At 40.9% G+C, this 144,179-nt stretch overlaps 1 protein-coding gene across 9 annotated transcripts; it reads left to right on the top strand.

The window, feature by feature from the left end:
- Window positions 1–41,180: 41,180 nt before the first annotated feature.
- Window positions 41,181–114,581, top strand: PCBP3 (poly(rC) binding protein 3; the record flags this gene model as incomplete). Of its 9 annotated transcripts, none has more annotated exons than XM_082260997.1 (13): window positions 41,181–41,249; window positions 43,121–43,144; window positions 57,251–57,283; window positions 62,752–62,868; window positions 70,813–70,944; window positions 73,541–73,669; window positions 79,404–79,478; window positions 84,493–84,534; window positions 86,890–86,965; window positions 87,308–87,367; window positions 93,621–93,673; window positions 95,162–95,331; window positions 114,448–114,581. In XM_082260997.1, 13 exons carry the CDS (start codon window positions 41,181–41,183, stop codon window positions 114,482–114,484), a joined length of 1,017 nt encoding a protein of 338 aa, XP_082117123.1. In that variant the 3' UTR covers window positions 114,485–114,581. The 9 variants fall into 9 exon arrangements, with proteins under 9 accessions (XP_082117123.1, XP_082117124.1, XP_082117120.1 ...); XM_082260998.1 differs by having other exon boundaries at window positions 86,887–86,965; XM_082260994.1 differs by having other exon boundaries at window positions 79,404–79,547.
- Between the last annotated feature and the right edge of the window lie 29,598 nt (window positions 114,582–144,179).

Raw genomic sequence — 144,179 nt, 5'->3', positions numbered from 1 at the left:
CCTACTCCATTTCTCTTGGCTCTAATTATAATTGATCACGACCTACAAAAACAAAAATTGGCATGCATATTACTAAGATATCCACCTATAAACTTGCAACATTTTAGATCCCTAGCACATTTAGATCATGGTGAGGGTAAGAACTTATTGGCCTCCCGTTATAGTATATATAGTATCCCTTAGCAGGCAAACAGAAATCTACTGTGTATGCAAAGCTGTTGTAATTCTGTCTATAAATCGCAGCCTTGGGGACTGCTCCCCACACGTATGCACAGTATTGGTTGATTTACTAAAGCCAAATAACCTGCAAGGGGATTTTCCCTTAGCTTAGTAAAGGTTGTAAAAATTTACTTTGCAAAGTATACCCAATTACATGCAAGGAAAATAAACTGTATTTTTGCTTGTGCACAACCTTTGCCTCGTGTACTATGCATGAGGCATTCTTTTGCACATTGTAAATTCCCTTGCAAAGTGAACAGCCTATATACCTTTGGCAAATTAACCCCTATGTTTTTAAATATATATTCTCACATACCAATAACATTTTGACTTTTTCAATCCTTGTCTTGTAGGTTCAAACAGCAGAAAAAAAAGAAGTGGAAAGGGAGGTACAACTTTTACACTTCATGGAACCAAATCCCTGTATTCCTTATTCCTTCAGTTTTTGGCTTTGGGGCAGAGATTTGCATAAATAAATGTATAACTAACTGCTTACATTATTTAAATTGCAAAAAAGGTTTTTATCCATTTTTCAGATTGCTGCCTTGAATATTTTTAAAGGCTAAAAAAAAGGAACGGTGGCAATAACATAAAAAGGATCAGTGGCAGTAACAAAGTGACCATTGTTGAGTTTTGTTCACCTTTGTCTGGATGATTGGAGCATAGGGGATGGAGTTTGGGTTAATGACACAGGCGTGTCATTTGCACATATATTTTCTTTTGAAAGAGGTCCTTTATTTCCATCTCTTAAAGTTGAGGTGCATGATATGAGCACACACCTAGTACATAAAAAGGAGGACATGGCTTGGCACCAAACTTTATGGCTTGATAAGTAGTCATACTGGACTCTTTACATACCATGTTGTATTATATTATTATTATTATTATTATTATTATTATTATTATTATTATTATAATACGGTATTTATATAGTGCCAACAGTTTGTGCAGCACGTATGCACATGCGCCAGCCAAGAATGAGCCGAGCAGATGTGGGCAAACATGCACGGCGAACGCACATCTGTCACTAAGGCTGGCGCCAAACAGCCTATTTAAACAGAGCTTCAGCACTGGCTAATTGCTGTTTGGGCTACAGCGTTCTGTGTTTGTTCCTGCATTCCTGATCCTGCGTTCGACCTCTGATCTTGACCCGGCTTGCTTCTGACCATTGAAGCCTGCTACTTGTCCTGACCCCTGACTTCATCTCGGATTCTGTCTCTGGCTGCTGCACCTGTTGATCCTGCATCTGTTGCCGATTCTGCCTGTGACTCGACTATGCTGCTGTCTGCCATATATGCCTGATCTGTCCGTCTGTTACCGAGCTGACTCATCTGACCCTGCTTCCAGCTCTTCCAGCCTTCTACAGCTCCTTCAGTCCAGCTCTACATCTTCTGGCACCAGCTTTCTGTTGCGCATTCACAGTCTGTCATCAGCCAAGCCAAGCCAGTCTGCCTGCTTCCAGCTATCCTGCTGGCACGTCTACCTGCACAGACTACTGGACTGATCATAGGTGCTTTTACTCCGCCGTGCTCCAGTGGCTACTGTCTCACCACCAGTGGCCCTTGAGTTGGAGCTGTACAAGAGGCCTAACTCCACATGTCAGGCTCACCAACCAGGTACGTGACAGATCGTCTATAAGTAAACAAATTAGGAGATAGTTGGACAGATTGGGGTAGGGAGATCCATAGATAGGAGAGGCTCTGGAAAAGTCCTGGAGGCAAGCATGGGAGGAGGTGACGAGGTAGCTAGAGAGCAGGAGGTCTTGGAAGTAATGAAAAGGAGTATATTAGGATACGTCCCAGTTTTTGATTTTTGTCTTTAAAATGGGGTACCTTTTGAAGATATACTGTAGGTAGGTAGGGCAGGTGATACAACTGACATCATTGTTCCATAGGAATTTTATGAGGAGTCATTCATGCCATGATCCCTCTGATTTTAATATGAGGTCTGGAGACTAAACGACAACAGTTTACCTAAAACCATTGTAATTATCTTTTATTGGATTTACCCCTTAACTGATCTTACTTTAATAGATGATGAAGAAATATGCTATCTTTTGTTACAAAGTCTGTTAGTAAAAGAACACGAGTATGTTTTTGGGACACAAACGTCAAATGGATCAATTCTTAACACCTGAGACTATGCCTAGATATGTAACACAGTAGTCTCAACATTGGGTCTTATGGAGAACTGACTACAGCTTGCCGGATTCATTTTTTATTTTCTTAATGTATCAGGCTGATTTAAAATGTTTTTTTTTTTTTAATTATATAACATTTTATACAGGTATGAAAATATTTTAGGTTGGATACATTTTTACAATTCCCATTACCTCATATGAACTCTTGAGAACCACTATAAGCCCAGGGAGACTTAGATTGTAAGATCCTCATTTCATTGGTTATATAATGCAGCCTGAGCCAGCCATGATCCTGCAAACCCTTACATGAGGCTACTGCAGATAAATTAGGCATATCTAAAATATCTTCAGTGCAATGTATTTCCTAAATCCCTGCACAAATAATATTTTTCATTGCCTTGTGCCTGTTCTCTCACATCTAAGAGTATGTTGGTGGTTTTAAATAAAGAATATTTGAATCATTGTTGTCAGTTCAGTGTAGTTCTGTAATTAACACATTGTTAGTCAACTCTTGGCTGTGTTTCATTAGCAGCTGAAGGTTAATTGGAAGGTGCAGCATTGATCTGGGATAGAGACAGCGTTGTTTCCTGCCCTGCGGATGTACTTCCTACAACATGTGCTCGGATTCCCACTCTCAGCTCCCCTTCACGCCCTTCTGAAGAGATTAGTGCAAACGCAACAAGGCCACCTCCCTCATGTAGACCTGACCTTGCTGAGGGCCATGGCAGAGGTTACTTATAGACTGACAATATGAATGATTTCCAAAACTGGATGCCACCCACCCAAAATCACAGACCCTTCTGCACATGGTGAGTCACTCTGCCACTCTATTGTTTTGGAGTAAGGGGTAAATGAAGTCTGTTCTCTGAACTTTGCTACATTAAGATCAGTCATTTCAGTCAAGTTGGAAATTCCAAATCCCTTTACAAAATGTTAGCACAGACATTTATTTCAAATCTTGTTAAACAATATTTTTATTCAAATGTATTTATTTTTTTTCTTTAAAAAATTCAGGAACAATGTGAAATTATAACAAGATGGCATATTTACTTATTAAAATGATTGTTATATTGCTAAAATCTGCTGACATCTGTCAAAAGCATCTGATTTAGTATACAAGGTTGAAAGCTCTTGTACTGAAATAGAAACTGACAAATCACTAAACCAATTATTATAGCTAGGCTAAAATAATATGGGTTTTAGTTTAAAGCAAAAAAAAAAAAACAAAACTCTAAAATAATCTGATCTGTATGATAATTAATTTACTGTATTTAAAACCTGCTTTTCAAAAGTTAATGAGCAAATAACACACAGTAGTAAACATATAGCATGCTTTATGGCTTAATAAATTGACACTATAGTAGGCTTGGAACATTAAGTGATGAGTGATGACCACTTAAAAATTGCCATGCCTTGTCTTGGTGTAAATTTGAAACTTTCACTTTACCTTGTGTTGTATTAGTCAGTTCAAAAATACTCTGAAAAAAATTGTCTTTGGGTATATTAAGAATGCTGTGTTCATTATCTACTGTTAAATTTGGATTTGTATCAAGTCAAGAGGGTGTACTGGAACCGCCAGGTGGACATGTCCTCTTTTGGAACCTGGGCTCTGAGTTGGATCTGTTTTAAACATGTAAAAAGTGCAATGAACATTAAGGCCTCTGCACATTGCTGCCTGAAAACGCTCAGTTTTCAAGCATACAGACATTTTTTTTACTGATTTAAATGCAGCATATTGTTTTCAATGTGCCTGTGCACACAAGCCCATAAACATGCTCTGTGTATTGATCAGTTAAAGAAAAAACAGAAATATGAGTCGTTGGTCAGTATTTTGGCGTGTACAAATACTCGCAAATACACGCAAATTCCACGCTTCCTGCTTGTGTGTGCATACTCGCAAATACTCCCAAGTGATATAAAGCTCATCCTCATATTTTTTTCTGCCAGGATTGTATGATGCTCATACATCAGTACAGAGTGCAAAAGGTCCTATTGGCATTTCATGATATTATATGAAGTCCTTTGATGTATACTACAATATATTCAGTTCTTGTTCAGAAATGTTTGCAGGAAGATCTGATGATGTGGGTGTGGAGGTTGATTTTAGTAACAGCAGAGTGGATTTAATCTGGAGGCTTTAATCCTGATTCCTCTCCATCGCTAAAACTGAACACATTTGATATGAAAGCCAGGCTGGCAGTTAACTCTTTGCCTGCTAAGTTCCTATATTGGAGACAGCCGTATTTTATTGTGTTACAATTTCCACTGGCTGCCTATCTGTCAGGCTTTGTTCGGTCACATTGGAACCGACAAGCTCTATTAAGGACTTCTAGTAGATAGGTACATGTTGAGGTCAACGCAACAATAGCTTGTGCAGTTCCTGGCATCCCATGGTTTGTTACTCAGTAGCAAATATTAGAGCCCCATTTACAGTCTATATTGTACAGAGATACATACAGTCTAATCATAGTGAATCATTGCAGATATGAATCAGATGATTAAAGGGCATTACTCCCCCGTCCCTCTCCTCTTCAGTCTTGTGCCCAGGAACATCTGTCAGTAGGTTTTCTGAACATTAGTAGCACTATGACACTATGATTTTTCATTCCCTTCTTCTAACACTGTGGATGCATTTTGGGTTCACCAAAGCACCAACAAATTTTCCAAGTTTAGCCTGAACTTGTTGTTAAATGTGTCCTTTAGAGACTATCCCTTGTAGTGTTATTCTCATGATGCAATCATTTGTTGAGGCTGGTTGCTGATTGGAAATTTGCCAATTGCCTTAAATAATTCCGCTCTCTGGAAACAGGGACTTGTTAACATGGGTTTCGCTGCCAGGGGCACTTGCCCCATATATGCCTCAATGGAGCCCAGTCACAGAAATCATCGGCAGCTGTAGGAGATGTTCCATGATCACCTACAGCATTGAATCCCATTTACAGCAAATAAGGGATTTTTTTTTTGGAAGAAAATAGGTCACATGCGCAACGCTGCAAATCATGTGGCTTTTTCGTGGGGCCAATAGGGTTTTTCCGTATTATGAGCTCAGAACAAAACCTTCACTGGAATTTACTAATTTTTTTTTCATCAGCATTTCTGATCTTCTCCCAGCAGTGAAAGGAAGATATCACTACTGAATAGCCTTACCGAAGGATCCCTCAAAATTTTTCCACCATCGGTGTGCTATACGGTAAGACTGATTTGGTTTGACTCCATAGTCATCATTGAAAATGGCAGCATTGAAGTAAAATAGCAATATTTTAATATTATGTTTTAAATTGCCTTGCTGAAGGTAGATTTGATAATATATAGAGCATTTATCTTTTGCTTAAAAGTAAGTGTATAATATGGATTTACTCAAATATTTTACAGTATATATAACAGATTTAAAAGGTTGCACAGATTATTAGGATTACCAATGTAAAAAAAAAAAAAAAAAAAAAAAAAAAAAAGAAAAATGTATTAGTTGACTAAACAACCCAAATGCCGTTTTTGAAGTAATAAGATAAGACGTATTTCAGAACAGAACCATTGCCAATTTTATATTTAAATGACTAAGGCAATGAGATAACTACATTTTCTCTTTATGTCATATTTCTGTTTGCAAATGGTTTCTCATTGTGTGTAAAATCTTTATCATAAAAAAAGGAAAAAATCATCCTGGCCCCTTTCCGATGGAAACCTACAGTAATATGTCTTTCAGCCCCCAGGCGTCCATTTTGTGAGAGAAACCCCTTTACACATTTTACACCATTTTCTCCTTCTCATAAGAGAAGACCTTACTGGAGTCTAATTGTTTCACCTCTAGAATGCGCTCTGTCTTTACATCCATGTTTCCAATCAGGAAACCCCTTTGTAATAATTGTAAAAGATTCTATTTCTATTTCATAATAATATGAAAACAAGATAGTCATGTTTAATTGTGAATAATCGTTTTGAATTTTCCATTTTAGGTCCTAAAAACAAAAGCTTATTTCATATAATGCAAATTCTTATTGTGTTTAATTCCCTGTAATGGCTGCTGGCTATTTCTGCCATTTTTTGCCACTGTCGTTGAAAACAGCCATGATACTTTCAAACTGTACAACGGTGCAATAGCTTAGTCTATGGTCACAGTAAGGACCATAAAATGACCTCTGCCCATAGACTATGGCTTAGAGACCGTTAAGTCGCCTTCCTCTGTTCCTAGTGGGCATTATGTTTGTTTTAGAAGAATGTTTATAAGACAATAGTGAATACATTAGACATTTGGAAGCCCATATTTTTATATAAGCTCTTAGATTTCAGTAATGCTGAGGATGTTATAAATTACAGTAACATTCTTGTTATGATGAACGCACGTATTGGATGTTGTACATTAAGTCAAATGATTGAGGTTTTGATTATCATTAAATTCCATGTCATGGGGATTAGGAGATATAGAATGTATATCTGTTCAGAAGATATGGATTATGTATTTACCGTAGCTGTAAATATGTTGTCATGAACTTTGTATTTTAATAACGATCTGTTCAATTTCTTGAAAATATATGTTATTTATAGACATGTACATTTGTAGAGATGGTTTCTTTGTATCATTGCAGTATATGTATATATGTCATACATGTAAAGACAGTACAGCTTTCATGTATGTGATTCCGAAAAAATGCAAATTTAATGTTCTCTGACATGTTAGATCATGCGTAGGAAAAGGCAAGCATCATATGTTTACTAGCATTACAATTTGACTAGGGCATCACTGGTGTGGATGCATTTAAATATTAAAATTATTTATGCACAATACAACGTGCAGATGTAACAAAGAAATGTCAGATGTGTATTATGCAAGTTTAATGTTTCTAAAATATAGTTTACCTACTCATATGCACACTGATTCAAATGGACTGTCTGGTCATTTTAAATGAAAGCTGGGCACACATCTCTGAGAGCAAGTGATTAAATATGATAGATACTGGTGAAACATCTGTCATCTGCCAGTACATCTTGTCACCGGGCATTTGCAGTAAAAACAATGGGGTCCATTAAGACCCAGTGCTGGCTTTGGCCAATTATGAGAAGTCTTTTTGTAATCTCATTAAAACAAGCCTATGCTTAAACAATTGATTTGAGTTTTTAAAATAAAAACAGGATAACGGGCTCCCTACAGCAAATAGTTATGTGACAATTACCGAGGCATTGGTTATGTGGTCCCTGTCAGAGTGTTAGTTTTGCAAGCAAAGCCACTGATGACTCACAACTGCCTAAATGTCAATCTTCTAACTACCTTCAGCAGAGACCACAAGATCAATGCCTTAGCATTGGTCAGATGACCAACTTAAGGAGGGAGTAAGAAAGGCTTTTTTCCAACTAATGTACATCTTATAGTAGAATTCAATATAAATAATCTTAAACCTGTTCCCACCCCCCTTCGAACACCTATACTAACTACCCTGTGGAAGAAAGATACATATACATACCTATTTTCATGCCACAGACTCCGCTGTTTCAGCTAGCAGCAGTTTCAGGGGGCAGGAAGGAGCACCGACAACAGAAGGCCTATGGTAAGTGTATGATTGACATCACTACTCAGGAATTCCAGCTGTTGTTGGTGCAATCTCTCCCCTCCCCTCTAGCTGGCACTGGCACAAGGGAAATCATGTGACGGACTGGGGCAGCCTGAGAATAGGTAAGTATATGCAGGATAACTACAGGATAGTTAGTATAGGTGTTAGAAGGGGGGTAGGAGCAGTTTTAAGATTAGTTAGTATAGTTTCAGAATTCTACTTTAATTATTGTTTATTTGTTTAATGGGATTGAACTGTTATAATGGCCAAGAATAATTTAAGCATGTGTCAACTGTAAAAACAAAACACTCTGTTAGTATTTGCATTAAAGTAAGCCGTGGAGGATTATTTCCTGAATGCAGTTTTGAGGGAAAACTTTGACCTACTCTATGAGAAAAAGACTTTCTGTTTTAGGGGTGTTTGTTATAGGTATACTCCAGCTGAAAAGTACAGAGAGCTCAACCTAACTTATCATTACTCTAGTTATTTATCCATACATTCTAGTCTCTTTTGTTGGTAATTTAAAAATTGCTTTTAGGATGCATTAGAACTAAAATTGTCACTACTAAGAATGTTCTTACAGCCACTTACGAGAAGCAAACCTGCCCTGGAAGTTTAAAAGTAATTGTTAATTTGGGTAGCAGTGAAAGAGGACATTACAGACAGAGCATAGGCCCAGGAAGCACACTCCCAATGACCCTTTGTGCGGCTGTGTAAAGGCTGACTACAGTGGATTACAGAATGCACAGATTAGGATACAAAAACTTTTTTCTGACTTTAGCACATTATAGTGTTTTCTGGAGACTACAAGCAGCTCCCTGGTTATTTTCATAGAATAGTCAGTCACAAGCAGAATCATTTAAATAAAATTACCAATTTGAACCAAAAATTAGCTTAGTTCCTAGATGTATGCATAGATTCTGATCCTATTTACCCTCTTAGTGCAAGAAAAGCAAAAAAATATTAACAGGCTAAAACAGCCCAGTTATTTCAATCAGAATACTTTTATTTAATAAACCAAGCCTTTAAATTCTTGGCTACTGTACATATGGGTTTTATTGTGGTTTCATGGTAATTTTATGTCAGAAAATACAACATACTTTGGGCAAACATGTCATAACATTCAAATGGGTCTCTTTAGGCCTTTAGGAGGGACAGTACCTGCTTGAGCTCAGATGCCTCCTTCCTCCATGACCATATTTTTTTGGTCTGGTGTATAGATACGTGTAAATAAATGTGCTACTCAGCTGCTAAATGTATTTTAGCCTTTCTAAACGTGTTGCTAAAATGTGGTTTCTATCTCAGAAATTTGGGAGATATTGTAGAGAAAAAATACATACTGTAATCATATTTCCTGGAAGAAGGTAGCCTAATTTTGTGGGCTGTTCAGTTGACTTAGTGTAGGTTTTCCAAACTTTTCTTTCATAAACTGTGCATGATTTGCAAAAGTCAAGCAGGTGCAAGGCTAGTCTAAGAAGGCCATAGTAAGCTGGTTTACTACTATGCTGTTGCATGCCTAGATTCCCCTGCATTCACTAACCAGCCATATACAGTTTATTCATTTTCTGCTTTTTTTAGGAATCATACTTTAAATGCCTCCAGGTTTTTAACATATGTAATTGAGGATTTTTAGGTTAAAATCCTTATTTGAAAATGTGTAATTAAATCAATAATTTGCTATTTGAAATTGAGAATGTCAAAAGATTTACATTTTGTTCAATGATCAGTGGTGGAACTACTCTCACACTTGTCTACATATTATTTTATGACCCCAAGTTGTTAATGTAGCAAACCACAATGTGTCCCAAACCAAGCCATCCCAACACTGTCAATAGCCACCAACATGGTCACAGACAGCAGAAGCAGCAGCTCTGACAATGCTTTGTGTGTATGTGAAACCTGTCTGAAACTTTTTTGCTTATACTTATCTCAGGGTAGTACAATCATTCCTTACAGTACTGCATTTGCTTGTTGCCTGGGATCACAAAGATGCTAAACAGATGCAATGTTCAAATATCTACTTGCCATTTGTGTGGAACTCCAAAAAGCAAAGCCTAATTTCATTCATGTCATGTGTAAGAATTTTGGGGCCCCGTGATGTTGAAGCTGATTACACTGGACCTGAGAAACTGGATTACTGTGATGTGTAGTGTCTACTTCTTGGGTGCATCTCCAAAGCGTTAATTAAAAATAAGATTTAATAACCATACAAATTCAGTTGAATTTGAGAATTTGATGACCCTTTACATATTGGAAACCTTATTGGAACCTTTGCTTTGGAAGATATGGACTGTGCCATTTCCACTGAAAGCTGAGCCTCTTGTGTAGACCCAGGGACACTGTAAATGTGAGCATCTGGAGACATCACTTGTTCTAGTGGACCCAAGGAAATTGCTCAAGTTACCTAATATTAACCACTTTACCACCGGAGGATTTTGATGTCTTCCGTCCAGGCCACTTTTTGCGATTCGGCGCTGTGCAACTTTAACTGACAATTGCGCAGTCGTGCGACGCCGTACCCAAACGAAATTTACGTTCTTTTTTTTCCCACAAACAGAGCTTTCTTTTGGTGGTATTTGATCACCTGTGCAATTTTTACTTTTTGCGCTATAAACAAAAAAAGAGCGTTTATTTTGAAAAAAATAATATTTTTCACATCTTTTTATATGAAATTCCCCCCCAAAAAAATGTAAAAATCAAAATTTTTTTAAATTTTTGGCCAATTTGTTTTTTGCTGCATATTTTTGGTAAAAAAAATCACAATAAGCGTATTTTTATTGGTTTTCGCAAAAGTTATTGCGTTTACTAACAAAGGGAAAGATTTCTGTCATTTTTGGTGTTTTTTTTTTTAACGCGTAATGGCGGTGATCTGCGATTTTTTTTGCGGGACTGCGACATTGCGGCGGACAGATTGGACCCTTGACTGACATTTTTGACACTTTTGGGTGTCTTTACCAGTGACATTACTGCAGTAATCAGTGCTATATATATGCACTGTTACTGTAAAAATGACACTGGCAGGGAAGGGGTTAATTTTATTGGAGAGGGAGGGGTTAATGTATGCCTGGTGCTTACTGACGTGTGGGGGGGGAGGTGACAGAGTGACACAAGGACAGATCCAGGGTTCAGCTATGCTGAACCCTGCAATCTGACACTGCCTGTCACTTAGGAGATCCGCCCGCTGTGTTTACACACAGCGGGCGGATCTCCAGATCGCCGCTGCTCCTCCCCTGGCCCGACTCCCGCAGCGGGAGCGAGCCTCCGGTGGCGCGCACGCGCCGCCCACAAGGGGCGGAGTCCAGCGACGTAGGTCTACGTCGCTGGACGGGAACGAGCCACTTTGCTGCAGTAGCAGCAAAGTGAGCGGGGGTAAAGTGGTTAAATGGCCTATTTTAGTAAATTTGTTTTGTGTCACAATGATTTTACTAGTTACAAGTTAAAATAATAGATTGCAGTTGATCAGCTCTGTAAAATTGTTGGTTGAACTAGATGGACTAGTGTCTTTTTTCAACTTCACTAACTATGTAAAATAAATTTTAAATTTACTATATGTTTTTCTTGGGAAGTGCATATACAAAACACTGGCTCCTGTAGTCAGTAGGAATGAGCAGAATGATTCTGAAGTGAAATTACCAATTTGGCCCGGGTGCTGGCAAATTTTGCTTTTGCTTTTTTTGCTCTTTGAGCTGCTTTGGAATTATATTCTCGGAAAAAAAAAAGGCCTACTCTTTGTTTATCCTTATTTAAAGAGATTTTGGGGGGGAGGGCTGTATTTAGAGTATTTTACTTTATTTAATTTAGTATTTTTTTTTTTTCATTTCTGTATTTGGTTGTTATTTGGGTACTGTCACTTAAAATGTCTTTATTTTATTTTGTAATGTCTATTTTTAAAATTTTTTTTTTTTTGGGAGAATCACCCTTTCTATTTGTCCCGTTTGCCATTCTCATCAAAAGTGAAAGTATATGAAAATCTCAAATTATGGGTTGTCCCTAGAACAGTAACAGAGGGGAATCCTTCAATGGGGACACCAATTCTGATACGCTGGGGGGCCCCAATGGATTCCCTTAATTTACAGGGATTTCCTCTCTCTTCCTGTTTCGTCTATAGGACAGAAAGTTCTACTATAACTTACATGTGTGAGTGATGTATTATGATGTCAGATAAACAATGTGGTCTCATGGTAGTAGCCCTGATCTTGGAAATACTCTTTGAAATGGTAGAATTGGATTTAATATGTTCAACAAAATATGATGAAAAATATTTTTAAATTTTGCAGTTCTTAACTGAAAAAGACATTTAATGATATCCCATGTCCTTGTTGGCTTTATATGGAAGGTGTGTTTTTTGAAGCCCAGTTTTTTGGAGCCCAGACACACAGCCCCTGCCAACAAGCAATCATTAAAACATCTTAACAATCCATTCCGATATACCAGTGCACAATTCTACGTCAGGCAAGAACTATCATATTGCAGTTATAGTGCTTAGCTCCGAAATGTCATATAACATTCTAAACCAGTAGTATGAGAAGCTTGGTGCCATCCACATAGGCCCAATTTCTTTTTTCAGATGTGTTGGGAGGGGTACAGGCAGTCATACTGTTGTGTCATACATAAAGCCTTGGTGGCATCTTTAGGGAGCTATGATTTGTATATTTGCACAAAAATCATAAAATGAGTAACACAGCTTTTAATATGTATTTATTTAATTCTATGCAGGAACAGTGAGTATGCTTTAAACCTTCTGTCACTGTTAGTGATTAGGAACCGAACTGCAGACATTCTTTGCAATAATGCATTAAATCAGTAAAGGGAAACAGTTACCAACTTGATTCTGTAATTCATATGCTGTAGCCTTGACGTTTTTAGACTTGACATGTATTTGTAGCTGCTCTTAATGATACAAGATGTCATTTCAGGACATGGCATATTCACAAGTCCTCTGGCGGTGTTAGGAAACTCATATTTATTATCTAGCAAACATAGATATGCCCATTGAGCATTTAAGTCATATAATGCATCTTGGTCCATGGACACTCTATTTTTCTCTTTGCTTCTGCTATCATTTGTTTGTAAAAGTTTATATGTTCAATCCCTTCCTTGACTTATTTTTATGGCTAAACAGAACTAGTTTCTATTTTAAATCATATTTACTGTAATTAAATTTCCTACGGCCCCAAACCTTGTTACAGTTAACAGTTTGGAAATCCATATTTATTATCAAGTAGAAATTGATATCCCCCTTGTGCATTTAAGCTTCATGGTATGATTCATCTTCATCCACAGCCAGTCCATTATTTTGTTCATAAAATTTTACACACACAATCCCTTCCTTGACTTATTTTTATGTCTAAACAGAACTAGTCATTATTTTTATCCTTATATATTGTAATAAGTATAAAATGGCCCTAAACCCTCTAATCGTTACCTTCAGTTATTTTGCAGTTGGCCCACATGCATTGCTCCAATGACTGCAAGGACGTAGTACATTACTGAGTTTTAATACTGAACCAATCAGGTGGAGGCATTATCATTTCCCTACCTGACAACAGCATCTGAAAGCCAAACCTTCTCATACTATCTGCAATATTGGAAGCATGATGATTTTTTTCTTTATATTTTCTTTATTTTTCTGCCAGTTTCCCCCTGAGTTGTCACTGCAACAGCAGAGTGACAGCTATTTGTAGAACACACTAGAGCTGCTGGCCTGGTTGCACTCAGTATGGGTAAAAAAAAAAATGTAGGTGATCTAACATTATACTGAGGAGTTAGTTAAACTTAACAGTTAATTAAATCCAAATAATTATACTTTTAATTAATGTTTAAAGTGTTACTAAACCCAGGACCTTGCATTAACTATATCTGGTCTCCCACAGTACACAGAACATGGAAATGCAATTATTTTAGTAAATATAAACTGCTACATACCTTTTCTCATCAGCATTATATAGCAGTCTTGTGACTTCTATCAGTGTTTGGTTAAAGCTTGCAGGAGGAGTTTTCATTCTACTCTGACTGTCCTATGAGGCTGCAGGAACCCTGACCCTCTGTCTGGACAGTGCTGACTGGCCCTGTGCTGATCACATGCACCCTCCCAAGAAAAAACAAAACCTTTCTAGCAATACACACCAAACTGAGCATGTGCAGAGTGACTCCAAAGGCTCTGTACTATCAGGAGATGGATTGGGGACAGTGGAAGAAGGGGAGAATCCGAAAAGACAGGGTTAAACAGCTTTTTTACACAATGCATAGTATTAACCTCTTAGGTTCCACAGTAAGTATAACAAGCATGCTTTACTGCATATACAGACTGGTTTTACTGTTGTGGGTTTAGTAACACTTTAATGTTTGTTGTAGGCTCTCTTTAGAGTAAACCTGGGATTTTTAATGGATGCTTTTCCCAAAGAGCAGTCATCATACAGTTCCAGGACCTTCATTTTTTGTGACTGTTCAGCCCTTTCATAATAATATATGCTATCCAACAATGGAATAAATCATGTGTTAAATAAAGTTATCGCAAGAGGTTAACCCTCACCTCCTGTTCCAGTGACACTTGGATTTTTCTTTAATTTCTTTCCCACTGGCAATGGTCACCATGGCAAATAGTGAGAATACATTTCCTTACTAGAGACCTTGTACAGAAAAAATAAAGAAATATTATATAACATGCATACAATAAAATAAATATGAACATATTTTGTTCACCATCTATAATAAATATTAATTCTGGTAAATTGTTGACACCTTTATTAAATGATTAAATATATAATATATTTTATAATAAATAACTTTATACAATGATGCAGCTGCTATTCGAAAGAGGGATCATGAAGTACATGCAAGTTTTATCAATGTACAGCCTCCAAAAGCACACGGCAAAGAAGTGAAGTATTCTAGATAACCAATAGAAGCCAAATATATTTATAGCTCAAATCAGTGCAAAACAGATTTCAGTGTAGATTAGTGTCATTGTAGATGAATTATTCCCATTGATCTAATTCATTTTTAGGTAAATTTTACTATAATACCAATGTAACAATAACGTTTTGTATACAGTATGTCATTAGGTCCAGATTAGAAATTGCTTTAGACAAAACATCCACTACATCCACACATTTACTCATGTGGCTACTGTGCCCAATGTAATTCTTTTTTCAAAGTTAACTCCTGTCCTTACTTATGCTTCCACTGTGAAAGATTTTCAATCTTCATTTCTATAAACTGTTTTTATTATCCATTTGATCACATATCTAATTGGCTTAGGCTATGTGGGCAAGAACAGAAATCTGGAATTGACATTGTAGATTTTGCAATTGTTAAACAAGTTTCACACCATCTTATGTTAGCAATTTTCAAACCAAAACCTTCCCTTCGGAAGTTGGATAAACCCCATTTAAAAGGAATGAATCAGGTGTGTGTTACCTGTTGAAAACACAGTTATTTATGTAGCCTATATTATTAGGTTATTGCTTTGTGTGCATTGTCTCTTTTTGTTCACGCTTTATGTATGGCCCTGCCTAATTAGCTTACTCATTAAAAGTGGTGACATGCTGCATATTTTATTAATAGATAACATTAAATTTTGTGTTAACTTTTTGCACTTTGCTGCACCCATTTATATACATGCTTACCTAATGTTGCTTTATATATAAAATTATATAATATTATATCTGTGCTCCATGTACATTTTTACTTCGATGTGGTGCCAATGTGAGTGGGCGCCTGTGAGCAGCATTTATGCTGGTTAGCTCCCTTTGGGATCATGATGTTATTACAGCACTGATCCTGGTATTGAAAGTCACATCATGAGGTCAGCCAAAGAAGAACCTGCCATAATTTCAATCATTGATTACAGTATATGTATGGGTCAAGCTTGCCTTGAAAAAAGGGTCTTCCTCAAAATATAGGTTTCTGCAGTCATATATGCAATCATCTTTTTGCATGTATATATACTTATTTACTGTCACTTCAGCCATAGATGTTTTATGTATCAGTTAATATGCATTTGTGATATGCAAAATGTTAAGCTTTATTTAATTTATTTGTCTACCATTACTAACTGCCAACTAGTAACCAAAAATTATTGGTACTTGGTCCAAAAAATGTAATTCTCCCATCAGCAACATCATGACAGAATTATCATTATAACATCACATATGGTAGATAAAGGGTCAATCGAATGGGGTCTCCTTCTGTACAGCCCCAATAAATAAGCTTGGTAGTAACTGGTAGTAACTGTTTGAATCTTCTACAATACAACCTATACAGATTCTGTCTGTGCTGCCTGCCATCTAAGTCAGCCTTTCTCCACCTTTTCAACACAAAGGAATCCTTGAATCAACTTTACAGTCTCAGGGAACCCCTGCTAAAACTGGCTATATCTACAACTCATGATGGTCAGTGGGAAGAGTGTTCCTTACTGATCCCTAAAATGATCATCGGTGTCAGTGGGAACATATGTGAGAGGCAGAAATTGCTCATTACGCAAGGAACCCCTAGCAACCTCTAGAGAAACCTTAGAGCTCCACGGAACCCTGGTTGAAAAACCCTGATCCAACTGTTGGTGTTTGTGTTCACACATTTCTGGGTCTTGCTGTCATTTTGGGAGGGGTGTTTCTTTGTTGAGCGTCATCTACTAAAGTTGCTTCAATCCTTTTATGTTTTATGTTCCTTTTATGTTCATTTCAATGTAATTGTTCTAAATTCAAAGAAGGAACACCTAAATGTTATGCATATAATTATCAGTATCGCTGTAACTAGGGCAACTCACATGCAGGGCTGTATTTACCATAATGACACTTATGGCCCAGTGCCTAAGGCAGCTTGATTTGGAGGGTCAGTACCATGCATCAGGACAGCATAGGGTTCAAATATAGTCTAGTCCTGTTTACATTTGTTGACTCCATGGTCTGTCCACAGCGTCTGCATCCAAGTCCAAAATATATACCTCCAACAAAAGATTAAAAATGGTGTTATGTAAAATAGTTTTATCATGCATCCAGCAAAAAAATCAGAGCAGGCAAATCACTTTGTCCATGAAGTCATTTCTTTGACAGTTCAGACATGTAGAGTATGACATGGTGATCAGCCTGTCTTGATTTAATGCATAGTTGGTTGTACAATAAACCAAATAATACAGAAAGTTGTTACTCTTCTATTGTGGGTGTAGTCCATTGTAACTGTACCACAATTTTATATACATCTTTGTAAACAAATTTCTTTTTTGGCTTGGAGCCATCCCAGAGAGGGCTTTTAATAGCAATAATCCTTTATATTGCTTTAAAATGTTTCAAGTTTCAAGAAGATCCTATGGTTGAACATATAAAAATATATGTTCTCTTTACACCAGACAAACACAATTGTATATCTATGTAGTCATTATTATCCCTTTAGAAATCCCCCACTCAGCACTAGATAGAAGACATTCTATGTCCTAGTCCCACTTAGCAAAGACGTTTCCTGCCCTGTGAGCAATGACATAATTGTCAATTGTACTGAATGCTATAGACCCTGGAGGGCCATTTCCCTACATGTTCCATTTGGGTAACTGAAAATCATTAATGCAGTCTGCCTGACTGCGAAACATAGAAGAGAGATAACTTCTAAAAAATAAAGTTTGTTTAGCAATGCCAGGAAGACATGGTATTACCGTCAATTTTATATTTTAGCTACTAGGGGCAATACCAGCCAGGTGATACTGCATTTTACGTAGGTTATGTCAAGTGTGTAGCTCTGTTATACTAACAAAATATTTCCTTAAGGTTTAGTAAAAATACAATTATTTATTAAAGGGAAACCTGTTCTAGATTTTAAATACTCTTTTTTGTTTTATTAGATGACCTAAGAAAGTGGTATAAAAGCAAAGCGGTATAAAGGCATTTACTCAGTACACAATACTTATAAAAAAATTCCTGCAGCACTCACACACAAATCCTTTGTGCAAACATGAGCATAAAGTGATAAATGATGATGTATAACAATAAAACAAGACACTCACTCTATATTACCAGCTACATGATGCTTTCTGAGCTGTATTGCTTCAATGTTGCTAATGCAGTGCAAGCATGTGTGTGCCTAAAAACAGGTACAATAGGAGCAGAGTAAGGAAGAGGAGCACTAATCAACTTAACACAAAAAGGCTGGACCCTGGCCACAAGCAACCAGCATGCATGCAATAGTAAAAACTCTGATGACAGTGCACACTCCACAGCAATGCCCCTGTACTGGTGACATCACCTCCTGCCCATACTGACATGCTTTGATTGGAGACTGACAATCTTTCTCAAGATTTCTCAATCTTTTTACCACTTGTTGCTCTTCTACTTGCACTTGAGTTATTTATTGTTACACACAATAAAAGTCCTTTTACTTGGTTAATTTTTCCCCTGGCTGCATAATTTGTTGCTCCATATATTTTGACCCTGTAGCAGGTAATAAAGTATATCTCAGACAACAACGCAGATTCCCTATCTTGTCCATGAAGGGCTTGCTGAATAGAACAGACATATTCTACTTAAAAAATGTTTCTCCTAAATTGAGGGCCAGGAGGTTTTGAAGCTTTAAAGCGGAGTTCCAGGCTAAAATGAAACTAGGTCTAAACCAATCGATCACCTACCTCGTTTTTGGGTATCCTCTTTTTTTCTTCCTTTTTTCGTTCTCCAGCAGGACTTCTGTCCTATCTCGCTGCGGCTAAGTACATCATCTCCACATTTGCATCAGCTCTTACTCCTTCCCCCACGCTGCCTTCTGGGACCTGTGTTTGTCCCAGAGGAAGACGGGGCCATTCAGAAAGCGCAGCACGACTCAGCGCATACGCCGATAGGAAACAAGCTGTGAAGCCTGAAGGCTTCGCTACTGGTTTCCCTCAGTTGCAATGCCGGCACTTGCACCCGAGCCAATGGGATTGCGGGATCCTTGGGCAGGTAACTGTCCTTACATTAAAAGTCAGCAGCTACAGTATTTGTAGCTGCTGACTTTTATTTATTTATTACATTTTTTTTTAGAGGCTGGAACTCTGCTTTAAGTATGACACACAGTACCCATGGAATTAAACCCATGGAATTAAAAGGGAGCTATTTAATGGCACTCCTACCACACAAGATATAAATGTTATCCTGACCAACAAGGGATCAGTTGAACCAATGGAAATATTTTGAAAGTGACATTGAGAAATCATGAAATTTACAAGCTTTTGTGTCAAGGCACTCCTATTGTTAGCAATGTATGTGAAACTCCCATTGTAATCGACATTAATATCATTTTTAAAAAACAATTTAATAATTTCTTCCAAAAACAAAAAGGTAAACTGTTTAAGTAGGTACCTCTCCCAACCTGAGTTTGTAGCTCCTGACACTACAGCAAACCATTACAACATTAAAATGAATGTTAGGACAGTAAAGACCAGAACCCAATTTAATGTATAACCAGCAGGATACAGAAAGCCTGTTAACTAAAATTATGATGTTTCCAAGGACGAGAGGTGTTCTTCTCAAACAAACTTCCCCTAGAAATGAAATAAGTTCATTGATTTAAAAGGAACCCCAATCAGGGGCATCAGTAGAGGTCCCCCAGAAATAAGTACAGGAATATTGAAGTACATTCAGTCTGCTGTGCTCCTCCTGATACTATGAACAGCATAAAGCTTCTACAGCTTTAGTCTTAATGTATGGCCTCTTATTTATCCATAAGTGAAAAGTACAGCCAAATCTTGTTTGGCTGTACTTTTCCAGTGGATCACAGGAGTGCAGTTTGTTCTGCACTCCTGTGCCCGTTTTCAGCAGACAGCAGGCTGAAGCCGGTCACAGAGCCGGTCCAGGCTCAGGCAAGATGATATATGATCCGCCCACATGCCTGATCATGATCTTTTTTGCAATAAAGCTTTTGGACTGCTTTTGCAGGATCCATGGTGTGCTGGCGAATATGTATGTACCTGTAATAGATCCAGTGTCCAGCTGGTGATCGTTTCAGCACCCAATATATAAGTGCCTACATACCAGGTGTGCGATGGGAATATGAACTTCACATGCCTGGACCGACACCCTGTGCAGCCTCTCAGCAAGAGCCTGAGCTGGCCAATCCCGCCCCTCCATAGCCCAGCGTTTCAGTGAGCATGGTACAGGGGGGGATCAGATCAGAGAGCATGTGACTGACAGGAAGTCCTGAGAACCAAGCGATCGGTGGTGTTTGATCGCTTGGTTCTAACTCTTAAAGCCGGCAGGGGACAGATGCAGCATCCACCGAGCTAATTGGTAAATCTAAAAGAACAAACCCATACTTCTTTTTCCATTACATTCTCACTTAGTTGTTAAAGCAAGTTACAATACATAAACTCTTTCTTGGTCGTTGAATCAAAGCAGACACCAAAGTATTGGGTTATATTTATAAAAAAATTTTGCACAAGAAGCACACAATTCTTCAAATATATTCACACATTTTTCTAACTGGATTTAATAGGAATAACGTGTGAATCCTAGGTTTTTGTTGTTTGAATCTTGTGTGAAAAAAGTATAACATTACCCCATACAAAATTTTTAAGAACATAAATGTAAATGTATTTTCTGCACACACTTATAAATTCTTTCAGTTTCATTGGAAAAGAGTAAAAAGAAAGTTTCATCATTCCCATCCCCATCTCATACACATAAGGGAACCCATGTAACAAATTCCTAAAGTAAGGAAGAATGGAACCAAGTACAATCCAATTTGCTATCCAAGCAATGCCACACAAGTGGGGAGTCCCAGGCATCTAAGAAATGTAATGTTCTTCCTCTTCTCTAAGAGACTCCGCTCTGCAATCAAACCTGAAGATTGGAGTTCCTGGAGATTGAGCAATGAAAAAACAGACATAACAGAAAGTTTCACACCTTTAGAGTACTGGGGGTTGGGGAGGGCTTTCAAAGCAGTTTCACTCCCTGCAAACCGAAACGCACAGGTATTGTTGTATCACTTCTAGAAGGAACCAAGAATTATAATCTCAGAACTATATCATCATGGCTTCAAGTAAATATCCAAACATCAACATAAAAAAACAACTTAAATACAATAGCAGTATCACTATCAAAACTTAAAATATTCTTCCCTCAAACTTTTTTCAAATTCATACATTACAGGGAAAATGGAAAACAAGAAACAATTCCAAAATATATCTCAAGTTTACAGATGACATTGCAGAGATGGAAAACTGTTAAGTGTCCTAAGAAAGAAACTATTACTAGTCATACATGGAGTCTCTAGTCTCCAGAGATTATTATGGGGGGGATTACGATGGGGGGTCGTTAGTTGATAAAAACTCAAAGAGACACTGGATTCTGGCTGCAGAATTTTGAACATATTGAAGTTGATGAATAGTGGATTTAGATACACCAGCAAGTAGAGCATTGCAGTAGTCAAGTCAGGAGAACACAAATGTATGAATCAGCTTTTCAGCTACAGTGTGATAGCATAGGACACCATTGGAGCAATGTTTCTCAAGTGGAAAACATATGTTCTGAAAACATTTTGTACATGTGGATCAAAAAAAATCACTCCTAGATTTTTAAATTTAGACTGAAGCTCAAGTACAGTGCCATTAATAGATAATATATTAGGATTTGCCTTACATAAATGATGGTGGGGGGGTTCCAATAAGCATGACTTTATTCTTGTCACAGTTTATTAGATGGAAATTATGGGCCATCCAAGTTTTTATATTACAAATACAGTTAGATAGCTGAGAAGCAGCCAAAGTAGAATCTGGTTTAGTGTTGATGTATATGTGTGTCATCAGCATAGAAGTGAATAATTGAGCTCATGAGATCTAAGCAGTTGGCCAAAAAAAATATTAATTCACCATGACTGAATTTGAGCAATTCAAAGTAAACAACAAAAAGGTTACAGTAACTCTTTGGAGTGAGCAATTTTGTCTACTTCATACCATTAATCAAACTCCACTTACTAAAAATGAACAATCACATACAGCATGCACTTCTCAAGACCTTTGTGACACTAAAAGGAAGCCAGCCTAAAACATCCAGTAATTATCATTACTCGTAAAAAAGGGCAGAAAAGAAAATGGGACTTCATAGGTAGCCACTCATAACCCCATGGAAGAAACTCAAGTATTCATATAAAAAAATTAATTTTATTTGGACATCATTAAAAAGTTATATCAGTACAAAAACATGTGCAACATTTCCCCATTGTGAAACATGCTCTTCCCTAATTTACAAAGGGGAGGCCTATGGAAATACCAGTTGTGTATACATATATCATGTGAATAATGGTGAGGGTATCTGGGTCCCACGGGTATCTGGAAAATCACAGGATCTCTACGCGTTTCACTTGTAGCTTCTTCAGCGGATCCTGTCAGTGCCAAATTCCAAGGGGAAAGAAAAAACATGGAGCACCTGGAGCCTGTGAGATGGAAAACACGGACCCCCCCCCCCATGGAGGGGGTCTTGGACACACCAGCCCCAATCAGGAGGAGGGCAGAAAGCACACACACTACAGATATCACTCTGGAATTCCAAATTCAGGGGTGTCTGTCACGAGCCAGTGACACTTGCAGGTGAAAAATATCACATAGACTATATGGACCCAAATCCTCCAAGTACAATGGGTGGTCAGAGGGTAATTCCTTCTGGTTGCTCCTCTCTGTTGGCAAGTGCTGATCCCTAATATAGCCCCCCTCTCCTCAAGGGATCCAAATGACATCTGGCCAGGATGAAGCTACAAGCGAAAGGCGTAGCGATCCTGTGATTTTCCAAGATACCCGTGGGACCCAGATACCCTCATCATATGATATATGTATATATAATGGGTATTTTCATAGGCCTCCCCTTTGTAAATTGGGAGAGAGCTTGTTTCACAATGGGGAGATGTTGCACATGTTTTTGTACTGTTTTTTTTATAACTTTTTAATGATGTCCAAATAAAATTAAATTTTTACCAATATTATATGGGGATGCAGAGCCACAACTAATTGAGTCCTGTCTCATATATTTTTGATTATGTAATTATAATTACTCAATGTCCTCAAAGGCTTTCTCAGCAGATCCCAAGCTTTCTTCTTCAGATTTACTATCTACCTCTGGCTTTTCTGAGGCTAGGTACAGTGTACCTGTCGTTCATCTTGAATGTAATATAGCCATTGTGCTTTGTTAAACCCTGTTGCATAAGGAGGTGGGAATACAGTAGCATTCTTTTTTTAGTTGGTACTCATGGATGAAGTCTGCACTAGTGTTCTTTAAATGAATGTAAGCTGAAGCAGTAACTTCCATCAAGCTTTATTTTAATTTTGCAAAGCAACAAGCAAATCATCATAAGCCAAGGTTGCAGCCCAAGGCATGACTCCTCTCCCACATACTGTAATGTTTGGAGGTTGTTCAGCTCAAGTGTAGCACTCACCAGTGAGTACAGTTCAAGCCAGTTATGCAGTTTAAGGGTTTGTTTGCCCACTTTTATTAAAATGAAAGAATAAGTTCACACCAGAACAAACAGCTTTCCTCACAGGGTTTCTACCATAAACACAAAATAAAGTAATGTTCAGCCTCCTGGATCTCTTTAGCAGGACCACTGCTCAGGCCCTACGCCTCAGTCCCAAATCTAACACAGCTACCCCATGTTCAGGTACAAACGCTGTACCTTTGTCAGCTTTCTTTTCCTTGCAGCTCCTTGCTGCTACAGCTCTCAGACTTGGGTCCTTCATCTGTTATGCCGCCTCCCAATGGCTCCACGCTAGGCATGCCCCTCTTCTTCTTTGTGAATGAAGGGCTATGCCTCTGGGGATATGTGATGAGGAGCACTGTGCATATCATTCATGTAGGTGAGTGATGTGCATGCAGGAGTGGGGCCGCGCATTTTTCATTAAAAAAAAGTAACCCTGAAAGAAAAAAAAAGCTGTTTTTTTTAAGTGGAGGAAGATGGAGGGGGGGGGGGTGCGGTGGATTGGAAAGAAATGTATTCCAGAGGTGACAATCCGCATTAGGATTTTAATTACATTGTGACATGAAAAAAAAAAGATAGACAGAAAAAGGGGAATGAAGGTAGAAGTTTTGCAATTTGAGCTTCAGCTATTCATCTCAGTAAACAACTGGTATTTTTTAAACCAAGCAGTTAAAGCAAGCCAAGAAAACAAGCAAAAATGAGCCTAGAGGTCTACCTGCTGAAAATAGTAATTATAAAATATATATACCATATATATACTGTATATATATATATATATATATATATATATATATATATAAAATGCTTTATATTTTTTACTTGACCACATGAAATAAAAAAAATATATATAAAACACTAAATAACTTTACCTGCAGCGTCTGAGAATTTACAGCGATTGATGCACTGAACCGTGCAGAGTATACATGACTGTCTTTGTATTTTACAACCCATGTGAATGCTCTGGAGAAGAGATCATTCTATCAGCAACACACAACAATTTGTCACCATTACTTATTTATAAAGTGGGACCATATTCTACAGTGATGTAGAGTGGAAGATTTCAGAAATCTACTCATGTTTAAACTAGCCAGAGAGTGATTGCATTGCACTGAAGAGTAGTAAGTATATGTTTCATTGTTATATATTAATTACAAGACAATTAATTAGCAGCGCCAGAATTTTTGGTTTATGGGCATTTTAAAATAATGTATACTTTATCTACAATAAAAAAAAAAAAAAAAAAAAAAAAAAAGAATGGCTACTTGCGACATACTAGTAAAACATATTTGCTGACCATGTTAGAGCAATATAATGTACAAAATTCTACCCACATTCTTCCTCAGTAGTGTTGGGGGGTCAGACATAGCAGTGTAGAATGCAATACGTTTTTTTATCTTTGAGGCTGGGTAGTCCATAGGGGGCTGTTGCTGACTAATACATATTTTTGGGATGCCAGTACATTTGCCCAGACATAAAAAGTTCTGGTTTTGTAATCGAGAGCAAGGGTATAAAAGCTGTGTATATGGAACATTTTTCTGTTTGTTTGCTGTAATCAGAGGGTATATAATCTACCTTAGAGGACATACTATTGTACATACAATGTACATTACTTATTACTATTACTATTTTAGATTAAAATTTAGCAACAGTTTGCATTTTTAATAAAGTACAGAAATTGCACTTTGCAACTTTTAGAGCTGCCCCTTAGTCCATGGGGGCTCATATTAGAAAGTGACACACAGTAACTTGTATAAAGGGGAGGACTGGGGCAGGGGGGAAATTGCCCCCCAGGCCACTCTGGAATCCCATAAAAAGGCTACACCACTTCTGCCACAGACATGCCTAAAGGATTCCTGGTGAAGAGAAGTAAAAAGTCCCCACCACTGATGTACTGAGTGCGGGATAAAGACAAGGACAGAGAACAGCCCTTCCCCCGAGCATGGATGGTGTAATCTGTGTCTGAGCAGAGGCCGGTTCCATTCCCCACTGGAGACTCTCCTCCTCTGGCCAGCCCTGACCGAGCTCACCCCAACCGCCCCCGCTGGCCAGGTTGGGAAACCAGATTTGGCTGGTGAGTAGAGAGTACCTGGAGTGGAGCTTCAGCCTGGAATGGGGGTCAGGAGGAGGCCGGGAAGAGGGAGAGTGGGAGGGGGGCTGAGTCGCTGCACCATGGGTCTCTGGTTTGTACTTGCCCCCTGGACTAAAAGTTGCCAGTCAGCCCCTGATTGTATAGTTGACGACTCCAAAATTCCATTTTGGTGATTCCAGCATACATTATGAACTATCTGGGGACATAGAATTCCAAAGTGTGCAAAACTCTATCATTGGGAAACATCCCAATTTCCCTTAGCTGTACAAGAATAGCTCAGGCCTCCCTGGCTCTGTCGAGCCTCTGTGTCTGTGCCTATTGCTATTATGCAATATTATACTGTGATAGACTATCACTATAGGATGCAAATTGCCCTTTGCAAAAAAAAGAACCTTCTGTGTAATGCCACGGACAACGTTATTTGCAGTTGTTTCACAGAGAGCATTACTGAACTTTTCATGCTAGCACTCTAGAACCGCGTTTCTCAACCTTTTTTCAGTCAAGGCACCCTTTAAAAATATAGACAATTTCAAGGCACCCTTTAAAATTCTGGATAGTCTTGAAGCACCCCATTCTAAAATGTAAAAAACAATTCTAATATCTTTATGCAGCAACATCCAATTGTAGGACACCCAATGTTAAAGGGGATTTATGCTTCCAAAGCAAATACACTTTTGCACACTGGTACTGACTAGTATTCCAGTGTTTCTCTTCTCCTTCAATTTCTCTCCATCAGTCAGCTAATGTGACCCCAGTGCTGAGGGAGAGGGGCCGGGGGGGGGGGGGGGTCAAACAAGGATGATATGCAGGCAACAGACATCCTTCTTATCAACTGATGACATCATTAGTTGTTAGGATGCCAGTGTATAGAACGTTGTAATGGTGCACAATGGAAACCCATGGCTTTGTATAACCTAAAGGCAGGCTTGATCCATCTGTTGGCTTCTGTACAATTTATGATACATTTTTAGGCATTTTGCCAAGGCACCCCTCAAGAAACCTCGAGGCACCCCAGGGTATCTGGGCACCCTGGTTGAAAAAGGCTGCTCTAGAAAATTGACTCCAATAATGCTTCACATGGTGGAAAGAACTACCAGACTTATGCTGAAAGGGTCTGAAGCAGTGCTGTCTAAAGGCCCGTACACACGATATGAAAATCGGAAGAAAAAATTTGTCTGACGTACGATCTGCCGATTTTCAGATTGTTAGTATAGTGCTTTTAACAGCCGATTACGGATTTTCAGACGACAAATTCTGGATGTGCAGGCTATAAAATTTTTATCGTACGTCAACACAACGTCCGATTTTCGTTTAATTAGTACACTTTTTGTCTGAAAAAAATCGTAAGAGCAAGACTAGGTATGCTCAGAAACAAATCAATTCAACACATGACATCACTTCTGAAGTTGAATTCTGTTGTACGGGAATTTTCAGTAACCTTTTCACTTTCGATATGAGACTAGCATGCAACAAAAATCAGAGGAAAGATCGTTCGATAATCTGATAGCATCTACGAGGCTATAGGTACGTTTTCTGGTTCAGAAAAGATTGTGTGATTGCGTACCATATGAAAATTACATTACGGAAAAGTCAGTTCTTATTTAAGGAGTGCTATTTTTGCCTGTGGTTCCCAGGGGCCATCGCTGGAGGGTTCCTTACTTGCACTTAAAGCAGTATGAAATACAAAAGCAGACAATTATTCTATTGCAGATTACACATTCTTAGATGTGATGGCTGCATTCATTTTCTTTTTTAGGCTTTTTTTTCTATTTTTACTTCATGATCCTGCCTATGAGTCAGTTGTTTTTTAAAAGAACAAGCTCTCTAGCTCAATATATCAGTTACAGAGATAAGACAAACCATTTAACACTAACAGAGGTGCTCACAACGATCAGCTTTTTAAAATTTAGCTAAAAGGAAAAAATAATGTTTGCTGTAACTGCTTATAGAGTATTAGCTGGTATATGGCTTCAATGTGGTATTGTAATTAATGCCTGCTATTACATCAAAGACCCCTTTCACACGAGAGGTCTGAATGGGTCTGGCTGTCCGTTTTTGAGCTGGACTTGTTCAGACCCTCCATTCCCCTTTGGAGCAACGGATGTAAATAGACTTGTGTCCGTTTACACCCGGGTACCTCCAGGTCTGATCCAGCAATCTAATGGAAGGGAGTCTGTTTCCTTCTGTTTGTCGGGATCGGATCAGAGTGTAAACAGACAATCGGTCTGTTTACATCTGGCTGCTAATCAAAGCGGGCAGGGCCTATGTCTGCCTAACATGGACCCGTCATCTGCCCGTCTTAGCCCAGCAGGGGATAAGGGGACAGATCCCCTGCTGGGCAAAACCAGATCTGAACTGTGTGAACAGGGCCTTAGGCTGGCTACAGATATTGCAACGGGTTGAAGAAAAGAAAATTGTTTGATTCCCCCATCAACACAATCAGTCTCTACACTGTAGATCAAAATTCAGCCCGTTCCTACTGAATTGGATGAATTTCAATTTGTCTATGGCTGGCTTACCATTTCCTTCCTAACACAGCTTTTGTCCAAAGTGCCCCTGTGCTTCTTCATCCAGAGTGGGCGCACTCTAATACATGGGGTATGTTACTTGCCAGATCACCAGGTAAAAACAAAGGGGAAAAAGAAACCTAAGAGAAGAAAACGAATGCAGTCACCATATCTAATGACTGGTAAGCTTCAATATATTAGATTTTTAGTTTTGGGTTTATTATATTAAGAATGTAGACAATCTGTAACATTTGCAAAGCCAGTCACTCAGGTTATGTTAAACTGATTACATTTTCTGTAAGTTGCTTATACAGTACAGTGTCCATAGACAAAGCAATTCATTCTGTTTATTATGCTATGGTCATATATTTTTGAATAGCCACTATTACAGCCCCTTTACAAATAAATGCTCCCTCTACGAACCATTTATGCCCAAAGAGCTGCACAGGCTAGCATCAGGGATCTATAGGCCCTAACAAGTCATGGCACATATCTCCTCCTTGAGCCTTCTTAAAGAGGAGTTCCCCCCCCCCCCCCCATGAAAAAATTAAAAACTCAGCAGCTACAAATACTGTAGCTGCTGACTTTTAAATATTAGAACTTACCTGTCCAGGGTTCCCACAATGTCGGCACCCGAAGCCGATTTTCGTATCGGCTCTCGGGTGCTGCCGCCGCCATTCAGGGTAAGGGGACCCGGCAGTGAAGCCTTTTGGCTTCATAGCTGGTTCCCTACTGCGCATGCGCTACGTTTTGGAATTGGCCCGGTGGCGGAGGAAAAAGGAGGGGCCGAACTTCCGAGGGACAGCGAAGCGGCGCTGTCTCCCGTAAGTGGGGAAGGTTGCCTGTCAAAAACAGGAACCCGTTCCCCCCTCCGGTGCCACATTTGGCACCTTTCAGGGGGGAGGGGGGAACGGGTTCCTGTTTTTGACAGGCAACCTTCCCTACTTCCGGGAGACAGCGCCACGTCGCTGTCCCTCGGAAGTTCGGCCCCTCCTTTTTCCTCCGCCACCGGGCCAATTCCAAAACGTGGAGGGGGGGGAAGCATATAAGTGGAAGTTCCACATTTGGGTGGAACTCTGCTTTAACCGCTTTACCTCTGGCCACTGTGCTGCTACTGCGGCACAGTGGCTCGTTATCGTCTAGCGACGTAGACCTACGTCGCTAGACTCCTCCCCTGTAGGCGGCGCTCGCGCGCCACCGGAGGCGCGCTCCCGCTGTTTTCATTCACAGCGGGAGTTGGGCCAGGGGAGGAGCAGCGGCGATTGCCGCTGCTCTGCCCCGATCGTCGGGGAATCCAGTTCTGGAGATCCGCCCGCCTGTGTAAACAGAGCGGGCGGATCTTCTAAGTGACAGGAAATGACAGATCGGACTGTTCAGCATAGCTGGACATCCGATCTGTCCCTGTCTCACACAGTCACCTCCCCCCCCCCCCACACGTCAGTAAGCACCAGGCATATATTAACCCCTCCCTCTCCAATAAAATTAACCCCTTCCCTGCCAGTGTCATGGGGGTACCAGTGACATTACTACAGTAACAGTGCATATATATAGCACTGATTACTGCAGTAATGTCACTGGTACCCCCAAAAGTGTCAAAAATGTCAGTCAAGGGTCCGATCTGTCCGCCGCAATGTCGCAGTCCCGCAAAAAAAATCGCAGATCACCGCCATTACTCGTTAAAAAAAAAAACACCAAAAATGACAGAAATCTTTCCCTTAGTTAGTAAACGCAATAACTTTTGCGCAAACCAATCAAAATACGCTTATTGCGATTTTTTTTACCAAACATGGGTAGCAGAAAACAAATTGGCCAAAAATTTAAAAAAAAATTGGTTTTTACATCTTTTTTGGGGGGAATTTCATATAAAAAAATCTTAAAAATATTGTTATTTTTTCAAAATAAATGCTCTTTTTTTGTTTATAGCGCAAAAAGTAAAAATCGCACAGGTGATCAAACACCACCAAAAGAAAGCTCTGTTTGTGGGAAAAAAATGACGTAAATTTCGTTTGGGTACGGCGTCGCACGACCACGCAATTGTCAGTTAAAGTCGCACAGCGCCGAATCGCAAAAAGTGGCCCAGACGTAAGACAGTGGTAAAGTGGTTAAGCTGGCTACAAGAGTTTTGAATGCTCATACAAACATTCATATGAAAATTCTCATAAGTACATTCTTTAATTTGACAAATGTGGTTTAAAATTTCAAAACCACATTTTGAAATGTGTTTGCTTTTAAGCAGGGCTTTTTTTCAGCGGGAACGCTCCATAACTAACATTTTCAATTTTCTAACTAAACTTTTATAGTTTATGCCCAGCTTTAGGGATTTATTTGGGTTTGACTTTTTTGGTCAAATTGCAATTCTTTGCTCTTGAGAGAAGCAGGAGCATTGGATATCAATATAGAATTATACCCTTCTCTAAAGGCACATACATGCATGCTTTTCTGATGCCAATGTGCATCTGTACAATCATCAGGCCTGCTATACATAGGGGGTGATTTGAAGAAGAGTACAAGAGCTGGTGCAGCTGTGCATGGTAGCCAATCAGCTTCTAACTTACACTTTAAGGCCCCTTTCACACATACGGTCCGTTCAGTTCATCCGGTCAGTCACGTCAAAATGTATCAGTTTTTCATCCGTTTTTTGTCCTTTTTCATCCGTTTTTCATCCGTTTTTTTTACATCCACTACCAATGCAAAAACGGATGAAAAACGGACAAACGTACAGCATGTGTGAAAGGGGCCTTACACTTTAACACAAAGAAATACCTGGAAGCTGATTGATTTCTATGCACAGCTGCACCAGAATTTCCACTCTCCAGTTTTAGTAAATCAACCTCGCAGTCTGCTATTTGCCCTGTAACTGACATGTAACTGCTCGTATTATTAGGACAGGAATTTAAGGAATTAGCAAACTTTCCATTGTCCATTGTTTTTGTTAATGAGATTACTTTGTGCATAGCCTTTATAAAGTTGTACAACCAGATTGTTACATGTGTGCAAACCTTAGTACATTATTACAATTTAAGTAAATATCCAACCTTAGATCTGGGTGTGACATTAGCAATGGGTGTAAGTGTGAATTAGATGTCAATTAGTGTGTACATCTTGACCCATTCTCCACTGGGTAAGAAAAGACTAGTGTTCCCGCAAGTGCAGGGGAATATCAAGCGTGAATAATCTAATAACGCTGATAGATCTCACCGCTCCAGCACATGACCCACTTTTTCAGTCAATTGGAAACATTTACACAGGAGATGCAGACATGGGATTTAATTGTGTGTTTGTCAGCGTGTGGTCTGCTCGATGTAATCTGGGTTTTGCTTGGGCTTTATGTTATCTGTTCTATTAATTTACTTCCTCTAGATCTCTGGAAGGTAATACATTTCCATCTGTATATTGTACAGCAGAGTTCTTGTGCCAAACTGTAATACTGATATATAAATGTTGTCCTGTTAATTGTAAGCTGACCATACACTATAAAATCGGATCTATCAATAACTATAAGTGTAAGAGCCTGGACAATTGGATACACGTTGAATGGATTGTTTAGATTTGTCCTGATATTACATACTGTAGGTTAGTAAATAAGAGAGTATTGTACAGGGGTTGTACAATCAGATTGTAGTGTGTATGGTCACCCTAAAGCCTCATACACACGGGCAGAATGTCGGGAGACATTTCTCGGTTTAAAAAAAAAAAAAAAAACGGTTTACATTCTCCCGTGTGTTTGTTGGTCTGTCTGATCGGTAAAAAAAAAAAATGAATAGTGTGTACTAGGCTTAAGTCTACTTAAGTCATACTGTATATTATAGCACAACCCACAAAATCCAATAAGCAAATGGTGTGGTCTAACCACTTACCGACCAACCACGTAGACCTACGTCGGCTGACTTTAAGTGGTTGTATCGGGGTGATGCCTCTAGAGGCATCACCCCGGTACCATTTTTTAGAGCTGGTGGTCGGCTTTCCGGCGGTAACGACCGATTCGGCTCAGGATCCGCTCGACTGTTACCCCAGCGAGCGGGAGGGGACGCCCCCCCCATACCGCCCCCCCCCCATTACGGCCTTCCAGCTGGTTGGAGTCCCGATAAAAGCCGGATGCGGCTTCGATCGGGTCTCCTATGACTTAACCCGGAGGCGGCGTCCATGACATCACATCTGGGTTACTCGGCTGCTAAAGGTGCCGGATTTCAAAAGTGAATGCATTTAAAAATTCAGTTTTCGGCGTTTTGAATACATGGAAGTATCCCTCCATAAAGAGTACCTGTCACTGCCTATTGCTGTCACAAGGGATGTTTACATTGCTTGTGACAGCAATGTCGGACACAAGCAATGTGCTAAAATAAAAAAATTAAAAATAAATAGGAAAAAAAAATTTTTTTAGCCGCCCCGTCGCCGTGAGCTTGCGCACAAAATAGAATGTATACGGGAAGGTGCGCTGCAAATGTAATCGCTGTTCAAACCACACATGTGAGGTATCGCTGCGATCGCCAGAACGAGAGCAAACATTTTTAAAAAAGAGCCATACTCTAACTCGCAATTGGTAACCGTTAAAATTTTTTAAAGTGTCGCCTATGGAGATTTTTATTGACCGTAGTTTGTTGCCATTCCGCGGGTGTGCGCAATTTTAAACCGTAGCATGTTGAGTATCTATTTACTCGGCGCGACATCATCTTTCACAGTATACAAAAAAAATGGGCTAACTTTACTGTTTAGTTTTTTTAATGCAGTGAAATGTAATTTTTTTCCAAAAATTTTGTTTGAAAGGCCGCTGCGCAAATACCGCGTGACAAAAAATATTGCAATGACTGCCATTTTATTCTCCAGAATCTTTGCTGAAAAAATATATATAATGTTTGGGGGTTCTAAGTAGTTTTCTAGCTAAAAATGCTGATTGTAACTTGTGAACAAAATGTGTCAAAAATGGGCTCGGTCCTTAGGTGGTTAATTCATGAATTCAGGGTAGGCTTGACAAAACTGCCAATAAACAGCTCAAAAATGCAATCAACCACTCCGATTACTTACTAAAGTGATTGTAAAGTCTTGTTTTTTTTTTTTCCTAAAAATAACAAACATGTTCTACTTACTTACCTGCCCTATGTAGTGGTTTTGCACAGAGAAGCCCCAATCTTCCTCTTCTCGGATCCCTCTTCGGCTCTCTTGGCCCCTCCTGTCTGTTAAGTGCCCTGTGGCCCTGCACCACCCCTTTCCCTCCTCATTGGCTCACTAACTTTGATTGACAGCAGCGGAAGCCAATGGCACCACATTGCTGTCTCAGCAAATGAGAAGGGAGAGTCTCTGGCAGACGAGTGTCTCCTGTAACATCGCTTGATTGAGATGGGCTCAGGTAAGTATTAGGGGGGCTGCTGCACGCAGAGGGAGTTTTATCTTAATGCATACAATACAAACCACTTTAAGGCTCCATTTACACTAATGCATTTTTTCATGCTTTTTGATTTTTGCTAAAACACAGGACATTATTTTTAATGTGGGTTCCTATGGAACAAGTTCACATCAATGCATTTTGTGCCTCTGCATTATTGGAAAGGGTCAGGGACTTTTTTAAACGCAAAACCCTGTTTTTTTTTTTTTTTTGCTTTTTTGGTTCAATAGACTTTACTAGAGAAGCTGTAGGAAAGCATGTAGAGGAGTAGCTACTATGCCTGACATCCATAATAGCTCAGATTGGCTAATCGCCTCTGGCTCTTCAGGGGAGTAGACACAGAGGAAGCACGGCTAGGACCTTCAAGGCCTGACAGTGGCATCACAGTGCCCCTTCCAACTGTGCCCCCCCAGCCCTCTTAAGGTAGACATTGCTTTATAGCAAAACAAACTTGAGATACTAACTTCAGTGTATTTAAGGCTTGTGCCAAGCTTATACAGCTTATCACACACAGCACTGATTATCCCAAGATACAGGACCTGTTTGTGCCAGTAACATACACCCACAGTGACTCACGCAAACCAGCTGCTTGTGCTGTGTCCCCCTTCAGCCTCTGGCAGAGGCTAGCGCATTGAAAACAGCTCCGTATAAATCGCACCCATTTATGCTGAATTGCGCATGCGCAATGTGATACGTGGCGTCCAGATGCACGCCAATCACGTTCAAACACGCCCTCAATGCGGCGTATGCCTGCTTTAAAAGGCGAAGATTGGCCTTCACCACAAACACTCTATCGAGGGAGGAACGATCACGCAGGCGCTTATGTGCGCTTATGTGCCAAGGCGAAAACAGCAACATGGGGTGAGAGCAGCTTAGGCTAAATCTTGTTTGTCACAGCTGATACCTTTCAGGTGATTAGCCCAGGGTAAAAAACAGTGTGTCAAACAATAAGCAAAGAAATAATGTTTAAACAAACTTTTCATCAATCCCACAACTGCACAAGCTCATGTAATCACAGTTGATACAATTGGCACATTTAATCCCTGAGGAAAGGCCAGAGTTTTTAACAAGATGAATTTTGCACAGCTTAACATCCATTGTCTCATGCACACATTGGTTTGTCACAGCTGATACCTTTCAGGTGATCAGCACAGGGTGAAAGCATTGTGTCAAAACAAGCAAAGAAATAATGCTTAACAAGATGTATTTTGCATAGTTTAACATCCATAGTCTCATGCAGAGACTCACATGGCACTCTTTTAAGGAAGTGGTCCCCAACCCCCGGGCCATAGACCAGTACCGGTCCATGGATCAAATGGTACCGGGCCACCCAAGGAACATTAAATTATTTCCATTTTATTTACTGTGGTGTATTTCTCTCAGGTTTGTGCAACTTTCTATGGAGGAGAGGTTAACCGGGAGCTGAGAGACGTCACCTAAAGCCGCACCGATACCGTGCATGCGCAAAATATCGTGATATCGGGGCAGTTTTAGGTGACATCTGGAGCAGTGGTATTGTAGCTTTGGTAAAGAGAAGGTGTGTATCGCTCTTCTTTCTGTTCACCGGTACTTTCTCATGTTTAACAGTGCTTGGTGTACGTGCATATTGTGTTTGCTCAAATTTAAGCCACAATTTATCAAAAATGAGTATGAAACAGACGTCGTTAGAAAGTTTCCTTGGGAATAAGAAAAGGCCCAGTGAAGAGACAGAAGAAGAGCCTTGAATATCAAAGAAACATGTAACTTTTAACAGGCAATACCATGAGTCCTACTTGAGATATGGATTTATCGGGACAGGCGATTTCCACACACGAACGGGCCGCGGTAAAATTATCAAACGTTGACCGGTCCGCGGTAATAAAAAGGTTGGGGAGCACTGTTTTAAGGGAACAGTGCATAAAATATTTGCATTTGGTGTATGTGTAAATATTTTAAATTGGACTTACCAGTCCTGTTTGAAACAGGAATCCAATCTTCACCCATCATTGCAAGCTTTGTATTGGTGACCTTCAAGGACTGGGTCCCCTTGTTTTAGAGGACCTGTAGCTCACTCTGCATGGAGCGCCTTTGGGGTTTGGTATTCCAAGGGTCCGGATCCCAGGGTCCAGCGCCTAAAAAGGTCAACATTACAGGCAAAACCTTGTATCTGTTTTCCAAGGCTAAGGTACCATCTTTTTAGTCCACTGACTTTTTTAGAAGGATTTGATAGCTAAACGCTTAGATTCAGTGATCTTTGATTGGGGTATATAGTATAATCTTCTTTCTTCTTTGAAGAAAATGTGGTGAGACCGTGACCATCACCTTTAGACACTGGCGGAAAAAACTGAGGTACTTCCGGTGTGGGAGGGGTTATATAGGGGGACATCCTTTCCAATTGGTTGCCAGTGTCCTTCACCTGTAGGTGGCTATGTAACCCATATGTTATGATTTATGGCTCTTTGTCTCATGATGTATGAAAAGAAATATAATTGCCTCAACTTTCTATGCTACCAGCCCACTACACCCGATATTGAGACTGGTATTCTTATCGTAAGTGGCAGTGAATGCATTTTCCACTGCCATGCTGATACCACAGTTGTCAGATCTTCATCACCAAGAGGTGACATTCCATAAAAATTTTACTTCTGCAAAAGCACTGATGCCTTTTGCTTACAAAGTAGTGATGGCCCTCTAAGGAGCCTCTGAGTTTACCTAGCCCTCCAAGTCTTGCTATTGATATGATGACCTATAGTTCCCCTCAAAGCTTTCCATTCCCCACCAGCAATAAAATGACTGACATCCACATCAATCTTTGCTTGCAGGTTGTATTGGCTCAGTATCCAGGGGAGGGAGGGAAAGGGTTAATTGGATACCCAAAGGTATGCCTTTAAGCTGAGCCTGGCAATTCTTCAATATGTGCGTTTAGGTTGAGAGTAGCAATTTTTTCATTGTGTGACTTAAAGACCAGCAGTTGGCTAAGCAAGCCTTATGAAGGTGTTCCCCTTTTCCAGCCAGCTTTCTATCTTTCAGGCCATAACATAGGCCCATTTCCCATTCCCTGGGAGATTCTAAAGCTGGTGAAGCCTCCCCAGGCATAAGACCTGAGAGGCAAAAAGGCTCCTCACAGTGAACCTTGTCTCCTTCTAGGAATTTGCCTTGTCTCCTTCTAGGAATTGGCCAGGATTAAATATATATTCATAATCCACATCCTTGCTCATAGATGCAATCAATGCCCTAAGTTTAGGGGAACCCAACAAATACAGAAAACAATATCACTCAGAGCTCAGGCTGACTACAGCCAAGCTGCCCACTAAATCTAGACTAGTGGCACTCAAAACTTGGCAGGGCTGTAAGGCTCTTATACACCCCTGGTGCCAAGGAGAGGGCTTTGGAGTGGGATAATGAGTTATGTGCAACCTATCTGCAACCCTAATGGGGGACAACAAGTATTTTGCAGACTCCCCTCCCTGATGGATGTATTATTGTAAATTAGACCTAATATGGTTAAATATATGACTTAAGCAGGGTCCCCAAGAGTCACCCTATAAGAATTCACTGCATCTTTTAAATTGTCTTCTGAGTGGAATTTCTTTCTCTTGAGCCAAAACAAATTTTGAAGGCAAACATATTTTCCATTTTATACTGTAGATCTCAGTGGAAGAAGCTGAAGCAAAGACCCAATATATAATCCAATGGTGGATAGTGCAAAGTCATTACGCAATCAAAATGTGCACACCTTACAGATCCTTTGTATGAATCCTTTGTATGAATTTCCTTTGCAAAATGTATTTTTTTCAACTTAGCAGGGACAAAAGCAAGAGTATATTTTAAAGTAGAATTCCATTTTTTATTTATTTTTTGCTGTATGTGCCCCATTGGGGAAACTTCCCTTCACTTCCTGCCCCAAAAGAAGAAGTGAGAGGAAATCCCTCCAAAGCGAGGGAATCCCTGGTTGTCATCAGGATCACCAGAACTAGTGTTCCCATTGGAAGATTTACCCTTTTAATATTGATATGGGAACAGTCAAAGATGCGCAATTGAATGGGAAATTTTGTTAATAAAAAAAACTCTTCAAGTGGCGATCATAGGTTTTTAGACAGGATCAGTACTATAGAAAGCATTAGACAGCAATGATTACCAGTACAGGACTACATAATTTGACACTGCTAGCATTGCTTGTCCATTGCTTGTCTATCTATTTGCTGTAATGAGATGCTGATTTGGTGTATGGCAAACTTTTTGGTGTATTACACACTACATTGCATACAGCGAAGTCATAAGCTACCAAACTGGCAGCTACAATTAAACTGTATGTAAAAATTGTAAGTGGACCGGGATTAAAAAAAAAAAAAAAAAAATGAAAATGTGGTATTTACTAGAGGACATCTAGAAATGGTCATTTTGTCAAAGCAGTTCCCTGAAATGCATCTATTGTTTTTAATTTCTACTGAAAAATAGCAGTGCACTTCCTGTGCTTACATCCTCATACACTATAGTGGCAAAAGTATTGGGACGCCTGCCTTTACACACACATGAACTTTAATGGCATCCCAGCCTTATGGGCCATACACACTATAAGATTTTCTGAAGACTTTTTCCTTTAGACTTACCAAAACCATATAATATGCAATCTGGCAGGCCCTTGAACTACATAGAAAAGGTAAATCTGAAGGAAAAAGTCTTCAGAAAATCTTATAGTGTGTATGGCCCTTTAGTCCAAAGGGTTCAATATTAAGTAAGCCCACCCTTTGCAGCTATAACAGCTTTTACTCTTCTGGGAAGGCTGTCCACAAGGTTTAAGAGTGTGTCTTTGGGAATGTTTGACCATTCTGCTATCATCCCCAATAATCCTCATCCGGCACAGGTAGCCCCGGTGGTACAAACCGGGGAACAAGGAGTTAAGCAGACTTTTCTCCACCTTCTGCCAATCGGACCCACCTTTGGGATCCCAGCTCCGCCTCCTGTGTCGGCGGCCGCTATCGAATATACCGCTAACGAAGACAGGATGCGCGCGCACCCGCGGCGCGTCATCCAGAAAGGATCCTCCGTTACATAAATCGCGCACCTACTGCGCATGCGCGAGCGGTATAAAAAGGCCGGGAATCCCAACAGGGCGTCACTTCCCTCGAGCCGAGGGACAGTGAGGACGCTCGGACCCCGCTACCAGGATTTCTTCTTTTTCTCCTCCAATCTATGGACCCTAAAAACTGTAAGTATACCACAATGCAAAAGATGCATTGATGGTATCTTCTTCCTTGGGATAACACACTAAGTAAGGCTTTTCCTGTCCTGTCTACTTCATTCAGGCATAGGAATAACCGGAACAGCACCACCTATTGGAGACCACTGGAACTGTGCACCATTACAGGACCAGCTGGAATAATACTCCACCCAGTGGATAAAACTGGAAATTACATTATTATATGTTGCAAAGTAAGTGCAAAACATTATGGAACATATATAATAAAAATTAAAAAATCAAACTGTTCTGAAAACTCCAAAATACTTTCCTCTATGTACAGACTGACCAGACACGGGTTGAATGTATGTCTTCTTCTCCCAACTGGCCCAGAGAATACATGTATCCAGTAAGTATATTACACATACAACTGGCACATGTACAAAAATACGGATGTATACCAATACCCTCGTCCCTTACTTTTTACCTTTTTCTCACCTTGCATATCCCAGTAGCGAGACCCAGTTGATTCTTATGAGGACCCGAGGACCATAAGCAGGCCCAGGCATATCACTTTCTAAGTATGTACCACATGACCATAGGCGAAACAAATGTTTCCGCATGGCCAAAAATTAAATTAATGAAATATCTCTACTATCATTTGTCCACAGAGACGATTGACATTTTTCCTTGAAAAAGGCTCCCCCGCCGAAACGCGTAGGAATAAAAAACTCTCTCATACCAAGATCCAAAGCCAATCTGAGACGTTTGGACCCTAAGAGAGAGACCAATGTCACTTTACCACAATGTCACATCTTTCATATTCTTCTTCACTTTCACCTATGGGTCTTTAACCCATACACCATATGTACCATATTGGCTGTAAACCTGAAACGTATGATATTTACTTTATATCAAATTTTGGAATAAATATTATTATTTTACTTTGTATCTAAGATACCTTTGTGTACTAGCCCTTTAAAAGTCCCACACACCTTGACCTGAGGCACCAAACCCTCTTTTTCAAAGATTTAATAGGGATGACGGCTAAAACCGAACTAAAAAATTCTCAGGGAATCGCATATCCATAAAATATTTGACCATTCTTCCAGAAGCAAATTTGTGAGATCAGGCACTGATTTTGGATGAGAAGGCCTGGCTCGCAGTCTCCACTCAAATTCATCCCAAAGGTGTTCTATTGAATAGAGCTCTGTGCACACCAGTCAAGTTCCTCCACCCCAAACTTGCTCATTCATGTCTTTATGGACCTTGATTGTGCACTGGTCCAAATCATTTGGTGGAAGGGGGATTGTGGTGTGGGGTTGTTGTTCAGGGATTGGGCTTGGCCCCTTATTTCCAGTGAAGGGAAATCTTGAGGCGTCAGCATACCAAGACATTTTGGACAATTTAATGCTCCCAACCTTGTGGTAACAGTTTTGGGGATGGCCCCTTCCTGTTCCAACATGATTGCACACCAGTGAACAAAGCAAGGTCCATAAAGACATGGATGAGTGAGTTTGGGGTGGAGGAACTTGACTGGCCTGCACAGACTGAGTCCTGACTTCAACCCAATATAACAGCTTTGGAATGAATTAAAGCAGAGACAGTGAGCCAGGGCTTCTCATCCAACATCAGTGCCTGACCTCAACCTGATAGAACACCTTTTGGATGAATTAGAGCAGATCATCAAACATCAGTTTCTGACCTCTCAAATGCACTTCTGGAAGAATGGTCAAACACTCCCATAGACACACTCCTAAACCTTGTGGGCAGCGTTCCCAGAAGAGTTGAAGCTGTGATAGCTGCAAAGGGTGGGCAAACTCAATTTTGAACCCTACGGACTAAGACTGGGATGCCATTAAAGTTCATATGCGTATAAAGGCAGGCACCCCAATACTTTTGGCAATATAGTGTAGCTGTATATCTACAGTGTGAGATCATCTAAGGTACTTCTGCCTCTGACTAATAGCCCAAGGAGATTTAAAGTGAGATTTGAAGATGTCACTACTGAGCTGCTCACTGTTCTAAAGTTGAATTATTAAGGACATCTTGGAGGGCACGGAAGGAAAAAATTTAATGCGCAAAGTATACCACTTACTTTACGTATAGGCCTAGAGTTAATGTCAAGGTAATCCACACATACTTATGCTGTTGAATTTGGTCTGGAAATGTCTTCTTCAATGAGCAACAAATCCCAGGATGTATATAAGACATTTTAGGCCATCTGCTCAGCATCACTTTGCCCAATACCACTGTCACTGTACCAAGTGACACTGTAACGTAGCCCACTCCTCCAAGCATGTATACTTACCCCACTGCCTTGCTGCCTCCAAGAACCCTGGAGCTCTCTCTGGTGTCACATCTCCAATCAACAGGCCCAAACACTATCACTCGGGAAAGGGGGTAAGAGTGCCATGACGTTGTCCCTATGTCTAAGCTCTGACACCAGTTAACATTGGAGCTTAGATATTCAGGGATTCTGCAATGGGGAGGCAGCAATGGAGGATGGCTAGTATACCCAAGTAGGCAAAGTGTCTCTTTAAGAGTCACTCTTCCTTTTTGTGCTGTTATTAAAATTCTTAATACTGTTGTTTTTATTTTTACATTTATTTGGGGAAGATGTGAATGTGCCAATATCTTGTTTCTATCCCCAACTATATGTTTATTGTGTTATGGGTTTATTTTACAGGTGACCCATAGAACTGTCCCTCCAATATTTAGGACATGGAATCCAAAGTGTCAGAAGGGGGTTTAAATGTGACGTTGACAATTCGTCTTCTAATGCATGGAAAGGTATGAGACTATTTAATCCTTATGTGGAAAAGTAACATATTGCTAATAAATGAGTACCTTTCCTGCTATTCTCAAAGGAAACGGAATTCCCAGTCAAACATTGATGTGATGATAAATCATTTTATATTACAATTTGCTTTGAGCAGCTTCAATTTATAACACCCAATTGCACATTTTTCTTGCTTTAAAAAAAAAAAAAAAAACCCAAAATGGCCCCTCAGCAGGCTCATGTCATAATGTGCTAGTATGCACAGCATACTAACTAATTATGACAGACCTATATCCCTCCAGCAGAGCGCTGCCACTGCTGACAGGGAATCCATCTTCAACCGGTCTTTCCTTCTGGGTTTGTGGGCTTCAACCATTTGAATGGCCAAGCTGTGATGATGTCACTCCCATCATCCCATGCAGGCGGAATTAGTGCATGCTATCCTTTGAGAGTGCAGTGTGCATGCACTGGTGACGTCATTGGCTGCTACACATGTATGTTTCTACTAACGGGACATGTTTGGAGATATTTACTTCTTCAGGAAAGTCTTATTATAGGCATACTGGTAGGTACAAGGCTACAAGGGGAGTTTACTAACACTTTAATTTGTCTAGTGAATGGCAGTGTATAAAATGGATACTATCTCATTTCCTCACTGTGCAAGACTTGTGGCTGCTCCCTGCTCTCCATCATACTTACCAAGCCCATTCATTTAGGCCATGTCATGTTACACTCCAAGTTGTCACTGGACAACCATTTTCCAGTTCAATTGGAATTGTTTGAATATTATGTAAAACTTTAAGCAACCTAAGTACCTGAGTTTGACTTGGTGTCAACCTCTTACCAGCCCCTATACAGCAGCATATAGACCGGGAAGTGAAGGGCAGAACTCTGGACCAATCAGGCATACTACATACAAATATTCTAACAAAGAACATACTGATAGGAAGAGAGAGCAGAGAGGGCAGAGAGACGACCTCCGCAGTCTGTGGCTGCTCTTTCACTGCCCAGTCAGACCGCTAGAAGTGGAGAGAGCAAACCAATATCCCTTAACTATGAATTATGTCATACACTTGGCTATAATGTTTGGCAGAGCTGTGTAAGTTTCACGACCAAGGACCAGTTCACAACACATGCAGTGCAGTGAATTTTTTTTCTGCATCAAAAACACAGGGAAAGAAGGTTATATGGTTTCCGATGGTATAGTTCACACCAGTGCGGTCAGTTGCAGTGCATTTCAGTTCCAGAAAAAAAAGTAGAACATGCTGCATTTTTTTGCACTGGACTGTAAGGGAATGCGGTAAAACACAAACACTGGAATGCAAAGGAATGCCTAAAAAACGCATAAAAAACTCACCAGACCCCAGTACAGTAGGAAAAAAAAAAAACAGGAAAAAGGAAGAAAAGAAGCATGTGCTATGCATAAGGAAATGCATCTAAAACGCATAAAAACATGCACTAGAACATGTCAAAAGTGTGTTAAAAACATGCATGCAGAATTGCATCAGTAATGGATCAGGAGCACGATTTTGTGGTGTGAACCAGCCCTAAATGGACAGAAATACAACTATTCTGGCACGTAAAAATGCTCCTTTATATATATTTTTAATCTGTGTTACTGTTTTTAGATGCTTGCCCAGAGTTCTGCTTTAATTTTTGACATATTCATTCCCTAATATTTAAACAGTAAATTAGCTACACATGAAAAAGTAGGATGTATTTAGATAGATATGGTTACTTAGCAAAAAACTATAGAAAACAATTATTTTTATGGCATATTTTTATATTTTGAGATATCTTTATTATTGTATTGCAATTCATTTTCAACTATTTGAAAAGAAACCATTAGACACCCTGATAATAACTTTATATTTTTTCACAGGAAGTTGGAAGCATAATTGGAAAGGTAAGATCTGATGTCTTTTTTTTTTCATATATAGATGGTGATAATTCAACCTGTAAGAAATAGTGTGACACTGAATACAGACAGTGCCTTGAAGCACACCTATACTGCAAAAGAGAAACTTGTTAGGCTCCAGGTAAAGTTGCTAAGAAGTTCTTATTTACGCAGTAATTATTCTAGGTATGAGTACATAATATGTACAGTAAATGTAACTTGGAGCATAGCTAGGTATACTCTAGTGCGTGATAAGCCTTGTCTTGGTCTGATTGCTACTGTGTTTTGCCAGGGCCATAGATAAGGGGGTACCACCAGTCCTCCTGTATGGGGTTCGGGCCAGCAGGGGGGCCCAGGCAGCAGGGTGAATCGGATGTGGGCAGGCAGGGTGATTGATACGGCAGGGGGGCAATTACTGGAACCAATCCCCTGTATGGCTCTTTCTGCAGCAGCTGAAAGCTGGCTTCTTCTCCTCTCCCTCCTGTTGTCTCAGCTGCTGCAGAGAGAGCCATACAAAGGATCGGTTCTAATAATTGCCACTGCCACACCAATCACCATCCATATGCACCATGCATTTCCCCCTGCTGCCCAGTCCCCCTTGCCCCCGCAAAGCTGCTGGCTTCCCTCCTCTTCTTCCCGCTAGCAGCTGCAAGCTCACAATAGGATCCTTCAAGATTGAGTGTGGGGGAAGGGTTAGGTAAATATGTCATGCTTATCAGCCTCTTCCTTTTCTGAATGAACAAAATGAGTGATCAGTAACAATCACTCACTGTGTTCATTCATAACTGAAGCATTGACTGTATGGGGCCCTGTGTCAGGTTGTTTATATGGAGCCCCCGTGGTTTCTAACAGCAGCCCTGGGTTTTGGTAGGGACTTTAGGGATGATTTTCTAAAGATAAAGAAGCTGTTCACTTCGCAAGGAAATTTACCTCAGCTTAGTAAATGAGGTGAAGCTCTGCTGACTTCCCTTGTCTAATCCTGTAAAAGCATTTTTTTTTCTTTAATTTTCCTTGCATACGATTGCAAAGTGAATTTATACCACATTCACTAACCAATGGGGTAATTTCCTTACAAAGTGAAGAGGTTAATTGCCTTTAGTAAATCAACCTATGTGACAATGGTTACAGTAGGTAAAATCTATTCATGGGTCCCAGTAAACACAATAGGATTGGTCTGAATGGCCTAGAAGCACTAGCAAATATGAATTTTACATAGAAATTTTAATGTTTTGGACAAATTAATAATAAATGTCCCATGCATGAGGTGAATACATATCACAATGCTGGGAACGGCTGGGAAATTACCTGACAAAGCCTGATTTCGACTCTGGTTGCCAGGTCTTTACCAGATTGCTTACATCTCTAGAATTCTCATTCCAGATATGTAAATAAAATTCAGTGTGCATGGCGTTGTTTCTTTAAATCATTGCACAGTGCACCGTTCAAGTACCATCTGTCAGGTGAAGACTAGATGGAGGGAGGGAGAGGATTGGCAGGAGCTGTCTCTGCTACAAGAGGAGGAGGGACAGAGAGGAGAAGGAGCTGTGCATGCTACAAGAAGAGGAGCTGTGCCTGCTACATGGAGGAAGGAGGTAGAGGAGGAGGAGCTGTGCATACTACGAGAGGAGGAGCTGTGCCTGCTACATGGAGGAAAGAGGTAGAGTAGGAGGAGCTGTGCATTCTACACGAAGAGGAGCTGTGCCTGCTACATGGAGGAAAGAAGTAGAGTAGGAGGAGCTGTGCATGCTACAAGAGGAGGAGCTGTGCCTACTACATGGAGGAAGGAGGTAGAGGAGGACAAGCTGTGCATTCTACAAGAGGAGGAGCTGTGCTTGCTACATGGAGGAAGGAGGTAGAGGAGGACGAGCTGTGCATACTACAAGAGGAGGAGCTGTGCCGGCTATATGGAGGAAGGAGGTAGAGGAAGACGAGCTGTGCATACTACAAGAGGAGGAGCTGTGCCTGCTACATGGAGGAAGGAGGTAGAGGAGGACTAGCTGTGCATACTACAAGAGGAGGAGCTGTGTCTGCTACATGGAGGAAGGAGGTATAGGAGGACTAGCTGTGCATACTACAAGAGGAGCTGTGCCTGATACATGGAGGAAGGAGGTAGAGGAAGATGAGCTGTGCACTCTACAAGAGGAGGAGCTGTGCCTGCTACATGGAAGAAGGAGGTAGAGGAGGACAAGCTGTGCATACTACAAGAGGAGGAGCTGTGCTGGCTACATGGAGGAAGGAGGTAGAAGAGGACGAGCTGTGCATACTGCAAGAGGAGGAGCTGTTCCTGCTACATGGAGGAAGGAGGTAGAAGAGGACTAGCTGTGCATACTACAAGAGGAGGAGCTATTCCTGCTACATGGAGGAAGGAGGTAGAGGAGGACTAGCTGTGCATACTACAAGAGGAGGAGCTATTCCTGCTACATGGAGGAAGGAGGTAGAGGAGGACTAGCTGTGCATACTACAAGAGGAGGAGCTGTGCTGGCTACATGGAGGAAGGAGGTAGAAGAGGATGAGCTGTGCATACTGCAAGAGGAGGAGGTGTGCCTGCTTCATGGAGGAAGGAGGTAGAGGAGGAGGAGCTGTGCATACTACAAGAGGAGGAGCTGTACCTGCTACATGGAGGAAGGAGGTAGAGGAGGACGAGCTGTGCATACTACAACTGGAGGAGCTGTGCCTGCTGCATGGAGGAAGGAGGTAGAGGAGGACGAGCTGTGCATACTACAACTGGAGGAGCTGTGCCTGCTGCATGGAGGAAGGAGGTAGAGGAGGACGAGCTGTGCATACTACAACTGGAGGAGCTGTGCCTGCTGCATGGAGGAAGGAGGTAGAGGAGGACGAGCTGTGCATACTACAAGAGGAGGAGCTGTGCCTGCTGTAAGAGGAGGAAGGAGGGAGAAGAGAAGGAGCTGTGCCGATTACAGAAGAAATGAGGGAGAAGAAAAGGAGCTGTGCCTGCTACAAGAGGAGAACGGTGGGCAAGGAGATGGAGGAGCTGTGCTTGTTACAGGAGGAGGAGCAGGGGGGAGGAGGACACACTGTGCCTGCTACAAGACAAAGGGGGTAGTGAAAGAAGGAGGAGCTCTGCCTGCTAGAAGACAGGGAGAGTAGAAGGAGCTGTGCCTGCTATTGTTGTGTAGGAGGCTTAAAACTGGGTGAGGAACTACTAAACTCTGCTTCTAAGGTGAGGTTGCGGAAGACAGTTTCATGTCATAGGTCATACATTATGGCAAGACTGAGTACTGCAACAAAACACAAGGTCTCTCCCAGGCAAAGATTTAAAAGCAGACTGTGGTTTCAAGATTTGCTGTTCAAGCTCTTTAATGAAGCACACAGACATGGGCAACATTGAGAACCGTAGTTGCAGTGGTCGGCCTAGGAAACTTAATGCAGTAGATGATAGACACATCATGCTTACTTCCCTTCGACAGTAGCATCAGTACAGAACTGGTGGAAACCAGTGGTACCCAGCTACACCCATCTACTGTCCAGAGAAGTCTACCCAGAACTGGTCTTCATAGAAGAATTTCAGCCAAAAACCATATCTCTGATGTGGGAACAAGGCTAAGCAATTTAACTATGCACGAAAACATTGGAACTGGGGTGCAGAAAAATGTCAGCAGGTGCTCAGGACTAATGATTCAAAATCTGAATTATTTGGCTGTATCAGGAGGGAGTTTGTTCACTGAAGGGCTGGAGAGTGGTACAATAATGAGTGTCTGCAGGGAACGGTGAAACATGGTGGCAGTTCCTTGCAAGTTTAGGGCTGCATTTCTGCAAATGGAATTGGAGATTTGGTGAGGATCAATGGTGTCCTCCATACTGAGAAATACAGGTAGATACTTATCCATGATGTCATACCATCAGGGAGGCATGCAATTGGCCTCAAATCTAGGACAACAACCCCAAATATACATTTAATGTCATAAAGAACTATCTTCAGTGTAAAGAAGAATAAGGAGTCCTGGAAGTGATGGTTTGGCCCCCACAGAGCCCTGATCTCAACATTATTGAGTCTGTCTGGGATTACAAAAACAGACAGAAAGATTTGAGGCAGCTTACATCCACAGAAGATCTGTAAACAGTTTTCCAAGATGTTTGGAACAACCTACCTGCCAAGTTCATTAAAAAATGTGTGCAAGGGTACCTAGAAGAATTGGTTCAGTTTTTGAAGGCAAAAGGTCGTCACAGCAAATATTGATTAGATTTGAATTTGTCTTTTGTTCATTTACTTTCCATTTTTTAATGAATAAAAAAATAAACTAATAACACTTCTATTTCTGAAAGCATTATTAATTTACATAATTTTTCACACCTGGCTAAAACTTTTGCACAGTAGTGTATGTTGTATGTATGTGTATGTTGTATGTATGTATGTTGTATGTATGTGTATACAGTGGTATGTATGTTGCATATATGTTACATACAACTGACCCCTGCATTCTGTGCATTACTCACTCCTGATCTCTACACTCTGTACATTACACATGTGACCCCTGCACTATGTACGTTACCCATGCCAGACCCCTGCACTATGTACAGTACATTACACACTTCAGACTTCTGCACTCTGTATGCAGGCACGCGTTTTACGTTTCTCCCACTAATAGCACAGTTTTGCCACACCCACTTTATAGCCCTGCTCCGAGTCCGACACCCTGCTATGTCCCCATTCTCAGCAATTCTGAATTCCAAAAATTCCCAGGTATTCGGAATAATATCAATTGTACGGCGGTAATGTACACAGTGACCCTTAACCATGTATTGGCCCCTGGTAAAAAATGGCCCTATGTTTTAAAGTATACAGTGTACACATTCCTGTTAAAATGTCAAGTTTCTGTGATGAAAAAATATGAAAAAAAGATAAACATTATAAGAACTTTTTCCAACTTTAATGTGACCTATAAATTTTACAACTCAATTGAAAAACAAACTGAATTCTTTTAGGGGGGGGGGGAGCAAAAACAAAAAACTAAAATAATGTGGTTGCATAAGTGTGCACACTCTCTTATAACTGGGGATGTAGCTGTGTTCAGAATTAAGCAATTACATCCAAGATCATGTTAAATAGGTGTCAGTACACACCTGCCATCATTTAAAGTGCCTCTGATTAACTCCAAATATAGTTCAGCTGTTCTAGTAGGTCTTTCCTGACATTTTCTTAGTCGCGTCCTACAGCAAAAGCCATGGTCTGCAGAGAGCTTCCAAAGCATTAGAGGGATCTCATTGTTAAAAGGTATCAGTCAGGAGAAGGGTACAAAAGAATTTCCAAGGCATTAGATATACCGTGGAACATAGTGAAGACAGTCATCATCAAGTGGAAAAAATATGGCACAACAGTGACATTACCAAGAACTGGACGTAACCCCAAAATTGATGAAAAGACGAGAAGAAAACTAGTCAGGGAGGCTGCCAAGAAGCCTACAGCAACATTAAAGGAGCTGAAGGAATATCTGTCAAATACTGGCTGTGTGTTACATGTGACAACAATCTCCCGTATTCTTAATATGTCTGGGCTATGGGGTAGAGTGGCAAGATGGAAGCCTTTTCTTATGAAGAAAAATATCCAAGCCCGGCTTAATTTTGCAATAACACATCTGAAGTCTCTCAAAAGCATGTGGGGAAATTTGTTATAGTCTGATGAAAGCAAGGTTGAACTTATTGGCCATAATTCTTCTAAAAATATTTTGGCACAAAAACAACACTGCACATCACCAAAACAACACCATACCCACGGTGAAGCATGGTGGTGGCAGCATCATGCTTTGGGGCTGTTTTTCTTCAGCTGGAACAGGGGCCTTAGTCAAGGTAGAGGGAATTATGAACAGTTACAAATACCAGTCAATACTGGCACAAAACCTTCAATCTTCTGTTGTCATGCTGAAAGATGAAGTTCCTCTTCATGTTCAGCTTTCTAATGACCCAAAGCATACATTCAAATCTACAAAGGAATGGCTTCACCAGAAGAAGATTAATATTTTAGAATGGCCCAGCCAGAGCCAAAACCTTAATCTGATTGAAAATCTGTGGGGTGATCTGAAGAAGATGGGAGATGCCATCGGAATCTGACAGATTTGGAGTGTTTTTGCAAAGATGAGTGGGCAAATTTTAACCAAGTCAAGATGTGCCATGCTGATAGACTCATACCCAAAAAGGCTGAGTGTTGTAATAAAGTCAAAAGGTGCTTCAACAAAGTGTTGTTTTAAAGGTGTGCACACTTATGCAACCATATTATTTTAGTTTTTTATTTTTACTGCCCTCCACCTGAAAGATTTCAGTTTGTTGTTCAATTGAGTTGTATAGTTTATAGGTCAGGTTCTGAAATGATTTATCTTTGTCTCGTTTTTTTACATCACAGAAATATATGCAGCAGCATGTGCTGTTGTATAGCCTGCCTCAAGAGGGTAAATTGTAAAAAAAAAAAAAAAAAAAACATAATAGCATTTGTAGGAAAATTGTACAGTATTATTCTGAACATCAAAATCTGTAAACTTCACAGTGATGTTAGCCAGTGAGAATGGTAATGTTGTACAGTCAGTTCCATAAATATTGGGACATTGACACAATTCTAATCTTTTTGGCTGTATACACCACTACAATGGATTTGAAATGAAACAAACAAGATGTGCTTTAACTGCAGACTTTCAACTTTAATTTGAGGGTATTTACATCCAAATCAGGTGAACGGTGTAGGAATTACAACAGTTTGTATATGTGCCTCCCACTATTTAAGGGACCAAAAGTAATGGGACAGATTAAAAATCATAAATCAAACTTTCACTTTTTAATACTTGGTTGCAAATCCTTTGCAGTCAATTACAGCCTGATGTCTGGAACGCATAGACATCACTAGACGCTGGGTTTCATCCCTGGTGATGCTCTGCCAGGCCCCTACTGCAACTGTCTTCAGTTCCTGTTTGCTCTTGGGGCATTTTCCCTTCAGTTTTATCTTCAGCAAGTGAAATGCATGCTCAATCGGATTCAGGCCAGGTGATTGACTTGGCCATTGCATAACATTCCACTTCTTTCCCTTAAAAAACTCTTTGGTTGCTTTCGCAGTATGCTTCGGGTCATTGTCCATCTGCACTGTGAAGCGCCGTCCAATGAGTTCTGAAGCATTTGGCTGAATATGAGCAGATAATATTGCCCGAAACACTTCATAATTCATCCTGCTGCTTTTGTCAGCAGTCACATCATCAATAAATACAAAAGAACCAGTTCTATTGTCAGCCATACATGCCCACCACCACCATGCTTCACTGATGAGGTGGTATGCTTTGGATCATGAGCAGTTCCTTTCCTTCTCCATACTCTTCTCTTCCCATCACTCTGGTACAAGTTGATCTTGGTCTCATCTGTCCATAGGATGTTGTTCCAGAACTGTGAAGGCTTTTTTAGATGTTGTTTGGCAAACTCTAATCTGGCCTTCCTGTTTTTGAGGCTCACCAATGGTTTACATCTTGTGGTGAACCCTCTGTATTCACTCTGGTGAAGTCTTCTCTTAAATGTTGACTTTGACACACATACACCTACCTCCTGGAGAGTGTTCTTGATCTGGCCAATTGTTGTGAAGGGTGTTTTCTTCACCAGGGAAAGAATTCTTTGGTCATCCACCACAGTTGTTTTCCGTGGTCTTCCGAGTCGTTTGGCGTTGCTGAGCTCACCGGTGCGTTCTTTCTTTTTAAGGATGTTCCAAACAGTTGATTTGGCCACACCTAATGTTTTTGCTATCTCTCTGATAGGTTTGTTTTGTTTTATCAGCCTAATGATGGCTTGCTTCGCTGATAGTGACAGCTCTTTGGATCTCATATTGAGAGTTGACAGCAACAGATTCCAAATGCAAATAGCACACTTGAAATTAACTCTGGACCTTTTATCTGCTCCTTGTAGATTGGATAATGAGGGAATAACACACACCTGGCCATGGAACAGCTGAGCAGCCAATTATCCCATTACTTTTGGTCCCTTAAGAAGTGGGAGGCACATACACAAACTGTTGTAATTCCTACACCTTTCACCTGATTTGGATGTAAATACCCTCAAATTAAAGCCGAAAGTCTGCAGTTAAAGCACATCTTGTTTGTTTCATTCCAAATCCATTGTGGTGGTGTATAGAGCCAAAAAGATTAGAATTGTGTCGATGTCCCAATATTTATGGACCTGACTGTATATGCTAACATAGTAAATGCGTTCCCTGAACCTTTTAAAGCAGCTGGTCAAAAAAACCTCTACTTCATACAGAGCACAGCATGCACTATGGCTTTTTAAACTTTTATTGTTTTTGTACAGTTGCCTTTGTTAATATCAGTCTTCACTTTATGCAGTTGTGTTCCTACATGAGATGTAAAGATTAGGGATGATCGAACTTTTCAAAAGTTCGGTTCGGCCAGAACATCCGAACTTCCCGAAAGTTCGGCCCGGATTTCAGAACCCCATTGAAATCAATGGGACCCGAACTTCGGTAATCAAAAAACACCATTTTGAAGCCCTAAAACCCAATAAATGCCCCTAAAAAGTGCCTAGGGTTCTGGGTCATACCCCAGGGACTATGAATCACACAAAAAAAGTTCTTAAAAATTGTCATTTTTGATAGAGAGCCAATTATTGGAAAAATTAAAAAAAAAAAAAAAAAAATTCTTTGGATTTAGTATCTGTGGTGTCTAAAAAGTGTACCTGTGAAGTTTCAGCTCTGTAGCATGTCCAGAATCATAAAAAAAAGATTGTTTGTATTAGAACACTTATAGCACAGGATAGTGGCTTCTCGCTTTTCACACCTTGCCGGTTTAGTAGCAAGCGTTTTTTTGGGCATTTTTTGGGTTCTTTTGAGGCAGGAAAAACATCTTAACTTGTGTATACGGGTATATATACCACTATACACAAGTTAAGATGTTTTGCCTGCCTCTAAAGAACCCAAAAAAATGTCCAAAAAAACGCCTGCTACTAAACCGGCAAGGTGTGAAAAGAGCGAAGCCATATTACAGTTCTATAATTGCACTAATACAAATGATCTTTTTTTTATGCTTCTGGACATGCTACAGAGCTGAAACTTCACAGGTACACCTTTTAGACCCCCTAGACACAAAATCACACAAAAAAAGTTCTTAAAAATTGTCATTTTTGATAGAGAGCCAATTATTGAAAAAATTAAAAAAAAAAAAAAAATTATTTGGATTTAGTATCTGGGGGGTCTAAAAAGTGTACCTGTGAAGTTTCAGCTCTGTAGCATGTCCAGAACCAGAAAAAAAGATCATTTTTCAGTAGAGCAGGGATGGTGGGACCCTCCTTTTACACCTAGATGATTATTAAAAAATAAAAACTGAAATATCACATGGTCCTAAGTATTCAGACCCTTTGCTGTGACACTCATGTATTTAACTCAGGTGCTTTCCATTTCTTCTGATCATCCTTGAGATGGTTCTACACCTTCATTTGAGTCCAGCTGTGTTTGATTATACTGATTGGACTTGATTAGGAAAGCCACACACCTGTCTATATAAGACCTTCCAGATCACAATGCATGTCAGAGCAAAGGAGAATCATGAGGTCAAAGGAACTGCCTGAAGAGCTCAAAGACAGAATTGTGGCAAGGCACAGATCTGGCCAAGGTTACAAAAAGATTTCTGCTGCACTTAAGGTTCCTAAGAGCACAGTGGCCTCCATAATCCTCAAATGGAAGACGTTTGGGACGACCAGAACCCTTCCTAGAGCTGGCCGTCCGGCCAAACTGAGCTATCGGGGAAGAAGAGCCTTGGTGAGAGAGGTGAAGAAGAACCCAAAGATCACTGTGGCTGAGCTCCAGAGATGCAGTCAGGAGATGGGAGAAAGTTGTAGAAAGTCAACATCACTGCAGCCCTCCACCAGTCGGGGCTTTATGGCAGAGTGGCCCGACGGAAGCCTCTCCTCAGTGTAAGACACATGAAAGCCCGCATGGAGTTTGCTAAAAAACACCTGAAGGACTCCAAGATGGTGAGAAATAAGATTCTCTGGTCTGATGAGACCAAAATAGAACTTTTTGGCCTTAATTCTAAGCGGTATGTGTGGAGAAAACCAGGCACTGCTCATCACCTGTAAAATACAGTCCCAACAGTGAAGCATGGTGGTGGCAGCATCATGCTGTGGGGGGTGTTTTTCAGCTGCAGGGACAGGACGACTGGTTGCAATAGAGGAAAAGATGAATGCGGACAAGTACAGGGATATCCTGGACAAAAACCTTCTCCAGAGTGCTCTTAGCACTTGTTGGCCATTTTGCCTTCACTCTGCGGTCCAGCTCACCCCAAACCATCTCGATTGGGTTCAGGTCCGGTGACTGTGGAGGCCAGGTCATCTGGCGCAGCACCCCATCACTCTCCTTCTTGGTCAAATAGCCCTTACACAGCCTGGAGGTGTGTTTGGGGTCATTGTCCTGTTGAAAAATAAATGATGGTCCAACTAAACGCAAACCGTATGGAATAGCATGCCGCTGCAAGATGCTGTGGTAGCCATGCTGGTTCAGTATGCCTTCAATTTTGAATAAATCCCCAACAGTGTCACCAGCAAAGCACCCCCACACCATCACACCTCCTCCTCCATGCTTCACGGTGGGAACCAGGCATGTAGAGTCCATCCGTTCACCTTTTCTACGTCGCACAAAGACTCGGTGGTTGGAACCAAAGATCTCAAATTTGGACTCATCAGAACAAAGCACAGATTTCCACTGGTCTAATGTCCATTCCTTGTGTTCTTTAGCCCAAACACGTCTCTTCTGCTTGTTGCCTTTCTTTAGCAGTGGTTTCCTAGCAGATATTCTACCTCTTAACAGTTGTTCTAGAGATGTGTCTGCTGCTAGAACTCCGTGTGCCATTGACCTGGTCTCTAATCTGAGCTACTGTTAACCTGCGATTTCTGAAGCTGGTGACTCGGATGAACTTATCCTCCGCAGCAGAGGTGACTCTTGGTCTTCCTTTCCTGGGGCGGTCTGCATGTGAGCCAGTTTCTTTGTAGCGCTTGATGGTTTTTGTGACTGCACTTGGGGACACTTTCAAAGTTTTCCCAATTTTTCGGACTGACTGACCTTCATTTCTTAAATTAATGATGGCCACTCGTTTTCTTGTACTTAGCTGCTTTTTTCTTGCTATAATACAAATTCTTACAGTATATTCAGTAGGACTATCAGCTGTGTATCCACCTTACTTCTGCACAACACAACTGATGGTCCCAACCCCATTTATAAGGCAAGAAATCACACTTATTAAACCTGACAGGGCACACCTGTGAAGTGAAAAGCATTTCAGGTGACTACCTCTTGAAGTGTGACTCTACAATTTTCATAGTCGTGAAAATAAAGAAAACTCTTTGAATGAGAAGGTGTGTCCAAACTTTCGGTCTGTACTGTATGTATACGTGTATATATATATATATATATATATATATATATATATATATATATATATATATACTTTAACTTATTTATAGTTATTTATTATATTATAATTTATGATTTTGTGTTTCAAACTTTATCACATCTGGGATGTCTACTAGAGTCTTGTTTGGTCAGGTTTAAGTCAGTAATTACTAAGAATTGTAGGCCTACAATACATAACACCAAATTTCCATGCAAAAAATTGTACCGCTTTTGGTACAAAATTCCTGACATGATCATACCGCCAGGGAGGTTAATAACACCAAATTGCTTAGTTTTTTATACTCAAGCTAACCAAATCTAACCATACTGGTACTGACAGTGGATGATATTTCCCCATAATGTTTGACCACAACAACGAAAATCAAGAAAACAGGGGGGGGGGGGGGGGGATGGGTGAGGTAAATGATCTGGTGGTCAGTTGAAGCAGTAGGAAGATCTTGAGGTAACTGCTGTTAGCTGCCTGAGGGGGAAGACATATAAAGCGTAAAGGTCACAGAGATTGGATAAATGTTTTCCCTCCAAAGCATAAATCACAAATTCACCCGTCAGCTAAATACCAACTCCGCTTGGTGATAGAACACAATCTGCCCGGCGACAGCACTTCCAAGTAACTCAAAACTGTTAGGTACAGTAGTACCACAGGGCTTTCATCAAAATTGATCACGTAATCTAGCTGATTGGATATAATCAATGAATGACTAATAAATGACAATCCCTTGGGCCCCTTCCTTATGCTTTCTGTGGCCCTAACATATCTTGCCTAAACAATAATAAATCGGGCCCACTGGATTCGGTTCACATTTTCTAGGTTATTTATTGACAAATGTGCTTTAGTCTTAAGTAACAGCTTTCTCTTATCTGTCTGGCATAAGTTATGTAACGAAGATTAGCTATTGGTGCATTTTCAACCTTAATGCAATGTTAATAAATACCGTAATGTTTAAGCAAGCTTTATTACTACATTACCTTTTTCCTACTTAAAGCGGTTGTAAACCCTAGAAACAAAAAAAAAAAAAAAAAAAAACCTGCAAGACAAAGGCATAATGGGCTAGTATGCATCGCATACTAGCCCATTATGTGTAACTTACCTTAGAACGAAGCCCCGACACGGACCCCCGGACATCGCTGCGGGTGCTGCCATGATCCCTCGCCGTCTCTTCCGGGTTCGGCGGCTCCGGTGCGGTGATTGGCCGGAAGAGACGGCTCCGGCGCGATGATTGGCCGGAGCCGCGATGACGTCACTCCCGCGCATGCTCCCGGCAAGATAATTGAAGGTCCCCCCGGACCTTCAGAGCGCATGCTCCGCTCGCGCGAGCGGCTGCATGCACTGTAAATATCTCCTAAACCGTGCCGGTTTAGGAGATATTATTTGTACCTACAGGTAAGCCTTATTATAGGCTTACCTGTAGGTAAAAGTGTCAAAAAGCGGGATACTACCGCTTTAACGCAGCAAATGACGCTTGTCTTAGAAGACCTTTGTAGACACTATTTGTGCAAGACATACAACTCTTGTATATAATTAACCACTTGTGCGCCAGAAGGTTTTCCCCTTTAATGACCAGGTCATTTTTTTGCGATTCGGCGTTGCGTTACTTTAACGAATAATTGCGCGGTTGTGCAACGCTGTACCCAACTAAAATTGATGTCCTTTTTTTCCCCACAAATCGAGCTTTCTTTTGATGGTATTTGATCACCTCTGCTTTTTTTTTTTTTTTTACGCTATAAACAAAAAAATAGCAGCAATTCTGAAAATAAAAACAATATTTTTCATTTAAAAATCAAATGTTTTCATCATTTTAGGCCAGTTTGTATTCTGCCACATATTTCTGGTAAAAATAAATCCCAATAAGTGTATATTGATTGGTTTGCGTAAAAGTTATCGCGTCTACAAACTAGGGGAAAGATTTATGTCATTTTTATTTATTTATTTTTATTTTTTTACTAGTTATGGCGGTGATCAGCGATTTTTAGTGGGACTGCGACATTGGGGCAGCTAGATCGGACCCCTAACTGACATTTTTGACACTTTTAGGGTGACATTTCTACAGTAATCAGTGCTAAAAATATGCACTGTTACTGTACTAATGACACTAGCAGGGAATGGGTTAACACCAGGGGCAATCAAAGGGTTAAATGTGTCCCTAGGGGATGCTTTCTAACTGTGTGGGGGATGGGCTTATGAAATGAACACAGGGACCTCTAAAATAGGAGGAACACAGAAGCCCTTGAATCAAAATAAGAAGGCACGGTGTGGGTGATAGCATTTATTGAGCACTAATTTATTCCACTTAAGACGACTTCTTTGTATATGGACTGTGAATGCTTCACCTTTATTCATTTCTGCTGGTTATATAGCAACACTGTATTGTTGCATTCACACTATTGCACACTATTGGCATATTTGTATGTTATTTTCCATTAATGCTAGCAGCTTATAGTCATTTAATTTCATAGATAGTAGCTCGCAGGATCAATATAATTAACCAATGAAGCACTGTTCCATCCACTGACATCAACCATGGTGCATTGTTTCTCTCACTGACACCGATGATTGGGCATTATTCCTCTTCCCACTTAAACACAGGCGCTGTAGATTATTGGGCATCCTATCGCCACCTAGTGGAAAAAAAAGTGTTTTTTCTGCAAAGAAGGATATTTAACCTGGATAACATTATAGAATTAATTATCCTATTTTGTTTTTTTTTTTGTTTTTTTAGAAAGGAGAGACTGTGAAGAAAATGAGGGAAGAGGTAAGTAACATCGTAGCACATTTTTTCTTAAACATATCACATAAAGGTATACAGTATCTCACAAAAGTGAGTACACCTGTCACATTTTTGTAAATATGTTATTATATCTTTTCATGCGACAACACTGAAGAAATGACACTTTGCGACAATGTAAAGTAGTGAGTGTACAGCTTGTATAACAGTGTAAATTTGCTGTCCCCTCAAAACAACTCAACACACACAGCCATTATTGTTTAAACCGCTGAATAATAAAAGTGCGTACACCACTAAGTTTAAAATGTCCAAATTGGACCCAAAGTGGCCACCATTATTTTCCAGCACTGCCTTAACCCTCTTGGGCATGGAGTTCACCAGAGCTTCACAGGTTGCCACTGGAGTCCTCTTCCACTCCTCCATGACGACATCACAGAGCTGGTGGATGTTAGAGACCTTGCGCTCCTCCACCTTCTCTTTGAGGATGCCCCACAGATGCTCAATAGGGTTTAGGTCGGGAGACATGCTTGGCCAGTCCATCACCTTTACCCTCAGCTTCTTTAGCAAGGCAGTGGTCGTCCTGGAGGTGTGTTTGGGGTGGTTATGTTGGAATACTGCCCTGCAGCCCAGTCTCTGAAGGGAGGGGATCATGCTCTGCTTCAGTATGTCACAGTACATGCTGGCATTCATGGTTCCCTCAACGAACTGTAGCTCCCCAGTGCTGGCAGCACTCTTGCAGCCCCAGACCATGAGTCTCCCACCATCATGCTTGACTGTAGGGAAGACACACTTGTCTTTATACTCCTCACCTGGTTGCCGCCACACACGTTTGACACCATCTGAACCAAATAAGTTTATCTCGGTCTCATCAGACCACAGGACATGGTTCCAGTAATGCATGTCCTTAGATGACAGCCATGCAGACCAAAAGTGTGCGGCGTGTGGTCTGAGCACTGACAGGCTGACCCCCCACCCCTTCAACCTCTGCGGCAATGCTGGTAGCACTCATATGTCTATTTCCCAATGACAACCTCTGGACATAACACTGAGCACATGCACTCAACAGCTTTGGTCGACCATGGTGAGGCCTGTTCTGAGTGGAACCTGTCCTGTTAAACCGCTGTATGGTCTTGGCCACTGTGCTGCAGCTAATTTTCAGGGTCTTGGCAATCTTCTTATAGCCTAGGCCATCTTTATGTAGCGCAACAATTCTTTTTTTTTTTTTTCAGATCCTCAGAGAGTTCTTTGCCATGAGGTGCCATGTTGAACTTCCAGTGACCGTATAAGAGAGTGAGAGCGATAACACCAAATTTAACACACCTGCTCCCCATTCACACCTGAGACATTGTAACACTAACAAGTCACATGATACCGGGGAGGGAAGATGGCTAATTGGGCCCAATTTGGACATTTTCACTTAGGGGTGTACTCACTTTGGTTGCCAGTGGTTTAGAGTAGACATTAATGGCTGTGTGTTGAGTTATTTTGAGGGGACAGCAAATTTACACTGTTATACAAGCTGTACACTCACTACTTTACATTGTAGCAAAGTGTCATTTCTTCAGTGTTGTCATATGAAAAGATATAATAAAAATATTGTGAGGGGCGTACTCACTTTTGTGAGATACTGTATATAAGTACAGCCCCGCTGCCTGTATATATTTAATCACTTCTCAGTGACCTCCACCACCTCTCGCTAGTGTCTCCGCACTAGGCCTCAGTCTCAATCCCTCTGCTCCCTGCAGCAGGTCTCTGGCTCTTTCCACCTCACACGCGGTCCCAGAGGCAAGAGAGCGAACCTCAGACCCTGCCCCTTAATTATACACCTCCCCACAATCCCCTGCGGGACCCGCGGCTCCCTGGGAGTATAGTTCCATCCGTCCATTCCACACAGTCTTCATCTTCCACTGGACCACATATCCCATAATCCAATGCGCTACTCTTCAGGAGAACCTCAGAACGAACAGCAAACTTAAAGAAACAGTACATGAGCCTCAACTATGCTGGTAGCGATTTCCTACATGTTATTAACCACTTAAGGACCAGCCCTATTTCTGACACATGATGTTTACAAGTTAAAATTAATATTTGTTGCTAGAAAATGACTTAGAACCCCCAAAAATTATATATATTTTTTAGCAAAGACTCTGGAGAATAAAATGGCGGTCTTTGAAATATTTTTTGTCACGCGGTATTTGCGAAGCGGTCTTTCAAATGCAATTTTTTGGGAAAAAATAAATTTCACTGAATTGAAAAAAAAAAACTAAACAGTAAAGTTAGCCCGATTTTTTTTTTAATTGTAATAGATGATGTCACGCCAAGTAAATAGATACCTAACACGTTACAGTTTAAAATTGCGCACACTCGTGGAATGGCAACAAACTACGGTACTTAAAAATCCCCATAGGCATTGCTTTAAATGCTTTGTTTTGCTCTGACAATTGCGGCGATACTTCACATGTGTGATTTGAACACTATTTTCAGCGAGCGCGACTTACGTATGTGTTTTCTTTGGTGCGCAAGCTCAAGGGGATGGGGGTGCTTTAAATTTTTTTTTCCCCGTATTTATTTTATTTTAGTTTTTTTTTTAACACTGTTTAGAAAAAAAAAAAAAACTGATCACTTTTATTGCTGTCACAAGCAATGTAAACATCCCTTGTGACAGTAATAGGCAATGACAGGTACTCTTTTTGGAATGATCGGGGGTCAACGATGGTACAACGACTTCTTCAAGCCGATGTATAGGTACGTCAGTTTGCGGGAAGTGGTAAACCCAAAACCAAAAATGTAATATATTGCAGCTAACCAATCATTAGATGTGGTATCTGCATTCGTTTTCTTTTCTTAGGTTTTCCCTCTGTTTTACCATAGTGATTTGACCAGTAACACAGAGAGTGTGCCCCACTCTGGATAAATGAGCATTGCTAATCTGGGGGGGGGGGGGGGGGGGAGGTGAGTGTTAGATGTATTAGCAGATTTACATACACTAACAAATTGGAGCCAAACTACAGTTCACACTGCAGTTACACAAGCAGTTACAACAGTTTTCTTATCTTTTGAGATAAAGGTTTTACAGTATTAAGTAAAAGCTGATCATTGTATGCACCCCTATCAGTGGTAAATGATTTTTCTCAACACTTGGAAGGGTAACTCCACTTTTGGGGGGGGGGGGGGAATAGCAAATCAAAAATAATATAGAGTATACAATTGCAACACAAGTTATATTGTAATTGATTGTTATTAAAAATCACCTTTCCTTTTAAATCTGCAGTGCAATTTTCTGTAAAATGCAATATGACGACCTGGAGGCAAACCATACACGGATGATGTACAAAACGCCACCCTAGAAATCTCATTTGTCATTTGTGTGATTGGCTCACTGATTTCCCAGAAGTCTGCACTAAAATACAAGTCAGATTTTGAGCTTTCCTTGCAACACAAAATGTCATTTTTGGTGAGATACTCTCAAAGGGAAAATCATGTCTAAGACCCCATTCACACTGCCGCGAACAGAAAGTCGCCACATAAGGGGCGACTTGTTAGCGCAACTTTCAGCGCGACTTCAGCGAGACTTTGTGCAAATTCAGCACGACTTGTATGATAGACGACTTTGTACGACTTTGTATTTGGCCAATCAGAATATGATGGTTCTGGGTCATGCTCAAGCACACAAAAAAAAGTTCTTAAAAATTGTCGTTTTTGATAGAGAGACAATTACTGAAAAAATTATTGAAAAAAAATTGATTTCTTTGGATTTAGTGTCTGGGGGGGTCTAAAAGGTGTACCTGTGAAGTTTCAGCTCTGTAGCATGTCCAGAACCAGAAAAAAAAGATAATTTTTCTTAGAGTTTTTAGCAGCGCAGGGATGGGGCTCCGCTCCACCTGAACGTTTTTGTTGCAGGCGTTTATCAGGCATTTTTTGGGCGTCTTTGGAGGCAGGCATGACATCTGAACTTCTGTGTAGGGGTATATATATACACACACATATATATACACATACACACATATAGGTGTAATAGGAGCGGAGCCACATCCATGCGCTAATGAAATTATTTGCAGGGATGTGGCTCCGCTCCTATTACACCTATACGTGTATATGTGTATATATACATATATGTGTGTGTGTATATATACCCTTACACAGAAGTTCAGATGTCATGCCTGCCTCCAAAGACGCCCAAAAAATGCCCAATAAATGCCTGCAACAAAAATGCCCAGGTGTGAAAGGAGCAGAGCCCCATCCCTGTGCTACTAAAAATTCTAAGAAAAAATATCTCTTTTTCTGGTTCAGGACCATTTTAATGGAAAGTCGGATCACAAGTCGCTTCAAATAAGATAAGGAGCCGACTCCCATTGAAGTCTATGGGACAAGTCGGATACAAGTCGCCTCAAAGTAGTACAGGACCCTTTTCTGAAGTCGGAGCAACTTCAGTAGTGCCAATTAAGACGGCATTCATTGATTAACATTGCTTTTGTTATGTCAAGCGACTTGGGGGCGACTTGAGGGCACACAAGTCGCCTCACAAGTCGCGCCAGTGTGAATGGACTCTAAAGGGATGCAGACCCTGTCACTTTCTTCACTAGAGCCCTGCAGGTGCAACAGCTAATTGATAATTATAAAACCATTCTCATACAGATTCACTCTTTACATGGACACAGACAAACAAACAGCTACTGTATTTCTTCAAAATAACAAAAGGTAGGAATCTGCAACACAGTTTGATAAAAGCCTTGCAATGTACACAAAGGAGTAATGTTTTTTTTTCTCAGTGAAAGTTGAGTTGCTTTTTAACTCATATGTTTGCAGGAGAGCTTGCTCTTTTGAAAATCAACAAACTTACTGGTCAGATCACCAAGTAAAAATAAAAGAAAGGAAGCATTAAAAAAAGAAAACAAATGCAGCCATCACATCTAAGAACTAGTAAACTTTAATATAATAAATGTAATATAATACCCAAAAATGGAACTTCCACTTTAGGTATTCTAACCCCCTGACATGCCACATTTGGCATGTCATTTTTTTTGGGGGGGGGGGGCGGGTACCTGTCAAAACTTCCGCTCGGAGTGCCGCGGCGCCCTGAACGGAAGTTCTCCTCTCCCCCTCCCTCTCTGCAATCTTCTGGGACATGTCAGAGGTCCCAGAAGATTGCCGGCCAATCAAGACGCGCAGCGCGACTCGCGCATGCGCAGTGGGTACCTGGCTGTGAAGCAGCAAACTGTCACAGCCGGGTACCCACAGCAGTGATGCCGGCGCCGAGGGAGAGGATCGAGGCTTCGGGCGGCCGCATCGCTGGACCGTTGGACAGGTGAGTGAAATGGCTGGTCTCCACTTTAAGTCCAGGATAAATTATTGAGCCCCCTGTTGGGCTGTTGGAGCTTTGCTTACAGTAATGTGGATCAAAAGTGTTAGAGGGTGTAACAGGAGGTTTAACGTGCTGAACATTACTAATATTAAGATAGTAATAATGATATATTGATGTTTTTCTATTTTTGTAGAGTGGAGCTCGAATTAACATTTCAGAAGGGAACTGTCCAGAAAGGATTGTTACCATAACTGGACCAACAGATGCTATATTCAAGGCCTTTGCTATGATTGCTTATAAATTCGAAGAGGTAACTCTGTTAAATCAATGTTAATTACATACAAGCCTCAGACATTGGGCCAAGGTTTAGTATGAGTTTTCATAGATATGAAGAAATACACATTCCGATTTTCTTTATAGTCCAAATACTGCATGTATAATTATGTTTATTATATGAAAAAAGTGAAATTTGTATGAAATATTACACTATAAGTAAGGTGATATTAGATTTAAATTTCAGTAGCGCAGGAATGCTGGTATACCCTTACCACCTTCAAATGTTGTTTTCAATTGATACAATGAAAACACTGATCACTCTGATGCACAAGACTATAATTATGATCACCAGACTATTAGACACTTTGTCCTAACTCATTAAAATAGTCCATCAAGAGTCCATAATAGCAAACATGCAAACAATGGATTGGCAGGCTCATCCACAGGGAGTGATTCTAGTGAGAATTAAAGGGAACACCGTCACTCTCCATCACCACTGTGCCAGGAAACGTCTAGATGAATTGGAGACTTACCAGATCCCAATGTCTACCCACTCTCTATGCGTGTCACCATCAATACACCTCATCCAACACGAATCAGCCCTTATTCAGTAGTAGTTCCTCTCATGTATGTATGTAGGGAGAAGAGAAAGAAACCACCACTAGCGTGATAACGTTTTAACTAGAGTATTTATTCATTAAAAGCATCACACATTAAACCCACTTGTTGGAAGAGCAAAATCGCACATACAAATCCACATGCATGCATAGGAGTCGCCAATTTTCATCTGTCAGCTCCACGCTGGGCTGACAAGCAACCAGAGGCTCCCACAGCTCTGTATCAAATCAGAATATGGACGCCGTATAGCCACGCCCCAACGCGTTTCATCATATCCGACTTCATCACCGGGGCGTGACTATACGGCACGGCAGTCCATTTAAATAGTGAACCGCACACCGCCCTGAATGAACGGATCACAATACAATAGGAACACAGCTGCTGGGCCATCCTTCACAGAAAAATATTCACAAGGACAGATATATCCGCCTGTGCACTAAACCCAATCGCGGCTGGCAAAGTGTGAGACAATATAAGTCGGATGCATAGTGGAAAAACATCCTAATCACACAGCAGTATCCAGTGACCAAACCGCAGCATTTAAACTGTGAATACATCATCTTAACCAGGCAGATAATTTAACCAACTAGGCCGTTAACCCATGTAAGTCTGGAGAAAATAAGATATATTCAGAAATCATTCCAAATATATCAGTCCGCACAGGGGAGGTGTATGAGACAACCACGGCCCAGAAACAGTGTCCTAGATTGCAATCTTCCCATCATTTATATATAATATCACACCAATCTCAATGTAATATGTTCAACAGGAATACTGAACTTGCTGCCTGCCCTGTCCATGGTTAGCACTTTCACCTAGCAGCAAAAATGGTCGCTGGTTTGAATCCAAACCATGACACTACCTGCCTGGAGTTTGCATGTTCTCCCTGTGCCTGCGTGGGTTTCCTCCGGGTACTACAGTTTCCTCCCACACTCCAAAGACATGCTGGTAAGTTAATTGGCTCCTGTCTAAATTGGCCCTCGTATGTGTATGTGAATTAGGGACCTTAGATTGTAAGCTCTTTGAGGGTAGGGACTGATGTGAATGTACAATGTATATGTAAATCGCTGCTTAAATTGATGGTGCTATATAAGTACCTGAAATAAATAAAAGCTTTCTATCTTGCTCTCTCTGTCTGAGCATATATCAACCCTATAAATGAAATTATAAAGCACTTAAAAGTGTGCTAAATATTAGGATTTCATTTTTAACTGGTGTGGGTTTTTTTTAAATAAATTCAGTTTATTAAAATTATTGGTAAATACAATGCACATGATCATGCATGCTGATTATATATATACTGTATATATTTTTTTTTTCTGGAGTAAGGTAGAACACATAAGGCTCCTTTCATCCGGCCGCTCCGTGTGAAAGGTCCGCTGCGGGACTTTTTTTTTTTTTTTTCCACGGAGCGGATGACATTTCTGTCATCCACTCCGTGTGCCCGCATATCATCCCATCCGTTTGCGGATGATATGCGGACATAATGTAAGTCTATGGCACTGCGGATGTCAGCGGATGACACCGCTGACATCCGATTTTCCTTCCTTTCCGTTTTTTACACGGAAGGAAAAATAGGGTTCTGTTCCATTCGTAAAAACGGAACAGAACTGACAGGAGGAAAATCGGGTGTCAGCGGATGGTATTCCGCTGACACCCGCAGTGCCATTCACTTACATTATGTCCGCAAATCATCCGCAAACGGATTGGATGATTTGCGGACACACGGAGCGGCCGTGTGAAAGGAGCCTAAGTCCGACGTGATTGGATATATACTGTACGATAATGTATGGACATGTGTAGTATATACTAAACCATACCAGGCAATTTTAACTTTTTTATGTAATCAAATCACTTTTTTGGAGGGTTTTGTATTAAAGCTTTGCATTTTCTCCAACAGTCTCACCCCCTACCCATCCTTAGGCCTTTTACAAAAAGGTTTACAAAGAAGTTACAACAAACATATATGCTGGCTGCCTGTAGCCTATTGATTACAAAAAAATAGTGATAGTAATAGCTCTACCCAACATATCACACTGTAGATTGCAACTGTAACCCAGAGACATATCCACATTTACATTTTCTGCCTCCCTTTATCAGGGACTTATCACCTCAGGAGCCAATTTTTTAACAATGAATATAGGGCCTAAACCAACCCTGCCAAAATCTCCAGAACATTTGAGGGCAGCTTCTACATTGATATACCAATTTTCAACACAATTAGTACTTGGTTAACTTGGTTGATCCAGGTGGCCAGGGTTGAAGGTGTATGGAAATACCCATTGTTGGGGAATGAAACGGTACTCAGCCAGTGGGCACTTTACAGCAGATCTTCAACCAGAAAAACTAATTATTTACACCTGGCCTCAGCCCCCTCCCTCTCCCACTATTTGTTGTTTCACAGTTGGTAAGGTTGAATAAAGACACTAGTCCATCCAGTTCAACATGTGTGGGTGTGTTTGTGTCGATAAGAATTTCCCAAATCCCTGTATATTGTGTTCGCTAAGATACATGTCCAAGAGTTTTTTAAAACAATCAATTCTTCCTGCTGACATCACCAATTGTGGAAGAGAGTTCCTCATCCTTATTGTTCTGACAGTAAAAACACCCTACGCAGCTTAACCTCCTAGGCGGTAATCCCGAGCGTGACTCGGGGTTGGTCTTTCATATCAGGAGCGGTAACCCAGAGTCACGCTCGGGGTGGATTGCAGAGAGCGCAGCGGTGTTCTCTTATCTTATCCTGGCGATCCAGCGATGATCTCTCATTGCTGAGATCGCCAGCCGAGAGTCCCGCCGCAACTCCGCCCTCCGTCGGTCTGATCACTTCCTAGTTCCGGAACTAGGGAGGGAAATTCAAAAAAAAAAAAAAAAAACGTTGCACAAAACACATTTTGTATTATATATATATATATATATATATATATATATATATATATATGCATATATGCATATATATATATATGCATATATATATATATATATATATATGCATATACATATATGCATATATATATATATATATATATATATATATATATATATATATATATATATATACCGGTATATATATATATATATATATATATATATATATATATATATATATATACATATATATATATAAACATATATATATATATATATATATATGCACACACACATATATATATATATATATATATAAAATTATATTATTGATTCAATTATAATTCATGCGTTATATATTATATATATATATATATACACACATATATCTATAATATATAATGCATGAATTATAATCTAATCAATAATATAATTTTATTATATATATTATATATTAAATAATAAAATAATATTATTGATTCGATTATAATTCACGTGTTTGTGTTTCAAATTTATCACATCTGGGATGTCTACTAGAGTCTTGTTTTGGTCAGGTTTAAGTCAGTAATTACTAAGAATTGTAGGCCTATAATACATGAAAACAATTGTACCGCTTTTGGTATGTAATTCCTGACATAATCATACCGCCAGGGAGGTTAAGGTTAAACCTCTTATCCTCCAGTCTCATTGTGTGGCCCCATGTCTTCTTACTAGGGATCGACTGATTATCGGCAACACCGATATATCGGGGGCCGATATGCACTTTCCCCAATATATCGGAATCGGCCCCTGAGGTTACCGATTTTGCTGATATTTCTGGAAAGTGCTGTACCGGAGTGATGCCTGCAGCTGGGGCATCACCCCGGTACCGGCGTCCATAGCCAATGGTCGGCTGTCTTGTAATGACAACCGATGCGGCTGAGAAGCCACTCGGCTGTCATTACAAGGACCGGGAGGGGACGCCCCCCCTCCCGCTGCCTTCCGCGGCTTGCCCGGTGGGACGGGAGACCCGGGCATCCTACCTGCACACCCGCCAAAGAAAAGCCCCCGATAAAAGCCACATTTAGCTCTGATCGGGTCTCCATGTAAAAACCTGGAAATTATGTCATGACATCACTTCCGGGTACTGGAGCCAGATTAAAAAAAAAATTACAGCATTCAAAACAGCCAAACTTGGCATTTGGAAGGCTTTTAAGTGCAGAGGAGGGGTTTGGGGTCTTTTAGACTCCCAGATCCCTCCACAGCAGTACCTGTGTAAAAAAAAAAAATATAATATTTTTTTAAATGTCTGAAAATATCGGCCAATATCGGCCGATACCGATATCCAATGACCAAAATATCGGTATCGGCATTAAAAAAACAATATCGGTTGATCACTACTTCTTACACTCTCTGAGACTGAATAGTTTCCTACCTACGCTGGGATTACCATTTGGGTATTTGTATATCGCTATCATTTCTCCTCTTAAGCATCTCTTCTTCAGGTAGAATAAGTTTAATGTTTGTTGTCACTCCTCGTAAATGAGGTCCTCCAGTCCGCTTATTAATTGTTTTGCCCTTGTCTGGAGTTTCTTCAGTTCCAGCACATCCTTCCTGAGGATTGGTGACCAGAGCTGGACAGAATACTCCAGATGTGGCCGAACCAGAGTTTTAAAAATTGGCATGATTATAGTTATATCTCTGGAGTAAATTCCCTTTTTTATGCATGCTAATAGTTTGCTGGCTACTCAGTCTGTCTTCTGCTAGGACCCCCAGATCTTTCTCCATCCTGGATTCCCCCAAAGGTTCTCCTCCTAGTGAATAACTTGCATTTATATTTTTAACCCCCAAGTGCATTACTATACATTTTATGACATTAAACCTCATATGCCATGTAGTTGCCCACCCAATTAATTTACTGAGGTCTTCTTGTAAAGTTTCTATATCCTGCTGTGATGTTATTGCCCTACTTATTTTTGTATCGTCAGCAAACACCGAGATTGAGGTATTCATACCAACCTTTATATCATTCTTTAAATAAATTAAACATAATTGGTCCCAGGACGGAGCCTTGGGGTACTCCACTTATCACTTCTGACCAGTCTGAGTACAAGTTTTTTATTACCACCCTTTGGAGGAACCCCTGTAGCCAGTTATCTATCCAAGAACAAACCCTATGGTCTATACATATAGGCCTCAGTTTGTAAATTAAGGGTTTGTGGGGGACTGTATCAAATGCTTTTGCAAAATCCAGATACACCATGTTTACAGGCCTACCTTTGTCTATATGGCAGGTCTCTTCCTCGTAGAATGTTAACAGATGGGTTTGGCAAGAACGACCCTTACATATTTTTACTTTTTTTGTGCAGCAGGGCAGCACTTCTTCTGTTAATTCCCTGAGTGTGTGGATGTGAAGAAGGGCTCTGTCTGGCCTTCAGGACCTAACAGAAACCTTCGGTGCATCAGCCTGTGCAAAGGTTTCCTGCATGTGTGTGTTAAGACAGGGCAGTTAGGGAGATCCCAGGCCACTGTTTGTCTGCCCCTGTGTGTAAAAGTTCAGAAACTGAACAGATGTATCTCAAGTCTCTGCCAGGTCTCCCCTTTGGTGCATCTGTGCATTCATCAGACCTTGAAAGATGCCAGTCCAGGGGAAGGGGAAACGGGGCCACCATTGAAGGGACTGAAGTTCGCATTTAAACTTTGATATTAAATAAAGTCAGCCTGTACTCAGAGAAGTATGTAGGCTGCCATTACTCACCTATTCTTTTGAAAAACAGCTTGCCTGTCTGTCATGCTTGTACAGTGGCTTTGATACTGAGAAGGAACACGAGTACCAGTGGTTAGAATCATGTTTTTTATTGGCGCAGTGCTACTCCAGAGCAGCAGAGGGGGAATTCATGAATCAAGATGTATTTCTTTTACCAAGGTTTTAGTTGGAAGCAAGGGAACTGGAGAAAGTGCAGAGAAGGGCAACCAAACTGATAAGAGGCAGCTTAGCTATGAGGAAAGATTAGAGGAACTGAATTCATTCTCTCTTGAGAAGCAGAGATTAAGGGGGGATATGATCAACATTTATAAATACAATAAGGGGTCCATATAATGAACTTGGTGTTGAGTTATTCAATTTAAGGTCATCACAGAGGACAAGGGGGCACTCTTTACGTCTAGAGGAAAAGAGATTTCATCTCCAAATATGGAAAGGTTTCTTCACAGTAAGAGCTGTGAAAATGAGGAATAAACTCCCTCTAGAGGGGGTTCTGACCAGCTCAGTAGATGCTTTAAAAAAAGCCTGGATTCTTTCCTAGGTGTAAATAATATAACTGGGTACTAATATGTATAGGTAAAGTTGATCCAGGGAATATCCAATTGCCTCGGGCATCGGGAAGGAATTTTTCCCCCTGCTGCAGCAAATTGGATCATGCTTTGCTGGGGTTTTACGCCTTCCTTTGGATCAACTTAAGGTATAGGATTGTGTATTTGGGATTGTGTGGTTGTGTTTTCTTTACTGTTTTTTGTTTTTTTTTGTGGTTGAGCCAGATGGTGTCTTTTTTCAACCTGACTAACTATGTAACTATGTAAGAAATGTTTCTATGGTAAATTTAACTATAGGTTTAACAGTAGGTTCACAGTGCTAGCTAGCATTTGCTCTACCAGCCCAATGTCTGTTCTGCATGCTGATTATGGTATGCTAAGTCATTGATATTGTTTAAGTAACAATGCCATCTGTACTTGTAAACATTTATTGTTTTTGATTGATTATATTATTTAAATATGTTACTTGTTTCATGAATTCCCCCGAATCCGGCTTTCCATTATACCTCCACTGACATGTAGATAGGAAAACTGCATTCATAACTCAAGTATATGCACCCAGAGGTTCCTCCACATATCTTTAGCAATCTTATACAGCGCCCTGGCAGCCCTTTTCTGGTAATACAGACTTCATCTTGGAGGTTGGCACTTTGGTCTGTCTCTGAACCAGCTCTTGATTAGTGAAGCCACCCATCACATTAAAGAACCAACGTGGGAGTCGAAAGGAGTGGGATAAAGCACCCAATTCTTAATTAAATATGTACATACAAATACTAAGGTTTTTTCTGACACTCATTAAAACTGAAGAAGTGGCTTGGAGAAGCTACAAACCTTCTTCAACATTACAGAACAAGTCCAGTTGACTAACCACTACTATGTTTACCATGACCTGTATAAATGAGAACTTTCCTAGACATACTAGTTAATGTCAGTATTTAAATATTATAGCACCCCAAATGTCAGGGTTCCTGAAGCACCGTGAAATATTACTAAAGGTATGTGCAGAAACCTCTGGGTGCCTACATATGATTTCCAAGAGCAGCTTACTTACATTTTAATACAATGTAACCTAAAGACAAGGGCAGAATGTAATGGAACAAGTCATGATTTTATTGTCCTGCAGAGGGCAGTGTGACACTATCACAGAACAACATCTTTTAAATCTTACTGCAGAACACAAAATCCTTATATTCTTTCTTCCTAGGATATCATAAATTCAATGAGTAACAGCACTGCAACCAGCAAACCCCCTGTCACTTTAAGGCTTGTGGTACCGGCAAGCCAGTGTGGCTCCTTGATTGGAAAAGGAGGCTCCAAGATAAAGGAGATCAGAGAGGTTAGTGCACTTGGTACATTATATTGAAAAAATGAAATTGTTAATAAATACATTTGTAAACGCTTCCAGGAAAAAAAAAATCATAAAAATTTAAGACATTTTACATTTTTTTCACATTTGCTTTAAAGCTAGTGTATCTAAATTATCCATAATTTGAAGCGGATTTTCACCTTCAAAGGAAAAGTTCCTCCTCTCCTCCTCTCCTCCTATCCTCTGCTCTGCTACACAAAGATTGCCTTTTTTTTTCAAATAGGAGGTTTGGTTCTGCCGCCTTGGCAAATGATGTGCACTGTGCTCCTCGTGCCTCCTGGGATTTGCATGTCACACATCCAAAGAGGCATTGCTTCCATTCCCAAAGGGGGGGGGGAGGGGGCCCTCCTAGCGGTGCGTCATCTGGAGGCTAGCTGAACCCAAAAAAGTCAGCAGCCTCTCAATAATGTCACAAAGAACATGGCGGCACAGGACCCAATCAGTGGAAGAAGGGAAGAGGATCTCAGCAGAACAACATTGGATCCACTGGGTGGGTGAGTATTTGAGCTGTGCAGAGACTGCAACCTGGTAAGCAGGGGTAAAAAAAAAAAGAACATTGGGGGAGGGAGATATACCCTTTTAGGGCTAGAAGATGCTTCTAAGAGCCTGCCTCCAGCATTGTTAATGCTGAACATGATCATATCTGTGGGTAGGATTATCTTTCTCAAAATAATCATATTTTAATTATTTTGACAGCAAGACAGTAGGCCTTGCTGGCACCTTAGTGAATTCTACATGGGGTGTTATGGAGAATGTGGAAACAGCAATTTTCTGTTGATTAGCAGGGCAGAAAGTGAGAGGAATCCAACTCAGTGTGACACATAAAGCAATAAGATCTGCCACAATCTTTACCCATGGTACTCATCTACATATTTGGTAGGAATGTTCCAAAATTAGACGGTACTGAACTGGTGTATACTGACTAGTTTATATGCTTCTGGGTATCCTACAATCCCCAAAAGAAGCTTTGCTGAATTTAAACTGGAAACCTGTATGAATACTCTGGATTTTTTTTTTTTTTAGCTCCTGGGGTGTTCTGCAAAGTTTACATGTACAGACACCCCCTAGTTATCTGCTTTCCATATACACTGATCAGCCATAACATTATGACCAACCACCTAGTATTGAGTAGGTCCCCCTTTTGCCACCAAAACAACCCTGAACTGTTGAGACATGGACTCCACTAGACCTCTAAAGCCCCGTACACACCCACCGATTGTCAGCCGACCGTTCGGCCGTCTTTTGTCCGGTGCTGTCCTGTAGGTTGAAAAGTGCTAAAGACTGCACACGAATTTTGTCGGCCAACAACAACCGACTGCAGAAGTGATGTCATGTGATGGTTAACTTTCCGTGTGTTTTTTCTTCTCTGAGCATGCCCAGTCTTGCTCATCTGCTTTTTGTCGGCCGAAATCTGTACTGACTGACGAACAAACGGCCGTTCTGGTGTTGGCCAACAAACATTTTAAAGCCTGCACACCAGATTCTGTTGCAGTCGGTTGTCGGGAGCATCTTACTAACAAGCCGACAATCGGCCGATCAGACGTTGGCCGAATATTTACGGCTGACAATCGGTACGTGTGTACGGGCCTTAAAGGTATGCTGTGGTATCTGGTAACAAACTATTAGTAGCAGATCCTTTAAGTCCTCTAAGTTGCGAGGTTGGATCTGCATAGATCAGACTTGTTTTTCCAGCACATTCCACAGACGCTCAATTGGATTGAGATCTGGAAAATTTGAAGGCCAAGCCAACAACTCAAACCATTATTTACCTACTTTTGCAGTGTGGCAGGATGCAATATTATGGAAAGAGGCCACTGCCATCAGGGAATACCATTTCCATTAAGGGGTGTACTTGGTCAGCATCAAGGTTTAGGTAGGTGGTAAGTGTCAAGGTAACATCCACATGAATGGCAGGACCAGAGGTTTCCCAGCAGAATATTCCCCAAAGCATCACACTGCCTCTATTGGTTTGCCTTCTTCCCATACTGTAACTTGGAGGCATCTCTTCCCCAAGTAAGCAACGCACACACACACACCTGGCCATTCACATGATATAAAAGAAAATGTGATTCCTCAGACCAGGCCACCTTCTTTTATTGCTTCATGGTCTATTTCTGGTGCTCACATGCCCATAGTAAGGGCTTTTGACTGTAAACACGGGTTAGCATGGGTCTAGCCATTACAATCTGGCCCTTGCCCAAATAGCTCAAATCCTTCCACTTGCCCATTTTTTTCTGCTTTTAACACATCAACTTCAGGGTTAACATATTCACATTTTGCCTAATATATCCAACCAATTTTCAGGTGCCATTGTAGCAAGATATTCAGTGTTTTTCACTTTCCTTGTCAGTGGTCATAATGTTATTGCTGTTCAGTGTAAATTGCCTGCTTAGCACTGCCTGCTTATCTTGCCTGATTTATAGTATTATTGTTATATGTGCATTAGTTGTGCTAAAAAAGCAAAAACATAAGCGCATAGTACAAAGGCTAATGCAAATTCTAACAGCATAAACAAATGGCATGTCACAATATATGGTACATTGTTATGCTTTCTTTTTTTTTTCAGTCTACAGGTGCTCAAGTGCAGGTAGCGGGAGATATGCTGCCTAACTCCACAGAGAGGGCAGTAACCATTTCGGGCACCCCTGATGCCATTATCCAGTGTGTCAAGCAGATATGTGTGGTGATGCTGGAGGTACAGTGTATCGGAGTAGCGGTAATGTAAACAAGCACACCACACTTCATTTAAAGACACATCACAGTAAGAAGACAAGGACGACTTGATAGTGTAGGTATATATTAAAGCTGAATTCCAAGTATGGCTTTATTTGCATAGTTACATTGGTCCAGCTTGGACCAGTGTACATATGCATATGCTATACCTGTGGGATCAGAGAATCAGGTAGTCACCACTACTACAGTGATTGTTGCTATCTTTCATGTCCTGTGCAGAATGGCTGTCTGCTGCACAGTGAACACAGGGGTTGCTCAGTCTGCAGTGCACAGGCACCATTCACAAAATGTCTTGCCTTTTTGTCAATGAATGCAAAGCATTCTTTGATTGGACAAGGTGTATATTGTGACAACACCGCCCCGCCTGTACACTTTGTCCAATCAGGGAACACTGAGGAAAATGCAAGGTGTTCTGTGAATGGCCCCCATGCCAAGCAAGCAACCCCATGTGTTCACTATGTAGCAGGGCAGCTTCTCATATGAGACTGGGAAGAGAGCAGTGATCTACTACAGTGATTTTCCATTTCCAAAGGAATCTCAAAAGTATGGCATATGCATATTAACATTGGTTCAAACTGGGCCTATCTGGAATTCACCTTTAATTAAAAGCAAAAGAGAAAGGTAAGAGCAAAGTGATAACTTTAGTGCAAATCAATCTTGGCTACAGGGGCTACTTGAACACTCAGGACATATTACAAGCCAAATGAGTTACATACATATAAACAGCCTTATTCAGTAAGTTAATATTAAATGTGCATAGTGTAGAAATATAAAGCAACCAATCAAATTTTATCTTTCACTTTTCTGACTGCAGTTTGCTAAAATCATTCAATTTCCTTTAGATTTACCTTCAACTATGTAATGTTTAGGTATGACCCCGTGTTATATGGTTTTGGTAAATCTAAAGGAAAATTGTACAACACAATTTTTATAATGTATGGCCAGCTCAACAGTTTTTCATCTGAACAGATTATATTGACATTTTCAGTCTAACTATTCAGTTTAAATAGAGCAAACGCAAGTGGACAGCAAGCGCCTGTCTTATAGTACAGTTCTTTCCCTGAATACCTGTGGAACCCCAGGTTTAAAATGCAGGCTTAATAGAACTCATCTTTTCTGGCTGGAGCACTCTAACTTTTCCCATTGCATACTCTGCCAATAACAACACCTCAGTGTCATACAATGATCCTCTCATTGCTTTGTAAGTGCTAGGAAAGGAGAGGCAGAGCAGTCCAAGTTGGAGGAGTTGTTGCTTCTGTTTAGTGCACACCCTTGGTGTACAGTAAAAATTTGTACTCTAACATATATAGAGTAAACATGTAGGGTTAAATAATGTCCTAAACTAAATTTTCTGCTATAAAGGTAGTACCAAAGTGCCAGAATATACCTGCTTTGGTTAAAATGAGTTTTTGTGATGTAAAATCCCAACAAATTCTGACTTCCAGGGTATGGGGAAGGGAGGAACGCCTCTTCTCCGTCTCACAATGAAGTTCTTTAATTGCATTTTTGTCTTAATGCAATGCCCAAGTGTTAATAAGAGAGGCAGTGTCCCTAGCAGGAGCGTAGGTACAAGGGTCACCATTACAACCAAGCCCCATGCTCCAGGGGGCCCATGAGACCCCCTCTATGCCTGGATAGGAGGACAGTGGGGAGGAGGCATGTAGAGGAACTTATCCCTCCATGTAGCCACTAAATGCCTGCTTCTCCTCCTCTCCCTCCCGCAGACATTTAGTGGCTGCAGAAGAGAAATTGAAAGCATTGGTTCCTCCACATGCCACTACCGCCGCCTCCCTATCCTTGTCCTACTGCCCCAGGCCCCTCTGTGCTTCCTTGGCCCCCCTTGCCCCCCCCCTGTCATGGAGAGCAGAGATGACATGTGTCATTTACCGGCCCTTTCCTTGTCTTTTTTGAATATAGTCAGTGATAATTTTTTTTTAATTCATTCATAGCTGGGGCATAGTAAATTGTGTTTACTATGCCTCCATTTATGAATGAACGGGAAGCTCTGTACAGAGCTATTCCTGTCTATTCATTCTGTACATCTGAGGCTGCAGAGAAAAGGATGTCCCTTTCTGTGCCTCAAAAGTGAGACATCAGGGGTCTATTTAGACCCCTGATATTTCACCAAAGCCCCCCAACAGGGGTCCTAAAGGATATGTAAAAAAATAAAATTGTAAAGAAATAAAAAATAAAATGGTAAAAAATAATAAAAAATTAAAACAATAAAAAAACTATTGACACCAGTGGCGGAACTACCAGGGTTGCAAATGTTGCACTTTGGTCGATTGGGCTTTGTCATTCCACCACTGTGGGGGGACCCCAAGACTGCAGGAAGGTGGTCTGCTGTGGGACGATAATGAAGGGTCCCACAATGGGAGTAAAGGGCCCTGGGGGCAGTGGGGCCCTTCATGGTTTCTTGCAACAGGGCCCTGAAGGTTCTAGGTCTGCCTCTGGTCCCTAGGCTTATACATATCCCAACTTTCACCAAGTTAGTAGAAACTTTAAGGGATTTGGGCACAGTGCTAAGGAATATTATTGACAATCTACAGGGATGATCTGGCACATTATTGTAACAACTTTAGAAATGTTTTCTTCAAAGCAGGTTCAATTTAAGCCAAATTATTAGATTAAAACCAATGAAATCCCTAACAGGTTAACTATAAGAACTGTCCACAATTGCAATTTGCATAAGAGACATCAGCACATGGAATAACAATATGCAAATTGTTAACATAGTTTAAAGTGATTCACTAGCAAGGAATACACATATATGTATGTCATTATTCCTAAATCTGGTAAATATCTATCTATGTGGAAAAACCATTTAATAAAAATTTGGCAAACCACCACCTTTCATTAACATTAGCCTTCACCAGGGTTTTTATCTCCCCTGGGACTCCTTATATGCCATTTAATTAACAATGTACTCTTAAATAGAATTTACCAACATTGAACTTAAAATTGAAATAAACCCTCCTATCAGTTTCAGCCAAGGAAGCTGTCATATTGCTGCACATGTGATCAATTATGACACCAGCCATTGGAGGGTTTGACAATTTGGTTGAGAGTACAATCAATGTGACGGTTAAATTCCCATCACATGCTGGGAATGTAACTGTTTTTTGAAACTGTTAAATTGATGGGTTTACTTCTGCTTTAACTTACAAAAAAAGATAGTGGGGTTCTAAAGGGGTACAATTTACAAAAAAAGAGACTGGGGCTCTAAAGGGGTACAATTTACAAAAAAAGAGAGTGGGGTTCTGAAGGGGTACAATTTTTAAAGAGCAACTGAATGAGAAAGTCTCTATATTGTGAATTAAAACAATATTCACAAAAAGAAAACAAATATTACGATGACTTTAAAGTTTTGTATAGCCAATATAAAGTTAAGGACAAGTTAAAGATTATGTTATTAAATAAATTGCATTCTACATTTGCATTTAGGTACAGCTTGATTTGATGTAGGCAAATCTTCTTTACATTGTAGACAAAAATACGCTCATGCTATGGTAACTGAAGGGCAATAAAAGTGTTTCAACTAAAGAATATACGCTGATTAGTTGAAACATGCAAAAAATCAGAGCTGACCTGTCTATATTTATTTCTCTGCATTATTTAAAACTGGCCAAAACTTGGCCAGTTTCGCATGTGGGCAAATTGTTGTTTTTTTCTTTTTTTTTGCCTACTAGTACAGTAAGGCCACCAAGAGTCTTGGAAATAATAGAGTTTAGATTGTGAAGCTGTAGAATTCTATGGGGTTGACTTACTAAAGGCAAAGAGGCTGTTGACTTTGTAAGAGAAATTTTCTCTTAGCTTAGTGAATGTGGCAAAAAATCACTTTGCAAAGAATACATAATCCCGTACAAGGAAAAATAAATACTATCTTGCATATGATTGGAGGATGGAAGTCAGCAGTACTTCACCTCATTCACTAAGCTAAGGAAAAACGAATTAGCAAAGTAAACAGCTTATTTGTCTTTAGTAAATCTATCTCTATGTCTTAGGCCCTTTGGTGCTCTAAGAAGTCATGAGATCCCAATTGTTAGTAAGGGTATTACACCCAGTTGGTGGGTTTGGCTTAGGAAGGGAGTAGATAATGTTGACTTTGCAAATTCAAAGTTCATTTAGTGAAGTTGTATTTATTTTACTTACCCAATCATGTGCAAGCACAAATCACATTTTTTTTTCTCTTGCATATATTTGCATTAATTAAGTGTACTCATTTTTACTGCTCCTTTCACACGGACTCCATGCTGCTCAGTGGGGGATCTATACATTGATCTGTGTGCGGAGAGGGAGGTGTCAGAGCCCCGCTGCTCTCTATGGGGAATCAGATGAGAGCGGACTGAATGTCCGCTCTCATCCGATCCCATCCAATCCCCTGGACGGATGGAAAATAAGGTTTCTATGCATCCGGATTTCACGGACAGGATCGGATAAGGATGGCAGCGGATGTCAGCGGACATCCGCTGCCCCATAGGGATGCATGGAGGATCCGATCGCCTAAAAAACTGACAGGCAGATCTGATCGGATTGTTAGTGTGAAAGGACCCTTATTCTTGTAGATAAGTAAACATTCACTTTGCAAAGTCAGCATTCTTTACTAACAAATCAACCCCAGTGAAAACTCTGTGCTTGTAAATCACCCTGGTCCAATAAAATATACACTAATGTTTATCTCTAGACCCAGTGGACTTCATTTACTAAAGGAGAAAAACATGTTGTCTGTCCACATTTTTCTTGCTTGTGATTTGATGATTGTATGAAATACAGTTTCATCTTACCCAATACGTGTTGTAAACATTGACTTTGCAAAGTGAAAATGTTTTACTCCTATAGTAAATTAGCTCCACTTATGGGGCTTTTCCACTGCATGGAACCGAACGGTTCGGCTCGCTTTTGTGCTTTTCCACTGCTGGTACCGCATGATACGGTGTAGGAACAGTTCGGTACGGTACGGCGGCGCTTTTCCACTACATGGAACCGAACGGTACGACTCTCTAAAACAGTACCACCTCGATTGTGGTTTCAAGAGGTACCATACCGGTACCATATCCCACAATCCTTTGCATGCAGTCACTACTAGCCACTGATTGGTCAGAGAATCATTGTTATCCCACCCACTTACTTTAGTAGTATTTTAGTGGTAAAGCAAACCATACCAAACCGTACCGAACCGTTCCAACACCGTACTATGCGGTACCATGCAGTGGAAAACCAAACCGGGCCAAGCAGGGCCAAGCAGGGCTGAGTAGAGCCGAGCCGGTACTTGCAGTGGAAAAGTGCCATTAGTCCTACTCATAAACCTAAATCAATAGAAACATCTTTTGAGATTACATTAGCTGTAACATAGGCTAAACGATAATAGCTGACAATGCATTTATCCTTTATAACTGAAAGTTAATAGGCTCAACCATAAGAAAAGCAGAAATGTTTAAAAGATAACTGGTAGGTTTGCTAAGAAAGAATCAGTGTATGTCAATGTGCATAAACTGTGTCTTTTTATTCCAGCTAACGGCTTTTATCCCTGTAGCCATTGCTCATCAGTTAACCATGGCATTGACATTATCTCCACGACACACATTTATTCTAAGTGTCTTGTTTTCTTCCACTAGAGCTTTGTTAACATGTGGTGATTGTTTGATTCTGGGCGGGTACTCTAATATTATCTCTCCCTCTCCTATCCCTTTTCCTAGTCCCCACCAAAAGGTGCCACAATCCCTTACCGTCCAAAACCCGCCTCCGCCCCTGTCATTTTTGCAGGTGGTCAGGTAAGAGCGGACCCGCTGGGTGCCTCCACTGCCAACCTCAGCCTATTGCTGCAGCACCAGCCTCTGCCCGTTAGTTTTACAAAGATTTTCTTGCATGTTTTCTCATCCTACAAGTGATCACTCATCAGATTGGAACATAAGCTCTGAAACACTGCTGGCCTGGTGCTCCTGCTATACTTATGTACACAGTGAAAAGCTTTAAATGGGATGTAAACCCTAAAAAAATGAACACAACATATTCCTCTATAGTGTCTACTAGCCTCAGTCCAAAGCACCTAGTGTGATTTCCCTCTCCTTTCTCTTCCCTCTTCTATCTGCGTTAGTCACTTCTGACAGGTTATCCTGATACTACAGAATCTTTGGAGATGGCTTGCCCCCCCCATCCCCCCCCCCAGCACACAGAAGGTGATTGACAGCCTCAGCTGTACATGTTTTCCTATAATACTGTTTAGAGGGAGTTATGTCCTTTACTTCCACTCGGGTCTCAGATTACACTCAACTCTCCTCTCTGTGCTGTGCAGTGTGCCACAACAAATCCCTAGCCCCTGCCTGCAGGAGTTGAAAAATTACATTTGATCTGTGTGTTTTAGAAGGCTCTAGGGAAGGAAGGGCTGCAGATAAAAAGGTACAACATAAGTAGTAGGATTTGCTTAATTTCTGTGTATCACCTGAGGCTAGTCACTTCAATGGGTATATGTAAGGATTTATAACCACTTTAAGGAATTTTAAATATCAATTTTGCATTGTCTGTTCAACTTTGCACGAATAAAGAAAATGTTAACAACCTAAACAACAACTCTTAAGGCCAAGGACCTTTTATTTTTCTTTCCATCTACAAAGAGATTTGCCATAACAAATAAAACAATAAATGTTGATACATTAGTACCCTTAAAGATAATAAATACCAAGGCCGGATTAACCATAGCACTTGAAGCAGAATTCTGCCCCAGAAAAAAAATGTAAAATCAGCAGCTATACATACTGTAGCTGCTGACTTTTATTATTAGGAAACTTTCCTGTCCTGGAATCCAGTGATGACGGCACCCGAGCAGATCTTTTCATTAACTGTCTGGTGCTGCTATTGCCATTGCTTTGCTGCTTCAAGGCCAGTTTCCTACTGTGCGTTTTGAATGGTGCTGCGGTGGGACTGAAGGAGGAGGGGGCCAGGCTTCTCCCCCCCCCCCCCAAAGGGTGCCAAATGTGTCACCAGGGGGGTGGAGCGAACAGTTAAGCGGAAGTTCCACCAAAGCAATACCGCCGAAAGCAATATTATCATATGTAATAATATTGCTTGAGAAACAACTATTTCAGGTGTAAAGAGCTATTTATCTTCATGATGTAAGCCCCCAATTGTTGCATTGGTATTTCCTACTGGAGGGAATGTTTGAAGGACTCCAATAAAAGGACACTGTCATGGGAGAATAATGAAGGCTGACATTACTGAACATTGCTTTGAGAATGTTAGTTACCTTGCTCAGCTGTTAGTTACAGAGATAAGATGCTCTGGCACCCATTTACAGCATGCTTGTTCCAGGACTGGGTTTGCTGGAGGAGACAGATGACATTACACACATTTTGCCAACATTAAGTGATTTAGTCGCCTTGCACAGTGCAGGCTTACATTAATACCATCACATTGAAGACTCTGATTTGACATAGTAGCTGGTCAGACAAGGGACCTTTGTGGAGATAACGGGAACCAACTTCCTTTATCTTCAGCTCTTCTCTTTTTCTCTCCACTGTTACACATTTGGGTTTTTCCACCTTACCAGTCAGTGGATGTTGGAATATGAAAATCTATGTACGCACATTTTTTCCTATATCATGTGGTCATAGCTATTGTAGCACCATCTTGAAGTGGAACTAAAAGGAAAATACTCACCATCCCAGTGCTCTGTCCTGGCACCAGCATCTTCTCTCGTGTGCCGGGTCTCGGCCACCCTCATTGGCTGGCTCAGGATGATGTCACTGTGGTTCGGAGGATCAGAATACGTATATGTCTTGCTATTCATATCGTTCTGTAGATCTGTATATTATCTTGTATCCATGAACAGTCTTGAGGGGTTTTTAAGTATAAATGGTAAATCTGCCATTGTTGACCTCTCCCTCTTAAAATATGAGCTCGTCAGCTGTCACAATGATGATATCAGCAATCTCTCTGTCACTGGCCTAAAATAAGTATGCAGATTAGGAATCCTTCCTTTTTCCGATGTGTATGTTTGTTCCTGGTCAGTTTAGAACTGAAGCTGGAGACAGCTTGGCATAGGCTAGCATTTCAGAAAGAGATCATTAGAGATAGTCAACATATTACTCCCTGTGCAGGCTGCCAGAGTTCTGTTCTGAAAATCTGTTTTGCCCACAAAGTAGTATCGGCTCAAATGACTGTACTGTTGATCCGAAAACAATGAATCATAGAATGTTATTCAGATACAACTCATAGTCACATAAAAGCTCCAAGACCAATTGAGTTTGCTCAAAACCACAGGCCGGCAGTGTTTTTAAGAGCTAATGGTCCCTCATCCTATGCATGAAGGGGAGGGGTAATGAAGTGGAACATCTTGCTTCAAAATGTAATTGAGGGGCGAATGGGAGTTATCCTATTTTTTTGTTTTTTTAAATGGTGTCTAGCATGCAGCTAGCCATAGATGCTTAGAAATTTGATGACAGTGACATGTATTCTATAAAAAATGTTTGAGCATCTTGTCCTATGATATTTGTGTTTGTGACTGTGGTTTCTGTGGTGACCAACAAAATAAAAGCCAATATTCAATATAGCACAATATACAAATAGGCAAATTTAAGCACCAAATACCGTCATTCTGTGAACTGCTACTGTGGCTTGGGAACCAATGGAACTCGGTCCAAATTTAAAAACTTTTTACTTGTAGGTCTACAGATGGATTGAGCAGGGCTGGTAACTACAATTTTTATGACTGTACTTTTAATATCAGTGGTGGCCAAAAGTAAAACTTGAACTCCAGATGGACACTGATAATGCATCCATATATTCACTGGTAAACCCTAAATTTAAATATATATATCCATCCTTACAGGCCTTTATTAACGTTTCTCTTAGAAATGTTCTTTTTTAATGGGGACAGTGGCCCAAAAATCAGATCTAATTGAGAAACACCAAATAAGATTAACAAAATTTGCCTTGGGATTGACATATCGTAAACAATTAGAGGTGGGCATATGTCCCAATATTATGCAGCCTAACGGGAAGATATAGGTTTGGTGTATAATATACAATTATATTAATGTAATAATTATTGCTGGTAACTCTAGCTTATGGCAGGAACACATCATCTCATTCCTCAGTAATCATATTAAGCATAAGTAGGTGCCATTCATTTCTAACTGAAAGAACATTTGCCTAATTTATTGTGTAGCACATGTGAATATAAGGCAAAGACTGTTCCTTTTGTAGATTGTGATCAGATACTGATTCTGTAACAAAATTTAGTCAATGTGATTAGATCCACTTTTTATCTCTGCTCAAGAGAAGAGCTATTCAGACAGCAAGCTGGGGATTTGTCTTGGTCCTGGTTGTGCTATAGCAGCAGTGGAGGTTCTAGACCTGGCAGGCTGTAGACAATTAATAATTCCTTGGCATGTAAAAGAGTCTGTCTCTCTCTCTCTATCTCTCTCTTGCTCGTTTGCGCTAGTTTTTTCAGATAGAAATTTTGTAAATGAATTCAGTCTGTGAGTATATCTTCAGTTAAAGGGTTTACAATTTCAGTCTTTTTTAATTGTAGAAAACCAAATATTTGAAAAAATAGAGAGACGGGGTGAAGTTTTTGACTTAAAGTGATTCTGCTATTTTAACAAACAGAAGCTGTTGATGAGTATAAAGAGCAAACACCTAGAGTAGCTTTTAGCAGCAGTTTTCTGTGCCCCCCGTCTGTGTTGTGCCAGGTGGCTATGATCTGGTAAAGCTCCGACACTTCAACCCCTTCCACCGCTATACGTTTCTACTGGTCTTTAATAAGGATGGGCTTCCTTACTGGGCAACAGTAATATGTTAAAGGTGGGAGGAGGTGGACAAGCTTTGGCTTTCCCAGAAAGCATTGAAGCGTTGCCAAAACAGAACATTGTGCTTTCAAGCAAGGTGAAGGTACTGATATTTTTTTGGGCTATTAAAGTGACAGTGTCATTTTAAAGTAATTCAATAGACAATCAAGATTCTGGTTTGATGTATTTTAATAGATACACTTCTTGTATAGCTTTTCATTACTATTACTATGAATTATGAATAAATAATAAAGCAGAAGTATATATTTATTTCAATGACAGAAAACACCCTTTATTAAGATCATACGTCATTTAAATTTTATAGAGGGATGTATAAGGAGCATTTTTAAAAGTGCCTTCATAAGAATTATTTGTTTGGCTAGTACTGGTGATGTCAATGCTGGATATTAAACCAAAGTACTTTTCAGGTGGAGGTGCTGTATACATTTATTAATTGACTCTTTTGTTGGTCCCACTTATCATTTATGAACTTTTAGTTCTGAACATGTAGACTTAGAGTTTAGTATGAAAGGTTTTGCATTGCATGTATTTAAGTCATTTTCCAATGTAATAAAACATTTTAATCTTACTTCTGAGTCCTCCCTGTAGTATCTGGTATAAGCAAGATCCAGTTTTTCTACTACTTTTCTTTACATTTACTTGTCCAAATTTTGTCAAACACATATATTATGGAGCTCATAGAGAACCATTATGCCTGAAAGATCAGGCTATGTTACTAGATCTTACCTGCGGAGCTGCAGAAAAAAAAACTTGACTTGGAAGGTCTGTTCCAAGGGAGGTAGCAGTAATGGTTGAAATTTTCTATTCTTTTGGAACAAAAGGAAACATGCTTGTTTATAGCATTATGGTCAGGGCTTAGAAATTAATATTTAGTGGAATATAATAAGATATCCAGTCTTCTGCCATTTGTGCCTGCAGCTTTTTTTTTCCAAATGTGACATGCCATGCTGACATGCACTTATTTGCCCTTCTGTTTCAGGCCTACTCCATCCAAGGACAGTACGCAATCCCTCACCCTGATGTGAGTTCTCATCTCTCATTTTCTACCCCCTCCTTCTTCCTGACACTTTCTTCCCCAGCATGCTGGTGTTACTGATAATTAATATTAGACCATAATATTAATGTGTCTGAGATGGGAGCTCTGTATCTTTACACCGTGGGCAGCCATGGGATCTGTGTCACAATGGAAGGAGGACTTGGCTTTCTCAGTTCTATTTGTCTAGCTTTATACTTTGTAGTGTCTAGAAACATGCTTGGGATTGTATACATAAATGCTAAACTTGTACTAATGTTCTGTTAAAGTTTGGCTAGATTCTATTTAATGTATGATAAATTCTGAATTCTTATTTAGCAGTGTACAGATCTTGAAGGTGATATTGGCCCAACATTTTAACTAACACAAAGAGCGAGTGCCAGCGGACAGATCTTTTCAGAGTTTGAACTAAGTTTTTATTCACTTTAAACATGACAAAATATACAATTCAGTGGGTTCAGGCAGAAAATTCAAGACATTTCAACATACTGAAAGCATGTTTATTAAGATGGTTAAAAAGCAATGATGAGCAAACGGCATTAATTCTTATCAACCGATTCAACTTCATCTTTCATCAGCATTAAACTAATGAGAGATGATTTCTTGGTTGCTCTGGACTGCTATGGATTGCACATTTCTGTTAACCCTATAAAATAAATCTAAAGCAACAGTGAAGCAAGGTATGCACATTGTTTTTCTATTTAACCAGCAGGTTGAACGAAAAAAATAAAAAAATCCCAGATTCCTGCATTACCACAAACAATGTGGATGCAGGGATGTCCCCCCTGTGCTATTGTCTTCTGACAGCGGGGAATCCAGAATACACAGACCATGACTGCAGACATTCGAAAGCACTGATCAAAATGCTGGCTTTGAAATTGAAAGTCGGACAGTTTCAGTACATGTATACCCATCTTAACGCTAGTTTTAACATTAGAATCAGATATTTTATAGCATTGTCAATATTGTCATCAGGCATTGAAAATGTAGGAGCCAATAAATATGACCAGGTTGTACTACACTGGATTCTTATATATCTTACCTGTTTTCACATAACAGACTATAAAAATGTATTAGAATAGTTTTGGGTCAACAGATTGTAAGCTTTTTAAATAAAGATCCTCTGATATTTTAATTTTGTTACACCACAGTTTTTATTAGATTAAAGGGAACACACCTCTTAACATTCTGCAGTTCACAAAGAATTAACAAGGCGAGCACCAGATGAACATATCATCCTACTGCTGAGATCCATAACTTTAGGTGTTTCCATTATCTTTGCTGCCATCATTACTTTTTATAATCTTTAAAGCTTATCTTTTTTATACATTCAATATTATAGCTGGGGAAACAGCAAGCTGTCTTTACTCTCTGGTTCTTATCTTTGTAAAACACCTGTCCCTAAAACTCAGGAGATGAACATGCCATCCAACTGCTGAGATCAACAGCTTTATACATTTCCATCACCGTTGCTGCCAACGTTTTTTTTTATAGTCTTTAAAGATTATACTTTATATTACATCCAATAATATAAGTGGGAAAGCAAAAAGTTGTCTTTACTGTCTTGTCCGTATCCTTGTAAAACACCTGTCCATAAAACTCAGGAGATGAACATGCCATCCTACTGCTGGGATCCACAGCTTTAGGGGTCTCCATCATTGTTGCTACCACCGTTATAGTCTTTAAAGCTTATATTTTTTTATTACCTTCAATGATCTAAGTGACAGGATGTAACAAGTGGCTTTTACCATCTGGTTCTTATCTTTGTAAAACACCTGTCTCTAAAACTCCACAGAAAAATAAGAAAAATGAATCTGATTTAGACTTAATATCACACTGACATCAAAATGAGGGGTGTAAGCATGTAGATATCACCTGTTATACACAAAGAAGATCATGGTTTGTCGATTCTTTTGGTTGGTAGTTGGTATAAGTTAAGGAACAGAAATGCTGCAATATGATTTAGTGGATGTTTAGGATGGAAAAGTCTTATTTTTATTTAATGGCACCCTACGTGTTCTGATCACACTGGTGACTACTGTGAGCTCAAAAAGTAGTACATTTTATGCATACATGGATCCACATGGATACTTAATAGTCAAGAAGACAACAAGCACTTTTTAGAAGGAGGTGTGATTATGGATTAGCATGAGATATCTGCATTACATCTTCTGAAGATTTTAAGCCAAGTTCTCGCTCACCTTGATTGTGTATGTATCTCATGGCTCCCTGGTGCTTTGTTTTGTTTTATTTTATTATTTGACTGTTTTCTTGTGCCTGTGACTTCTTGTACTCTCTAACAATAACCTTCTTAGTTCTAATGTCCCTCCTACCCCTCAGCAGTTGACCAAGCTCCACCAGTTGGCCATGCAGCAAACCCCCTTTACTCCCCTCGGACAGACCACCCCTGCTTTCCCTGGTACGTACCCAACTTTCCCGTTCTAGAGTCTTCCTTCTTTTTCTCTTCTCACGTCTCAGGCATTTCACGTTTTGTTAATTTATACTTCTTATGCATTAATTTTCTGTTTAAAAAAATGCAGTTGTTATTGCTCTCATAGCTCCATCTGCTGGCACATCATATCACATGGATAGGCTCTAAACTATTTGTACTGTTGGTTCTTGGATTAAAATAGTTAATATTTCTAAGTACTGATAAACAGAATACATTGTCTCATCAGATTTTGGGCTTATTTAGACAATGTAGAACATGTTGATCTTCTAAAGGGCAAGGAAGTTAAATATATGTTTTCTTTCTCCTTAGGAGAAAAGCTGCCCTTACATTCCTCTGAAGAAGCTCAAAACTTGATGGGACAGTCCACAGGTAACCCATGTTAAATTAGGAGGCTTGTAAGTCCAGGGCTTCATTGGCCAACTGAATATTTGACCTGATGGTTAAGTCAGGAGGGCTAGTAGCCTAATAACACCCAGATCTAATAGAGTGGTACCAGAAAAAAAGAAAATGGTAGGAAGTAAAAAAACATGGCAGTTGAGAGTTAGGAAGTAAATATTAACATATAGCCCATGAGCCCCTGTATTATTGCCAGGAAAGTATTTATACTAAATTGTTAAGAATATCCCAAGCCTCACTAGTGCCTGATGAAGGTAGATAGACAGGAACTGGGCTAATCACTTTGCGAAGGGTTCTGTCTTGGATATTTCTGCTTCAATTTACTCCAAATTGTAATCCACACATCTTCACATTTTGCTTCACTTCATTGTACTTTTATGTATTTAGTTTCCTGTCCACAAGCATAGCCATATTCATGGTCCATACACTGTTTACTGGGAATATGCAAATTCAGTACTGGAGATGTTGTATCTACCTAATGATTTCAAAATGTATTCTACAGCCATAATTGTGTGCTGATAATTGGCATTTTTATATTGATACAAAACTGTACCTTGGATAACTGAATAACAACAAAATGTGATTAATTCAAGATTAAATTTGATAGAGTCAAAAGAGACTGGACCTGCTGCTTGTTTCCCAAAATCATTTCTAAATGTCTAATGTTCCACAAAAGCTTGTTTTGAATATATATGTTTTTTTTCCATACTGAACAAATTGCACAACCTTCACACTATAACTAGTTTTAGCTGGCTGTAACATAATGAGCCTCATCCATTAAATCCTCTGAAATAAGAGCTGTCTGTGTATGTTGGCAATTTATGTAAATCTTAATATTTGTATCTATGTACTTATCAGTTTTAATTCTCTGTTCATTTTATTCTATCATTCACATCATGCTTTATGAAGGAGATTACACCCACAGAATTACATTTTGCTGTATTTTGTGTTAACTAAACTAAGATCTAATATAAAAACTAAACCTGTAACATAGTTCTACACAGTGATGTAATGGTGTAGATCAGGGGTGTCAAACTCAACTTCATCGAGGGCTGCACCAGCATTATGATTGCCCTCAAAGGGCCGGTTGCATCTGTAATATTAGAAGTCCAGAGTATCGCAACCCCCTTACATCAGATGTCAAGAGTCTCTCTCCCTCCCTCCCTTACATCAAAGGGCACCCCCTTACCTTGTGCTGCTGCTGGGAAGAGGCTGGGGCCAGGGCTAGGAAGCAAAAAGTGAAGGGTCTGGAGGAGGCCCAAAGGAGGGCTGGAGCTCTACTGCAGCTCTAGGAGAGGTGTGAGGGCCACATGAAATGGTGTGGAGTGCCAGATTCGGCCCGCGGGCCTTGTGTTTGACACATGTGGTGTAGATGGTTAGCAGGTATACACACATATTTTCAAAGTCCCTGATCACATCCCTAAAACATTTCTGGTGCTACCAAAAAAAAAAAAACTTAAATTTTCTTACATGGGAAGAAGGCAGAGATTGTATCCTTATCTCACAATACATTGCTAGACCCTGGCATCCAGGTCACATGCCCCAGGTTTTCTAATACCAGGTATTCAGGGCTGCAGCAATGTAACTGACCCAGTTCCTATCTCATGGCCCAGGCACTGGCACTCTCACATGTTGGAAAGGGTGCCTAGCCCTTTGTAAATTCCAAAGTGTGGAAAGACAGCATTTGTTGAGGCTCTTTGGGAGAGCTTTGGGAAGGAGGGGAGCAAACTCTGTAGGTTTAATGTGACATTGGGAGTGCCTTGTAACCATTGGTGCTATTTCTTTACTTTGCAGGAGGATATTACAGGTTCACTTTACACAACATATTAGTCACACTGACTTCATATTGTATTACCTTTTGCATTGCCCTATTGCAACCAATCAACTGCCATTTTTGTGGTGCAAAACTGAAAAACAAATGATGAGCATGATTGTTGGTTTGGACAATACAGTTCTTATTTCAGACTCTTGGGTAAATATATTTGTAATAATCCTACGGATACTCCTGTTTCTGCAGTGAGTGACTTCCTTAAAAGTATTGTAAGGTAAAATATCATGTTTAGCGTTATAATAAATTATTTTTTTAAATAACTTATATGTGGTCAGGTTTGAAATTGGACAGCCCAGTTTAAATCCACTTTGTTCAGTTGTCTCAGTACATTGAAATTATTTAATCCGCACCCCAGTATTTAATCCTATCTATAATCAGACCCTTTGCCTTTAGATTTTAGAGCAGATATGTCAATCAGTTTGTGGATTTGGGGACACATTTGACCCTGGTAGTTAAGTACCTTGGCTAAGCATAGTAATTAAACTGTTTAATAGTTAGAATAATTTATAATTGTTTCTTAATATCATACATGCAGGACCGGCCCTACCATGGGTCCCACTGGGTCCATTGGACCCAGGCAGGACTTTGAGAGGGGCAGAAAATTGACTCCCAAGATTTTTTTCCAGCAGTTTTGTGTGTCATCGGTTTGCAGGGCATTACGGGAGGCATTTCCCCAGCTCATAATGCCTCCAGTAGTGCAAATTGATGAGTATAAGGAGGTGGAGCGTCTCCTCTGGGGAACGTCCCTCACGTAATTGTGATGTGCGCAATGACGTCAGACATCAGCGCACTCCATCTCATACAGGGCAGGCTGGATCTTCTAGGTCATTGGGTGCGGCAGACACGGGAGTGACAGGGGTGACAGAAGGACAGACAGTGGGTGTTTGGTGGACCGGTTCGGTGGTGAATTATGGAAGAAGATAACAGTATATATAATATTTTCAAGGTTATTCCATATATAATGGATGTGGGGGCCTTTTGATGGGCCTGATTTTTTTTTTTTTTGGAGGGGGCAGGATTTCATTCTTGGACCCAATCAGCACAATGTCTTGGGCCAGCCCTGTATACATGTATGATTTGTTTCACTAGTTTGAAGTTTGATGTAGTTCAGCATTATTCCTTTCTGTCTAATGTAAATCTGTAAACAGAATATTAAAAATTCCAATTGCCTAACTAAAGCAATATTTTAATATTGTGGGGAATATATCCCTGTGTTGATTAAAGTAGCTGCAGACCTGAAACCCTGGCATCTATATATCTCTGTGCATATTCAAAATTTTAGATTTTCTAACAAACCCCAGAATCTGAAATACTCTGTTATGCAGTTCTCAAGTTTAGCTCCTGAAATCAAATTTGGCCTATCAACTCTGCCTCTTGTATCTTAAAATCTTGTTCGATCTCTTTAAAAGTTAAAAGTCAAAAAAAAAAAAAAGTCAAAAAAAAGTCAAAAAAAAAAAAAAAAAAGTTAAAAGTCAGCAGCTATAAATACTGTAACTACTGACTTTTAATAAAGAGACATTTACTGACCAAGAATCCAGTGCACACCCAGGCCAGTCTTTGGGTCCCCAGTGCCACCATGCTTACTACAGGAAGCTGGCTGTAACTCCTTGCGGCTTCACAGCTGGCGAGTCATGCTGCGCTTTGTGAATGGACCCGCAGCCTCCTGGGACCTGTCACTCGTGATCGTCGGGTATAGAGGGAGAAAGGCAGGCGGCTAATGTAAACAAAGCCACCTGTCATTCTCCCCTGTGTAAAAGCACAGATCATACGGTCCTGCTATGTAGGACCTTTGATCTCTGCTGTTACACACACAGCCACATCCAATAACAGCTAGAAGCACGCCCCTAGGGACACACTTAACCCCTCCCTCTCCAATAAAGTTAACCCCTTCCCTCCCAGTGTAATTTTTACAGTAACAGTGCATATGTATAGCACTGATTACTGTAGTAATGTCACTGGTAACCCCAAAAGTGTAAAAAATGTCAGTCAAGGGTCCGATCTGTCCGTCGCAATGTCGCAGTCCCGCAAAAAGAATCGCAGATCGCCACCATTACTCGTTAAAAAAACACAATAAAAATGACAAAAATCTTTCCCTTAGTAAATGCAATAACTTTTGCGCAAACCAATTAAAATACGCTTTTTGCGATTTTTTTTTTACCAAACATATGTAGCAGAAAACAAATTGGCCTAAAATGTTAAAAAAATTTAGATTTTTACATTTTTTGGGGGGGAATTTCATATGAAAAAATTTGAAAAATGTTGTTATTTTTTCAAAATTGTCGCTCTTTTTTTTGTTTATAGCGCATGATCAAAAAAACGCACAGGTGATCAAATACCACCAAAATAAAGCTCTGTTTGGGGGAAAAAAAGTACGTCAAATTTGTTTAGGTACAGCGTCGCACGACCGCGCAATTGTCCATTAAAGTCACGCAGTGCCGAATCGCAAAATAGGCCCTGGTCAGGAAGGGGGTAAAATCTTCCGGGGCTTAAGTGGTTAATGCTGAACTTTAGGCGTTCTGTTCGTTTTACACACTTGTACAGGTTTCCTCCTGCGCTGAAGTAGCTAAATCTGGTTTCACTGCACACCTAGAGCTTGTCACAGTGTGCATTAGAAGCTGCGGCTAGACAGAGAGAGCCTGCCTCATTTTATAGCTGGAGGATATTTTGTAGCATCTAGCCCAGGGGTGTCCAACCTTTTGACCTTCCTGGACCACATTGGAAAAAGAGACATTTTCTTGGGTCACATATAATACTAATCACTGATATAGATAATGTACCTATCTAAGTAACAACACTTCAGTTTTTTTGTAATATTTTTTATTATATAAGCAAAAGAAGGCAAAATAAAACTAGTGTGATATTTGAAACTGTTTTAGATGAACTTACGCACCAGTATCTGGTTTGATTAATGTAGTAGCAATTCTCAATTAATTTTCTAGGTGCTCATAAGAAATTTTGGTTCTAATTTTGTCCTTCAAGTGCTTCATGCTTGAACATAGTTGCTCACAAATAAAGGTCAAAAACTGATGACATCAGTAAGGTGTAATTGTGAAGAGTGGGATATTTTTCTTTGGGAAGTAAAAACTTATAGGTCCAGTAAGGAGACACGGTTTTTCTTTGTCCACATGTGTTCGATAGGTGTAAACACAAAAAGTCAACATTTTTAAGTAAGATTACTATTTTGTGTTGGGCCGCATGCAGCCCATGGGATGCAGGTGGACACCCCGCTCTTACCCTTTCCTCTCAGCCTTAATTTCCTTGCCCTTCCCTTTCATTCACTGGATTTTAGTTCTTTCACTCATGGAGGCTCAACACCACATATGGCTGTTACCTAAGTCAATCTGCATACAAATGCAGCCTGCTTTGGAATGGCCACTTTTCCAGACTGATAGCCACCCATCAATGCAGTTTGATATTTGCATAACCCCTTCCAAGAGCAGACCCCCTGTTTTCATCAGGCCTGAGGGCTTTAGAGGGAAGGTGCTAGATGCTTTTTGAAAGATATGTACAGTACTTTGATGTCCCCTACTCCCTTCCCCACCAGCCAGTGCTTTAAGTGGCCCAAAAGAGGTGCCAGTACTCTATTATAGCCTATACTTTTTTTCGCCCCCCCCCCCACCCCACATCAGGGTCCCCACAGAGCACCCCCCCCTGGCCTGGGACTCCGGAGCAGGGGGACTCACTGGTGGTGACTGGTCTGGCTCTGGAGTGGGAAATATTCTTGGGGGGGGCAATTGAGGGTGCAGATGTCCAAAATTAGCGTACTGGTACGCTAAGGCACACAGAGAGGTGGCGGTATGCTCAAGAGCCATATTTGGAAGTGGCGGTACTGAGTACAAGTGCATACCGGCCCACTTAAAGCACTGACAGCAGCTATGATCTGTCTGTATTGGACAGAGAAGTGCAGGGTCTAAAATAAGGTATGTAATAAAAATGGAAAGGTTTTACTAAAAAAATAATTAGCATAAAATGAATAAAGCCGTGCTTTAAGAATAATATATAACGAGGCTGAATGTATTTTTGCATTTTGGTGCATCTAGAGGAAACGGCTGGTTATTAGTTACCACTGATCATAACTGTAATTTGTAACACAACAAGTGAGCTGATTGTCTGAACTCTCAAAACAATGAAATACATAGGTCACAGACTGGTAAGTTGCATTTCAAAAATGTCCTGGCTGTCATAAAACATATCAGAAACTTTTCCTATGTTGAAAGCCATCTGGAAATCTCTAAGTTTTGTCAGAGTTAAGGCACCTTTCAATTTGAGCTTCTACAACATTAGGCTGAAGTGATGGACAGTGGGGAATAAGACCAGGTGAGAAGCAGAGGAGTATCAGTCATGGGGTACTTAGGATTCATTTCATGCATTTAACTTGTATTTTTCACATAACAGGTATGGATGCCAGTCCCCAGGCAAGTACTCATGAACTCACCATACCAAATGATGTGAGTGTGATTTTTTATTGCTTGCTTACTTAACTGTACAGTACGTCTTTACTTTTCAACATGCTCCAAACTTTTAGCCAGTGGTACCTGCACAGTAAATAACTACATACAGTACAATGAAATGTATACATTTTAGAGCCTGTTTTTACTGGATGAATTCTAAAAGATCTCAGAAGTGTTTCAAACTGATGTCAAACCGACGTTATTGACACTAGCCCAAAGTCTGTCAACACAGATCTATACATTGTTTGCATGTCATTGGATAGGAGTAGGTGTTAAAAAATTTGCTACCTTCTCTGTCCCTGAAAGAACCATTTTTGTTGCAGTCAGCTAGATGATCGCTTTCATTTTCCCTTTGAAGTATGCATGCTGTACTGAAAGAATTGGACTATATAGTTCCAGTGTGCAGAAAGAACAGATATGCCTTCAGACAATTATTAAATAACGTTCTATGTGACCTTGTAAATAAGCATTTTTAGTAAGACTGTAGGAAGCTGGAGAGAAAAAGGAAGCTAAAAACTTAACTATAGCTATAGCACCCCATGACACTGCTATAGGACCCAACAGCACAAGGCCTAGCAGTATGTCTACATAGTGATTTATATAGGTAACAAAAACATCTGATAAATATCATTATACAAAAATATTGGAGCTGCAATTCAGAACCTCTAGACACAACTATCCTTCTGCAGTGTTAATGATTGCTTGAGATTGGCACTGGTCTCTGTAGCAAGTTTGTCACTATAGTGGAGTTTGGAGATGCAGGAAGCCTATATTCATTTTACTATGGTAAACTGCTCTGCCACACTTTACAACCCAGGAGCTTCCTATGCCCTATGACAGGGATCTTCAAACTACGGCCCTCCAGCTGTTGCAGAACTACAAGTCCCATGAGGCATTGTAAAACTCTAAAATTCACAGACATGGCTAGGTATGATGGGAATTGTAGTTCCTGAACAACTGTAGGGACATAGTTTGAAGACCCCTGCCCTATGAGCCTGTCTATACATGTATACTCCAGTCTGTAGTTCCTGCAACATGTTAGGATAACAGCAATAGCAAATGCAGAATGTTGGCTCTTTTTTAATTTTAGTCCGATTTTTGGTATTTAGGGAAATATAGTCAATTTATGTAATTGATATATTATATGTTTATTTTTTATATAATTGGTTGCTGGATTACGGTGAGGATTTTATTTTTGATTGAAGTTGAGTTTATATCCCCATAGATACACAAATAACTGTGAAATAAAGTCACTGTGTGTAGATGGGGAAGTAGGTCTTCTGGTTCACCATACGGGGAACTGACAAACAGGAAATTCCAAATAAACTGAAAACGACCTTTAATCATCTATCTTCGTACTGAATTAAATTAACATTTTCAAACATATTTTCTTCACAATATTTCCCTCTGAAGATTGTTTTGCCCACATCTTTCTGCATCCACTTTTCACCCCTGTACATGTTTCAATTGCTGTAATTTTTCCAGCTAATAGGTTGCATCATCGGACGTCAAGGGACCAAAATCAATGAAATTCGACAGATGTCTGGAGCACAAATCAAAATTGCCAGTGCCATGGAGGGGTCAGCAGAGCGCCAGATCACCATCACTGGGAGCCCAGCTAACATCAGCCTCGCTCAGTACCTCATAAACGCCAGGTCAGTGCATACCACTGCATATCATGCAACTCCAGGTTTGTGGAACAGTGTTTGATTGGTCAGTGACTTATCAATGTTAATAGAACAAATTTGACTTTTTTTAAATAAAATCCTTCAGTAAATCACCACAAGCATATCAGATGAAATACATTAATCAGTATATGTAGTTTATGTACAATTGCAAAAATGAATTTTACATTTTCATAAAAAAAAAAAAAAAAAAACAAACAAACCTGAAAATCCTTTATTGTGTACCTCTATGACATGGGATTTTAAACTTTTTATAGAAGTAATTCATACCGTACTGGTACCCAAGAAGGTAATTATTACCAAAATGTCAGAAAAGCCAAGTAAAGCCAAATAACAATGGCCTATAACACGTTAAAGACAATCTATACCATTTTTGTAAGCTTTAATGATGCAGAGGGGGGGGGGGGGGGATCTTGATTACATTTTCCGTTTGACATTTTAAACTAGCATTGGGCTCTCCTCCCTACCTTGTCTGCATTATTTTCTCTGTCCTCTTCCTCACAGGTGCTCTAGTTCCCCATATGTACCTATACTGTCAATCATAGTGCAATTGTTCACAGGTTTTGATAGAGGCAGTAATATTTTTTATATTTTCATACCTGGGCAAATAAACTTTCTCTGTTAGATTGATGGAGCTTTTAGTATATACTTATACTAGAGTATCTACTATTAAAGTATAACTGAAGGCGCATTTTTTTAAACTTTGGATAGAGTGGAGAGGAATTAGAACACCTGTTAGTTCAAAGCAGCTAGGTTCCAAAATCCAAAAGTAGTAATAAAGGGAGGTATCTATCCCTAGGAGGATAATGGAAAGTCAACAGTGGGACAAATGGGGGGGAATTGGGATTATGCAATACCAGAAAGTAAAGATAATGAAAGAAATACACTTACAAATGAAAAAAGTAATACTCTAAAATCTAAATTTTATTGATACAAAAAACAATAAAACACCTCAAGAGAAAACCATTGTTAGGTAAATAGTAAAAACCATGGGGACATACAAGCTGACATAAATGTGCGGGGAAAACCCCAGTATAAACAAAAATATTAAAAATAGTGGACACAGAAGCCCCAACGCGTTTCAACATAAAGTCTTCTTCTGGGGTAAAGATGTCCACTTATCAAGGATATCTAAAACAGATATATAAAGAAAAATAATGACTATACAAACATCTAGATAATAAAATCCAATAATGTAGCGAGGTACAGCACCCCAACAGGTATTACTTACATTTGGCAGATTAAAACATGTAAAAGTCTATACATGTGATAGAAAAACCAACTGTGTGTCAGAGACCTAACTGTTAGTTTTTATTGCTATCTCTGGCCCTGTTAAGGAGATTCCCTCTCTCTATTTGACCTGTTTACCATTATCACTGAAAGTAAAAGTAAAATAAAATCCCAAATTTTGGGTTGTCCCCCAGGAAAGTAATAGAGATAAAATCTTCCAATGGGGACACTAGTTCTGATGACCTGGGAGACTCTAAGGAATTTACTTAATTTGGGTCTCCACTCACTATCTGTTTGGGTATGGCACAGGAAGTGAAGGGGAATCTCTGCAATGGGACACAGATGGCGAAAAAAAATCTGACATGGGTTTTAACCCTCCCTTACTCTATCCAAAAAGGAAAGGAAAGTTTTGCCTATAGTTCTTTTTAAAGGGTAACTCCACTTTCTTGGGGAAAAAAATAGCAAAAAATAATATAGCGTATACGATTGTGACACTAGTCATATTGTAATTGATCGTTATTAAAAATTACCTTTCCTTCTCAATCAGCAGTGCTGTAATTTTCTGTAAAATTCAGTGCAATATGGTTACCTGGAGACATTCTGTACACAGATGGTGTACATAACGCCTCACAGGTATGTCATTTCCTGCTTGTCTGATTGGATTACTTATTTTTCCAGAAGTCTTCACTAAAATAAAAAACCTGATTCTGAGCATCCCCTGCATCAAAAATGTCCAAAGGAAAACCACGTCTAAAAGGATGCAGACCCTGCGATTTTCCTCTTTAGAGCCCTGCATGTGCAGCACATGATTGATAATTACAAATCCCCTCCCATACAAATTCACTCAGCACATTGCCACAGAAAAAAAGAAAACAGCTATTTCTCCAGAATAATAAAAGGTAGGAATCTGCAACAAAGTTTGTTAAAAGTTTGTTAAAAGTGGAGTTACTATGCAAACCTTGCTTATACACATGTGGAGATTAAGAAAGCAGTTCACTCACCAACATACAGTTCTTTCTTCACCCCCTTTTATTGAAAGATAAAGTCTCTTACACTTGAATTTCCCATGCAGGAGTTTCAGTGTCAAAACTACAGCCTCTATCCTAAAAAAACAGCCCAAACAAGTGCTACACTGGCTCTCAGCCTATTGGAATGTAGCCCCTGAGGCCAGAACACGACAGTGTCCACACACTGCTCCTGCAGCAACTGTATCTCCAGGTATCAGCCTGGTTAGTGCAAACAAATACCGCCCCCCCCCCCCCCCGGTGTCTGTCCAGTTGCTGCTCCTGGCAACGCAACAGTCTCCTCTGGAGGGTGGACATCAGTACAACCAACAAGTGCTGGTGACCATCAAAATGTGGACTCAAGGTTGGAGTCTTCATCTCACCCAGCACTCTACAAAGCCTCCGGGATCCATGACCCATGTCAGGATTTGCTACTCCTAGAGAAGACTCAAAAGCTAGTTTTCTCCTAATGAAACAAACATTCTGGAGCCCCTTAAGCTGCATGGGTGAGGGAACGCTGGGTGACACCAGACTTCTTCTGATACATAAGCTATGGGGGAATTTTTTAACTGGTTTCTTTTCTATGTTAGAATTAAAAGTAACATGAATATTCTCAGATATTTTCTATAATTTAAACAAAAGATGCTGAGTTGTTTTAGCACATTTAAAATGCCATTCTATGAATCAGTTCAGACCATGGATGGTTGTATGTGGATGAGATACTGCAGGACAAAGCAATGGCCTTTTGGCAGGCATGTCCTCATATTTAACCTGTCTAATTAAATCCAAATATTTTCAAAGTAAGATTAATAAACTCTTCAGCAGTTCTTTCTGTGTTATATCATTTTCCAAACAATCCATGCTTGGCTATGGCTAACCACATAGTTTCTGTATCCAGACATATCATTGTCAGCTTGGCATAAATTCAAATGTTAATGAAACTCAAGTACCTTATGAACCAAATGTTATAATTCTGTGACTGTCACAGTTTTTACTATGACCAGAAGGGAAAACAGAGAGGCTGATAGGAAAAGGTCAAAAATTGTGATGAAACTTTTTATTTTTTTTTTAATAATATTTAACTTAAAGTGACAAATGCAGAACAGCATTCCTTGTACTTTCCACTTGCGCCCTCATGTTTTTGGTTACTGTATATGCAGCTGTTCAAACTTTAGGGCCAAGCAATATTGAATCAGGTGCATTAGGTTTTCTGCCTAGTACACACGGTCAGAAAATTGGACAAAAAATACCACTTTCAAAGAAATCATACGATAATCTGATCGTTAGTACACAGCTTTCGAAAGTCGATCATGTCAGTTCATCAGAAATTATCCAAAGGGACAAATGGGAAAATCTTTCTTGTACAATACCAGATTGTACAATTTTCATTCAATCAGTACAGTATTCTTATGGAAAAAAATTGGAAGAGCAAGATCATACATGCTTAGAAACAAAAACTACATTACAATACAATACAACGCATTATATCAATTCAGAAGATGTATTCTGTTGTACGAGAATTTTCGTAAGTTTAGTAACCTATTCATTTTCGGTATGAGACTAGCATGCAAAAAAAAAAAAAGAAAAACAGTTGTTTATTCATCTGATATTCTCATTGTGTGTACCAGGCTTTAGGACTGAGAACCTAGGTCTGTGGTTTTTGCTGCTGAAAATAATCACCTTATTTTTTTTCCTTTTGTAACTAAGCTTAAAAAGCGTCAGGCTAAAGAACCACAATATTTAAAATACATCTAAAGCCATTTTTTCCCCAATCTTGTATAGACCAGAGAACGTTTAAACCTTTCCAAAGATATCTGGGAAGTATAAACAATATTATGCTTCCCAGATCGCATTTTTCCTGTTTTAAAGTGGGTTTAGCTACGCTTACACACATTTAGCCATTTTTAGAGTTTGTCATTGGATCCCGGATGCACAGAATCATATTTTCTGAGTACACGCAGCTAAATTGAACACGCTTAGGCTCCTTGCATACAAGGCTATCTAGGAGTATTGACTCCCTCCTGGAATTCTAGTGTGCCTGGGAAGCATCCAGCCCAGCTACAGGCAGCCTGCCAATGTCTAGGGCAGGCTGTGGCTATACAGGGCTGAAAGCTGCGCTGAGTGTTACCTGCAATTTGGGCCCTGTGTGTTCAGGTATGAAGAATGCAGAATGGTGAATGAGGCTTAAGAGTTGGGAGAAATTGGAACCAGGCTTGCTACACCTAGTGTAGGTTCTAGCAAAGCTTATCTTCCATTGGGATGGGTGGTACCTGTAGAAAATTGCATTGCTACACCTAAATACAGAGCTTTGAGTGCAGCTTTGAACTGTTGGCTGAGCTTGCATTACTCTTGTCCTGTGATTGGAAAAGTAGCTTTGTTTACCCTATTATTCTTCAAAAATAGTTCTATAAGCTGGAGCCCCATGGTCACAATTGTTTGTCTGTAGAATTGTTTCTATTGTTACCCAAAGCAAATATGATAAAATCTCCCTATTTCTCCAAAACTGCACTAGACTAGAGACCTGAGAAGAGAATCAGGTGACATGAGAAAAAAAACGAAGTAACTTTTACCTGTGTACTATATTTTTTAGACTAATGATTACCATTTGCAGGCTTTTAAATGCCATCATAAATAGGGTTGAGCAAACACCTAGATGTCCGTGTTCGACGGGTTCGGCCGAACTTTAAAAAAAAGTCCGGGTCCGTGTCCCGGACTTTTACCGAACTTTTCCCGGACACCGAACCCCATTGAAGTCAATGGGGACCCGAACTTTAAGGCACTAAAATGGCTCTAAAACACCAAAGGAAAGGGCTAGAGTGCTGCAAATGGCAGCAAAACGTAATTAAGAGCATGGCAAGTGCTCTGCAAACAAATGTGGATAGGGAAATAACTTAAAACAACAAAAAAAAAACAGAAAAATAAAACAATGTTCTTCTTCATCTCTGAAGGACGAGGCCCATATGGAGTAGGAGGGAGGTTGAGGTGGTGGTGGATGTGGCGGTGACATAGGCGTGCGCACAGGGTGTGCTGGGTGTGCCTGGGCACACCCTAATCACCTAGGGCACATAGCATTGCCAGTGAGGAGATGGGAAAGATCTCCCTGGGACCTGCTCTGCTCTATTTCTCCTTGCCTACAGGTACATGGCCCCGATACATTACTCTCCCTGCTGGCAAACACATGCATGTGTATTTCAACTTTGGGGTGCACACCTTAATGCAATAGGCTGCGCACACCTATGGGCGGTGTAGGTGGAAGCGGCGGTGGAGGAGGACCAGGGCCGGATTAACAGCATCATGGGCTTGGTGCTGAGGATTTTGAAGGGCCTTAAGGGCCGTGCCTTGCCATGCACCCAGAGGAGGAAGGGTGCAGCCATGCATGCCTAATTCAACATGGGATGCTGTCTCTGAAGCCCATAAACACATCCATGCATCGCCAACTGTCCCTCCTTGTCCGGCCTTCACGCTGTGTGGGGAGGTTCTGAGGGTGCTGCCTGGGGAAGCGAGCATAGAAGCCAGACTTCTGTGTTTACAAGTGACAGAAGAGCGGTAACAGTGAATATGGCCAACCCGGGGCCTATATAAAAGGTAGGGGCCTGGAGCTGCAGCTCCAATAGCCCCTACATTAATCTGGCCCTGAGGAGGAGGACGAGGTAGCCAACACTGCTTCTTTTCAAAAATTTTAAATGAGGGTACACCCCAAAAGAGTGAGAAAGAGCAAAAATGGAACAATGGGTGGGTAAGGTCGGTATCCATTGCTATTCTGCATAAGGTACGGAAAAGTCCCGTGGGATCCATGCCTGGTTCATTTTAATGAACGTGAGCTTGTCCACATTGTCTCTGGACAGGCGGCTGCGCTTGTCTGTTATAACGCCCCCAGCCGTGCTAAATACCCGTTCAGATAATACACTGGCTGCAGGGCACGCCAGCACCTCCAAGGCGTAAAGGGCAAGCTCAAGCCATGTGCCCAATTTGGAGACCCAGAAGTTGAAGGGGGCAGACCCGTCATTCACTACATGTAGGCGTGTGCACACATACTGCTCCACCATGTTGGTAAAATGCTGCCTCCTGCTAAGACGTTCCATCTGAGCTGCTGGTGCTGCTGTTTGTTGTGGCGTGCTGACAAAGCTTTTCCACATTTCGGCCATGCTAACCCTGCCTTCTGAGGTGCTGGCGGTGCCCTGGTTGCGTTGGCGACCTCCTCCTCCTCCTCCTCTGCCTTGTGCTTCCACTGTGGCCCCGCTGTCAGATGGGAATGCCAGCAGCATGGCGTCTACCAGCGTGCGCTTGTACTCGCGCATCTTGCGATCGCGCTCCAGTGAGTGAATTAAGGACGGTACGTTGTCCTTGTAACGGGGATCCAGCAGCGTGGCCACCCAGTAATCAGCACAAGTTAGAATGTGGGCAACTCGGCGGTCGTTGTGGAGACACTGCAGCATGTAATCGCTCATGTGTGCCAGGCTGCCCAGAGGCAACGAAAGGCTGTCCTCTGTGGGAGGTGTATCGTCCGTGTCCTCTGTATCCCCCCAGCCACGCACCAGTGATGGCCATGAGCTGGCCTGGGTGCCACCCTGCTGTGAACATGGTTCAATCTCCTCCTCCAGCTCCTCCTCCTCCTCATCCTCCTCATCCTCCAGAACTGTGCCCCTGCTGGACAATTGCGTCCCTGGCGTTTGCGTGTGCAGGAACCCACCCTCGGAGCCCCTTGCGAATGACTGCCCTGAAAGCCTTGGAAATGTTACCTCTTCATCCTCCTCCTCCTCCTCATCCTGTGCCACATCCTCTTCCATCATCGCCCGAATTGTTTTTTCAAGGAGGCATAGAAGTGGGATAGTTAAGCTGAGAACGGCGTCATTGCCACTGGCCATGTTGGTGGAGTACTCAAAACAGCGCAACAAGGCACACAGGTCTCGCATGGAGGCCCAGTTAAATTAAATAGCGGAATAGAAAATATGATCCAAAAAAAGTGTATGTATATCACACGTACACAACCACACTAGGCCCCAATTACTATTGTTTGTACCCCTAAAAGGCTAGATGAGGAGTAGGGGGAGTATGGAACAGGCAGCACCCTCAAACCTTCAGAAGTATGAGATGAACCCCAACAACTTGGAAAGGTGGATCTCTCTCACACGTACCGACACAGACTATCCCGCAATTCAATTGATCCTCAAAGGTTTTTATTGAATAGCGGAATAGGAAATATGATCAAAAAAAGTGTATGTATCTCGCACGTACACAACCACACTAGGCCCCAATTACTATTGTTTGTACCCCTAAAAGGCTAGATGAGGAGTAGGGGGGGTATGGAACAGGCAGCACCCTCAAACCTTCAGAAGTATGAGATGAACCCCAACAACTTGGAAAGGTGGATCTCTCTCACACGTACCGACACAGACTATCCCCCAATTTAACTGATCCCCAAAGGTTTTTGATTAAATAGCGGAATAGAAAATATGATCCCAAAAAAGTGTATGTATATCACACGTACACAACCACACTGGGCCCCAATTACTATTGTTTGTACCCCTAAAAGGCTAGGAGTAGGGGGAGTATGGAACAGGCAGCACCCTCAAACCTTCAGAAGTATGAGATGAACCCCAACAACTTGGAAAGGTGGATCTCTCTCACACGTACCAACACAGACTATCCCCCAATTTAACTGATCCCCAAAGGTTTTTGATTAAATAGCGGAATAGAAAATATGATCCAAAAAAAGTGTATGTATATCACACGTACACAACCACACTAGGCCCCAATTACTATTGTTTGTACCCCTAAAAGGCTAGGAGTAGGGGGAGTATGGAACAGGCAGCACCCTCAAACCTTCAGAAGTATGAGATGAACCCCAACAACTTGGAAAGGTGGATCTCTCTCACACGTACCAACACAGACTATCCCCCAATTTAACTGATCCCCAAAGGTTTTTGATTAAATAGCGGAATAGAAAATATGATCCCAAAAAAGTGTATGTATATCACACGTACACAACCACACTAGGCCCCAATTACTATTGTTTGTACCCCTAAAAGGCTAGGAGTAGGGGGAGTATGGAACAGGCAGCACCCTCAAACCTTCAGAAGTATGAGATGAACCCCAACAACTTGGAAAGGTGGATCTCTCTCACACGTACCAACACAGACTATCCCCCAATTTAACTGATCCCCAAAGGTTTTTGATTAAATAGCGGAATAGAAAATATGATCCCAAAAAAGTGTATGTATATCACACGTACACAACCACACTAGGCCCCAATTACTATTGTTTGTACCCCTAAAAGGCTAGGAGTAGGGGGAGTATGGAACAGGCAGCACCCTCAAACCTTCAGAAGTATGAGATGAACCCCAACAACTTGGAAAGGTGGATCTCTCTCACACGTACCAACACAGACTATCCCCCAATTTAACTGATCCCCAAAGGTTTTTGATTAAATAGCGGAATAGAAAATATGATCCCAAAAAAGTGTATGTATATCACACGTACACAACCACACTAGGCCCCAATTACTATTGTTTGTACCCCTAAAAGCCTAGGAGTAGGGGGAGTATGGAACAGGCAGCACCCTCAAACCTTCAGAAGTATGAGATGAACCCCAACAACTTGGAAAGGTGGATCTCTCTCACACGTACCAACACAGACTATCCCCCAATTTAACTGATCCCCAAAGGTTTTTGATTAAATAGCGGAATAGAAAATATGATCCCAAAAAAGTGTATGTATATCACACGTACACAACCACACTAGGCCCCAATTACTATTGTTTGTACCCCTAAAAGGCTAGGAGTAGGGGGGAGTATGGAACAGGCAGCACCCTCAAACCTTCAGAAGTATGAGATGAACCCCAACAACTTGGAAAGGTGGATCTCTCTCACACGTACCAACACAGACTATCCCCCAATTTAACTGATCCCCAAAGGTTTTTGATTAAATAGCGGAATAGAAAATATGATCCCAAAAAAGTGTATGTATATCACACGTACACAACCACACTAGGCCCCAATTACTATTGTTTGTACCCCTAAAAGGCTAGGAGTAGGGGGGAGTATGGAACAGGCAGCACCCTCAAACCTTCAGAAGTATGAGATGAACCCCAACAACTTGGAAAGGTGGATCTCTCTCACACGTACCAACACAGACTATCCCCCAATTTAACTGATCCCCAAAGGTTTTTGATTAAATAGCGGAATAGAAAATATGATCCCAAAAAAGTGTATGTATATCACACGTACACAACCACACTAGGCCCCAATTACTATTGTTTGTACCCCTAAAAGGCTAGGAGTAGGGGGAGTATGGAACAGGCAGCACCCTCAAACCTTCAGAAGTATGAGATGAACCCCAACAACTTGGAAAGGTGGATCTCTCTCACACGTACCAACACAGACTATCCCCCAATTTAACTGATCCCCAAAGGTTTTTGATTAAATAGCGGAATAGAAAATATGATCCCAAAAAAGTGTATGTATATCACACGTACACAACCACACTAGGCCCCAATTACTATTGTTTGTACCCCTAAAAGGCTAGGAGTAGGGGGAGTATGGAACAGGCAGCACCCTCAAACCTTCAGAAGTATGAGATGAACCCCAACAACTTGGAAAGGTGGATCTCTCTCACACGTACCAACACAGACTATCCCCCAATTTAACTGATCCCCAAAGGTTTTTGATTAAATAGCGGAATAGAAAATATGATCCCAAAAAAGTGTATGTATATCACACGTACACAACCACACTAGGCCCCAATTACTATTGTTTGTACCCCTAAAAGGCTAGGAGTAGGGGGGAGTATGGAACAGGCAGCACCCTCAAACCTTCAGAAGTATGAGATGAACCCCAACAACTTGGAAAGGTGGATCTCTCTCACACGTACCAACACAGACTATCCCCCAATTTAACTGATCCCCAAAGGTTTTTGATTAAATAGCGGAATAGAAAATATGATCCCAAAAAAGTGTATGTATATCACACGTACACAACCACACTAGGCCCCAATTACTATTGTTTGTACCCCTAAAAGGCTAGGAGTAGGGGGGAGTATGGAACAGGCAGCACCCTCAAACCTTCAGAAGTATGAGATGAACCCCAACAACTTGGAAAGGTGGATCTCTCTCACACGTACCAACACAGACTATCCCCCAATTTAACTGATCCCCAAAGGTTTTTGATTAAATAGCGGAATAGAAAATATGATCCCAAAAAAGTGTATGTATATCACACGTACACAACCACACTAGGCCCCAATTACTATTGTTTGTACCCCTAAAAGGCTAGGAGTAGGGGGAGTATGGAACAGGCAGCACCCTCAAACCTTCAGAAGTATGAGATGAACCCCAACAACTTGGAAAGGTGGATCTCTCTCACACGTACCAACACAGACTATCCCCCAATTTAACTGATCCCCAAAGGTTTTTGATTAAATAGCGGAATAGAAAATATGATCCCAAAAAAGTGTATGTATATCACACGTACACAACCACACTAGGCCCCAATTACTATTGTTTGTACCCCTAAAAGGCTAGGAGTAGGGGGAGTATGGAACAGGCAGCACCCTCAAACCTTCAGAAGTATGAGATGAACCCCAACAACTTGGAAAGGTGGATCTCTCTCACACGTACCAACACAGACTATCCCCCAATTTAACTGATCCCCAAAGGTTTTTGATTAAATAGCGGAATAGAAAATATGATCCCAAAAAAGTGTATGTATATCACACGTACACAACCACACTAGGCCCCAATTACTATTGTTTGTACCCCTAAAAGGCTAGGAGTAGGGGGAGTATGGAACAGGCAGCACCCTCAAACCTTCAGAAGTATGAGATGAACCCCAACAACTTGGAAAGGTGGATCTCTCTCACACGTACCAACACAGACTATCCCCCAATTTAACTGATCCCCAAAGGTTTTTGATTAAATAGCGGAATAGAAAATATGATCCCAAAAAAGTGTATGTATATCACACGTACACAACCACACTAGGCCCCAATTACTATTGTTTGTACCCCTAAAAGGCTAGGAGTAGGGGGAGTATGGAACAGGCAGCACCCTCAAACCTTCAGAAGTATGAGATGAACCCCAACAACTTGGAAAGGTGGATCTCTCTCACACGTACCAACACAGACTATCCCCCAATTTAACTGATCCCCAAAGGTTTTTGATTAAATAGCGGAATAGAAAATATGATCCCAAAAAAGTGTATGTATATCACACGTACACAACCACACTAGGCCCCAATTACTATTGTTTGTACCCCTAAAAGGCTAGATGAGGAGTAGGGGGAGTATGGAACAGGCAGCACCCTCAAACCTTCAGAAGTATGAGATTGTGTTCACTGTACCCCACAAAGATTGAGTTCACTGCACCCCACAATGATTGTGTTCACTGCACCCCACAAAGATTGTGTTCACTGCACCTCACAAAGATTGTGTTCACTGTACCCCCCAAAGATTGTGTTCACTGCACCCCACAAAGATTCTGTTCACTGTACCCCACAAAGATTGTGTTCACTGCACCCCAAAAAGATTGTGTTCACTGCACCCCAAAAAGGATGTTGTTCACTGCACCCCAAAAAGGATGTTGTTCACTCCACCCCAAAAAGATTGTGTTCACTGCACCCCACAAAGATTGTGTTCACTGCACCCCAAAAAGATTGTGTTCACTGCACCCCAAAAATGATTTTGTTCACTGCACCCCAAAAAGGATGTTGTTCACTGCACCCCAAAAAGATTGTGTTCACTGCACCCCAAAAAGATTGTGTTCACTGCACCCCACAAAGGATTTTGTTCACTGCACCCCAAAAAGATTGTGTTCACTGCACCCCAAAAAGGATGTTGTTCACTGCACCCCAAAAAGGATTTTGTTCACTGCACCCCAAAAAGATTGTGTTCACTGCACCCCACAAAGGATTTTGTTCACTGCACCCCACAAAGATTGTGTTCACTGCACACCAAAAAGGATTGTGTTCACTGCACCCCAAAAAGATTTTGTTCACTGCACCCCAAAAAGATTGTGTTCACTGCAGCCCAAAAAGATTGTGTTCACTGCAGCCCAAAAAGATTGTGTTCACTGCAGCCCAAAAAGATTGTGTTCACTGCAGCCTAAAAAGATTGTGTTCACTGCAGCTCACACACAGAAAAATGGATGTGGATCACTGACACCTGCCTATCTCCAATCCCACACCACACAGCAATATCGATTGTAGTTTGTAGAACACAGTTTCCCTAAAATTCAGCAGACTCTGTCCCTAACAGGATTGAGAAGAGATCGTAGATCAGGATTGAGTGCAGACCCCACCCCCCACACAGCAATATCGATTGTAGTTTGTAGAAGACACTGACCCTATAATTCAGCAGACTCTATCCCTAAAATGCCTACAACTCGCCCTGCCTAAACACTCCGACCTGTCCCTCAATTCTATCCGGACACAAATGTTTTTTTCCTGCCTATCTTTCCCTAATCAGCAGCCAGCACGTTGATGTGTGCTCTGTCCCTGAATCTAAGCAGCATAATGACGCCGCTGCGGCTGCCTCGAACTTATAAAGACTTGGTCACATGCTTCAGACGGCCAATCACAGCTACTGAGACATTTGCAGGCATGGCTGGGATGGCTTAAGGCACACCAGTTAAACGATTGTTGATTGGCTGTTGAAAGCCCGCCATGAAAAGAGCGCCAAAGCATGCAAAACCCGGAAATAAAACGACCGAACACGGATTTTTACCCGAACATACAGTAAAGTGTCCGTGTCCGTGTTCGGGTACAAAAAATCCAATTATTCGGTACGAACACGAATAATACAGTCCGTGTTCGCTCAACACTAATCATAAACACTTTGCACGTTTAACTGCCTGTATCTCTGGATCTGCTGTTTTTCTTGACATATGGTTTTCACTTAATGCTCTTTGGCTAAAAATAAATTCTGATATGTCATTTAGGTAAACAATAAAGTAAAAAGTATCCTTTAATATTTTTTTTTTTTTTCTTATTAGGAAAGGTTAGAAAGAAAGCTAAAGCATTTTTTTTTTTATTGCTCAAGGCATCACATCGAGCTACACATGATAATAGTAATTCTCGGACATATGAGTTAAATTTCCTGTCAAGTGGAGGTTTAGACATTACTAAAGAAATTGCCAGCTTCCATATAACCCAACTCCAACTGTCATTCCGCAGTTTTTTGCTACAGTCCTAGGAGGCTGGATGCCTCTTCTTTAGCTTTTCTGTGGAAAACTCAACTATTATTGCTGGGAATTTTCCTTGTTAACTTTAATTAAAACTTCAAACACGCTGCTTGGGCTAATCTCTTCAGAGCATCTTTTCTATCAACATATACTCACATTGGGGGGCTAGCCTCTAATGTGAAATTTGGGCACTGGGCTCTGCTTTTCGTACATTCCAGACTTTTGTGTAATGTTAATGTTAGCTGCAAAATGGTTTTCAGGTCCAAAGCCATGGTACAGCCTCTGTTTTGACCCAGTCTATGAGACTTCCCTTGTGAGTAAAAGCTTTTGGCCTAAACATATAGGCATTTTCTTACGTCAAGTTTTGGAAGCTTTACCAGCATTCTTCTTGCCTAGTAAGTTGTGGGCCAGCCTGGAATGTGACCCTCACACACTGGACTTTCTATTAGGGCACTTTTCATACCTCTGTGTACTGTGTTATTTAGCTGCAGTTCTGCAGGTCCAGAGCCATGGTGCAGCCTGTACACTCACTTGGTAAGGCAACCTGGCATAAACTATTTCACCATATCTCAATGCCTTTGCACTGTCAGCATATAAAATGTGATCTTCGACCAGGGGTTTGTTTATGACACATCCCAAATGTTTTTGGATTGGGTTAGCTACAAAGTAATTTCTAGAGCCATGGCATGGTCTTATCTGTGACCACATCTCTAAGAATTTATGCAGTAAGTAAGGCAGGTGGTACTGAAGCAGTGGGAGTTGCCCACAGTTGGCACAGTTGCTCACTTTTCAAATTTTCCTGCTATCACTGTTTTGGATCTGTGATGGTTAAGGCTGAGGGAACTGAGCACTGGCATTATCCTCCAGATGGAGAGTTTTGTGTGTGCACTCCACGTATTTTCTCCCATCTTTCAGCCTAGGGAAAGTACTTTCTTGTTGTGGCTCCTGCTTATGATACCTCTCCAGTCTCATTCAGTAAGTTGGTCACCTCTGGCTGCCTTCAACCCTCATCTGCACCAGCTGCTTGAATTTGTGAGTAGGGTAGGCCTTGCCTCACACTGGAAATTATTGTTCTACACTACATAGAACAACATGTCTGTTTAAAGATGCACAGAGTACAGTCTCACTGCTACAGATGACCCCAGTCCATACTACTCTAACATTGATATGGGCAATTTCTTTGTTTTACCAGTAGGGACCAATGCCCGCAACATAGATTCTGGTACCCTTTTACTAAATGGTCATCCTACTTGGAGTATTGTACAGCTCCTCAGCTTGGGGCTGGGAACATAGGCCTTTAGCATCAACTTAAAATGTTTTCTTTCTGAATGAAACTGTTCTGAATTATTACACCAATCTACTAAGTGAATTCCAGTACATTCAACAGCAGAACCTTCCACTGTGCCTCCACGTTTAGGTGTGTGTGTGAGAACCTTATTACCAGCGCTCATTTAGATTCAGAGTCTTCTTCACTTTCTTTTGAAGAGGCTGTATTTCATTAAGTCCAATATGACTCAGCTTCATAAGAAGTTTTGGATTCTCTTATTGATGCTGGGTGTTCTAACCTAAAATTAGGCATCCGTCTGTTGTTTCTGGATTTGAGTCTTTTAGAGCTTTGGCTACAAAGACCCTCTCATTACATTGTTTTTAAACCTTATTGTATGGGAACTGGAAACAACTTGAGAACTCATGACGTCTTTCCTGAAAATTGAAAATAGCTTATTATGTTTGAAAGAGAATTTATTATTATTATTTTTTTAATCAAGAACAATTTTATTGATATGCCAACAACAATACATTTATAACAGATGAGTACATTCGTTACAAAAATACTATTCATTATACAAAGTTACAAATATATAGCTCCTATCGACTCTGCAGTTCCTCCCAGGTAACATTATAAATGCCATTATTGGCGCAGCAATCTATCCAGTACCAAGTCCGCAGGGGCCAGGCCCAGAGTAGCCAACCATCTACCCAACACCTTGTCAAATTTGTAAGGGGAGCCCCTATGTTGATATATGCGTTTTTCAATGCCCAATGTATTACCCAACTGTTCAAGCCACATCTCATCCGTGGGAGGTTCAGATACAGTCCAGTTTACTAACAAAAGTCTATGTGCCTGAAACAAGGCTCTCGCTGCCGTCTCCCCAAGACATCTATCCTGGGTGACCGTATCAACATGCCCAACAAGCATTGTCTAGGATCCAAAGGGACCACTACACCTAAAGCAGTGTTTACTGTGGTCACAACCTTGGATCAATATCGGTGCAATTTGGGGCATCTCCACAACAAATGGATAAGGGTACCCGTCTGCCCTCTGCATTTACCACATAATGCATCTGGCCTCACGCCCATCAGATGTAATTTAAGTGGATTTATTTTTAAATGATCTCTGCAAACTGGGGACGCTCCAGTCATCTGCTTTAATGAACAAACCACTCAACAGGTAATGGTGTTCAGTTTGAGTTACATTGTAAATTTCTTATCCTTATTGTGTGACTCAGATTTTTGCATCCTTGTCAGAGTGGATTAACACCCTTTAAAGAGATTGATCCATCTCAAGATGAAACCCTCATACTCTGGAGCTTTTGTAACAAATGTATTAATTGTTGCTGCCATGGTCTCTTGTAAGCATCTACGCTTGTATCTTGCATGGGCATAATGTCTGTCCACATATGTAGGGTGGTTTGGTTTGGGTGGTTTGGCTTTGTGCCTGGAACGATGAAGATTACCTGAAGGAACATTTACTTTACCTTTAAGGATACAGTTGGTTTGGTCCTTGGCATTGTCATTCCCAATACCTGGTGGCAGAAGTATACACCTACTTCAGCTCAGAAGGTCTATATATTCAACACAACAACCCTATTCTTTATCTGCTTCAGCAGTACCTAGTAGACATTCACAGTCTACTTCCCACTCAAGTTGCAGATCTGCAAGGCCAAAATGTTGGTATCATCTGCTCAATCCTCTGCATGAATGTGCACCCTCACATTTCTATATGGGAGACTGCCTGCTGTTCTTCTGGATCTATTACTCTCTTTTATCCCAGCAATTTTTTGAGACTTATGTTCCTGTTCAAGCTTTTTTCTGTATTTTGCTCTTTAAAGTGAATGATTGGTTGTCCACCACATTTTTAGGTGAGGCATATGTGTCCCTCGGGTTCTAGTTGCCCCTTCTGGGGTTATCTGCCTTTGTCTGAACCCAGATTGATCATCCGTGTCATTACCTTGGATTCTAACCATCTCAATATTTGGTAGACTCTTCTCCATTAAAACTTTGTTTAGGCAATTATTCCTTCTCCTACGTTTGTAGTAAAATATCCACATATCCACAAGCATATTATCTTTCAGTGTCTTTTGCCTACCCCTTAGCTGGACTGCTTGAATGTTCCATATGTCAAAAAATTACTACTATGCTGTGTCCCTTAATGGATGATTAAAAAAAAATAAAAAAATAAGATATCTTAATCATACTTTACAGGACACAGGCTGGATATTCATATGGGTTAAAGCCTGCTACTTTCAGGTAATTGGACACTGGCAAAGCTTTTGGACATATTTTTGTACTTATCATAAAACCTTTTTTTACTTCAATTCAGGGAGACAGACCCCACCCCACTGTATTATTGGCCTTATGTACTAGGGATCGACCGATTATAGGCAAGGCTGATATATTGAGGGCTGATATTGACTTTTGCCGATATATCTGTATCGGCCCCGGAAATGGCCAATATTGCCTTTATTCCAAATATTGCTCATGTAAGGGTAAAATGATGTCACATAGCATAATTCTGTTTACAAATGTTATTGAATATGCCACTCACATATGTACAAATTAAAGATATAAGCAATTCCACATTAGCAGATCTGCTGGCAGATCGGTATCTCTCACCCACTTGCCGTAAGTGAGACCCGGGTGATACCGCTCCGTTCGTAATCCACTCAGTACTGCTCTGTCTCTCATCTGCTCCATCTACCACCCACCCACCCAATACCGATCCGGTATTGAGTGAATGCCGAACGGAGCGGTATTACCCAGGTATCTAAAAAAAATGAAACAAAAAACTGCGCTTGGGTCTATTAAATAAAAAACAGCTGCTGCACATACGCTGGATAAAACATAAAAACAGTATAAAATTGAAAAGCAGCGCTATATAAAAAGTACAGGTATAGGTAGGGTCCAGCTGATTGGTCTCCTTGAAGTGCCACCACCACCAGAGAGAGAGAGCAACCCCAATCACACTGCCACTTACCGTCCCACTAATAAAAGAAGGCTCAAAGGTTCCACCAAACTGCTCCTCCAGAAATCCTCAGCAATTCCAGGATCAAGCCAATTAGGTGCGACTCCATACAGATGGTACAAGGCAGACTGATCACTCATATATACCAGAAAAAAGCAAAAAAGAAAACCATAGTGCAACACCTAATGAACCACCATTTAATTTCCTTATGCCAAATAAATGCTTACAGGTAATAAGAGTAAAAAGAGCTTATCTGCCAGAAATGTTTGACCGCCAACGAGATGACCGCTGCTTCACTCTGTAGTGACATCCTGCATCACAGGTCCCGCCCGACGCGGCGTTTCATCCAATGTTAGACTTCGTCCGGGGCAGTCATCTCGTTGGCGGTCAAACATTTCTGGCAGATAAGCTCTTTTTACTCTTATTACCTGTAAGCATTTATTTGGCATAAGGAAATTAAATGGTGGTTCATTAGGTGTTGCACTATGGTTTTCTTTTTTTTTCTTTTTGCTTTTTTCTGGTATATATGAGTGATCAGTCTGCCAGCGGCAGTGTGATTGGGGTTGCTCTCTCTCTCTGCTGGTGGTGGCACTTTAAGGAGACCAATCAGCTGGACCCTACCTATACCTGGACTTTTTATATAGCGCTGCTTTTCAAATTTATTACCCAGGTATCACTTACGGCAAATGGGTGAGAGATACCGATCTGCCAGCAGATCTGCTAATGTGGAATTGCTTATATCTTCAATTTGTACATATGTGAGTGGCATATTCAAAAACATTTGTAAACGGAATTATGCTATGTGACATCATTTTACCCTTACATGAGCATCACCACCTAATGGTTGGAAGAGGAGAAGACTAGTCTTGAACCCTGACATACGATGTACAAAATATCGGCCCTAATCGGCTGATACCGATATGCGATGGCCAAAATATTGCTTTCGGGAACGAAAAACTGATATCGGTTGATCCCTATTATGTACTGCTTGTTCATAGAACTGAGGCATTACAGTCGTAGATGGGGTGGTATAGGAGCTGGCCTAATATTCTTCTTTATTCTTCTTAGTAATTTCCTTGCATTATATTGTGTAATTAGGACTGTGTCGAACGGTAATAACTTATTGGCGTTCATTTAAACTGGGGGTTCTTTTTACCAATAAAGATCCCACTAATGGATTTCCCAATAAGTTCACATGCTCTCTTTGTTGAAATCATTATTGTTGCCAGGCCTATTAGGTACAAGTATGGCTTTAAAAGAAGTCAATAGCTTGCTTTTACTTTACATATATTACTCTATTCTGTTTAATTATTTTTTTTTATGGCACATTGTTGCTGTTTTATTTTCTTTTGCTGTATCATCTTTTTCCTGAATTCATGGGCATTTCCATCACAAAACTCTTCTTTCTTTTTTCTCTTCCCACCTCTTGTTTCCAGGCTAACGTCTGAGGTTACTGGGATGGGCACTCTGTAATTTTCTCATTTTCTGACCCTTCTGGTTACTGCCAACAAAAGTCCTCAAGAATTTTGACTCTGACTGCAGACCAGGACTTGCCAAAGCTGCTCATGGAACATTTTGAGTGAATGCATGAATTTCCAGCAGATAACTCAGTAGATACATAGAAACCCAACCATCATATTCAACACTTCACTTAATCATATACAGGCCACTTAAAAAAAAAAAAATATATATATATATATATATATATATATATATATATATATTGCAGTACATTCACGCACAGTCCACTGTGAGCCATTGTATGCTTATTGGTACATATAAGATCTAGCTGGTCTTAGAATTGCCCTCATGTACATTATGTTTGGTAATCACACAGCAGCTCATGCATGCAGCATATTGTAATAAAGGACTTTGAATCTTAGCTACCTAGGGAAAATAACACATATTAGTATGTTGGAAAATCAATGTCTCTCTTGAATTATTCTGCTGCTGTTTAATGTATTGTGTTATTTCTAATGAAATGGTTATGTGATACTGCATATAATTAGATTTGTGTTTGTGATAATTATGTTGGTTATTAGCATGTTCACATAACATTTGTATGTATATTCGTACTTTGGCTTTATTAATAAAGTGTTACAAGCTGATGTAATGTGCTGTAAAGCCAATCAGATAACAGCAACAGTTCCCTAACTAACCTACTAAAAAAAAATCTGATTGAATGTTATAGAGTATACAGGATCATTGTTTTTTAAGATTTAGAGGGTCTTTCCAAAGATGATTAAAACCTCCAATATTATTTCCATAGTTGTGTGTGGGGGTGATTTCCCTAACTCCCACAACCCTCATGTAAGCAGCTACAGAACAAAGTTCCTACTCTTATCTGTATTTCTTGGAAGACATCTTAAATTATCTTAAAACCATCTTAAATGTAAAATCAGTTATATTCAAAAGGATGAAGTGCAATCTCAGATTTGCCAGCATGTACATTACAGGTAAATTTTGAGATTGTGTTTTAATGGATCTACAGATTAAGAAAGCTGCGAGGAGAGGTTAAAATCTTTTGGAGGTTTTTTTTATTTATTTAATTTTTTTGGAAGATTCATTAAATTCTTTAAAATGAACCTAATTTGGTCTAAATGTTTTCTAAGGGAAAATTCCTGAGATTTGTGGTTATTTCAAATTATTTTAGTCTTCAAATTGATCATTTTAAATAATTTTGGATTCTAGGCCAAAGTTATATGTAGGGCCTCTAGAATAAGACTTTAGGCCCTTCATTATTATTCTGATACTGTCAGATGCCAGAACATCAGTGGGCAATTGAAATTCTGGTATTTGACAGCTGAATGGCAGTGGAGGAGTCCAGCATTTGGAGATGTAAGGCTTGATTTAGATTTGAAAGAACTCAAGTTGCCATGTACAGAACCTCCAAAGATGCTTCATAAGACTCGATTTGGAGACTAATACAGGTACTTGCAAGCACCACAAGGTTACTGCACTTCAACAATGTTATTACTATGTGAATGTTTTATGCTAGATCAGATTAATTTCTTAGTAACTTGGTGATAATTATTTAAAAAAAGAACAGATAGTGTCTGAGCAATGGAGGACACAGAATGTTTCATATGGTCTGTTCTCCTGTATTTATATAAATGTACCCAAGGACCAACCTTCTACTGACATTACTGCCACAAGTTATGTATTTTAAAGCTACATGTACATTCCTGATACAGTGTTTCTTTTCCAGTTAAAATGTACCTTACCAAAAGCATACTGTCAGTGGAATATAAGATTGAAGGTCTTTACAGGTTGTTGTGATAAATTCCAAACTCTCCATGTGAATCTATTGAGGAGTTATTCCTTCTTAAAGTGGTATTATAACCCCAAAACAAAAAATGTATTTATTGCAGCTTACCAATCCTTTAATGCAGCTCCTGCATTATTTTTCTCTCTTTTTTTAACTTTATTTTCACCTGGTAATGTGGCAAGAAACACACTTCCTATCTTATGGTGTCTCCGCTCCAACTGAGAGACCTTCGGACAGCACCATTGCCAATCTTATGAGAGGGTAGTGTTAGATGCACAAGCAGATTTAGATGGAGTTGATGAACAAATTAAATCTAAAATCCATCTGTGGGTAGAGTGCAGCGTGGTGTGTCGCAAGCAGACATCCCAGAGGTCAGATGAAATAGAACAATGTATTAGGATAGTTCCAGCAATGCACAACTAGGCCCGGTGGGTAGGCACAGCCGACCGGAGGCATTTACGACACTGTAACAGAGGAGCGTATCCTGAGATGATGCCGACAGCTTATGCAAAAAGGACCAGGAATGACTGGACCACACACAAATGGGAGACTTCCTAAATGGAGATAGTGTAGTCCCTGCATTTTCCCAACTCCTCTAAAATTTCTCCATGCTGCTATGCGCTGTCCCTGCCAGACAGGGAACCTGCCTCTACACTAGCCAATCGCACAAAAATGGCCAAACCCAGGAGCCACAGTCTTTTAATAGATTCTGCCCTGACCCAAGATCTGAGATCACATGGGGTGCAGGCGTCCGTTTGGACAGCTATCTCTCTTGTGACCGCAGGAAGTTCATCCGTTTTTCATCCGTCCAGTGGATCGGATGGGATCGGATGAACCAAGTTCCTCATGACCTCCTTCCTCTTCTGCACTGCCACTTCCATCGAGTACCACCTACAGTGGGGAGTACAGACTTCGCCTGCCTACACACCTTTTAAGCAGTTTACAGCAGGAATTTTTTTTTTGGGTGAAAGGTTTTAGATCCGGTTCACACTACCGCGACCTCTAAGTCGCCTCATAAGGGGCGACTTGTTAGCGCGACTTGTTAGCGCGACTTTCAGCGCGACTTCAGCGCGACTTCAGCGCGACTTTGCGTGTATTCAGCACGACTTGTATGATAGACGACTTTGTACGACTTTGTATTTGGCCAATCAGAATATGATGGTTCTGGGTCATGCTCAATCACACAAAAAAAAAGTTCTTAGAAATTTTAATTTTTGATAGAGAGCCAATTATTGAAAAAATTATTGAAAAAAAAAAGAGATTTCTTTGGATTAGTGTCTGGGGGGTCTAAAAAATGTACCTGTGAAGTTTCAGCTCTGTAGCATGTCCAGAACCAGAAAAAAAAGATAATTTTTCTTAGAATTTTTAGTAGCACAGGGATAGGGCTCCGCTCCTTTTACACCTGAGTGTTTTGGTTTCAGGCGTTTATTGGGCATATTTTGGGCGTCTTTGGAGGCAGGCATGACATCTGAACTTCTGTATAGGGGTATATATACACACACATATATATGTATATATACACATACACACATATAGGTGTGATAGGAGCGGAGCCCTATCCCTGCAAATAATTTTATTAGCGCAGGGATAGGGCTCCGCTCCTATCACACCTATATGTGTGTATGTGTATATATACATATATGTGTGTGTGTATATATACCCCTATACAGAAGTTTAGATGTCATGCCTTCCTCCAAAGACGCCCAAAAAATGCCGAATAAATGCCTGCAACAAAAACGCCCAGGTGTGAAAGGAGCGGAGTCCCATCCCTGTGCTACTAAAAATTCTAAGAAAAATGATCTGTTTTTTCTGGTTCTGGACAAACAATCTTTTTTTTCTGGTTCTGGAGTCCAGTGGGGAATTTAGGGAATGCCTGGCTAATAAATTTCCTTCTTCTTCATGGAAAGTCGGATCACAAGTCGCTTCAAATAAGATAAGGACCCTTTTCAGTAGTGCCAATTAAGACGGCACTCATTAATTAACATTGCTTTTGTTATGTCAAGCGACTTGGGGCGACTTGAGGGCACACAAGTCGCCTCACAAGTCGCGGCAGTGTGAATGGACTCTTACATAAATAAATACATTAAATAAATAAATAAATAAATAAGAAAAGCTGACCATTGTAAGCACCCCTGTCAATGTTAAATAGTTTGTCCCAACACTCTGACTGCCATTTTGTTGGACAGGTCAGTCTGTTAAAGGAAAGCAACCACCACATCTAAGAATTGTTTAGCTGCAATATAATACATTTTCTGTTTTCTTAGTTTGATACAGCTTTAAACCAGGAGACACACTTTTAATGATTCTGCAGGTCAAATCTATTTCTCATGTTTACAGGTGTTCTCTACTCATCACAGATGCAGGTTGCAGAGGGGGCGGTAGCTGGATTCAATGTAAAATTTAATTGAAACCGGAAAACACCTTTTAATTCCCTGACCCCTTAAAGACTATCAATCATGGTCTTTAAAATCTGTTCTCTCCAATTTACTGACGATATGTTGTTCCAGGCATCATATATCTTGTATGATTCCGTTTGTATAAATGATCTTCTTCCTCCAGATGTTATACAATAAGCAAATTCCATCTGTGTATACAATCTTCACTCAGCTGCTGACAGACAGGAGAAAGTCATTCTGTAAAATTATGAATTTATTGGAATAAGGAAAACTATTCCAACACAGAGGGCATAAATGGGACTTCTGCCTGGTTTATTAGTATGGCACTTTTTATCATACCCATATGCCCTCTGCTGCCATTATTTCCTTCTCCCAGTTGTATCAAAATAGATAGCTGCTGGTTGGTAATGTCCCTATAGTCTTTGCGGCCAAATGGGTGACTGGCAGCGGAGGTTGGGCAGTAAGAGTAGGAAAGGGAAGGGCTTGCTGTGTGTAACCATGGCATGTCTTATACTCTCTTCTCTTCTGACAGCCCCAGATACAGGTTCAGTGGTTTCACATCATGTCTTATTGCTGAGCAACTAATAGTAATGTCGGAAGAGATGGTCTAAAAAAAGATGGGCATGAGCCACAGTAGCAAAGCATCATCTGCTTCCTTCTCCAGACCAGATTCATTTTTTACTTATGGATTCCTATTCTACAAGTTTCCCCCAGACATAAACTTAAATAAAACAGACCCTACTTGGAATGTAGCTTTAAAATGGATAAGCCAGCAGTTTATGACTATGTACAGTATTTCCAAAATCATTGTGATGTTACCGTTTCCTTCTGGAAATATGGCCAGCACACCAAATGGCTGCTTTCACAGTGAATGACTAAATCTGTGCTTAGACATACAGAACTGCATCCCATATTCTTAGTGCATACACATACTTTTATCTCACATTCTGCCAGGTTTATCAGAATTAATTTTCCTTCTGCTCCAGATACATCTGCTTTTTCTGATTCTTCATTATTAGGGCTCCCTTAGCTTCCGGTGTCTATTCTGTGGAATGAAACTTAGTTTAATTAAGTATGATCATTTTGTCTTCTTGCTTCTTTGAAATTATTGATGTGTATGCAATTGATTATTTATTGAAAAATTCTAAGAATATATATTATTCTATGCTCATTTCAGAATCTGCTTGTTTATTTCTAAAGGCAAATGCTTATCAGTGTTTTCAGAATTAGAAATTGTACTCTATGCAATGCACCACGAAAGCACAGGTGAATGCACAGTAGGTGTTTTGCAGGGACAGTCCTTGGTATGGATTATTTGTCTATTTGATCTTGATTTACAAATTAGTCCCTGGCTTTACACATTAGGGCAGTGTTTCTAAATTCCGGTCCTCAGGGCACACTAACAGGCGGAGTTGAGAAACACTGTATTAAGGTACTGTAATTTAAAAAATTCTTGATTTTTGGAAAGTTACAATCAAGAAGACACACTCTGGTTTTTTTGAAAATGTATGTTAAAAGGATTATTGACAATACTAGAAGACCTGGTCTGGCCTACAATCTTCCTAAATAATATCATTGGTACCTAGTACAACTGATTGATTAACAAAATATCCATGGAAAGTAATAAAGCAAACCTGTTCATACTCGACAAAGTAAGAGGTTTGCTTTGCAGGTAAGTACTTCTTCACACACTAGTTCACTGCCCTGAACCCCTGCAAGACCCAAAAAGCAAAAATAACTGGAAGGGCCCACAAACCTCATTTTCTTATTTAATACTACAGTGATTGACAACTATGTAGTCCAAAAACAAAAAATGTCAAACCACCAATAAATGAATTGCGATGAAGGATCTTATGTAAACAGAAAATGACTTCTATCAAAATATTATGAGGGTTCTTCAAAAAGTTTTCACACTTTAAGGGCTCTTTCACACGGCTGCTCCACTTCATCCTATTTTTTTGCGGATGATTTGCAGACATAATGCATGTCAATGGCATTGCGGATGTCAGCGGATGACCATCCGCTGACATCCGATTTTCTTCCTTTCAGTTCTGTTCCGTTTTTTGGAATGGAACAGAACCCTATTTTTCCTCCGTGTAAAAAACGGAAAGGAAGGAAAATCGGATGTCAGCGGTGTCATCCGCTGACATCCGCAATGCCCATAGACTTACATTATGTCCGCATATCATCATGGGATGATATGCGGACACACAGAGCGGATGACACAAGTGTCATCCGCTCCGTGAAAAAAACAAAAAAAAGTCCCGCAGCGGATAAGAACAGCGGAGCGGCCGTGTGAAAGAGCCCTAAGGGTCCTTTCACACAAACGATCCGATCAGATCCGCCTGTCAGTTTTTTAGGCGGACCTGATCGGATTTCCTCCATGCATCCCTATGGAGCAGCGGATGTCAGCGGAGACATCTCCGCTGACATCCGCTGACATCTGTATCCGATCCTGTCCGTGAAATCTGGATGGATGGAAACCCTATTTTTCATCTGTCCAGTGGATCGGATGGGATCGGATGAGAACGGACAGGTGGTCCGTTCTCATCCGATTCCCCCATAGAGAGCAGCGGGGCTCTGACACCTCCCTCTCCGCACACATTGCGGAGACGGAGCTGTCATCTGCCTGCTCAGGGGGAATCGGCAGATCGATCCTCGCTGAGCAGAGAACGGAGCTCACCGGAAAGGCGGATCGTGTGAAAGGACCCTTACTCTATTCGTTAAGAATTTGTGCAGAAACTTTCTGAAGACCCCTTGTGATTAACTCACAGCCATAAAGACAAAACAGCCTTTTTATTTAAATAGAAAAATAAAGAAGAAAAGCATACCACGGTACTAACCAACCCGTCTAAAACAAAACCCACAATACCGTTAATGGGACCCTGCTATTGCTTATACAATATGAACACAGAAACAATAATGAAAAAATATCACCACTTAACATTAGGGAATGAAAACTTAGCTTAACAGGACCAAAATCCACTGTAAACATGTGAGATGAATACTAGTACTTATGAGCATGGTGGAATGTGTGATCCTCTGCTGCCATCACACAATACACCCACCTGTGTCTGAGCAGCCAATCGCCAAGGCTGGTTGCGGTCACACCAGTACGTAGGGGTACATGCTCAGCCTTGTGTAATTTTCAACATGTTCAGAAAGTTGAAATGTGGCACATTCTGACAATTTATCATGTAGGGGTGGCACACGGAGAAGGCAAATACATTTTTGGGTGCTTCCTCTAAAACACATTTTTTTTGTTTCATTATGTTTTTATTGAGATTTTTCAAATATATATATAACATCACAAGGTGGAGGAAGTGGTTCCTAAAGTGATTCTAAAAGAAAGATTTAAAAATGATAAAATAACAAACTTGTTATATTTCCCTGCTTTGTGCAATGATTTTGCACAGAGCACCCCCTATCCTCTTCTTTTTTGGGTCCCCTGCAGGCGGTAATGGCTTCTCCCCCCTCTATAGGGGCACTTGACCAGGCTTGCTCCCAAGCCCCGCTCTGTGTCCCTCACAGAGCATGGCTCGGCCCTGATCCCGCTCTCCTCATTGGGTCACTGGCTATGATTAAGAGCAGCAGGTGACTCCCACTGCCGTGCAAGGCAATGAGGAGAGAGAGAACCAGGAGAGCCGCTGCTCTCATGCACATCACTGGATCGAGATGGGGCTCAGGTAAATAAAAGATAGGGGTGGGGATCTGCACTCATAAGGTTTTTTACCTTAATGCATAGAGTGCATTAAGGTAAAAAACCTTAAGCTTTTAAAACCACTTTAGGAGAAAAGAAACACTCCGCTTCCCATAAAAAAAAAAAAAAAAAAAACGCAGCCCTATCAGGCTCCACACTAAGCAGAAAACAGAAATGTATCCTGAACTAAGGATAGGAACATGCTGGGGGTAGGTTATCTGTCTGGTCAATGGAGGTCCATCTTTCTATGTATAAACCACCAAATATCGTTGTGCTAGTCCACCTCCTTGAATTTGCGGAACCCTAGAGTAAAATGCCTACCAGAATGTTCCAATGAGCCTGGATCCAGTTATCTTTAGGGTACAAATCTGTTTTTTTTTGGTATGAGTAAAGAAGTGGAATAGATATATCAAAATTATGAGTTTTAAATGATCATGGAGCCAAAGAGAAGGGGTTCTTTTCTATTTTCTGGGTCTGACAGGAGCTGGAATCAGTCTCTTAGATTTCCATTGTTTGTGACTAAACCACCAAGAGGATTATAGAAGGATGAAGAAATGTATTATTTGTCCTACAACTGTGTGACCACTACACATGGCATGCACCAGGGCTGCTGGTTCCAAGGCACAAACCAAGGAAGCCAATAATAGAAAAACAGGAAGACGATTACAAGGCAGCCAAATTCAATAATAAAATAGTATTTTTATAAGACATGTTTTCTAAAAGATTGCAAAGATGTGTGGGTATTTGAAACTGATCTCCTGTTCTCTTTAACCTATCTTAGACCAGTTACCCTAAACCTGTTGCCAGCACCTTAAGCTTTTAAAGCCACTTTAGGAGAAAAGAAACACTCCACTTCCAAAAAAAAAATAAAACGCAGCCCTATCAGGCTCCACACTAAGCAGAAAACAGAAATGTATCCTGAACTAAGGATAGGAACATGCTGGGGGTAGCTTATCTGTCTGGTCAATGGAGGTCCATCTTTCTATGTATAAACCACCAAATATTGTTGTGCTAGTCCACCTCCTTGAAATTGCTTAACGGAGCCCTAGAGTAAAATGCCTACCAAAATGTTCCAATGAGCCTGGATCCAGTTATCTTTAGGGTACAAATCTGTTTTTTGGTAAAAGTAAAGAAGTGGAATAGATATATCAAAATTATGAGTTTTAAATGATCATGGAGTCAAAGAGAAGGGGCTCTTTTCTATTTTCTGGGTCTGACAGGAGCTGGAATCAGTCTCTTAGATTTCCATTGTTTGTGACTAAACCACCAAGAGGATTATAGAAGGATGAAGAAATATATTATTTGTCCTACAAATGTGTGACCACTACACATGGCATGCATCAGGGCTGCTGGTTCCAAGGCACAAACCAAGGAAGCCAATAATAGAAAAACAGGAAGACATCTTCCAGCTCGATTACAAGGCAGCCAAATTCAATAATAAAATAGTATTTTTATAAGACATGTTTTCTAAAAGATTGCAAAGATTTGTGGGTAGTTGAAACTGATCTCCTGTTCTCTTTAACATATCTTAGACCAGTTACCCTAAACCTGTTGCCAGCACTCCATATGTTTGTTTTTAATCTCCTAATGAAGTGTTTCCCTTTTATAGACATATAAGGGCAATTTTTTTTTTCTAATTTCAAAACAATTATACAGACCACAAATATTTCAGGAATTACTGTGGTCACAGCATGTAATATATTGTACTGGCGATCTTACCCAGTTCCTGCTGCTAAGGAGGCGTTTTTAAAAAACCCACAGAAAAGGAAAAAAGAACAAGAGTGGTGGTATTGCTCCAGTGATCAGTCAAGTTTCCTATTGCATTCTCACACAGAATAAAGAAAGAAATGTGAATATTCACAATATTCAACCCTGTTTTTGTTCCCATCATCTTTTCTCCAATAGCTGCTTGTCTATGATTTGTTGTAGCACAAACATTCTCCTTTTGAAGCATAACGGAGTTGCAATGAACTTTTAATCCAATGTTTCCTTGGAGAGATAGCGTCTTGAATAAACAATGATACTGTACTGGGGTTTTACTGCACAGTGTCTCTTCTTCATCCGCTTTTTCCACATTACTACACTGTACTCATGACCCATTAGGCATTCCCAGTTAATCGTGGGATCTAATTCTGCTTTGTTTGCGCCAGGGACTCTGAGTCCAAGGACAAACCAGTATATTGGGACTTGAATAGTGACTTTAGTAAAAAGACAATAACACAGAGGTAGATATGTACTTTATGGAATGAGTGTATTATCCCGCGCTACCTTTATGTTGAATCTGTTTTTATTAGAACAAACATTTGCACAGAGAAAGGAACATAGTGTACATTGCTAACAATATCAACGAATCACACAGTAAACCAATACCAGATAGGTAATGAACAGCTATAGGAACAGCAAGTATAAACGATATAACCGGGATAGTGGCTTAAACAATAAAGTGTATTGCCTGATTCCAAGTTCTCAGTGTGACCGTGTTGGGGAATCAGAAGTGTTAATAAAGACCAAATACAGAAATATGAATATGGAATTTAGTAAGGGAAAGCCGAAAGAGTTAAAGCAAAGGAAGAAAAAGGAGGAAAAAGGGGGGGGGGGCTATGTGGGATCGCCCGGAGAGTCAGAAACAAAAGTATCAAATTCGCTGGAAAAGCGAAAGTTGAGCCATACTGACCACATGATAGTGTGAGAATCTCATTTATCATTCTCCCAAGACACCAGTCTTTCAATATGTTCAATCCGGTCGACTTCACATGCCCATTGAACCATAGGGGGCGCCAGTGGTTGACGTCAATGTCTGGCAATCACTGATCGCGCCGCGGTGAGAACGTGGCGGATGAGGCTTTTTTTTAATCTGCTTATAAGATCCTGGCAACATAGACAAGACTGTTATGGGGACCTCATTGGGGAACCTGTCACCAACCAGCTTTTCATAGAGAGCCAATATTTTGTCCCAAAAGGGTATGATACGGGGACAAGTCCCCCAAATGTGCGCCATGTTGCCAGGTGTATGCGAGCATCTCCAACATTCATTCGGGATATTACAGTCTATCTCATGTAAGATTGAGGGGCATCTATACCATCTGGCTGTAATACGGTAATTGCGTTCTTGGGCGTGGGAGGAAACTGACAAGGTAAATGAGAGGTTGTGCGTCTTGCTCCAGTTTAGATCTTCAGGAGAGGCATTTAATTCTCTCTCCCATTTTGCAATATATGAAGGGGGGTCTGGGTGAGAGGCCTGTAGGAAAATTTGGTACAATAGAGATAGGGGATGCTCAGGTCTAGTGTCCTGTGTCAGAAGCAGTTCAAGTGCGGTTTTAGGTCTAGTAAGGTCAGATATCCTTGGTAACTTATTAAGGAAACATGAGAGCTGCGTATGTTCCAACCACGCACCAGTCGGGTTGTGACAATTCGGTAATAGGTGGGGCAATAGTTTTAGTTTGCGTTCGAGATCGAATGGCTCAATAGGGGGGAATTGTTTTTTTGCCAAACCAAAAATTTCTGATTCGTGTATGTGGGTGGAAAAGAAGGAATCCCGAATAAGGGGGTGAGGGGGCTGATTCTAGAGGAAATATCCTCCTTGTCCAAATATCTGTCCCATATCCATAGTGTAGTAACAGTCATAAGAGGCAAGAGATCCGCAGATGGTCTGAGTTTAGGGTCTGTCCAAAGCAGGGAAGTTAGGTCCGGAGCGACCAAGTCATTCTTCACTATCGTCCATAGCTTGGTCGAATGGCTGCGATACCAGTCAATGATCCTAAGCAACGAGGCTGCATGGAAATAGATGGACAGGTTAGGAAGGGCAACCCCCCCTCTATTCTTAGGGAGTGTCAATGTAGAGAGCTTAATGCGGGGCTTTTTGTGTTGCCAGATCCCGCGCTACCTTTAAATGACGTGTGTGTTGTCGGCCAAAAACTTGTAGTGGATGGCTGCAACCTGGTTGTGTTCCCACAATGTGAATCAATAGCAAAATACATATATGTTGTTGTGCCTATACCCTCAAAAGTGGATACTGATCATTGCAATAAATAATAAAGAATAACATACATTATCATTTATATTTAATGTGACATTATCTTCTACATATTCCCAAACATGTAATTAAATGAGTCTATATATTCTATCTATAAGCTAGATGTAAAAGTGAAAATTAGGTGGGACAAATACACAGTGAACAACCTAAAGATTACAACTTCCAAAATATCTTTTAAATTAAAAACAAGTGATACAGTTCATAGTGGTTCCAAAAGGGTATTCTCCACAATAAAGTGCTAGTACTTCGGTGACTCCCACCTTTCAAATCATGCACGCACCTCTCCTTTTGACCTCTCAAACTAGGTTGAATCAGGCTTTCCCCTATGCTGGGGTATGCAACACTGGACTCCTCCTCCTTTCTGTCACTTGATGTCCGGACACTCTATTCATGATTAGGTGTATGGTCCTTTAAAATCGTGACTGTGACGACACGCGATGGGTGGAGCCGGGTGATGCTGCCAATACCAGAAGTGACGCTGGAGCCCTGCTGTCAGTCCTAGGAGCTGAAAGTTTTTATCTTTAATATAAGATAATATTGTTTATAATAAATTATATTTTAAAATTACTACACGATGAGAACACCCTTTCTTGCATGAGCCATTACACAGAAGAAATTGGAATTTTAAAGGGCCATATAACTAATCAGGGATAGATTATCTGGACATCAAGTAACAGATAGGAGGAGGACTACGGAGCAGTAGGGAGTCACCAATGGTGGGAGTCACCAATGTACTAGCACTTTATTGTGGAGAGTACCCTTTTGGATTCACTATGAACTGAAAGTTGCAATCTTTAGGTTGTTTACTGTGATTTGTCTCACCTAATTTTCACTATTATATATCACTGGCTGGAATATATACATTCATTTATTAATTCATTTAATTACAGGTTTGGGAATATTTAGAAGATTAATGTCTCATTGAATATATATGATAATGTATGTTATACGTTACTATTTTTTGCAATGATCAGTATGCACTTTTTTTTTTTTTGTATAAATCTTTTTATTGAATTTTTCAACATGAAAATACAAACAGTAGGGAAGTACAATTCCCATTAAAAAATATCAAGCATATTAATAAACACAATATGAACGCAGGCTTCATCACATGCAAGAATAATAATAACACACATGAGTGATAACGTGCATAAGAAACCATCCCATGGACATAATCAATTGCATATTGGAATCCAGAGCACCAACGTGGTGTATTACCGGTCAACCGCCACTAGATGTCGCCTATAACATAAATTGAGTAAAATGAGTAAAATGAGGGAAAGATCCCTTCAGTAAGGTCGTACCTCACCGGCACCAGGGCGCCCCCCAGAAGGACACCACCATTGGGAACTACACTGTGTCCAACCCAGGGGCGCTGGGCACCAGAGGGCACACCCCCATTATAGTAAAGAATTTAGGTCAGAATTATAATCCTTGCAGCCATGAAATCCAATCAGTATGCACTTTTGAAGGTATAGGCGCAGCAACATATATTTATTTTGGTACAGAGGCAGATATAACAGCTTTTCAACAGGTTACTGGACAACCAGAGAAGGGAGAGTTTATTGTTTTTCCTTTATCATTATTTTTATTATGAGCATGATCCTTTGATATTATACCTTATTATATTAAAAATATGATTGATTTGTTTTATTTAGAGACATGTGGACTAAGTGGCATCTAGTGAAAGATCACACGACAAATTATAGGGAAATAACATGATTTATGCTATTACATATTTTTCTACACTCCATGACTGCTGCAGATTGAAAACTAGTAGTAAAGGCAACAAGATGTACAGTGCATCCAAAAAGTATTCACAGCACTTCACTTTTCCCACATTGTGTTATGTTACTGGGAGAAACTGCCCAAAAATAGATGTGCCAAGCTGGTAGCATCATATTCAAAAATACTTGAGGCTGTAATTGGTGCCAAAGGTGCTTCAACAAAGTATGGAGCAAAGGCCGTGAATACTTATGTACATGTGATTTTTTCATTTTTTTTATAAATTTGCGAAGATTTCAAACAAACTTCTTTTATGTTGTCATTATGGGGTATTGTTTGTAGAATTCTGATGAAAATAATGAATTTAATCAATTTTGGAAAAAGGCTGTAACATAACAAAATGTGGAAAAAGTGAAGCGCTGTGAATACTTACTGGATGCACTGTATTACCCTCCTAGATAGAGTGCTAGGATTGTCAGGTACATTTTTTTTTAAACAAGAAATGCTTTATTGAAAAATAAAAGCACAGGTATCAGAATTTACAATTCCAAGACAGTCATTTTGGTTCCTCAATCATAATCAGAGAGCTGCTCACATGATATTTAACAAGAACAGTAGTGTGAATCTAGCTTGCCTCTGTCAAATGACAATACAGTGTGGTCATCTATAAACAATAAAAGCAAGCACCCCTAGTCACCACATCTTCTAACCCAAAAAGTAAATTCACCCTTCAGAAGAGTTTTGACTCAATCCATAATAGCCTATCCATCACCAGTTCTAATGGGCTTAAGCCTGGCCAAAGACTCTCAAATTTGTGGGGGTGTCCCCTGTGTTGGCAGATATACTTCTCTGAGTTTCACCCATGCATTGTACCCATTCTTTTTGAGAGAGAGAATCAGTAGACTTCCAATAACTAAGCACAACTCCCTGGGCTTTAAAAAGGGCTCTAGCTACTGCTTCTCTAATAGGGACATCTAGTTGGAAGTCATCTAAGATGCCCAAAAGGCATGGTTTAGGGTCAAGTTGGATAGAAGTCTGGAATACAGCATTTCATTATTCCCAACTAATAAATATGTAATTTAGGACACCCCCAGATTAAATGGATCAGGTCCCTGTGATCCCTGGGGCATTTACTGCAAGTGAGAGTATCTATCATAGATTACTACTACTATTTTGTGTAACCTAACCGAGGTAAAATGCACCCTCAAGAATATATATAATTGTATGAACCTCTGTCACATTAAGGGAACATTGAGAGGTACAGATTGAAGTGCTTCCTCCCACTAGTCTTCCTCAATTGAACCTAGGTCTCTCTCATACCTCATACGTGCTTTTGAGGGAAAGGATGTCAAAAACGAATTTAACAGCATCGCATAGCACCTTGAGATAAAAACTTTAATGGAGACAGTTTTAGCCACTATGTTAAACACAGACGTTGGGGACTGTTGCCACTCCGCAGGCTGACCCTGAGCCATTATAGGATGTTTGAGCTGAATATAGTAAAATAACATGGATGTTGGCAAAGAAAATTTTGCTCGCAATTCCTCAAAGAGGCATAGAGTACCCTCTTTAAATCAGCTGAAGATATGTTATCCCCAACCTACTCCATCGGGGACTCTGTTGCACCTTTTCCAGTTCCAGGTAACTGTTATTCTGCCATATAGAACTATAATGGTTAAAGCCCGTGACCCATTGTAACTGTTTAGGCTTATTTCAATTTTTCTGTATAAGTGCGTATGTGGGCAAAAGAGGGTTGGATTTGGCAAAGGTTACAGCCTCTAACCCTGTTGAGATATCAACTACTTTGGCAGTGTAGAGAAAGGTACTCAAAGAGGAGTCAGTGAAAGTCTGGTTCATCCTGAAAGTGGAGGACAGCCCTATACACAGATGCTGCAATTGCGCGGCCAAGTAATACAACTAGGGATTGGGCACAGCTAATCCCCCGGCATCCCTGGGCTTTTGTAATTGTTCCAGCCTTACTCTAGGTGTTTTAGTGTGCCATAACAGTTGCCAGAAAATTGAGTTAATCTCCTGAAAAATGCTCAAAGGTACAACCACTGGTGCATTATGTAAGAAATAAAACAATTGGTGCATAAAGATGATTTTGACTAGATTGACTATGCTGCTGTCCAAGAGTGTATCCATTGCTCCTACATACAGGAGGACAGAAAGTTTGTTACTGGCTGGATCACTAGGCAAATATAAAGGAAACAAATCCTAAAAATCCTAAACAAATGCAGCTTCCACATTTCGGGATTGGTAAGCTTCAATATATTACATTTTTTGTTTTTGGGGTTTAGGTATGCTTTAAGAAGTTCTGCAGTGATGCAATTTGTCCACAAGAGGGCTCTGTGTATTCATTATTTAGTCCAAGGTTTACAGAGTTCTGGATAGAAAGTATATGTTTCCATGATATCTGCCCAGTAAATTCCTATAATTAAATTGGTTCAATGCTGCTATTTCTGACACTGCTGATTCGCCCCAAGTTCTCATAGCTGGATAATACAGTTTTTCCGTTGTGCTGTAGTGCCAACTACTAACTGACTTCTGTAACAGACTTTTTTATATGTACAAATGGCTTTCACTGCTACGCCCTGTTCTTTATTACCACTTTATGGAATATTTCCACTCTGTGCCCACTGACCGTTACACTCTAGTAAATACCGTATGATTCATAACCTCAGCCTGACCATAACTGGTACACTGTCTGCATTACATCTCCACTAACAACCTTAATCATACATCTCATGTGGTCACAAAACCGCTGAAATAAAAGATACTCTACTGATCTAATACCACACTGTATATTAGAATTTAGTGTATTACTAGTTCTCAATTTTTACATGTATTTAATAATCCAAAAAAGTGCTTTCCTTTACTTTATATAAAATCCCATTTTTAAACATACATTATGGAGATGATAGGAATTTAGGAATCTTTTCAGCTGTTGAGAACACTTTCTAGTTCCTTTTAACTTGACTTTTTTTTTTATACAGTCAGAAAATTTAGATTGTGCTCATGGCTAAACTGTGCTGCCACTTTAATTGAAGGACCTGGCGACGCTGTCTTGCTAGCGCACTAGAATCACAAAGCTGGCCCAACAGATTTACAAGGTTTTAGTAGGTGAAACAGTTCCCATTATATTAATATCTGTGTTTTGGATTGCTTGTGCATTGGGCCCCAAACAAACCGCCATCATTGTAAAACGTACTTTTTGAGATGGGAACAAGGGACACCTATTAGCAAAAGTATGTAGGCATAGGACACACCACACCACACCCCTTTAAAGGAAAATTATACAAAAAAAATGATTAGTTAACCCACAAGTGCTTTTTTTTTTTTTTTAATCTCTACTTTTCCTTTTTTACTGTCTTTTTAAATTTACAAATGCAGAAGCTTAGACATTGAAAGAAATGTTTAGCTTTTTAGAAGTTAAATAGTAAATTTTTTTATACAAATATATAGATCAGATCAAAATGAGGGACAAATGAGGGTGAAAGAGGGACAGAGGGACAAAGTTCCAAATCAAGGACAGTCCCCCAAAATCAGGGACAGTTGGGAGCTATTATTACTATACAAGATTATATAGTGCCAACAGTTTAGGCAGCGCTTATAAAAATGCAGGCTTTAAAGTTACAATACACTTGTGTAGGTGAGTAGGTCATGACACAGTGGCTCTGAGGAAGAGGCGAAGCCTCGAAACGTGTCAGCCGTCATCTAAATAGGACAATGGACACTTGTATGGACTACTCCTGACACTCAAGCATGTGATTTTGATATGATCAATTTTCACCTCTGTTTGTGAGTAGCCATTTTTATGTTTTATTAATGAAGCCATTATTGAGGATAATGCACTAGGTCGGTGCACCCTTCTTTGTTTTTTTACTTGTGTAGCACCCTCCTAGGTAGGGGCTAGAGAGAGGGTATAGTTTTTGGCTCTGTCTGCTTATCAGAGGAGCAGCAGGCAAATCTATATTGAGAGCAGGATCTGTGAGTGAGGTCTGCTAAGTGTGCTCACTATGGGATTCATTGAGTCTAGAGCAGGCCCGGACTGGGACAAAAAATAGGCCCGGGCATTTTGGACTGAGCAGCCCAGGAGGGGGGCGTGGCGGGGGCGTGACGGGGGCGTGGCTGGGGGCGTGACGTTCGTCGGGATGGTTGATGACAGGATTTAATGTTCCAGGATGTTTGGATTCGATTACGGTACCTTTTTTTAGTTTAATCTGACAGACTGGGTCCAATTTAGATCAGAGCTGCCATATGATGCTGTTTTTTTTGTCTTACTTTAAATCCTGTTTTGATGGTTGAGTCCTAAAAATAGTATGAAGCAGCGCAAGATGAGGGTTACTCTAATCAAGGGGTAGACAACCTTTTTGGGCACAGTGTGCCGAAAAATGTTATCAAAGAAATTAGGAGTGCCAGATACATAAAAAACAACTGTCAACGTCATATAAAGTAACTGCTGTAAACCGCTTGAATAATAGTAAGAAATCAAGTGAGCTTTGCACCTTCACACCTCAGATCACCCCAATTCCTGCACCATCACACCTCAGATCACCCCAATTCCTGCACCTTCACACCTCAGATCACCCCAATTCCTGCACCTTCACACCTCAGATCACCCCAATTCCTGCACTATCACACCTCAGATCACCCCAATTCCTGCACTATCACACCTCAGATCACCCCAATTCCTGCACTATCACACCTCAGATCACCCCAATTCCTGCACTATCACACCTCAGATCACCCCAATTCCTGCACCTTCACACCTCAGATCACCCCAATTCCTGCACTATCACACCTCAGATCACCCCAATTCCTGCACCTTCACACCTCAGATCACCCCAATTCCTGCACTATCACACCTCAGATCACCCCAATTCCTGCACTATCACACCTCAGATCACCCCAATTCCTGCACTATCACACCTCAGATCAGCCCCAATTCCTGCACCTTCACACCTGTTTTAATGTACCCGCCGCAAGTATAACATTTCACACCGTGCCATGATTATTTCATGCCCTCCGAGCATGCGCACTTGTCAAATTCTTTGATGTTCAATTAGGTATCAGGGGCTCTGAGCATGCGCACCGCTGCGCTGCTCAGATGTTTCACACAGGAAGTGACGAGGGTATGGTTTCTTCACGGGGTATGGTTTTTTAACGTTACACCGGCAGAGGATCAGATCAGATCGGTCAGCAAAGATACCCGGAGATGACAGGGAAGTGAAGGGCTCAGTTTTTACACATAGTAGCGGTCATACATTTTCGGCATCTTTAACTTCTTATTGGCAGAAATGGGATAGGCTCATTTTTCGGCCGAAAATATTGGTTGCCAAAATTTCGGTGCATCTCTACTTACATGGCACATGTTCTAGCAGTGACCGTGTGTAGCGGTTTTGAAAACAGCTAAACACACACTGTCACTGGCTGCTGCTAGAAAACATGTGCCATGCGGCATGCCAGTTTGCTTGTTACATGTGATGTGACAGCCAGGTGCACATTTTCAAGTTGAAAATATGCACCTGGCTGTCACATCACATGTAACAAGCAAACTGGCATGGCACATGTTTTCTAGCAGCAGCCAGTGACAGTGTGTGTGTAGCGGTTTTGAAAACCGCTACACACGGTCACTGCTAGAACATGTGCCATGTAAGGAAAGGGCACAAAAACAAACACGACAACACCGCTGGGATTTGTGGTTCTAGCATCCGGCAGAGCATGGTTCACTTCTGGCTTAGCAGCAGGCAGGCCGCAAGTGTAAAAAACAGATAACAGTCAGCTACAACACTGTGACTGCTAGAAAACATGTGCCATGCCAGTTTGCTTGTTACATGTGATGTGACAGCCAGGTGCACATTTTCAACTTGAAAATGTGCACCTGGCTGTCACATCACATGTAACAAGCAAACTGGCATGGCACATGTTTTCTAGCAGTGCAGTGATCTGTTTTTTACACCTGTGGCCTGCCTGCTGCTAAGCCAGAAGTTCCAGACCAGAACCCTGCTCTGCCGGAGGCCACCCAGAACCACAAATCCCAGCGGTGAGTGTGACAGTGGTGTGTGGTCTGTGGTGTTGTAAATTGTGCTGCTGGCCTGCTGCCATTCTTTCCTTACCTGTTGAGGCCTTGGCTCCTGTCCTGGTCGTGGGTGGTGCAGTGCTGGTGGTGTTAATGCAGCTCCTCCAGGGCAGGCAGGCACTAGACTTGAAAGTTGACGACTCCTCCACAGGACTCCACACTCGTCTCTGACTCACTGTCTCTCACTCTCAGACTGAGACAGACTCACTCACTCAGACACACTGTCAGTGTATGACTGTGCGGCGCCGGTCACTTCCCGCTTCTTCCTGTGAAAAGGCAGCATGGGGTCCCCGCCGGCCTCTAGCTCCACCCCCGGCCTTAGTCACATGACGGTCGGTCACACCGTCACACGGTCCACCCACCGACTCCACCCCCTCCTGAGCTACGCTGGAGCCTGGATGCCGCTGCGGAGCCGGCTGCCAGGCCAGCTGAGCTGAGCAAGGAGTGGGGACTGGAGTAGCGGGCGGCCAGATTGCCATAATGCGGGGTCGGGGGCAGTGGCGGGCGGCCAGATTGCGGTAATGCGGCGGCCGCGGCAATCAGACTCCGCGGAATCGGCCGCGGAGAGGCAAGCAACGGCCGGACTCTAGTGTCACTGTCTCTTGTCTCTTCCATTAGAAATTACAATACCCTCGGCGGCCCACCGGGCATATGCCCGCTGTGCCCGATGCTCAGTCCGGCCCTGGTCTAGAGAGTGTTTCACACTGGTCCAATAGGGAGACATGTTGGACAGTGGAAGGAAACCTGACCAATGGATACATAGGCATTGAAACAGTCCTGGTGATTAGCAGAGACGGGCTGTCTCGGTACATTCTGGGATACTGTATAAAAGCCAGGAGTACGTGTGCTGCGGGGTCTTTGACTGGTGAGCAGAGTCCCGGAGGGAGGGTGGTGGCTGCCTCCTCCTCTGTAGCAGTGGCACGTAGCATCAGAAGGTCATCCTGAGGGTCAGTAGGAACGGGGCTGAACCCAGAGGTCCAGGAAAGCTGACTGAGGGTGAGACACTGGAGACCCTAGAAAAACAGTATCGTGAGTACAGGGGATCGTATCAAGGGGCCAGACCTGAGGGGGGTGGGACACCCCGGAGTAGGATAGTCAGTGAACGGGTGTCCTGAAGCTATCTTTAGTTCATCAAGTCATCTGGAAAGAGACTTAAAGCGGAGTTCCGGGCACAGAAAATTTTTTTCAATGAGCATACCCCCGGGACAGTCAGGGCTAGAACATTCCACAATGGCTAGCCTCTGATCTGTCCCGGTTCGCACTTACCTGCAAGAAGAAATACTCACTTATAAAATTTCTTCTCCAGCATTGCCATCTCTGTTGTGGGCAGCTGAAGTCGGCACGATCCTCTTCTGCGTCTTCTTCCGCGTCTTCTTCTCCCAGAATGCGCCTGCACCGACCCCGCTCGTCACTTCCGGTGCGGCACCGCATTCCTCCACAGCTTCTGAGCATGCCCAGAAGCTGTTTAGCAGGGAATGCGGCGTCGCCCCGGAAGTGACGAGTGGGGCCGGTGCCGTCGCATTGATTCCTGAGAGCGATGACGTTCAGCTCCCAGGAATCATTGCAAGCCAGGAAGTGACGGCGGAGCCGCGGCGCAGAGGGAGGAAGTGAAGAATAGGTGAGTATATTCTATCTACAATTACAAGGTGAGTAAAAAAAAAAAAAAAAACCTAACTATCCTATTCCTTTTCAGGTGAAGGAGAACAAGCGGATGGGCACAAAAAAAAAAAGGTCGATTTTGTGCCCGGAACTCCGCTTTAATCCTAAATCCACCAAAGTGGCAAGGTGGATCAATAGCCTGGCTGTATCAACAGATAGATGTCCTCCAAACTTTGTGCATAGTTAATCTGGAGTATCCCACTATTCCCTTCTCCCATCCCTAACTTATAAAATAAATTCAAAACAACAACATACCCTTGGACTAATTACTGACTGAGCCAAGAAGTAAAGTGATAGACTGTGAATGTCAAGGTTGCTAATGGTAACCCAAGGGGACCCGAAAGTGTAAAAATCAAGCAGTCCTTAAGGGGGCAGTGCTACACTTCTACACAATCTAACAATCTAAGAGGGAAGGTTGATTAATACAAAAGGTAATAGCGGTGCAAGATGAGTTGATGGAGAAAGTAAAACAGTGCATTAGTTAGAAGCCAGATAAGCTTCTTTAAAGAGAAGGGTTTTCAGCGATTCATAGCTCCCAACTGTCCCTGATTTCGAAGGGACTGTCCTTGATTTGGAACAAAGTCCCTCTGTCTCTCTTTCTTCTTCATTTGTCACACATTTTGGTCTGATCTATAGAGTTGTTTCCTAGTGTTAAACCTTTCATATGAATTCTAAATTACTGCATTTGTCAATTTCCAAAGCCAGTACAGAGGAATAGAAGTAGTAAAAAAATAGCACCTGTGAGTTTGACTAATATATTTTTTGTATAATTCTCCTTTAAGAGGGCGTTGCAGGTTTTTTTTCCAATACCTACATACATTTACTAATATGTGTTCCTCGTTCCCATCTCAAAAAGTTCGGAGGTATGAGGATCATCTAAAGATGGATAGATTAGGAGACAGCCAGGCAGACTGGGGTAAGAAGTTCCGAAGGATGGGAGAAGCTCTGGATAAATCCTGGAGGCGAGCATGGGAGGAGGTGGAAACTAGACAGCAGGAGGTCTTGGGAGGACGGAAGAGAGCGGCTTGGTTGATATTTTGAGATCAGCTTAGTGATGTAGCTGGGGGCAGAGTTGTGGATGGCTTTGTAAACTATTGTTAGTACTTTACATTTTTTCGTTGAGTGAGTGAAAGCCAGTGAAGGGATCGGCAGAGAGGGGTGGAGGACACTGAACAGTTGGTAAGGTGAATGAGTCTTCCAGCAGCATTCAGTATGAACTGAAGGAGGGGTAGTCTATGTAAATAGCTATGAGCGTGTATCCAGGTGCATGTTTATCCTCTATCATGTAGGTGGCCATTATTTCAGATGGAGCGATATCTGTTAGGGGAATTGTCCCCATGTGGACTCTCTCAGGGTCCCAGGGAAGCCAGCAGTCCAATTGCATGCTGCAGCCTCAGGAGACCTTGACTAGGAACCATTTATATATGGTCTCCTGGGCCGTTCGCACCTAGAACAAGTGGTAGGTCAGAGATAGAGACTCCATTGGCTAAGGAAAGTGCATAAGGAGACATTTCTAGTAATTTCGAATAAAGTCAGCTCAGGGACAACATCTGACATCCAGGTATCCAGACCAGTAATGTGAGGCTCTTCTTAGCGGCATTTTAGTTCCGTCCCGATCAGTGGCGGTTCTACATTAAATCGCTCCCCGGGCAAGACTCCCTCCCGGCGCCCCCCCACCCAAAAAAAAATAACATGACAACATAACAATAAATGCAGAGTGCCACAGCATTGCCCCCAATAAATGCAAAGTGCCACAGCATTGCCCCCAATAAATGCAGAGTGCCACAGCATTGCCCCCAATAAATGCAGAGTGCCACAGCATTGCCCCCAATAAATGCAGAGTGCCACAACATTGCCCCCAATAAATGCAGATTGCCACAGCAATGCCCCCAATAAATGCAGAGTGCCACAGCAATGCCCCCAATAAATGCAGAGTGTCACAGCAATGCCCCCAATAAATGCAGAGTGCCACAGCATTGTCCCCAATAAATGCAGAGTGCCTCAGCATTGCCCCCAATAAATGCAGAGTGCCACAGCAATGCCCCCAATAAATGCAGGTGCCACAGCAATGCCCCCAATAAATGCAGAGTGCCACAGCATTGCCCCCAATAAATGCAGAGTGCCACAGCATTGCCGCCAATAAATGCAGAGTGCCACAGCAATGCCCCCAATAAATGCAGAGTGCCACAGCAATGCCCCCAATAAATGCAGAGTGCCACAGCAATGCCCCCTTTCAATGTAGAGATGCCAGAGTCACGCGTGCCACCTTTCAATGCAGAGCAACAGCCTTTCACTGCGAGACCTGTCCGTGCACTTACCTCACTTCTCTTCAGTTCAGTCCCCGGATTCCCCGCGTCTCCTCAGTCCTCCCGCGGCACCTCCTCCTCGGCCAATGGCATGGGGTTTGCCTTTTGGCCAATCAGGAAGCGGGAGGACCCGCTCCCTGATTGGCCAGGAGGAGGATCAGTGTGACAATAGCGAATTTTCATTCGCTATTGTCACACAATGGGCGGGCTCGGGGGGGATCAATGCTCTGCGCCTTGGCTCGGCTGCCACAGTGAAATTATTCAAAGTTCCTCGGGCGGCCCGATACCATTTGATCCACGGACTGGTACCGGTCCGCGGCCCGGGGGTTGGGGAACACTGTCATGCCGCCCCCCACGTGTCATGAAAAAATGCCGCCCCGGGCGGCTGTCCCGTTCGCCCATGCCTAAAACCGCCACTGGTCCCGATACACCTCACTGCCACCCCTCCAGCGGAAGCTGTCCTCCGGTAATACAGATCCAAGCCTGGTGACACTGTGTAAATACCACTATATTACAGTGATATTGCGTTATAACAGTGCCTACAACAAAACTGTCTTTAATCATTACTGGTAAACTGTATACAAGATCAACTACAATATCAAGAACATGTGTGGTCTGTCCCTGGTTGGGTACCTTGAGCTTATGCCACACCAACAGGCAAGCTAGAAATCCTCAAAAAAGAAAAAAAGCCACCAAGAAAATTCCAACATTTTTATGGCTATGGCTATAGCCAATTCCTAAATATTCATATTGGATTGCACAAACAGTAAGAGAAGTAGCTGTATAATTTCCATACACAATGACAGATGCATTCAATGTACTCACACATCTACTCTTCTGGACAATCAATATCTTATCACTTCAAGTTTGATATTATTTCCTGCCAGGTATCAAATCTTTCCGCATTTACAATATAGCCATGACATTGTGCCTACAATAGCATTTACACCTCTCATCACCAGCCCCCCTCCACTAAGACCCTTCCCCTAAAATTTGAGCATATGTCATGGATTTTACTTGCACAAATAGCAGGTCTGTTTCCCATCATCCCCAAGACAGTACACAGTTTTACAGATTTTTTATTTTTTTTTAGCATTCATTTTTCTGAGGCTTTCATGTGTTCTTTGACTTTGAGTCATCACACTATCCATAAAAACCAGCTGGTATGATCTAGTATGGAATGCAATGAGCTCCAATATGTAAACCACTCTACCAGTGAGATTAGCTCCAGAGAACTTTGATGCTCTGTCTATGTCAGCTTTTCTCATCCATTTTATCCCAGAGTAACCCTTAAAATTATTTTCAGGTCTCAGGGAACCCCTGCTAAACTAAATTTTTTGGGGGTCATTGGGGAAATGACACTTACATCAATTGTTAGAGGGACGATCCCCCCCCCCCCCCCATTACAGACAGCTAAACAGATCATTGGTGCCATACTACTGACTCTGCCAAGTGGCAATGGACCAGGGTTCATAGTGGCACCATCAGATGGGAGGTCAATTAGTCACAGTTTATAGTGGTATTAAACCCAAAAGCAAATATTTATTACATTGCAGTTTACCAATTCTTAAATGGGATGGCTGCATTCCTTTTTCTTTTTTTTTTTGGGCTTTCTTCTATTTCCCTTATAATGATCTCCCCAATAAGTCTGTTGTTTTTCAAAAGAATCTATTTTGCAGATGTATCAGATACAGGGATGAGACAAATGTTTAGTCCATCATGAATGCTGCTGCCAGGCTCATCTACCTTACCAACCACTCTGTGTCTGCTGCTCCTGTCTGCCAATCCCTCCATTGGCTCTCGCTCACCAAACAAATTAAGTTCAAAATACTAACAACAACTTACAAAGCTATCCACAACTAAGTTCCCATCTACATCACTAGCCTAGTCTCAAAATACCAACCTAATCGTTCTCTTCATATCTCCCAAGACCTCCTGCTCTCTAGCTCCCTTGTCACTTCCACACATGCTCACCTCCAGGACTTTTCCAGAGCCTCTCCCATCCTATGGAACTCCCTACCCCAATCTGTCCGATTATCTCCTACTCTGTTTGCTTTTAAAAGAAACCCTGAAAACCCTTCTCTTCAGAGAAGCCTATACTGCCCACACCTAACAACTGTACTTTGATTTTCTCCATCAGAAAACGAACGCAGCCACCTCATCTAATGATTGGTAAGATGCAAAACATTACATCTTTGGTCTTGGGTTTAATACCGTTTAACTAGTTCCTGACCGTGCTAAAGTCAAAAGATGGCCACAGCACGGCTTTCCAGTTCTGAGAGGACATCCATGGATGTACTACCACGTGCATGCCTCCCGCTTGCCCCCTGGGGTGCACATCGGGTGCACTCTGTGATCGCTGTGTCCTTTAGACACAGCTGATCACAGATCATGGTAAAGGGACAACTACAGCGGCCCTTTACCATGTGATCAGCTGTGTCCAAACACAGCTAGTGACATGTAAACAGACTTGCCAGTTATCGGCATTCTTTTCCTCACATGCTGTTTTTGAGTGAAGAAAGGATAAACGTCAAGTCTGATAGGGCACAGTGAGTAAATTTTTTACAATAATAATCAGTGCAGCTTATCAGTGCCACCTCATTATTGCCCATCAGTGCAGCCTCATAAGTGTCCATCAGTGCAGCTTTATCAGTGCCTATCAGTGCAGCCCCATTAACGCACATCAGTGAAGACGAAAAATTACTTATTTGCAAAATGTTATAACAGAAACTAAGAAAAACTTTTTTTTTTCAAAATTTTTTATATTTTTTCATTTGTTTAGCAAAAAAATGATAAAAATGTCTTATGGGTACATTGTCGCATGACCACGCAATTGTCATTCAAAGTGCAACAGAAATTGGTCTGGGCAGGAAGGGGGTGAAAGTGCCCGCTATTGAAGTGGTTAAGGAATCCCTGACAACCTCGTGAAGAACCCTAGCTGAGACTGGCTGGTCTATATTTTATTATCATGGATGTGAATGTTAAGAGGATATAATATAGTGATACTTGGTTGCTACATGGTTGTTATGGGTTACTACCCATTTTACCTCAGTTACTAAATCCTGTATTTATACACTTTAGGAAAAGTAGGTAAATACTCAACCTGTTTTACCCAACTCGAACAATTAATTTGTCTTGTTTGCTTCCATTGGGTCAGTTAAATATAGTATTAAAAGCTTTTTATTATACAGTCGTGGCCAAACGTTTTGAGAATGACACAAATACTAAAGTCTTCAGTGTTTTTAGATCTTTTTGTCAGATGTTACTATGGTATACTGAGGTGTAATTACAAGCATTTCAAGTGTCAAAGGCTTTTATTGACAATTACATGAAGGTTATGCAAAGAGTCAAAATTTGTAGTGTTGGCCCTTCAAGACCTCTGCAATTTGCCCTGTTGTGCTGTCAATCAACTTCTGGGCCACATCCTGACTGATGGCAGCCCATTCATGCACAATACATGCTTGGAGTTTGTCAGAATTTGTGTTTTTTTTTTTTTTTTTTCACCCACCTCTTGAAGATTGACCACAAGTTCGCAATGGGATTAAGGTCTGGGGATTTTCCTGGCCATGGACCCAATATTTTGAGGTTTTGTTCCCCAAGCCACTTATTTATCACTTTTGCCTAATGGCAAAGTGCTACATGATGTTGGAAAAGGCATTGTTTGTCACCAAACTGTTCTTGGATGGTTGGGAGAATTTGCTCTCGGAGGATGTTTTTGTACCATTCTTTATTCATGACTGTGTTCTTAGGCAAAAATGTGAGAGAGCAAACTCAGTTGGCTAAGAAGCAACCCCACACATGAATGGTCTCAGGATGCTTTACTGTTGGCATGACACAGGACTGTTGGTAGCGCTCACTTTTTCTTCTACGGTCAAGTTTTTTCAAGATGCCCCAAACAATCAGAAAGAGGATTTATCCGAGAAAATGACTGTGAGGGTGTTCACCGTCACTGGAATTTAAGGACAGATGGGTGATGGTTTGGATTGCTTCATATTTGTCAGCAATGTCTCCATGTAGAAATATGAAGATTTTATTCCCTGTACAATATGAGGTCCCTGACCATTAAGTACAACTCCTAAAATGGTCATTCCAGGAAGTTCAATGTGGAGACTGACTGTCTAACAATGTTGCTTTTGTCTGAGGTGGCTTTCCATTCACCTATTGTCGGGTGTGCTAATGAAATCACCTGTTGTCTGCTAAGGGATGTATTGACACTCAGAGTAATGTGTATTGGGGGCTCGTTATGGAACCATTGTTCTGTGTCTGGCTGTTGGGTGCATTGATTGCCCCCTGGGGGCTTCTATCTCATTACACATAACAGTCCTTCTGGTCAAGCTATCGGACCAATCCCTGCTGACTCATTTTCAAGTCCTCATTTGCATGGCTAAGGAGGACCTGAAGGGGAACTACAGGTACTTTGCAATTGACCAATAGGAGGGCGGTTGTTGGGGGCAGGATGTTCCAAATTCTGTATAAAAGTGTGTTGTGTACTTCCAATAAAGGTCGTCCTGTTTGAACTTACATACAGCCTGTCTGGTGTTTGTTCTAATGGATTTCCGAACGGCACATAGCTGTAGTTCAGATCCCGGAGCCTGGGATGGGCAAACCATCAGACGTTGCGATCTGCAAGCTGACTCACTGGTAGCAGAGGAGTGTCGGGAGAGCAGAAGCGAGCGAGCAAGGGTCTCGTCACAATGACTTTACCCAAGTCCTCAGCAGTCCAATCCCTGTACCTTTTGCAGAATATCAGTCTGTCCCTAAAGTTTTTCCTTGAGAGAAATGCCCTTCTTGACACCAGGCCATCCTCCAAAAGTCTTCACCTCACTGTGCATGCAGATGCACTCACACCTACCTGCTGCCATTCCTGAGCAAGCTCTGCACTGGTGGTGCCCCGATCCCGCAGCTGACTCAACTGTAGGAGACGGTCCTGGCACTTGCTGGATTTTCTTGGGCACCCTGAAGCCTTCTTCACAAATACAGTGGAAATGTTTTTTTTATGGGATTAATTTTATTTTCATGGCAAAGAGGGACTTTGTAAATAATTGCAATTCATCTGATCACTCTTCATAACCTATAGTATATTCAAATTGCCATCATAAAAGCTGAGGCTTGTGAAAATAATATTCGTGTCATTCTCAAAACCTTTGGCCAAAGGTAGCTGTTCATTGTTAGTCAAGATGAAAACAAAAAGACACAAGTCCATCTAGTTCAACCAAAAATAAAAAAAATCCTACAATCCCATATACGCAATCCTATACCCACAGTTGATCCAGAGAAAACTCCAGCAAAACATCCAGACAGAAATCTTGTAATCTAATAATGTTCTGTACTCTCTTCCTCTAAGCCAGGGGTCTCTAAACTCTTAAAACAAAGGACCAGTTTACCGTGCTTCAGACTCAGGGGGCCAGACCATGGCCAGTGGGAATAGAAAATGTCACAGCTTCAGTGGGAGTAAACAGTGTCACATCTTTGGCATCAGGAGAGTTATTAGTGCCCCATCATTGGTGTCAGTAGGAGAAATACTGCCGCACCATTGGTGTCAGTGGGAGGAATAATGCCCCTATATTGGTGTCAGAGGGAAGAATGGCGCCCCATCTTTGGCATCAGTGGGAGGATTAGTGCTTCATTATTGGTGTCTGTTGGAAGAATAGCACCATATTGTTGGTGTCAAGGAGGAATAATGCCCCAAGGGCCGAAAGAAGGCAAGCGAAGGGCCGCATTTTGGCCCTCTGGCTGCAGTTTGGAGACCACTGCTTTAGACTGTTATCAGTTATTATTTTTCCCGGCATCTCTGTTGAATAAAAAACACCCCAGCCCGTAATGGAGAGAAGGAAGCATTATGTAGTCTTAACGCAGCGTAATGTAATCCTAACACACTTCGCGTCACAGGGTGACAAAGATGCTCAGTACAGTTATCACCCCTGGGCCCTGGACATGAAGTGAGTTAATGGCAATTAAGCTGCAATACTATATATTTTTTTTTTCTCTGACTTTGATAC

The sequence above is a fragment of the Pelophylax lessonae genome (assembly GCF_965119305.1).
Source record: "Pelophylax lessonae genome assembly, chromosome: 6".
In the NCBI taxonomy this organism is placed as follows: Eukaryota; Metazoa; Chordata; class Amphibia; order Anura; family Ranidae; genus Pelophylax; species Pelophylax lessonae.
This window is presented reverse-complemented; position numbering and strand designations above follow the sequence as displayed.